This window comes from Gorilla gorilla, chromosome 7, assembly GCF_029281585.2.
Source record: "Gorilla gorilla gorilla isolate KB3781 chromosome 7, NHGRI_mGorGor1-v2.1_pri, whole genome shotgun sequence".
NCBI lineage: Eukaryota > Metazoa > Chordata > Mammalia > Primates > Hominidae > Gorilla > Gorilla gorilla.
In genome coordinates, this window is record NC_073231.2 from 6,968,469 (window position 1) to 7,112,647 (window position 144,179).

The following is a 144,179-nucleotide window of genomic DNA, read 5'->3' on the forward strand; positions in this document are numbered from 1 at the left end:
ATGTAACATCCCACAGTTTATCTCACAATATCTGCCAAAAAGAAGTCAAAAGTTTGAAAATTTACGCTGAAACTATTTGCCGTTACTTGTCACAACAAAACAAACACAAATGTGCTATTTCCCACAATCTCTGTGCAATCTTCCTGAAACACAGTTTCTTCCCATTTGATTTTACAACCTGTGTTTACTATTTCTGACAAATACAAACATGTTTATGTTACATGTGTTTACATTTGGATACATACATTTAAATTATGACAGTTTAGCATTTTCTCTTGAATTATAAACAATTCCATGAATACACTACTCTTCTAAAATTAAACAAAATAATCTTGGCCTGTTTTTTTAGTTTGCTTGTCAGCTAATAAAAAGTAAATACAGGCTGGATGCAATGACTCATGACTGTAATGGGGGGCGGAGGCAGGAAGATTGCTTGAGCCCAGGAGCTCCAGGCTGCAGTGAGCTGTAATCACACCACTGCACTCTATCCTGGGAAACAGGGTGAGACCCTGCCTCAAAAAGAAAAGTAAATACTTGTGGTACACACCTGTATAAAGTCACTGTACTTATTTTCTGTAGCTAGAAACAAGCATAGAATTTATATCTGCTTTTCTGGCTTTAATAAACAAAAAAATTCCAGGAGACAGATTATTCATTTCACTATTATTTTCTGCCTTTTTCTTAAAAGTCAGATCTCCTTTTACCTGAGTCAAGGTGAGTGAACACTTCCTGCCAAACTCAGATGGCAGTTACTACTAGTGAGGCTCCCTGAGCATCTTACAACCTGGGGCAGAAATTTGCTGGTCTCAGTTTATTCATTTATATTTAAATAATGAGTTAAGAGAAAAGCAAATTTAACATGTTATGCAGCATATTGCATTATGTTTAATAATACAAACCGTACCAAATTATTACTAAGTAATTTCAGCTGTAATCAAGCAAGATTCATGGGATGAAATCATCAAACTTGATTTTTGTCTCTTCTTACCTCCTTAAAATTGTTCTGGGAAAGCCTGTTCTGTAATGATTCTGATCATTCCCAGGGCATAAATAAACCTCTTTAATACGTCCAGGGCACTGTCTAAATGAAGATACTGGATTATTAAACTCCCTTCATCATGGCCCCAATTCCTGACTCTCACGAGCGCAGTTGGAGCGAGCCTTGGAGGGTGCAGGTTTTCCCTCATTTTGCCCACTTTCCCCATTTTTTGTGGCTTTGCTTTTCCTCCCTGTCTCACATCTGCAGGTTTTACCCCATTGTGGCCTCTGGAAGGAGAGCTCACATGGAGTCTAACCTGAGCTGCTGAATTCCTCAAAGACGGACCCTGTTCTTTCCTTACCCTTACTTAGGCTCTTTCATATCCTGCTGACAGTGGCAGGTGCCCAGTGTCTGTTGCTCACAACCTTCCCGTTACTGTCTTCTTGCTGCCCCGCAAACTCAGGAGAGTTCAGAGTGGGCTCCCATAATAATAATAGGATTATGGGAGCCCACGCTGGACTTTAATCATAGTATAATTTTGACTCTAGCAGCAGTATCTTTACCAAGCCATCAGAGCTGGTGGCAGGAAAGCCAATCACTTGCCTGTGTTTCTCAGGTGTGACTCGACTTCAGTAGATCCAGAAGTGGCGTAATCTGTCTCTGAGAGCTTTTTAAGTATATCCTTCTTGAGGTGGATCTGCCATTTACATCAGTAATAGTCTCATGATTTCACTTTCGTGACCGTTTTGTACCTTAAATATGGAGGAGAGACCTAGGTTAGAAGCAATCTTAAATCTTTACAAATATCGCATGTCTGTATTTCTCAGCTGAAATAGAAACCAAAATAGTTCAATTTTAACATCCTAGTATATATAGTAAAAGTTGGTGACTTTGGGGCACAAAAAGAGGAAATAAGTCATTTCTCTGAGTTATGATAAATATTTCTTAAATACAGTTTATTTGGAGAGAAGGAATCCAGGGAGAATGCTCCAATGAATTACTTCTGAAAGACCTTTAATTAACAGAAGAATTAAATTTAGTATATGTTATCAATGCATTGTTTTTATTAAACATAATTTAAGATCATTGGATATCTTTTCAAAAATACCAAAGTATTAGGCATTGTTTCTCCAAAAACAGAAGTTATGGTAACAGATAAAGAGTTCCATGATTTAGAGAGTAAGGTATATGCAGAGAGCTAGAAAGAAAAGAAAATTCAGTAAAGCGAGTAATCAGATATTTTATGGAGAGGAAGCAACACCATGATGACTATTTGGTGCAGAAATACTGGAACAAGTTATGGGTAGAGGTTCTTGCTTTGCAGGATACACAGGCTGATGATGGGTGATACCTTCACAGATGTTCTCAAAGCCCCCTCCCACTGCTGACCCCACATCAAGAAGCTCAGCCTCCACTTTTCTCAAACTCATCCTTCTCCTAACTCCTGCCAGCACATCCCTGTTCAAGACCCCTGGCTTAGAAGAGCCCAGCTGACCCCTCACGGCTCTGCCCAGCTCTGAGGATGCAGCCATGTTGCAGCCACTACTTTCAAATCAGTATTGATAAAACACATTTATTACAACGTGTCGTCTTGAAAATTCATCAGTGCTTCTCACCAAAACATTTCCGTAAAAATGCTCTCCATGATCTTCCTCCACCCCTTACTTTACACAATTATCTTCTCCTCCCCTACAGGCAGAGGCTACCAAAGATCAGCCCTGCATTTTACTAAACACAATTTTTATTTATCCAGTCACTGCAAAACAGTAACAACGATATTGACCCACGCATTCAGCATAACAAAGCCCAGTGTGAGAACTATCTGAGGGCTACTTTGCCTGGCCTCAGAATGTGGTACCCAAATATACGGTATGTTGGAGATTAAGAAAGTGCAGGAGCAAGGTCACTCTGACCTTCCTTTGCCTTTCTCCCCAAAAGCAGGCCATAAAGGAATTTTCTGACCAACCTTGCCTGAAATACCCTCATTCTAGACGGGTCTTGCCGTATACCCAGAAGCCAGGGGCACTCTGAACACACACGCCCTGCTAAAGTCACCCCAGTTGGTCCAAACCTGCTCCCTCACGGTTGTCCATTCTTCATTGAACCAAAGCATAAACATGCACAATTTTCGCTGGGTCTTTGGGGTTTCATTTCTAAAGGTTCCCATGTCATATAAAATTTTGATTAAATAAATGTGTTGGGCTTTTCTCCCATTGATCTGTCTTTTGTTGTGGGATATCAGTATAAGCCTTGCGGTGGGAAAGGGAAAGATAAGATTTTTTCTCCCTCACACATATTAGCATCCAAATCTACTGCATTACAGGGTTTGCTTTTGAGGTCAAATTCAAACATTACCTCCTTCTTGAAACTGTCATTGATTCACATAGTTCCCTGGTCAGAAGAAATTCCTCACTCCTCTATCCTCTAAACGCCTGGAAGGATATCTTTCCTGTCTTCTTCAAACTCAGTAGCACACAATTTGTGCATCTGGTTTCTTATTTACCAGATTTAAAAAAAATGAAACAATAGTTCCTAAATAAATATTACTGGAGTAAATGTGCTATTTGTACTGGTACCATGCACTAACGTATTAGATTGATGTATACGTAATTGTGCATTTTGCCATTGTAACTGCAAAAACCGCAATAATTTTTGCACCAACCTACTACTAAAGCATATGTTGTGAAGTGTGTGTGTGTGTGTGTGTGTGTGTAGTGTGTTGAGAAAAATTAGCAAATTCCTTTAATGATCTGCTTTTATAGAAATTGGTTTTACACTCCTGTTCCTACTGACTCCTGCTTCTAATTAAATCATAAAATAGCGACAGATTTAGTTTTTGGAAATTTTTCTTTCAAATATGCAAATTTTTCTTTCAAATATCTTCAAAATGAGAAGAAAAGATAACTCACAGTCATGTAGGAATGGCAGCACCTCTCAGCCTGTAGGCTGCTGCTTCCTGCGCACCGTGGGCTTTGCCTAATTCATACTGTATAAGCGTGCAGTGATGAATATGCATTGTTTCTTGGTGAGCACAGGATGGGCCCACAGAGGAACACTAATTCTTGTTCTCTAATTTGTGGTGTGCTCTTAAGAGAGAGCATTCAACACATTCCACACCTTGGATTATATCCTTTTCCAAAAATAGCTTTAAAAAATACCTTTTGCTGAAAGCATCCTACATTCTCTTTTTATATATAAAGAAAGTAAAAATCTGAGCCTTTATGGTATTCTGCAATATTTTATGTAGAACTTTGTACTGTTATTTTCAACGTTCAAATAACGGGAGGAAATTTACACCTGGACTCCACAGTCTCCCATGACTTGTGGAGAAGGGATTTGTAGCAAATCAATCTACGACCAGAAGATAGATATGTGTACTTTTTCCTCAATTCGAGAAGCAACATCAATCTACTGTCAGCAGCAATGGAAAAACAATGCAGAGAAAGATTATGGAAGACAAAGCCAGAGGAGAACAGGGGCTGGAATATTCTGCTAGGGGTGGCAACTCCGACGTGGGATTAATTAATGCAGTGAGAGAAAGACAGTGTTTAGTTTTTAGGCTGGCATCCCCCGGTGAAAGCAATTTTGTATGGGATTTAGCATTGTCATCAGACTTCTTAAGCCCTGCAGCGGAATTAATAACATATTAGGGGATTCTTCTGTAGTTTTTGCCTCAAATTTTTTTTTTTTTTTTTTTAGGTGAGTTTCAGGCTCCTTCCATTCTAATGAAGGCATTAAGAATTCTCTTGGGAGCATTATAAGTTAGAACTGAAACTTACGCAAATATTTTTCCCCGTAGCAGTTTGGGCGTACTACCGTCTCTAGCTTCCAGTCTTTGCTCTCTGAAATGAATGTTTCAACAGCTTCATGCCAGTCTGGTCGCCACAAAACCCTAAATTGTGTGTAATATTTTATGCTAGTGATCACTTGCATGCAACACAAATAAGACTGTTAGGCTCATAAAGTAGTTCAGCTGACATATTTCAAAGGAAACTCTTTTAAAATAAAACCTTTCTTAAGGTTAAAAATGCATTTTTCATAGTACAGAAAAATAAACAATAACTCTGAATGTTATTATTGTTGACTTTAAAAAATCATACATTTTTGTCTTTGATTTTTATCATGCTCTTATTTGAATATGACAATATTTTCTTGATTAGTCTTGGCACCCTTATCAAGCATCATTTGACCATATATGCAAGGGTCTATTTCTGAGCTCTTTCTTCTCTTCCTTTGGCCTATATGTCTATCTTTTTGTCAGTAACCACAGTGTTTGATTACTATAGCTCTGTAGTAAATTTTGAAAGAAGGAAGTGAGTCCTTCAACTATGTTCTTCTTTTTCAAAATTATTTTGAGCTGAGCACAGTGGCTCACTCTGTGGGAGGCCAAGGTGGGGAGATCACTTGAGCCAAGGAGTTCTAGACCAGCCAGGGGAATAAAGGAAGACCCCGTCTTTACAAAAACAAAAAAAAAATGTTGGCTATTCAGGATCCCTTAAGACTTCACACAAATTTTAGGATAATTCATTTCTATTTCTGCAAAAAAATGCTGTTGAGATTTGTACAGAGATTGCACTAAATTTGATCTTTCTTGGTAGTATTGGCATCTTAACAATAGTCTTTAAATTCATGAAAATGAGATTTTTTTTCCCATTAATTGTGTGTCTTCTTTATTTTCTTTCAGCAATATTTTGTAGTTGTGGCTGTGATATTTTTAGAAGTTGATTGACAATGATGAGATGCACGTGTTTTAAACTAAGAAGAAACCAGCTCAGTTGTGCTGTCACTAACATTTTAAGCTTTGGCTTTTTTTATTTGCAGAGTTGATAATGTGTTTTTCAAAGGATTATAAAAAAGATAAAACGAGATAGTTTCGAGTAAGTACTTATCATACACAACTTGACAAATAAGTAAACTGTTGTTGTATAATAATTGTTGATATATTTGTTGTTGCCACCAGTAATTAGAATTTTAGTTATTTTGGTTACTAGAGCAAGATTGAGCAAGATTAAGGGCAACTTTTTGTTTATTATTTACGTAGAGGAGACAGTAGCATAAATGTATCAAACAATTTGAAATACAGTTTTATAAAAATAATCAAAATATCAGTTTTTTAAAATTCTGACTGAAAGTAAAGAGATTAAGACACCAACATATATCACTGTGAATTCAAACAAGAACACGCACTTTCTTTAGGCCTATTTATCATAATTACTCAGGAAAGTTCAAGAGAATAAACAGTGAATATGGCACTAAAGCAGAAGTTTCATTTAAACATAATAATATTTTAGACAAAGTCCAAATGAGAAATAATACATGTTTCCTTTTTACTTCCAGCAAGTCAGGTAACCTCTTAGAGATCTATACTCTCCTTGATAATATTTTATAGATCATAGATTCAAATTTTTGTCATTTATTTATAGTCTACTACCATTCCATGTTTCCGTCTTGGAATTCTTAGAACCAATCTTTTAAGAGAACATGATTTCCTTAAGAAATGGTGAAAAGCAGTATGTAATATACTGTATGTCTTTGCTGACTGCATTGCAAATGAGTAACACAGAGTTACACTGAAGAGGTTTTTGAAGAGACAATCCATGCAATTTTAACTGAAATAAATATCTCAGTGTTAAAAAAAACAATATGCAGTTTGTTTCCTACATATTTTTAATAATACCCACTTCAGTACTCTTGGCCAGATTGCAGATATATACATACATTTCATGTGTGTATTTTTAACTTCGGTAAACTACTAAATTTATAAAGAAATGCCAGTCTGATTTCCTATTATCAATATAAAAATGTAAAGTTTATATATAATGATCAAAATAGCCATTTGTTTCTTCTAAGGGAAAATGTGACAATTAATTCTTAATATAAATTTTCCCAATGACTTATATACAGATAAATAAAATTTATTTAAGATTTAAAATTAGTACTGCCCTCCTTACCCCAGGATTTCCATGCACCTGTTATAAAAGAGTTCAGAAAGGGAAAATTGGATAAGTGTTTTACCCTTGAAAATTGACAGAATTAATTAAGGGAAAAGGAAAATCAGGCATCCAGTTTTGGATTGAACCGTGTCCCTCAAAAAGATATGCTGAAGTCCTAATTTCTGGTACCTGTGTATGTGACTTTATTTGGAAATTGGGTTTTTGCAGATGTAATCAAGTTAAGATGAGGTCATTCTGGAGCAGGCTGGGCCTTAACTCCAATCACTGGTGTCCTTATGAGAAGAGATACATAGACAGCCGGAGAGTGCACCTGGTGATGATGGCAGAGCCTGGAGTGATGCATCTACAAACAAATGAATGTCAGGAAATGCAGGCAAGAACCAGACAATTGGAGAGAGGCTGGGGCAGCTTCTCTCCCAAAGCCCTCACACAGGAACCACACCTGTTGACATGGTTTGCATCTGTGTCCCCACCCAAATCTCATGTCAAATTGTAATCCCCAGTGTTGGAGGAGGGGCCTGGCGGGAGGTAACTGGATCATGGGGGTGGATTTCCCCCTTGCTGTTCTCATGATAGTGAGTTATCATGAGATCTGGTTGTTTAAAAGTGTGTGGCACCTCCCCACTTGCTCTCTACCTCCTGGTCCGGCCCTGGAAGATATGCCTGCTCCCTCTTCACCTTCCACCATGATTGTAAGTTTCCTGAGGCCTCCCCAGCCATGCCTCCTATACGGCCTGTGAAACCATGAGCCAACTTAAACCTCTTTTCTATATAAGTTACTCAGTCTCATGTAGTTCTTTACAGCAATGTGAGAGCAGGCTAATGCACCTGCCCACACTTTGAATAGGGGCTTCTAGCCTCCAGGACTGTGAGAGAATAAACATTTGTTGTTTTCAACTCACCTAGTTTTTGTTATTTTATTATAGCAGCTCTGGGAAAGCAATACACATAGAATCAGAGTGGAGGAAATCTTAGAATAACTAACCAAAGAGAAAAAGAGCAGGTTAGGCTCCAGAGACCCCAAACTCAGAGGCCCCTGTGGATCTAGCAGACTTGCTGGCACCTGATAAGCGAAAATTTATCATGGTTTTCTTAACACAGTGGGAAAAAAGGCCAATGGCATCATCAAATCCGGCTTCCTAGCTTAGCAACATCAGTGAAATCGCATCACCTTTGACAACTCCAGCGAAACACATTATTTTATTACACGGATTGAGGAATGGTGAGACAATCATTGAAACAGGCCTTGCATCAAGTCACATAATTCATCACTGCAGACTGTGGGAGGAGCAGGGGTCTTCCTTGCAAAATTGTATGGTACTGGTAGTGTCAAGTACTGTCATTAAAAATAATGGTGGCAAAAAATGGGTCAATTTCAGAACAATAACTTAACATAAGGTCATGGATGATTTCAGCGATCATCTATAATTGCACACAACTTTTCTAATCCCTTGAATATATATTATCATCTTTGATTCTCACGGTGGACCTGCAGAAGAGAAAAACTATACTAATCCCTGTTTTACAATGAATTTGAATCACAGGTTAGGAGGCTAATACAGGTATATGAAGTTATTGTAACGGCAATTAAAACTACTAACATCTATTTCTGATTCAGTTATGCAGGAACATGATGAATTATCAAAATGTAGCATTTTCCCCAAATCTGCTCCTTTAAAAATTTACCAACTAAGCTTATTCTTTTCACATTAAATTCACATATACATATAAGAATATTTGTGTGTATATATGAACATAATTATGTATATATGCATGTATATACAAGTACATACACATGTATATGTACTTTTGAAGGTACCATGTAAAGTGTGTTCAATTTGATTATCTCATATGTTTATCTTGGTTCTTTGCATCAAAATAAAATCTAATTGCTTTTGCCATTATATTGTTCTCTATTCCTCTGGGGACTACACAACTTTTTCATAAAGATTCTATTTCTGTTCCTGAGATGTAGTAATGTGTTCATGTATTCAGCATTCTATTTGATGGTTTCATTTGTATTTCTCCTTTACTGGCATTGGAGGTTAGCCCTGTCCGTTTACACTTGGGTTGGCATGGAGCTCACAGAAAAAAGACTCTCCCAGCACAGAGGGACCTCTGGTGGCCCCACAGCCCCTCATCTGTGTCCCTGTGGCCGGCAGGCAGCCCTTACCCATTTCAGCTGCCTCCATGGTGTTTACTCTGAAGGAGTCAGAGTAAGTTGTGCTTGTGTTCATCATGTGGAATGCTAATGTCTTTAATGCCAATGAGTGTCGCCATGTAAGGTCCTTCTGTCAACACCACATATTAATGCAAACATGGTGCCCATGGAAGTGAGGGCAAGAGACTGTGCAGGGCAGATCTCATTCACAAAGGGTGGTGCTTAGCATCTGAGTACAAGCCAAGATCCATCCATGAGAGAAGACAAGAGGTGAGATTAGAAGGAAGGAAATAACCAGGCCCATCAGAGAGGTTTTGAAAATTGTCCCACAACTGACTTGAATAGAAATAAAAGATACATGAATTTACCTTTCTACTAATGTCTGTTATTTTATAATATTCTACTTTTCCTGATTGGAGCATATGAAACTATCCAAATTCAAGCATTATAAAATTTAAAAGATGGGTTATGTAAAAGTCAAAATCTTCCAGATTGCTGTAGCACCCTAGAAAGAATTATTATCTAACATTTTCAATATATATTTAATTTTTTTCTTGTACACTTACAGGTATATACTATATTTTTTGATAAAAAGTAGATCATATCTCATACACTGTGGGGCAAAATGTTATTTTCTTTTAGCTATTTTACTTGCACATGATTTCATGTTAGGAAATATAGCTGTCCATAATTCTTTTTAAGCAGAATACGGTAGTTTTTTTGTAAGAATATGCTTATAATTTATTACATTTTATTAAAATTTTTCTGATTAATATTTGAATTATTTCTAACATGTCACTAATTTAAACAGTGCTGCATTTTGATATATATAATTTAGACACTTAAGAAAATATTTCTAGAGGATAAATTCCTGGAAACAGAAATGTCAGGTTATACAGCAGATACTTTTAAGGTTTTACGAGACATTACCAAAATGCTTTCTAAAATGTAGTATCAATTCATTCTTCCTTTAAGATTGTAGAACAGTGCCTGTTTCTCAACAGCTTTCCAGCAAGGATACCACCATTTCTATAGTTAAAAAAAATTAATAGTCCAGAAGCGATACATTTATTATTAAGTTATCAATTCTGTAAATTTTAGTAAGCTTGGGCATGCATTAATAAGTTAATGAGGCTCCATTCTTTTGCAGTGAATTGCCTATTCATATCATTGCCAATATATTATAATACTGTACTCTTGCCAGAGATCCACATGTGATTTTGTTAACAAGATTTCATAGGCAGTAGAATGAACCTTCTATGTGTTCACAAAGTATATAACACAGAACTGGCCAATACGAGATCTGCAATAATTATACTCAATAATTGTTGTAGGTTTAATAATAAGTAAATATAAAGATTTTTCTAATGGCCCTCTAACTTTCCTTATAGTTGCTATATTGTTTTGTAAAAGTACTAACTATAGAATTTTGCCACTGTTTATTTCCAGAAGAACTTTATTTCCTTTATAAAAACTATTCTATATTCTAGTCTTTGCTTTAACCAACACAATTGTCTGAAGTTTGCAGAGTGCTATACAGATATATACTTACTAACATGAAAATTATCCCTAAAAGGGTCAAAGTTAAGTATTATTGACGTAGTTTGCATATTTGTGCCCCAAAATCTCATGTTGAATTGTAGTCCTCAGTGTTGGAGTTGGGGCCTGGTGGGAGGTAATTCGATCACAGAGGTGGATTTCTCATGAATGGTTTAGTGCCATTTCCTTGGTGCTGTCCTCAGGAGAGTGAGTGAGTGCTCTTGAGATCTGGCCATTTAAAAGAGTGTGGCACCTCCCTCTCTCTCACTTATTCCTGCTCTGGCCATATGACTGTCTGTTCCCCATTCGCCTTCTGCCATGACTGGAAGCTTCCTGAGGCCTCCCCAGAAGCCTACCAGATGCTTATACCATGCTTCCCACACAGCCTGTGGAACCATGAACCAATTAAACTTTGTTTCTTTATAAATTACCCAGTCTCGGGTATTTCTTTATAGCAATGCAAGCACAGCCTAATACAATTTCCTAGCACAATTCTCCCTCCTGTGACAAGATAATTATGTTCTAAAGGATAAAGTCTAGGTTTGTTCCAGGCCCTGGTCACCCATCTGGGTCATCCCTATGTTATAGGACAAATCTGCTCTTTATGTCTTTAAATGTCTTTCTAATATGTTTTTTATTATTCTCAAAATGTGTGTCTGACACACACAAATCTTTAATGGATGGATCATCTTGCATTATGTACAAAAGTGTAATCACTGAAGTGAACAGCTGTCATCAAAGAGTTTCCATGTTCCAGCACACACGCTGTCCATTTAAAGACCCCTCTGTCCCAAGGGCTATGCCTAGAAATACATTTAAGGATTGGCTATTCCCTAGAGTCACTGCAGAACAAAAACCCTATCAGCACTGGAGCCCAGCCTGGTTGGGAATTGATTTCAGTTATATCATAACTAGATTCCTCAAAGCACAAAAATGTTCAGAAGCTTAAAAATTTTCTCAATATGTTAGTTACAATTTTTTTAATTTTATATTTGCTTTCCAGAGTCTGAAAGGAATGTTAAATTTTTCTAGGAATTAGTACAACTATTGCTTACAAGCTATTTTAAAAAGCTGTATTTCCTCAATTTCTTGGGCTTGAGTTTTGTCTAGAAATTACAGTGAGAAAACTGCGAGTCCTTGTGTGCAGCAGTTGGCCCTTTCAAGGAGTCTGCAGTTTGCAAGGACGACCATCCTGCTGCGGAGACCAACAACAGCAAAATTAACACACACAGAGAAGAGCAGGGTAAAGTGGAGTCTTCAAAGCATTTGTATTTGCAGGATGTAACTGAGGAAGAGTTAACTCCATAAGATAAGATAGCAGTTATCAAATCCTCGAAGAACTGGTCTGTTAGATAGGGATTCTATTCACTCTGAATCACTCAATCAGCTGGAACCAGAACAAGAGAGTGAGAGCAACTGAGAGATGATTTGAGTTTCATATTAGGAAGCACTGGACAGCAGTGATCTCGCAGATGGTATCATTGGCTTCAAAAGGTTCTCAGTCCTGTGTCTCTGCAGGTATTCAAGCTGAATGGCCTTTGGGAAGAGATACTATTGGGAAGGATTGAGTGTCAGATAAGATGGACTCACTGAATGCCTTAAGAACATGCCAGTCATTTTAAGGGGAGAAAGTGCAGTAAAATGGAGGATCCTGTGGAAAGGGCTATGTCCTACATTCTTTAACATACACTCAAAAGCAAAAACACACACTGATGTCTACCTCAGTGCTGAAGGACAAAACCACACAGTGAAATCAAAGCACACCTATCACAAACCACACGTTACTCTCAGAGGCAGGGGCTGCTCCCTACCTCCTATCCCACGTACTGTGTGCATGGCATTGAAGAAGAGGGGGTTCAAGTGTCAGGAATATGAAAATAAGAAACCGGAAAATACTGGACAAATTGAAACAAAAAGCGTTTTCATTGATTTTTTTAATATTGTGGGGGATGCTATATTCCTGAGCAATTTATACTGCATTCAACTAGGCTTTTTCAGTTTAGAAACAGCGTCACAAGAGGTGATAAACAGCAAAGCATAAAACACCATGAGAAGAGCTATAATTCAGCACCTAAGAGGTTGGTGAACCAACAGGAAGACAACTGTCATCCTGTGAAATCTTCTGATACAGGCAGTGAGCGCAGAGTGGGACGATTAGCAATGGCAATAGCAGCAACAGCGGCCACAGCTGGACTGCAGGTCCTGGCAATGCACACACCTAGGACAGTGTTGTCTGGGACACCAAGGCCTGCTCAGGAGGCTGAGTGGCAGCATCGGTCAGCGGGGGGAACAGTGCAGAGGAAGAGAATGCGGATAAAGGAGTATGAGTTTAGCAAACTGATGCAGGCACAGAAAACCAACGACCACATCTTGTCACTAATAAGTGGGAGCTAAATGAGGGGGTAACATGGACACAGGAAGGGGAAAAACAGACACAGGGGCCTACTGGAGATTGGAGGGTGGGAGGAGGGAGAGGTCAGAAAAAAGTAGCTAATGGGAACCAGGCTTAATACCTGGGTGATTAAATAATCTTTACGACAAACCCCCATGACATGGATTTACCTGTATAACAAATCTGCGCATGTACCCCTGAACTTAAGGTAAAAGTTAAAAAAAAAAACAGAGAAAGCTGCTGCTAGATACCTAGACTGTAAAGGCAAAAATGGAAACTAGGCATGTGTCTGCAGAATGTGCATAACTATTCACCCATGGGGCCGGTGCATGACGGGTCAAGGATTCATTTAGCCATGCTGTGTGCATGCATGTGGGGATGCATGTAACATAGATAAAAGTATTTCTTTTTCTTTTCTTTCTTTCATTTTTTTTTTTTTTGAGACAGAGTCTCACTCTGTTGCCCAGGCTTCAGGCTGAAGTACAGTGGTGTCATCTCAGCTCACTGCAACCTCCACCTTCTGTGTTCAAGTGATTCTCCTGCCTCAGCCCCCTGAGTAGCTGGGACTACAGATGTGCACCACCAAGTTTTGCCATGTTGGCCAGGTTGGTCTTGAACTCCTGACCTCAGGTGATCCTCCCACCTCGGCCTCCTAAAGTGTGGGATTACAGGTGTAAGCCACCACATCTGGCTGGATAAAAGTATTTCTTAAAGAATCTGGTTCTTTCAAATATACAAGTTCCTTCAGAAGTCAGGCTCTCAATTTTTTCTTCTGCATATCCTTGCCTTTCTCAGCCCAAAACTGCAGCACCTCACCGCCTTCCATTCTGCCTCTACTTCCTCCATTTGTCTGTGAGCATCAGACCTCACATTAGTCTTACCCATTGGACACTATGACTGCCTAACTCCCCCGAATGGGAATCCCTCCACTCGTCTTCAGCGCCATTCCAACGTCCCACCCTGACAGCCACCTCCTCTCTCTTCGCAGACTCAGACATCTCACATCCAAGCACTCTGCTCCCTTGCAGCAATCTCCTCGTTTCTTACTTACACACTCCACATCCCATCAGTGAAATTCCTGCACTCGTTTGAGTCTTCTCTCATCTCTCTGCAAACCTCTCAAGATCTCACTGTCTCCCAGCCTCAAGTTTCCCCTTAATCCTCTGAGATTCCACTGTCCATCATGAAAGTTTTTCTCTTGCAGAGAACCTTCCTTGCCTCCCCTCTCCGTATTTCTCTGTGGTAGTAGCCTGGCAAGGCCCTCGCTGCTGAAATGCAATGCTACCTTCTGCAGCCCCGCCCTCGACACCGTATCTTCTTCAGAGACTGCTCCATTTTTGTCCTCCTTCACATCAAAACTTACTTTAAAAGTTACTTTTAGGCCAGTCACTGTGACTCACAACCTGTAATCCCAGCACTTTGGGAGGCTGAGGTGGGAGGCCTGCTTGAAGCCACAAATTTGAGACCAGCCTGGGCTACAGAGTGACACCACCTCTCTATATATAAAAATAAAAAATAAAAACAACTTATTTTTAAGGTCTGTTTTTCTTATGCCATATTCTCTCCTCAATCCACTCAAAGCTGGCTTCACTTCTCACTGTTCCAGTTCCAAAGAGAATAAATCTGCCAGGGTCTGCAGACACCTCCTCTATATCTTCAAATCAAACAGTCACGTCTGCCGTTACAGCGGACATCAGGGACGCATATTCCACAGGACTCACCACTCTGCTTGGCGAGTGTTTTCCTTTCACTGACTTTCTTTTTATCTTTCTCCATTGTCTGTCAAAGGTCCTGCCTGATCACGCAATAGTTAAATGCTGTGGCTCTCACAGGGACCTGTTTGAGGTCCTTTTCCCCTCTGACACACACATTATCTGCAGTTGATCTATCCAGTTTAATAATTTTAAATGCCACATATTTGTAATGACTCTCTGAAGTCCAGGTTGACCTCTCCTTATCCTTATCTAATGAGAATCTCAAACTTTGCAGCTCAAAACAAAGTCTTCATTTTCATTCATCCTGAATCCTACACCATTTCATTCTCCCCCAGATCTGTAAATGTCACCATTAGGAATTCAATTGCCTAAGCCCAAAATAAGAGTTATCTTTGATTCGTCTTTCCATTTCCTCATATTCAATTAATTGATTCTTGTCCATTCCATCTACAAAACATTTCCAGATATGTCTAATTTTTTGAACTCCACACTGCTCCAAATCCTCATAATCTATCTTAAATTAATATAGCAGTGTTCGAAATTATCTCTTTTCTTCTTTATGTCTCTCTTGGAAATCTTCTACTCAAGCAAACAGTCAGAATAATTTTCCTTTTTTTTTTTTTTTTTTTTGAGACAGGATCTTGTTCTGTCGCCAAGGTTGGAGTGCAGTGGCACGATCTCAGTTCACTGCAACCTCTGCCTCTTGGATTCAAACAATTCTTGTGCCTCAGCCACCAAACAAGCTGGGACAAGCCACCATGCCTCGCTAGAGTTTGTATTTTTGGTAGAGACGGGGTTCCACCATGTTGGCCAGGCTTGTATCGAACTCCTGAGCTCAGGTCATCCACTCACCTCTACCTCCTTTAATGCTGGGATTACAGGCATGAGCCACCACACCCAACCCCAAAAATCATTTTTAAATGGTGTCAAACCTTGTTTAGAATATGCTAAAGACTTAAAATAAAACTCAAAATTCTTGGCCTGGATTAGGAAAACCAGAGCAATAAAAATAAACTTAAAAATCTGACCTCATCTTAAAACATCCTCCCTTTTCACTCACTGCACTCCCAGACAAGCAAGCTTGTTGCTACAGTGTGTATATAATACGCATACACATAACACCACATGTGTTCACATGAGCTCCTCCCTCAGCCGGAGACACTGGCTTTCCTTGAGTAGATCATTCCTTCCATCACTCGGATACTTCTGAGAGAGATTCTCAGACCATCCAACCTGAAGAAACCATTCGATCATATTTTTACTATTGGTTTATTAGCTTACTGCATTACTTTTAACGGCAAAAACCTCAATAAATTTTGCACCAAGCTAATACATCATCTCTCCCATCTATTTTAATTTCTGATATAAAAGGAGGTCCTCTCTCAGGTCATAATTGAAAAACTTTTTTCAAATGCGTCTCCTAGAAACTCCTAACAGCAGTAAACAACTCAAGGAAAACTGTTATAGATTGCAGATCATTTAAACTACTTGGGAAAGAAAGACTCCCATATTTTTTCCTTCCTTCGCTTTTTTCTTGGGTACTCATTGTCAAGGATGAAATGTTCCATTTAGCTTTTAAGTGAAAGCCTTTAGGCATTCATTCAATTATTTTTAAACAAACTTGACTCCTTATGTATTATGTACCAAGCACTGTTTATGTCAACAAAACAGACAAGGATCCTGGCGTCAGGGAGCTTCCACTTTAGTCTGAGAAGCAGATAAGAAGCAAGCCAAGACAATGTTGAATTTTTATACTAAAAAAAAAAAATGCTCTGTCGGACCTCTCATTCTCTAATATACACAACCTTGTGATTGACAAGTTTCCCACAGAATATGTTTTATCCAGTTGGGTAAGATAAGAAAATCATTATTGTCAGGATGAAACTAAGAGGATCCACATTTTACTGTATTATCATGGTCTGAATCAGCAGCAAAATTAAATATGCAACTCCCCAAACTATGCCTCTCATCGCCAGTGTACTACATAAGAAAGACAAGAACCCAGTTATGTTCAATATCTTCTATGTCTAGAATGCTGTTTAGATAATGTTTTAACTAGGCAATATATTACTTTTATGAGGCAACTAAATTCTCACAGCCACTGAATAAGCTACTTTTAGTCTAATAATCCACAATTGAATGTGGTTTTTTGCAGAAGTTAAAAGGTTTAAACACACCAAGGAATTTTAATTAAAGCATAACAAGGGTCAAGTGCCACCTACAAGGGCAATAGGACCTGTGTGAGAGGGATGAGGGTGGGTGCATTGGGTTCATCACCTTCATCACTTCACAGGTGCCCATAATTTTGTGCTTCGTAGGCAGAATTGCATAACATGTTTACATCAACTTTGTAAAACCGACGGTAATACCCAATGTAACAGATGAAGAAAAGAAGAGAGACTGCATGAGTTCCTCAAGTCTATATTGGGTGGCTCCATAATACAATCTGGCTGTTGTCCTTAAAGAAGATGGTGAAGTGGCATCATCTCACACCAAGAAGATTAAGGACACAGACACACACTAGGAGTGAGTCTAGGAGTGGAGGTTTAATCTGCAAAAGACAGAGAAAGGAGAGAAGCTCTCTCTCTCTTGTGAGAGGTTGGTTGCACCAGGTGTGATGTTTACATAGCACGTGGGCAAGGCTGGTCACCCCACCCTAATCTTATTATGCAAATGGGGTCTTTGCCTGACTGGCACCATATTGTCTTCCTACTGTACACATGGTTTGGCAAAGAGATGGGAAGATGGAGCCACCATTTTGAACATGCCTAGTCCCAGGTAGCCTTTCCTTATTGGCACAACTGCTGGCATTTGCCTGTAAAAGCTCCCAGCTTGCTTGTCTATGTCTGTAGCTCAATTTTAAAAGCTGCTCTTTGTTAGAAAAGAAAATGATTTGGGGGCTACTTTTCATTAAAAGGAAAACCTTACCTAGGACTCCTGTATCCTCACTATCTGCCTAACTGATTTCTTCTTAACTCCTATATCAATGGCAATATGTAGTCAGAGACACTCATGAAGGCAAAGATTGGAGTGGTGAAGCTGCAAGCCGAGGAATGTCAGAGATTGCCACCAAACCATCAGAAGCCAAGAAGAGGCCAGGAAGGATTAGCCCCTACAGCCTTCTGAGGGAGGGGGCCTTGCTAACACCTTGATGTTGGACTCAGAGCCCCCGAAGTGTGAGGCAACAGATTCTTGTTGTTTTGGATGCCCAAATTGTGGTACTTTGTTATGGAAGCCCCAGGAAATTAACACGCTAGGCTTAGACCAAGAAGTCCTCATGGCCCCGGGGATTCGAGGTTAGGCATTTGGATGGATTCTAAAGATCACATTCATATATTTAAGGATGGATTGGATGTCAGGTATGTGATAAAGACAAAATCAAGGTTTCTGGACTAGGGATCTGGGAGTAAAGTTGCCATTTACTGCTTTGGTGAAGACTTTGAAGGGGCAGATTTAGAGGGAAACCAGGAACCCTACTTTATATGTGTTAACTTTCAGGTGATTATTAGACACCCACATAGATATGAATTCAGGGAGAGCTACATGAGTCGAAAGTACATATGGAATTAGAGACACGCAAGTGTGATTGCACAGCAAGTGACACTAACTAGAGAAGAGGGAAGCCACAGGAATGCAGCCCCAGGGCATTCCAGCATTAAAAGCTTGGAAGATGAGAAGGCCCCAGCACAGCAAAGGAGGAAGGGGAAAACAAGACAGTCAATAGAGAATGGAGCCCAGAAATCTAGTAACGATGGAGTTTTCAGGAGAAAGTGATCAACGATTTCAAATTATATTAATAAAACAGCACTCAGAGTCTGAATGTTGATCCTTAGATTTGGAATGTTAGAGGCAGTGGTAACAACAGTTAAGTGCCATTTTAGTGGTCTGGAGAGGAGAAGAGCCTGATTTCAGTGGATGGAGCGGAGATTGGTGAGGTCAATTCCAAACAAGTGTGAACAACTCCTTAGGAATATTTTCTGCATAGAGTAACAGAAGAATGGGAAGTAGCTGTGATACCACATGTCTCAGAAAAATGAACAGTGAAGTCAAAGCATGAGAGTGGAATGCCTGCAGCATAGGAGGACAACACAGGCTTCCGCAAAGACAAATCAATGGAATTTTTCGCCCTAGATACAGATTTCAATGGGACATGCACAGTGAGAAATTCCAGTATCAACCATTTTTTCCAAGGTGAAGGTACCACTGAATGTGCTATGGGTCTACACACATGGTATATATGCAAAAAATGATAACTTTCATGAGGACGTTTTCTTTACAATACTCTAAATTAGCTAAGTTGTGTTTTCTTTTTTTCTCTGTTTTCCTTCCTCCCTCCCTCTTTCTTCCTTTGGTCTTTTCTTTCTTCCTTAAATCTTGAGTATATCCATCTCCAATTTAGTATAGAAGTATGCAAATATAATGTGAATATGAATTATCAACCTTAGTGTATTCTGTTTCAAAGATATTAATGTATTCTAAGTGTCAGGGTTTGTGGAACACAGAGAATACTGTGCAGAATTATGAGGTCTATAAAATATTTCAACTTGATCTTCTCAGGTAAAGGTTAGAAAACACAAATTGCTGTCATTAATTTGATTGTATCTTCTGACATTCTTAATTGCCTTTTGGAAAGTTGAACTAAATACCATTGATGTCATAAAAGTTTTTTGTTTATTTAAAATAATTTAAAAATTGGAGTTCAAAAGTAAACCTCTATTAAAGGAAGACAAATAATGTCGTTAGTACTCAATGAGAAAAGAAGCTAAAAAATAATTATAGAAAAGGAGCACAAATTTTCATTAGTTTGCATTCTGCCTTTGATAGCTGTTCTCCAATGATTGCTTGCAATTCAGTCTGAGATGCATGTCCTATTTTTGCATTCCATCTACCTCCAGTTTCTTTCTTGTTTACCGACAGAGGCATGAACATATTTTTTCTTTCCAGATCATTGAGGCTTCAGTGATTCTGATAAAGTATGCTGTCTTTATATGCAAAATTTAGAAATAATTTTAAAAACTTGAACAGAAGGCTAAAAAATAGGGAAAAAAGTAGACGTTAACTTGATGAGAAAGCATGTAGTTAAATAATTCTTGTGAAATATAACTTCTATACAGAAGAATGCATACAAATAGAGCATAATGAATATTATAAACACTTTTGTAGACAAGAAAATAATGTGAATACCTCACATTTTCTGTATTGTCTTTCCGATCTCATATTTCTTTGCCCCTAAAAGTGACCATAACCCTGAATACTACAAACACTTCCTTGTTATAAAGACACTTTTGCCGCCTACATATTCATCTCTAAAATACAGAGCTTAATTTTGTCTGTTGTAAACCTTCATATAAATGGGTTCATACTGACCTCACACCAGTTAAATCGAGCATCTGAGGAAGAGCACTGTTGGCGTTTAGCGAGGAGGGCGCTGAGGCGCCAGGAGAGCGCTGAGGCGCCAGGAGAGCGCTGAGGCGCCAGGAGAGCGCTGAGGCGCCAGGAGAGCGCTGAGGCGCCAGGAGAGCGCTGAGGCGCCAGGAGAGCGCTGAGGCGCCAGGAGAGCGCTGAGGCGCCAGGAGAGCGCTGAGGCGCCAGGAGAGCGCTGAGGCGCCAGGAGAGCGCTGAGGCGCCAGGAGAGCGCTGAGGCGCCAGGAGAGCGCTGAGGCGTGGAGACTCAAGGTGGCGGCCGAGAGCGGGAAGGAAAACAACGGGACGGGACTGACTCGGGGCAACAAGGACTACCCATTGTGGGGAAAGGTAAGTGAGAGGTCCCCTGCAGTCCACGCTCCCACCAGGGACATCTACAAGTTGGCTGCAGGAGTGCCTCTTGGCCCTCACAGTCTCCGAGCCCAGGGCAGGGAGACGCCAGCCTCGTTCCAGAGGGAACCGGCTCTCTTCCCCTCCACCCCCAGCGCAGTGCCATCTGGCGGTGGGGACCGCACCACTGCATCTGGCCCCAGGGCCCCACAGCCCCTGCCTCTCCACATCCCCGGCTGGACAGCATCCTCCTGAGTCCACTCAACCCTGAACCTATGAAACTGCTAGAAGTAAACAGGGGAAACACGTTAGGACATTGTTTCTGTACAAATATTTTATGGGTGAGACTTCAAAAACACAGGCAACACAAACAAATAGAAATAGGGACTATATTAAGCTAAGTAGCTTCTACACCGGAAAAGAAACAATCAACAGAATAAAGAGAAAACCTGCAGAATGGGAGAACATATCTGCAAACTGTTCACTGCCGTGGGGCTAACATCCAGAATATGTAAGGGACCCAACAACTCCACAGCAGAACAGTACTTCTGTTAAAAATGGGCAAATAATTGATATAAATATCTCTCAAGAGAAGATATAGAAATGGCCAACAAACATGAAAAAATGCTAAATATCACTAATCATCAGGTAAATTAAAATTAAAACCACAGTGAGATATAATCTCACTCAGTTAGAATGGCTATTATCAAACACACACACACAGACACACACAGAGATAAAGGCTTGTGGAGATGTGGAGAAAAGGGAACTCTTATACAATGTTGGTGGGAATGTAAATTAGTACAGCCATTGTGAAAACAGTATGGAGGTTGCTCAAAAAACTGAAATTACATCTACCGTGTGATCCAGCAATACCACTGCTAGGTAATTATCCAAAGAAAGATATATCAGCATATCAAAAATAATATCTTCTTCCCCATGTTTATTACAACAGTATTCACAATAACCAAGATATAGAATCAACCTCAACACCCACCAATATGTGAATGGAGAAAGAAAATGTAGTATATATTCACATTGGAACACTATTCACCCGTAAAACGAAATGAAATTCTGTCATTTATGGCAACAATGATAAGCCTGGAGGATGCTGGGTTAAGTGGAATGAGCCAGACACAGAAAGATAAATACTACTTTTTCACTCATATGTTGGAGATTTCAAAAAAAAGGTGGAGCTCATGGATATAGAGGGTAAAATTTTGGTCATTAGAAGCGAGAAGGGGTAGGGTTGAGGGGAGATTAGAGAACAGTTTGTTAATGGATACAAAATTACAGCTAGACAGAAGCAATGTGCTAGTGTGCTATTATAGTCCTGTAGGATAACCATAGTTAAAAGTAACTAATTGTGAGTTTTCAATTAGCTAGAAGAGACGATTTTGAGTATTCCCAGTCCAAGGAAATGATAAATATTTGGTGCGATGTATATACTAATCATCCTGGTTTGATTTTTACACATTGTATGCATTTATGACAACCTTACTCTGAATCCCATGCATTATGGGCAATTATTACATCTCAACTAAAAAATAAAAGAGAAAAAATAAAGGAGATGCCATAGGTGCAGGGGAAAAATGAAAAGGAAATATGAAAAAAATCACCACTTTATATCAGTTTATAAAACGATTCAAAGAAGCATTGTCTTTGCAAAATACAGATTTTATATGAAATGATAATAGAGAAATGAAGAGTCAAACAGTACTGAAGTATCACCCCATAATACCTAGGCCTCAAATTATATTTACAAAGGAACATAAATAGTGTGAAACCAGCAGAGTCAGAAGTGATATTCACACACAGCAGACTCTGCAGAGAAAGAGGCACTTGGGACAGGGATCATCCCAGCTATGAGAGAACAAATACAAAATTCCCCAGAGAGAGAGCTGCGATAAAGCGAAAAGTGCAGTGTAGAGCTCTGGAAAGTGATAGATGCATCACCAGATACTGAGGAATCTAATGGACCATTAAGTCAAAAGAAGAAGAGAAGAAACACAGTGATCTTTGAATCTCCTTCTTTGAGGGTATAGTGGAGTATGGGTTATTTTCTTATCAAAATAAATGCCTCAAATTGTGTTTATTACGTGACAACACTGTACTTGTGTAAAATAATATCATGTATACCAACATTACCAGATTAGGCACTCAGCCCACCCTTCCCAACTCACAGGAGAGCAGCACCCAGAGAAAAAATAGAACATATATAACGTTACATCTCAGCAGTGCAGAATTCCTTCAGGAATATTTCAAACAGTAAATTGAGACTTCTGTAAGGTAATTTTCTGAGTGATTCTTTTGCTAACCGAGCAAGAAAAGCAGTTTTCCTGCATTGAATTAATTATACCATATTTGTGACAGCTGAAGAAATATATTCAAATAGCCTCTTTTAAGACTATTATTAGTCCTTTAGTGTAAATAGTTGTTTTGATGGGTTTGATAACTTGAGAGCATTGGAAGTACTATGATGAGTCAAATAAGACACCTGATTTAAAGGGACCTTTCCTGGCCGTTTATGACTCAATGAATGTTACCAATATTGCTCAGTGTATTCCAGGAGTCTGTGCCAAGGTTGAGGTAACTGAATAGCTGCACATACCACTACAGTTGAAAACATGTGTAAAGAGGTTGAGAAATTCAGGATAATGTGAAGTGGACTCTGCTAAGATGTGTCCCAAATGATGGTGTTGAAAATATACATAGAGCAGAAAAATTCTTAGACAAATATATAAAGTTTGTGAAAATGCAAAGTGTTCAACATTTATGACTTATTAATTGTATTGACTTATCAGCAGGTATTTGCCAGAAAATATTTGAACTTATCATGCATTACTAAACCAGTGCAGTCAGCCCTGTCTATAAATATTTGTTAGAAAGAAAAGCTAAATATTCCAACTTGTGCTACTGCACACAGGAATTGGATGGCTAGGTAAAAGCCATTTCAGAAAAAGACTATTCGAAGACATTAAATATATTTATGGGAAAAACATAAAACTACAGAAAAGTACAGCTGTTAGAGTAGGCAGACAGCCACACATAAGCAGGAGATGGGGATCCCTGAGGAAAAGAGGTCTGGAAAATCTCTCACCCCGGTGACCACCCGAAACCTGCATGCTGGGTATATGCACAGAGTGGGGGAAATACCTAGGCAGGAAGGAACGCCCCTTACGATGCCCAGCAATCGCTCACTCTGCAGTTAACCTGTTGGAATGCAGCTAGGTGTCAGTTGATAAGGGGAAGAGGGCAAGGAAGAAATTCCTAGGCGATATAACACAGGCACCGTATGTATCCAACACTGGGCCTGTGCACGTGCACCAACTAATAGTAAGGGAGGGTCCCACAAACCTGGGGAGGAAACTCGGTAGGGAGAAGGCGGGTACTTAAGGCAGGAGTGGAAACACTAGTCAAAGAAAAAAGGAGGGGACTGAAGGCAGAGGTGAGAACTTCAAGAGAGTATTTTTCATCATAAAAACCCAACACAGAACTCAGGCTGCTGTGGGCTCACTCCCCTCAGCGGCCAGCTCTGCCTCTTCTTTTCAGCATGCACTGTCTCTCTCAATAAATTCTCTGCTGTCTATTTTCCTTTAATTTTTTAAAAAAATTTTTTGATAAACCAGTCACTTGGCAGAATTCTTTCTTCGAGAATAAGAACTGATGATTCCTGCACTTCCCTGTAACATGACAAGGGGAGAAAAACAGTATGATCATCTTAAATGGCATTCCAGTTTAGAAATTACACAACTGAGCCAAGTGTAGTGGCATCCCAGCTACTCAGGAGGCTGAGGCAGGAGGATTTCCAGAGGCCAAGGGTTTGAGGCTGTAGTGGGTTATGAGTGCACCACTGCAGTCTAGCTTGGGCAACAGAGCAAGATGCCCTTTCTAAAAACTAAATGAATAAATAAACAAGCAAAAGGGAGGGAGGGAGGGAGGGATCATAGCAAAAAAAGTTAGAAAGAAAAAGAAGAAATAGAGTATTTGATATTTATTTTAGGAATAATTTGGAGAAAAATGAAGTTAATAAATAGATTAATAGAAAACTAAGGAAGAAAAAAACTAAGGATATCATAAACATATAAAAGTGTACATAAAGACAAAAAAATATAAATAGTCTTAAATTTGCGGGATATATATTGCTGTGTAAGAAACCATCTCAAATCATTGTGGCTTAAAACAACATGCATTTTATCTGGTCAAAGCTGTTAAAGGCTTAGCCATGTTTTCAGGGGAAGAAACATGAACTTTAACCACTGGTGAGGGGAGAGATCCTTGTACCGGGAGAATTGCATGGAGATCATATCTGGAAACCTCCTACCGCCCAAGACAGAACCATAAATCCAAATGAGCAAGCAAAGAAAATAAACCACATAGGATGCAGACAAACAACAGAAACAACAGCAATGTAGCAAATACATGTAAGTGTGTAGCCTGTGTCCAGTGTGTAGCATAATGGGCACAGTAAATACACATGAATATGTAGCTGAATATGTAGCCTGTCTGCAATAATGAAGAAACAATTAGAGATTTCAAAAAATCCAGTTGTGACACAGGTCAAAAGATGACCTGGTCTTTAAAAAAATAAAAATAAGCCTATGTTGTGAAAGACAGAAGAGGGAGAAAAGAGATACTGGTTCAGACAGCACTGAAGGAAGAGACCTGTCAACCAAATGCTCTGGGGGAGACACTGATAATGAACAGTGATTCTTACAGTCATTTGGGAAATTTGAATTAGGATTTTATTTTAAATATTAATATTTTATCAATGAATTATTGGCTATGATTACAAAATGTTGATGTATAGGATATCAAATGATCCTAAGTGAACAGGGAATGAGACAAGGAAGAACAATATTGTATCTACAAAATTTACTACTTCAGAAATAAATCCTAAGTGAAACATAGAATCTTTCTATTTGACTATTTCCTGAAACTATTTTTCCCTGGACAGCAGGCAGGCATCTGCAAATAAGAAATTGAAAGGGAAGCTTCATTAAACACCCAATGAGATTCACCAGGACTCCTGAAGCTCTGTTTTGTGTCATTGTTAGCAGATCCGTGGTTATCTCAGAAGCTCTGCTCTGACCTGATGAGAGTCCAGGTTGTGGGGAGGGGGTAAAGCAATTGACTCCCTCTAGTAACACTGAGACAGGAGACTTCTCTTGACCCCTTCATGGGACTTGTTATGGGGTGGCTCCTTTGTTTGGCCACCATGCTGAAACCCTTTGCAGGAGGGGGAGCATGCAGGTGAGCGGGTGCAGGAACCAGGGTGAATGCCTTTGCACACCAGCAGGAATGAAACCTGTATCAGCTTGTGGCAGCATCTAAGAGTTGCCCAGGACCTATGGAGCCCCAGACGGTGTGTTACAAACAATGCTCTTTTCACTTTGTCATCTGTGGATGGCTTAAGTGTTAAACAGCTCAGTGAAGAGTCAGTGTGACAATGTTTTTGGGTTCCCATACCCAGTGCATCCCAAATTCTTGTCTGACATCCAGGAAGAATCAGGTCACACAAACAGACTGAGGGTGGTATATGTGGAGGGTTTTACTGAGTGACGGAAGTGGCTCTCAGCAGGATGGGGAGCTGGAAAGGGGATGGAGTGGGAAGATAATCTTCCCCTGAAGTTTGGCCATCCCCTGCCAAACTCCTCTCTTACCATCCCCAGCCAAACTCCTCTGTGACTGTCCCCAGCTGAACTCCTCTGTGACCTTCCCCAGCTGAAATTCTCTCTGACCATCTCTGGCTGAACTCCACTCTGACCATAGTCTCTGACATCCAGCTGCCTCTTCTCTCAACATTCAGATGCATCTTCTCTTCTCTCCTTTTCTGTTGCTCCCCTCTGCTCTTCTCCCGGTGAAATTTGGGGTTTTTATGGGTACAGGGTTGGGAGCGAGGTAGGCTGGGATGGTTTTGGAAAAGGCAACACTTGGGTAGGAAAACAGGAATGCATGTTCTCATTTAGAGCCGTGGGTCTGGGCTTGAGGGTGGTGCCCTTGTCAGGGACCCACCTCTCTTCTACTGAGTAGTTCGCTTCCTCCTGTGCATATCACTGAGAAACCAGGCAATGCAAATATGTGGCACCTTCTAGCATGTAGAGAAACCCTCTGGATGGCAACTGATAGGACCAGGGGCCAGGCCTAGCAAAGGGCAGAGCTGATGAAAAGCAAGACATTCCAAGAATTAATCCTGCCTGTCTTAACATAAAAGATTCTTACTTTGTTTTTAATTTTAATTGAATATATAATGAACGAATTCAGTCTACTCTGCAAGGTCAGGGGAAAAAAGCATATTCACCAAATTTTAGAATGTTATTCCATCTGTCCGCATTGACTACTCACACTTTCTCTTTTCTTTTCCCCCTTCTAACTTATTAGAGTTATTATAAGGACAAAACTAACAGTAAAATATTTATAAATCATAAGACATCATTTATTTTGAAGTACTTTTCTTGTTCTACTTCTGTATTCTTCCGTTTCATTTTCTGTTTATCCCTCTCTCATTCCTCTTTTAAGCACAGATAAAAGATGTGTTTCCATATCTTAAAAGATACTGCCCCAAGAGATTAATTAACATACAGAGAAATCATTAACATGCAAATTAACCTACTAAATGCCAGGTTTTCTCATGAAAGAAGCCCAGAGCAGACAGTTGCTCACCAGCAACCAGCAACCTGTGGCCTCAGGGAAACGTGGCAATGACTGTATTTCCCAAAAGAATGCTGGCATGTGATTTATATCTGGCAAGCAGGATACAGAGCGTTTCTCACTGGAAGATGCTGTTCCAACTTTTATTGTTGCAGTTTTGCTAAAACAAAGAAATCTGTATTAAGATGACTGCAGCTGTGTTAGAAACAAGTGTAATATATGTTGAAATGTATTTATTTTTCCAACTCGTACCAACAGAAACTCAATTATTCTTCAGTCTGGAAGATCTGCTAAGTTTTCTTAACTTATCATGTCATGACATCTGTGATTAAGGCATGGGCTGCGTTGACTGTGCCACAGAAGAACTCTGATGTCAAGAGCTGCATTTTATTTAATTCATTATTTTATTACTGATAAATGTAAAAGGAAAATAAAATCTCAGGACTCCAAATTCACTATGCCAGAAGGTAAAAATTAAGTTGGAAGCTGAGTCATGAAAAAACCCAAAAAACTGCCTTTCCTTTAAAGAGTTTGATTCTTTTTTAAAAAAGACTTTAAGGACTTTAATTGTTTTTCTTTAGCTGTGGTAACAACACTTAACATGAGCTCTATCCTCTTCAGTGTTTAAGTGCTATCCATTGTTGTTGATTATTCGTACAGTGCCATACAGAAAATCTTAAGAGCTTATTTATCTTACTTGGATAAAACTTTATGCCTCTTAATTGGCAACTCCCCATCTTCCCTCCCCTGCAATCTCTACCCCCTAAGTCTCTGCAAACAACTCATTGATTCTATGAATTTGAGTATTGTAGTTCTCTCCTATAAATGAAATCATGCAGTATTTGTCTTTCTGAGACCGCTTTAGTTCACTTAGAATAATATCCCCAATATTTAAGCATGTTATTACAGATCATAAATTTCCTTCTGTTTTTCAGGCTGAATAGTATTTTATTGTATATATGAAATGGGAATGTTATCTGACCACCCTTGCAGGGCATGCGACAAGGTTGTGGCTCATCTGTTCAGCCAGGGACGCTTAAACCCCCTATGGGAGGAGGAGCATGAGGACAGGCAGGTGCAGGAGCTTTGGTGAGCGCTTTTGAGCTCTGTCCCCATGGTAGCATCTAGGGGTGGGTGCCTGCAACTCCCAAAGCCCCACTGTGTGTGCTACAGTGCTCTTTTGAGCTCTGTCCCCATGGTAGCATCTAGGAGTGGGTGCCTGTGACTCCCAAAGCCCCAGTGTGCATGCTACAGTGCTCTTTTAAGCTCCGTCCCCATGGTAGCATCTAGGGGTGGGTGCCTGCAACTCCTGAAGCCCCAGTGGGCATGCTACAATGTTCTTTTGAGCTCTGCTGTCTGCAGACAGCTTAAGTGTTTCAGCTCAGTGCCCTCTTGATACCCAGGTTCTTTTCTGGCATCCAGGAAGAATCAGGTCACACACGGACTTGAGGGATGGTGAATGTGGGGATTTTGTTGGGCGATGGAGATGGCTCTCAACAGGGTGAGTGAGGAGCTGGAAAGGGGATGGAGTAGGAAGATGATCTTGCCCTGGAATTTTGTTGTCCCACGGCCAATATTCTCTTTGACCATTTTCAGCAGATCTCGTCTCGACATTCATAAACTCCTTCTCTGCCACTCTTCTGCTCCTCTCTGTTCTGTTTGTCTGCTTATATGCTTGTGGAGTGTGGGGTTTGTGGTTTATATGGGTACAGGATAGGGGGATGTGGTTGGCCAAAAGGCAACATTTGGGTGTGAAAACAGGAATGCCTATTCCCATGTAAGGCCATGGATTTCTAGGCTTGGGGGTAGTGCCTTTGCTGGGGAACTGCCCTCTTCTACCCAAGATTTCCCTGTCTCCTGTCCATATCGTTTCTACCATATTTTGTTTATTCATTCATCTTTCAATAGACATTTAAGTAGTTTCTTCATCTTGGTTACTGTAAATAGTGCTGGAAAACTAATAACCCTATAGAAAAAATGGATTTAGGACTTGAATAGACATTTCTCCAAAGACATGCAATTGGCAAACAGGTGTATTTTTTAAATGTTCAGTGTCACTGCTAATCAGGAAAATGGAAAGAAAAACCATAATGAGATGCCACCCATACCTGTCAGGATGGCTATCAACAACAACAACAAAAACAACAACAACACACATTCACATATGAAAGACAGCAGGTTTTGGTAAAGATGAGAAGACGTTGGAGGGACACTTGCACACTGTTGGTGGGAATGCAAAGCAAAGAAACTGCTATGGGAAACAGGTGGAACAGTACTCCAAACACTAGAAACAGAAGTGCCATGTGATTCGGTTATTCCACTTCTGGGTATTTATCCAAAATTATTGAAATTCAGGATCTTGATACTAGAAAGACTTTAAGGCAGTGATTATAAATATGTTCAAGGCTTTCAAAGGAAATATAAACATGCTGAAGAGAGAAATAGAAGATACAATACTGTAATAGAATTTCTAGAGATGAAACAATGAAATATCTGAGTTATTTCACTTACTAGGATTCATAGCAGTTTATAAAATGCAAAAGAAAAAAATCAGTGAAATTTTAGAACATTAGAAACTATCCACACAGAAACAGAACTTAGACCCCAAATATGCGAGGAATAATTGTATTACGATAATTTAGAATATCCCCCAAAATCCGTAATAGATTTTAAAACAGAAAGAAACAATAATTTAGAATATCCCTCAAAATCTGTAATCGATTTTAGAAAAGAAAGGAACAGAAAAAAGATTTTAGACACAGAAAGAACAGAAAGTAGGATTATGCTCAATATCATTAAGAATGTGAAAGGAAAATAAATCTTGGGACCCCGAACTCACTGAGCCAAAGGGAAAAGTCAAACTAGCAACTGCATCATGAAAATCTGCTTCCCATTTTATTCCTAAATAAGACAGCTACAAAAATAAAAAAGTTACATACCTCCCCCACAGTTTTCCCACTAAGAAATCCCTTGTAGGCCCCAAGATTCTTACCCTAAAACAGTCCTGTTGAATTTCACCCTGGCAAGAAAAATTGACACCTTATCTTCAGAGGTATGACACAAAGGATGAGACTCAAAGTCATATTTCTGCCCACTTGAGACAAGTCATATTTGATTGCTTCCCCTGACCTACGTTTATTTCATTTTATGTAAAAATGCAGATTCAGTGAGCTAGATGAATACATAATTGACTATTCCTCTACCACCTCTCAGATGTGAATGGCTGATCAAAAACTCAAAGGAATGAAACTATTTGCCTCTTACCTACCCACACCTTTTAAAATGTCTTCCTCTTTCCCCAATATCTCTCCTTTCTTCTTTAAATGTTGAAGCCTTCAAAATCATCTTCAGAGAAAGGTACCTTTCTCTAAAATTGGAATGTGTCTCCCACACTCACATACTCATCCTTGGCAAAATGAACTTCTACATTGACTGAGACCTATCTCAGATACTTTGAATTAGTATCTGTCTCAGATACTAGGTAAATGCAAATTAAAGCTACATCAAGATGCTACTACATACAATTACAGTGGCTGAAATTTAAAAGATAGAAAATCCCCACTGGTGGTGACCATGTGGATCAGTGAGAGGACTCATCCATTGCTGGTGGGAATGGAACATGGTTAAGGGTCTTACAGAAAATTTTAATTAATTTCTATAAAAAATTAAATATATACCATGTGACACAGCCATTCCATTCTTGGGGAACAGATGGAATTTTTAAATATTATGCATATTGTCTAAAGTTCACTTAGGCTTTCTAAAACACTAGAGTTAACATCTTTAATATTGTATTTTGTGAAAGCAATCCCTAAATGAGAGTCCACTTCTGGTCAGAGTGTTGTGAGTGTTCAGTTGATTCCCCTTTGAAGAAAACAAGTATAATCTTAGACAAAATTGTCAAAACAACTATATTTATTCTCTGAACATTTACCATATCCAGAGAATCAGACACCAGTGAAACAATGTCCACAAATTAGAAAGCATTAATCTTTTTTTAAAAAAAAACAAAAACAGAAAAACCAAAACAGTTATAATTTTGGGCAAGGACATCAGTGAGCAGATGGCTTTCTTGACCACCGTGGTCAAAGCTTTCTCTGATTGGGGTTGGATGGAATCACAAGCAACTTTGAAGAATTGCTAGAGATTGCTCAGCTCACTGAGTCAGGACAAAGGTCATTCGTAAAATCATAGATTGTTGGCTAAAACTAGCAGATTTGGTACTGAACAGATGGCGGAAATCACACAGCTTTCTTAGCCCAAGTTTGCAGACTAGGTTCTGGGTAAGTGGCGGTGCAGCCGCAGACTTAATGGGAAGATTCTAGAAGTAAGAGAACCATGGAAGGGCTGAGATATGCTGCCCGCCCCTCTCTGCCTGTCTGCCACACTACACTATGCAAGTGTGGGGAGACCCAAGGCATTCTGATAAATGAAAGCCAAGACAGACTTAAAAACTGTATGCAAATTCAGATGTGTTTCTCAACCCGTGAACAACTCAACTGGAAGGTTGGAAGCCTTACAAAATAAAATATCTGATTGCAACCCCTGTCCAAATCACTGGAACTGATCATCAAAATCTGCAGAGATAGAAACAACCCCAAGGACCTAAGGAAAAAAGGAAAACAAAAAAGGGAGCATAACACATCAACAGCTGAGCTTCGTAGAAGAGATGAGGTTTTCTCAGGGAAGCTTCCTAAAAATAGTCCAACAGCCCTCAGGAAAAAAAAAAAAAAAAAAAAAAAACAACAAAAAACTATGTCTTCTACTTTCTTTTTTTTTTTATCTTGAATGTCAGTTTTCAACCAAAAATTACAAAATACACAGACTCAGGGAAGTGTGAGCCACATTGGAAAAAAAAAATTTTAAAAAGATAATATGAACTGACTGGGTAGGACCAGCTGTCGAATGTAGCATAAAAAGAACAGCAGTTGTACATACATTCAGCACATTGTCCTTTCATAAAAGCCAGTGCTCCTCTACAAGGAGACAGTCTGTCTGTCTTCCAAAGGTGTGTGCCATATAAATTTTCTTGAAGACGGTGCAGAACAAAAGGCTGTCTGTGCTTGTGCTGTGCAGACGTGCATGACAGCCATGGGTCATTGTTTTCTGACAGACCTAGCAGGCAAATCTTAAACACTACAATGGTGCCTTTACTTACATTTTCATTGGATTGCCATCCGCTCCATATTTGTAGAATCTCATGACAAGGATGGTAAAATTTTAGTTCTTTTCCATTAATATGTATCCCTCAAAAAGCAGGAAGCTCAGTACAGGCCTCATCCTAGACCTGCCACTTTAGAATCTCTTCAGGGAAGCCCTGGAGGTTGCATTTAATTAGCAACCACTTGATAACACAGCAAAATTTCGGAATCTGCCTACAGAATCAAACAGAAACTTGTAAACCTGACGTAGGAAAGCATTGTTGCACTCACTACCCCTTACATCCCTCTCAGTCTTTCCTGTTCTCACATCCTGCAATCTCACCGTATCAAACTGCGCACAGCTGCCAGTACTCACCATGTTTCTATATGGTTATGCCTTTGAGAGTAAATGGAAAATAAGCCCCCATTTGAAATGATTGGTTTGGTTCTAAGTTGTTCACAGATGGATATACTGGGTTTCCTACTCATCAATGAGGAATTAAGCTCCAATTCTAAAATGTGATTTAATTTCTTATTCCCATAGAAATATAGGATTTTTGCATTTTATACATAGTGGCTGGAGTTATATATCCTAACTGATATGTTACTTGTTCTAGGCCAATATAACTAACATGTCTTTGAGAGTAAAAATAAAATGTATAACCTTGACTTTTTTCTAACAAAGAAAAGGAAGGTGATTTATAAACCAGAAAGGTCATAGTCAAAGCATAATGTCTTATCTCTAGTCTGATAACAAGTTTTAGTCCAATTCAAATACCCATTTGCTCAAAATTTTACCTAGCCATGTGTAGATATTATGCAAAGCAAAAGAATGATGAATTTGTATTGAATATTCTGTGTATATCCTAATATTTCTTATGTCAGCTGTAAAATAAATTTTTCTCGTTCTGTAGATTCTGAAGCTATAGTCAGATAGGTGTGGGTATAGATCTCCTGGATCTGTTTCTCTGAAGAATTCTGATTAATGCAATCAGTCTGTAGGTCTGTAGAATAGGCAGACATGTATCTGCAATAGTTAAGTACTGTGCTACTTAGACAAAACAAAATTTAAAAAAATAAAATTACAAAAGACTTTTAAAAAGGAAAAGGTCCGTGACCAGATCCCAAGCATCATCAATTAAGGCATTATTAACTATGTGTTATAGGGAACCACCTTGTATAAGAGAGAAAGTAGGCAGGGCGTAGTGACTCACGCCTATAATCCCAGCAGTTTGGGAGGCCGAGGCAGGTGGATCACCTGAGGTCAGAAGTTCGAGACCAGCCTGGCCAACATGGTGAAAACCTGTCTCTACTGAAAATACAAAAGATTAGACAGGGATGGTGGCATGTGCCTGTAATCCCAGGTACTTGACAGGCTGAGGCAGGAGAATCGCTTGAACCCGGGATGCGGAGGTTGCAGTGAGATGAGATTATGTCATTGCACTCCAGCCTGGGCAACAAGAGCGAAACTCAGTCTAAAAAAAAAAAAAAAAAGAGAGAGAGAGAGCTGGAACTTGTGTCCTCTGCCTATCAGTATAAATCTCCTGTTTCTAAATTGAGATGTTCTTTGTTTCTGGGAATAATGGTTTTTCCAAAAGGAACAAAAATGCGAGCCTGGTAGAAACTAACCATGATGATTCTCTTTTGGTTGCAATAATATGTGGGACTTTCACTTTCCATATAATAGAACTCTATGATAATTGCATTTTATAAGAAGCATGTATAAAGCTGGAAAGGGAACTGAAAAAAACATGTATTACTTTCATAAACATTTAAAACATAAAGACATCAAATATGAAAATCTGTTGTGATAAGAGAAATTGCCAGTATGAAAATCAAACAATTTTTCTCTATTGTTTTAATTATCAAATTGGTTGACTTAGTTCATTTGTGCTGTTATAACAAGATGTCTGCGATGGACTAAGTCACTTATAAACAGACATTTCTAGATCACAGTTCTGGAGGCTGGAGGTCCGAGGAGGTCAAGGTTCCAGCAGATTTGGTGTCTGGTGAAGGCCTGGTCTTTGCTTCATAGATGGTGCTTCTCATTTTATCCTCACATGGCAGAAGGGGCAGAAGGAAGGATCAGGCAGCTCTGAGGAGATCATTTTACAAGGTCTTTTAATCCTGTTCGGGAGGGTGGAGCCCTCAGGACATAACCACTTTTCCAAAGGTCCCACATCTTAATACTACAGCATGGGGCATTCAGTTTCAACATGAATTTTAGAGGGACACAAACATTCAAACCCTAACCCTGTTTTTTGTTGATAGTTTGTTAAAGTTTATTTCTAAGTTTTGAAACTGAAGTATCTCATATAATTGGCAACAGTCCTTGGAAGAGGGTTCAATAGTGAAAGGAGACCTTAGGAATCTGTTTCTTATTCACAGATTCTCCTGGATTGCAGCAGGGAACACTGCAACAGCAGCAGCACACTGTTTTGCAGTGAAAATTGATTTTCTTTGCTAAGTTCCCTTTCAATTAACTTCATTTCTTGTTTCTCACACAGTTAATATATTATTTTTCCCTCTATGCCTAAAAACTTTCTAAGAGATCTGAGAAACCCCACAGCTAACTCGTCACCACTACAACATGCAGCTTTCTTATATTGATCACAATTTTAAATTTGACTGAACATACGGAGTCAACTTACTAAAGGCTCCATATATTGTCTTGTTAGCACAATCTCATTGATAAAAATCTCACACCTAAAATTTTTTTAAAGTTAATATATAAAATAACCCATTTCATTTCTAATATTTATTTTTTAGCACTTATAGTCTCAGCCATTAGTTGGCATCAAAAAAGACAGCCCTGTTCCAAGTTTTCCTACCTTCTGATTTTCAACTTCATATCAATAAACAAAATACTGAAATTCACCTAACTTTACCAGTTACCATAGCATACTGGTCTGTTTCCACGCTGCTGATAAAGACATACATGAGATGGGGCAATTTACAAAAGAAAAAGGTTTAATTGAACTTACAGTTCCACACAGCTGGGGAAGGTCTCACAATCATGGTGAAGGGCGAAAGGTACTTCCTGCATGGTGGCAGCAAGAGAGAAATGAGGAGGAAGCAAAGGGGGAAACCCCTTATTAACCCATCATACCTCATGAGACTTATTCACTTTCAGGAGAATAGCACAGGAAAGACCAGCCCGATGATTCAATTACGGACCCCTGTGTCCCTCCTACAAAACATGGGAATCCTGGGAGATACGATTCAAGTTGACATTTGGGTGGGGACACAGCCAAACCATATCAAATAGTGATGAGCAATTAATACATGTGGATTAAAAGTCTTTCTTCTCTAACTGATACTAAAGTTAAATGTTATTATGTGTTCTTTCTGGACTTTTCTGTGAAAATGATAATGCATTTGTATATGACAAAATATACTTGCTTTTTAGTTTGAATTTCTGTTTTCACACTAAGGATTAGATTAAGTAAATATACATTAATGAGCAAATAAGTTTGATGTATAAAGATACTCTAAAATAAAATTAAAAGTATTGTCTTCGTCAATTAAAATATAAAACACAAAAGAAAAAATGTGGTTGTATTGCCTAATAACCCAATAATTAGTTTTGGGTATAGAAGTCAACAGAAGTACAGTATGATAACTACAGGTATTTTGAAGGGGAGGACAGTTTATGAGGGTAAAGAGGACTGCACATTTTTTGTTACATCTACAAACAGAAATGAAATCAAATTCTTCTTCCTTTGAATCTGGTCTTAGTCTTGCTGTGGGTTGCTTGACCAACTGAAGTGACACTCTGGGTCCTTCAAGCCTAATCCGTAAGAAGCCTTGCAGCTTCTGCCTGGCCTCTTGGAATCCTCTGTGGTGGGCTGTTGCTGCTTCCCAGCTATTCTTACCAAGGCACCAGACTTAAAGCCATGTGGACCCTTCAGCCCAGCCAACCTGTCATTGGAGTAGGGCTGGGAGACTCCTCTCGCCCCCAGTGCAAAGTGGAACACCCAGTGCCCAGGATGATGTCATGAAGCAATGAGTTTAACCATTGCACTCAGCCAGTGCTCGGCTGAGTAAGGGTCCCCCAAAGACACCGATATCCAACTCCCTGGACCTGAGACTGTGTTAATGATATAGGAGTTCAAAAGAAATTATTTAGGCAGGTAGTGGGGGTAAGGAAATCCTCGGTAAGGTTTTCCTGTTAATGAAAGGCAGCCTCCAAATCATTTCTTTTCTAACAAAAGCAGCCTGTAAAATCAAGTTGCAGACATAAATAAGCAAACTGGAAGCTTGCAGGGGTGAATGCCGGCAGCTATGCCAGTGGGCAAGGGACTACCTTGGGGCTGGGCATGTTGAACATGGCAACTCTGTCTTCTTTGTCATGGAAGCAATGGGAAATCAATACACACTGTGACGGAAGAAGTTGCAACTCTTTGGAAATCTAAAACACATAAAATGATAAAGCCTATAAAACATCCATTGATTGTGTTTTTACTGTTTGTTGATACACTCTGGACTGAACTGTTTCTCTTTAAAATACATATATTGAAACTTTAATCCTCAGTCTGACTGGTTTTGGAGATCGGGCTTTAGGAGGATAATGAAGGTCAAGGGGGGTAATAAGAGTGGAGTCCTAATCCTACAGGCTTGGTGGCCTTATAACAAGAGCGAGAGACATTTTTCTCCCTCTTCTAGTGCATACACTGAGAAAAGGCCATGTGAGGCCACAGCAAGAAGGCAGCCACCTGCAACCCGCGGAAGGCGGTCTCACCAGGAATCAAATCAGATGGAAACTTGGTCTTGGACCATAAACATCTGTTGTTGAAGCCTCCCCCTCTGTGGTACTTAGTTACAGCAACTCGAGTAGGCAAATGCATGAAAATGGATGCAGTTTTACTGACTGAAGCAGTTAATATTTGTCAGCAGCTTCCAGAGAGGTAGGCTAACCTGGTAATTATGAGGGAGGCTCTGGACTGCCTGAGTTTGAGTCCAGGAATTCCTATTTACTGTAAGTGACTATGGGCAAGAAACTGAATGTCTGTATTTCAATTTCTTCATCTGTAAAATGGGATTCATAACAGTGTGGGGATTTGTGATGACCACAAAGATAACACATGGAAGCCTTAGGTTACTAGCTGGCATGCACTAACAGATTCCTGTTATCACATTTCAGTTCACTGAAGCAATAAAATGTTTGTATTTTTAAGTGAAAATAGGATGGCATGGTGGTAAAAACAAAGGACTAAGATACAGAAAACTTAAATTCAAATTGTTTTGGACTTGAGTAAATTACAATCTCTCTTGTAAATTTTGTCCTTTTCCACCCTTATAAATGAGGGCATTGAAATTTAAATATCACAAGATCATTGAGAGGATACAATGAAATGATGAGATCTGTGACTGCATCTAGAACTAAGAAGCACTACAGAAGTATAATTAATAGGTGTAATTTAATGAATGTGATTATTTGTATTATTGTTACATCTCAGGAAACAGAAAATACCATGCTCTTACATGTTTTCACATTTACTGTGTCATTTGGGAAACTTGACCCTTAAAAGCTCCCATCCCTGGGACTTTTATATGAAGTTTTCTTCTCCTTTCTGCCAAGCTCGCTTGGGTGGCGGTCACCCTGCCATTATCTCCCTGAAGCAGAAGGGGTTGAGGAGGAGCCACAGGGCTGTCCCTGGCAGTCTCACCAAAGCCCTGAGCTGTGCAGATAAACCAGTGCCTGCAGGTGGAGGGATGGAGAGAAAGTTTCCCTGCTGTCTACTCTGAAGGTTCTCTGCAAAGAACTAAGGGTAGACAGTTCAAAAAGAGGCAAGCAATAACAAAACTTATTAACGTGTACAGGGCACAGGAATTCCACAAATATGAGACTCAAAGAAGGTCTTGAATGCAGCTTCGATGTGCCACATGTGGGAAATCTTGGAGGCCTGTGCTGCGGACTGGTCTGCAGTGTCTCAGAGGGCAGTGTTCACACTCCCGACAGAAACACAAAGCACCTGGATTTTCTGCCCCAAGTGCTGAAATTGCATGAAAAATTAATGAGCAATAATCAGGGTGTTTTATTTCACAGATTATCAACCACTCGCATACTCCTCCTAAATACCCCAGTTCTTCCTTTCTACCTCATTACATGTACTTTTATTTTATCCTGAACAAAACCCAAAACTTTACACAATTGTTATTTCTCAAACAGAGACACTTAGGAAGATTAGGGGCAAAGCCTGGGGATCGCATGGTCAGGGTGAGATACAGTTGGAATATGAAACCCAATGTATTGACCCTTTCCTCGTTTATACTTTATCCCTATTTGCTGGTCTTTATCAATACTTTCAGTTTAAATGTGGTTAAACTGGAATCTACACTAAAGAATCTGGTGGATGGTGAGACGACTCAGAATACACCAGCATTTGGATATTCTGCAAGTAAAATGAGATATGTTTTATGTCATCATTGATGTTTTTCTACTAGTGGTGATTTATTTTGCTCTCATTCTGATGATAATTACTTTAGAAAAAGAAAAAGAGAAACAACTGTGAAGTCCTCAGTCTCTTCAGTACTTAAACTAAGCTCTGAGGCCCTCCCAGGACTGAGAGGATGGAGTGAAGGAGGCACTTAGCTTAGCTCAGGCACAAAATTTAGAGGGGAAAAAACTCAGTCATCAAGACAAATAATATTTAATGCAATTTTTTTTTTTGAGATGGAGTCTCGCTCTGTCGCCCAGGCTGGAGTGCAGGTGGCACAGTCTCAGCTCACTGCAACCTCTGCCTCCCAGGTTCAAGTGATTCTCCCACCTCAGCCAACCAAGTAGCTGGGGTTACAAGCACCTGCCACCACGCCTGGCTAATTTTTGTTTTTTGAGTAGAGTCGGGGTTTCACCATGTTGGCCAGGCTGGTTTTGAGCTCCTTACCTCAGTTGATCCACCTGCCTTGGCCTCCCAAAGTGCTGGGATTACAGGCGTGAGCCACCACGCCTGGCCTCCCCATCAATTTTATCATTGACTCAGGAGTCTAGTAGTTCTTCATAATTCTGGAGATAGCTATGACCTCATTCTGTGTCATTATTTTATTTTATTTTATTTTATTTTTTGAGACACAGTCTTGCTCTCTCACCCAGGTTGGAGTGCAGTGGCATGATCTTGGCTCACTGCAACCTCCACCTCCTGGATTCAAGTGATTCTCCTGCCTCAGCCTCCTGAGTAGCTGGAATTACAGGCACCTGCCACCACGCCTGGCTAATTTTTGTGTTGTTGGTAGAGATGGGGTTTGGCAATGTTGGCCAGGATGGTCTGGAATTCTTGACTTCAGGTGATCCACTCTCCTTGGGCTCCCAAACTGCTGGGATTACAGGCATGAGCCACCATGTCCAGCCCCAATGTAGTATTTTAAAGTCTTAAAATTAATGCAAAAAATACATGATAAAAAAAATTCTAAGACTTTAAAGTCAGGATCAGTTCTCTACCAGAATAATGAACATAGACACATAAACCACAACCCATGAACCCACACAGTTTTGCCCCTTGCTTCCAGAAATTCAAGTAAGTACTTAGTACAACCAATTCAGCACACTCCTAAAGGACATGAAAACACATGTAAGAACCACTAGCGTAGAGCATTTGTGCCTTTAATTTGTTGGCTTTGAACTGTTTTGTAACATAAAATGAACTATACCTTAACTGTTTTAACTGAATGATTTTCTAATTAGATTTCACAAGGCAAAAAAAAAAAAATGGTAGTTAGGTTTTAGCCCCCTGGGACATCTCATTCCTAGTAAACAGCAGGTAGCTTGTCTTCCCTGAGGATAATAGGCTCTGAAAGAAAAAAAAAAATCCATACTGTTTTCAAGATCGACGTCCATGGACATTTATGGATGGTAAAATGTGGGATGGGACAGCAGCCTCAGCAGCATCTTCCCCAGTCATATTTGGGAGCGTGTCTGTGATAACAGGAGTTAAGAAGAAATCACTTAGACGGATAGTGAGGATACAGAAGTCCCCTGTAAGGCTTTCTCTTTAAGGAAAAACAGCCCTAAATCACCGTCTTAACAAAGAGCAGCCTGTAAGGCCAAGCTGCAGACATAGACAAGCCAACTGGGAGCTTGCACGGGTGAATGCTGGCAGGAAGCGGGGACTAGACATGTTCAAGATGCCCTTCTCTTTGTCAACCACTCGTACAGTAAGAAGCAAACAAGATGGCTTCCATCAACTGGAAAGCCTATTTGCATAATAAGATTAGGGTGGGGCCACCAGCCTCCCCAAGGCTATCTAGACATCATACCTGAAGGAACCAATCTGTGAGCCCTACGTAAATCAGACACCACCTTCTCAAACTGGACTGTAAAATTTGGATCGTACACCACCCCTTGCTCCTTTCTGCTCAGGGTCTTCTCTCTCTAGAGAGAGCTTTTTCTCATCCTCTTCTCTTCTGCCTATGAAACCTCCGCTCCTAAATTCCTTGTATGTCTGTGTCCTAAATTTTCCTGGTGCATGACGGGGAACTCCAGGCTATATACCCCAGTCAACATAGCCATTTCATCTGCACATGTGTGTGTTTATGTGTGTGTTTGTGTGTGGGTGGGAGAGAGGGAATGGGAAGGTGGAGAAGGAGGAGCACAAAGGGGAGGAAGAGGGGGAGAAGGAAAAAGGGGAGTTGGAGGAGCAGGAAAAGGGAGGAAGAAGAGAAGGAGAAGAAGGGACAGAGATAGGCAGATAGATAGATAGAAAGACAGATAGTTAGAAAGATACATAGGCCAGGCACGGAGGTTCATGCCTGCAGTCCCAGCACTTTGGGAGGCCAAGCTTGAGGCTGGGATTTCTATACCAGCCTGGGCAACAAAGTGAGACCCCATATCTATAAATAAATAAATAAATGAATAAATAAATAGAAAGGTAGATTGACAGATAAAAACTTTCAGGATATGTCATAGAGTATTTAATAGTAGTAGAATATTTCTTTTTCCTAAATCAGGAACATGTTTCCCACCTGTTCGGTAACATTCAGTATGGACGGAAAATTAAAGACAATATGAAACTAAGAGGGTGCAATGCTTGTCAGAGTAGAATAGGGGAATTCTAATTGAATGAAACAGGTATTCTTGACTGTAATAGAAATCATGGAAGGCTGTTCCTCTGAAATATGCAAAGCATAATCTTAGGCCTACCTGTGTGTATTTCTTTGTTTTAGGAATCTCTGAGTTGAGAAGTATGGAGAAAACCTCAGATGGTTAAACTGGAATTTTTTTTTTTTTTTTTGAGACGGAGTTTTGCTCCTCTTGCCCAGGCTGGAGTGCAATGGCACAATCTTGGCTCACCACAACCTCCGCCTCCTGGGTTCTACTGATTCTCCTGCCTCAGCCTCCCGAGTAGCTGGGATTACAGGCGTGCGCCACCATGCTTGGCTAATTTTGTATTTATAGTATAGACAGGATTTCTCCATATTGATCAGGCTGGTCTCGAACTTCCGACCTCAGGTGATCTGCTGGCCTTGGCCTCCCAAAGTGCTGGAATTACAGGCGTGAACCACTGCTCCCAGCCCTGGAATATTTTTAAACTGTTATTGTTTAAGAGAAGGAAACGTTGAAAGAAAGGAGACATTTGATTTTGACTAAAGAATGTTCTTGCTGAGAGAGACTAAGTAATACTGAAGTGCCACACACCATTTTCATTCCCATTAGTATTTAAATAATTTGATTACAAATGATAAGACTCCTAATTGGACTTTCAGAATAATAACTAAGCAAAACTGTTTTCCATTATTAAAATGAAACAAGAATAGGAAATTAATGAACACAAAGTTTCTGAACAGTGTGGTCTGCTAAGGTAAAATCCAGCTTCCCTGGGAAAGAGGGCAGAGGAGGTTGCCAGCAGCCCACATTGGAGGGTGCCAGTGACAGAGAGCATTGCAGGAGGGAGGGGGTCCCTACAGGACAGGTCAAAAGCACGGGCGAGTTAAACACTGGGACAGAGCTGCTTCTTCAGAGCACTTCCTCCTAATAACGTATTTTCCATTTCAGTCTGTATTATACACATTTGTAGAGTTTTAATGGAGAGGATCTTCCCCATGTATCATTCATACAAAATTGCTTCATACTATAAGGGTCATTTCAAAATTATTTCATGTGAAATTGCTACACATGCCCTACACTTAATGAGGTTGGGTATTTTCCCCCTACTTCTCACTGATCTCATTGATTTCATCTGCTACTTTTTTTTTTTTTTTTTTTTTTTGAGATGGAGTTTCACTCTTGGCTATAGTGCAATGGTGCGATCTTGGCTCACTGCAACGTCCACCTCCCAGGTTCAAGCAATTCTCCTGCCTCAACCTCCCAAGTAGCTGGGATTACAGGCGCTTGCCACTACGCCTGGCTAATTTTTCTATTTTTAGTAGAGATGGGGTTTCACCATGTTGGCCAGGCTGGTCTCAAACTCCTGACCTCAGGTGATCCGCCCACCTCGGCCTCCCAAAGTGCTGGTTACAGGTGTGAGCCATCATGCCCAGCCTCATTTGCTACTTTAAAAGTTGCCTGTTACCCCTAGGAAAAGTGGATATCCCAAGGACAAGAGCCATTTTCTCTTTTTATTCCTAATATCTAGTATCCTTTATAAACATTTTTAAATAAGAGAACAAATAGATGAATTAACGCCATGATTTTGAAAGTGTTTCTCCTTTGCCATAATATTTCACTCAAATAAAATAGGAAGCACGTCCTTAAGATTTAACACAGATTTTTTTTTTCCAAATCTACATTAAATGCACAGACGAGGGCACAATTCACAAATGTAATTAATTCGGATAAGCTGCTGGTTATCCTAGAATTCAAATGACAGACTTCCGAGGAAAAACACTTATAGGGTAACAAGAGAATAGCTCTATTAATTTCCAGTGAGTAATACACTTGCCTAGGCTGGATGACGTGACTCAAACCTGTAATCTCAACTCTTCAGGGGCTGAGGCAGGAGGATCCCCTGAGCCCAGGATTTCAAGGCTGCAGTGAGCTGTGTTTGCACCACTGTACTCCAGCCTAGGCAACAGAGTGAGACCCTGTGTATTAGTCCATTCTCAGGCTGCTATGAAGAAATACCAGAGACTGAGTAATTTATAAAGAAAAGAGGTTTAATTGACTCAGATTTCCGCATGGCTGGGGAGGCCTCAGGAAACTTAAAATCATGGCAGAAGCCACCTCTTCACAGGGCAGGAGAAGAAGAGGGAAATCTCTGCCTTTATTTTCAACAGAGACAATTAAGACTCTTTGTAGCAATAAGATACCAAATTCCAACCTGACTGGTATAGCATCACAAGACAGCAGTTCCTGAAAGAAATAAAAATATTTTGCCCCAAAATATATCTTTAACAAATTTTGAAATGGCCCTGCAATGCTGTCTCTGGTGGGGAAAATTTACGTTTTGTAGAAAATCACCATCCCTTTCCAAGTCTTTTTCTGATCCTGAAGAGGTGATCTGAGAGTCCAGTACCTTTTAAACGTCTGAACAGAAAACATTTGACATCTATTGCCTCTATGGATGGTCACCTATGAGACTTCATCTACATAATAAGAACTGTGGTCTCCACAACACCTTATGTTAAACCAGACACTCCTTTCTATTCCAGATTCTTAGATACTAACTTAACTCATTCTACCAGTTGCCAATCATAAAATCTTTGAATCCACCTCTGACCTGTAAGCCCCCACTTCAAGTTGTCTTGCCTACTCAGACCAAACCAGTGTATACCTTACAAGTATTGATTGATGTTTTACGTCCCCCTAAAGTGTATAAAACCAAGCTGTAACCTGACCACCCTGGGCACATGTTCTCAGGACCTCTTAAGACTGTGCCTCAGGTCATGGTCACTCACATTTGGCTCAGAATAAACGTCTATAAAATTTTTTAAGAGTTTGATTATTTTTATCAACAACACTAAGAAAAAAACTATGTAATAAAGTACTCCAGCCTTGGTAAACCCTACTTCTAATGAGTCTTTTCTGTCTTCAAAGACTCCTTTTTCAGAGATGTGGGCTGGTAAAGATCACTCATAGAGAAAGAAGAAACCTAAATTTTTAAATTCAAATACCCCTTCAGCTAGCCTCAGACAGGCAGGTGGGGACTGGGCAGACCCCACATTAATTGTCCCCTACGGAAGCAAGAAAAAGGACAACTATGAAAAGATCTGGAGAGGAACAGAGCGAAAGTGGAATGTCACTGCTGTTTTCACCATTTTAATTTACCAAAAACTGACTGTGTCCAAGGGAAGGAGCTGCTAGCTAGGAATCCCACGAGGACAGAATTAACATTTCTATTAACTTAAAATTACATTTAAAAGTTGGATAAATTGATGTACGCAGGCCACCATGTAGTCCGCCCTTGTATTTGTATGCCTACACTTTCCCCTAGATCAGCTCCAGCTCTGGCCATGTGTTTAGGCATTGCTGTCTGTCTACCTTCCTTCCTCTGGTGGACCCAGAAAAGAATTCAGCTACTGCTGCTAGTCTGTAACTTCAAAATAACACATAAATCATCTTAATCATCTTCACAGGGCTTTATATCACAGAACAATGCAGGACATGCCTGGATAAATGTCTTTACACCTGACAGTGACTGGCTTGGTGGGTCACGGTGACAAGGATCAGGAAGGCAGGCCATTCTCCTCACTGCTGAATTTGCTTCTCACAAAAGAGGGTGGAGGAGAACAGTTAGTCAGCAGCAGAAATGTTGAATACGTTTTATTTAAATCCTAATGCCTTCATTAATTGCATCTCAGAGTACTAAGGAAAGGGAAAGCAAAATCTACTGTCTTAGAAAAGAAGAATAAGACAAGTTCAGCGACATTTGATTATTTGGAAAGGATTCTTTATGGAAATTATTTCTTAATAAACTAAGCTTTCATGCTGAAGTCACGACTAAGATTTGCAAACATTTATACAAAGCTCATTTGTTATAGAAAGTACACACACACACACACACACACACACACACATGCATATATACAATATACAATTATTAGCCAGAAATTGTTGTTGTTGTTGTTTGAGACAGAGTCTCCTTCTGTCACCCAGGTTGGAGTGCAGTGGTGCGATCTCAGCTCACAGTAGCCTCTGCCTCCCAGGTGATTCTCCCGCCTCAGCCTCCTGAGTAGCTGGCACTACAGGCATGCACCACTATGCCTGGCTAATGTTTGCATTTTTAGTAGAGATGGGGTTTTGCCATGTTGACCAGGCTGGTCTCGAACTCCTGATCTCAGGTGATCCACCCACTTCCACCTCCTAAAGTGCTGGGATTACAGGTGTGAGCCACAGCTCCCAGCCTAACCAGAAGTTTTATAACCAAGAGATTCAAAATTCACGCTGCCTAGTACCACGTGATTCTTGACTTATTTTCTAGCTCTTTGATGCATTAATTTTCAGGCTAACGTAGGGAAGGAGTGTGACTGTTAGTTCATCTTCGGGTATTGTGTGATGAAGTAGTGCGCGAGCATCAGCAATGAGATGCCCATGGAGCTTGCAAACACTTCCCTTAGCCAATGTCAGCATTAGGGGTCTTATTAGTTCTCGTTCCAGAAGGACTTTCAATCCGAGAAGTCAATCCACTTTTATTTCCTCACTCTTTCCTCACCCACTGGTAACGTGTCAACGTCCTCTGAAATCGCCTGAGGGTGAGGAGCTCCAGGGAGAAAAGAAGAAAAGAGTATGATCACTTTAAATATAACTAAATGATAATATTCAGGTATTTTCCTCTATAAACTCAATACAATACAGCTATCGAATCCACTGTAGCTATAAGAATACAGGTATTTTTTGGATTTGAGGTAGATATCCTGAAGAGGTTTTTTTCTTCTGTGTCCCTAGACCTTTGTTCTTTCTAAAACTGTCCTGAGATGAAGGCCTCCCGCCTGTGGTCCTGAGGATGGTGTTGCTAGGCAGCAACAAGGTCCTCTTGCACTGTTTCCAGAGCCAGTCACTCCAGCCTGCCTCAGTGCACACCTGGGCACCAGGCAGGTGTCTGGAAGTGACTCATTCTCTAAAGAACATTTGCCTCTAGAATTTTTTTAGAAATTCAGTTTAAATCAGGACATATAAAATCAGCCTTAATAACCGTGAAGTTATAAATATAGTTTTGTGAAATACAGAGATTGACAGCTTGGATAATCAGGAAAGAGCGAGAATTAAATATAGAGAAGAGGAAGGTAACTAATGTTAGCTGAACAAGTCCTTTCAACTGTAATTTTAAGATAATAGCTTTTGAAATATGGTCCTGGTGGAAAAGTGGAAGCAAGAGTCTATGTGACTCTAAGGCAGAAACTCAATGTTTAAGAGAACAGAAATACACTTTTAATTAATGTGATGACTAAAAACACAAAATGCTTTGGTGGGTCTTTTCTTATTTGATTACAAGTCTTTGTTGAAGCTGTCATATGTAACTTTCAGTAATTGCATGTAATAATTTTAAGCCACAAATTAAAAATCTGCCATATCAATGAAGAACATGTTGATTAAATGGTTTATATGAAAAGCAAGCAGGAAAACAACTTGAAAATATTAAAAGCATTTCGCCTTGTGATGATTGCCAAAATGACTAATTAACAATACTGATATTTTTCCTTCTGTCCATTTCACAAATATAAAGATTAGAAAGCTATTAATTAAATTAAAAGGCACCAATCAGAAATTGATTTTTTTAACTTGTGAAAATGTCTAGGCAAAGACTATGTACATCAGTCTTTTTATTCCTATTTTCAGAATGAAGATTCATTACTATTATGAGTTGAATTCTCTCCCTCGTAAAAAGATAAGGTGAAATCCTAACCCTGGGAACCTCAGACTGTCACTTTATGTGGAAATAGCTTCCTGACAGAGAAAGTCAAATTAAAATGATGAGGGCGGAACCCAATCCTGTATAACTGGCACCCCCTATAAAAAGGGACATTTGCACACAGACAAACGCAGGAGGAAGATGATGTGAAGACACAGACAGAAAGTCAAGTGAGGCTGGATTGATGTGGCCACAAGCCGGGATTCCCTGGTTGACCAAGAGCTCGAAGAGGCAGGAAGGACCCTTTATCTCCAAGTCTCAGAGGGAGCATGGCTCTGCTGACACCTTGATTTTGAACTTCCAGCCTCGGAACTGTGAGACTATATATTTCTATTTTAAGCCACCCAGTTTATGGAAACTTTTATGGCAGCCCTAAAAAACTAATACAATCGTACTTCTGATAATATAAAAATGCATCCTCAGGATAAAAATAATTTCATTATAAAAATACACATGAGTATATAAAATAAAGAAGAGATTAAAAATCTTCGAAAATCCATCCAGCCTTTAAATAAAAGCCTCTTTTGGTGATCATTCTTTTATTTCATCTGTTTATGAATATATGCCATCATGCAGTACACAATTTTAACCTGTGCATTTCAAAATGATATTGATTATGAAGATGAATTAGAAGTATTTGTATTCCTCTTACATAGTAAAACATAGCACTTGTGATATATAGAGGCTGACGTGTTAAGTTATATTTTGAAGTTCCAATGTGTGCATGCGTGTTTTCTCAAACATCCTGTAGCATGACTAGATTCCAGGGACATCAAAAGAGATTACCTTTGCTGTTTGCCAGTCAGTTTCTGAAAATGTTCTTCTATTAGAATACCAGGCATTTATTATAAAATTATTATCTCTGTGAGAAAAAAAAACCTACTTGAAGGTAAAATACTTTAAACTTGCCGAAGTTTGACTGATTAATGTAATAGGATCATTGAAATAATAATCCTGTATTAAGCAAATTTTTCATAAGAAAGAAGGAAGGGTTTGTCATCTGAAAATAGCTTAAGAGATCATGATGAAGGGCAGGTGGACAGAACTGTGCATTAGAGATGAAATATTCCCACTCAGAACTTTGCACATCCTGACAGGCATTATTTGAAATACTTTCATTAGTTTACAGTTTATTTTCCATTTCCTATGGGCAATACATTGTCATATTTAATCATCATCTTGATTACATGTGTAATTATCATTTCTCATTGAGTGAGACAATATTTATTCAGTGTGAGGATTTTCCTTACTCGCTACTTCTTTGTTGACTTTTTAACAAAGCTTTAATTTTTTAATATGTATGTATATATAATTATATTTTTAAAACACAGCAGCACGATTTCTGCCCTGAATGCACGTAAATTTGAAATACTGACCACAAGCAGCTTCCTTTACCGTGCACTTCCTGGTAACTTCAACTTGCCGTGATCTCAGGGAAGGAACTGTGTGTACCAGCTATTTCTGTGCACACCTGTACATGTTTATCTGTTGTAATGTAGTTCATACATGCTCCTGAAACGTTAGTTTCATTGCATTTTTTATGCATTAAAATCAATGAATCAATGAAATCTTGGGTTGGATAAAGAGGAGGGAAAGGACAATATCTGGCAGGTAGGAAATGCGACTAAACCTCACAAAGGCATGAAGTAAGCAAGCAGGAGAATTCTTTCACAGCTTCCACTTAAGGATTAATGTTTAAGAAATTTGTCTTTCTAGTGGAGGTGGATTATTCATCACTATTTCTCTCAGGTTGATGTTTATCTTCAAATGTGTTCTAGAAATAGAAGTGCTTTTGTATTTAGAGAGACAGGGGCTGAGACCTTCCTGCCATCTTCAATCGATGGATACTTGCTGAGCAGCTGTTCTGAGACATTGTTCTGGGGGCTGGGGATAAATAGCAGAAGACAGCCAGAGCCTCTGTGCCCTGGCATCTGATAGCAAAGGGCAGTAAGTGTTTGTGACAATTTCAGGTGTTAAAAATTCTACTGGTAGAAAAGAGACCCGAAAAGGATTGGTTAGAGAAAGGATCAACTAACAAGCTCAGGGCAGAGGAGGTAGAGACCTGTCCCCTTCTGTTAGCCAAATCCAGACCCTTTTTCACTAGATCACAATATTTTCTGGTCAAAAGGAGGGATGGGAAGAGACATTATTTTTACTCTTGGCTTCAAATCTTCCTCATAGTGTTTGTTATATATAAACCTTATTTCTTATTTGTTTTTCTATTTTTGTTCTAATATTAACATACTTTTTGACAACTATTTTTCCGTTGCGACTAGGGACATGTGTCCCTAGATTTAGATTTTTGTCCTTTTATGTGTGAGTTTATGTTTTGCATCAGTTTTAGAAAGTTTTCAATTGTTATCGTCTCAAATATTTCCTTTTCTTTATTTTTTTCTTATTTTATTCTGGGACTTAAATTATGTGCATGTTAGACCATTGATAATTACTTTGCCTCAGTTCTCAGGTGATTTGTTCTATTATATTTTTCACTATTTTTTTCCTGAGATATTTTAATCAAATTGCCTTCTATATCATTAACCATTTCTTAGGCCATGTTCAGTCTGCAATCAAGTGCTTCTTGTATTTTTTTTAATTTCTGATGTTATTTTTTATATTTCTGACATTTCCATTTTTGCCTACTGTTCATGATGCTGCTGACATTTTCCATTGCCACACACATTCACCTCCCCTGGCAAACCCATTGTCATTTTGCTCACGTTTTCTTAAGGTCCCACTCTGCTAAATATATCAATATATTGTTTAGGGGACTGTTCCTATTAATTGTTTCATTTTATGACTGTGGGTCTATTTTCTTGAGTTTGTTTGTATGAATACGTGCGTTTTGCAATTTTTTTATTGTCAAACCTTCATTAATAGAAAACAATAAACATATGAAAATATGTACCTACCAATCCCCCTTCTTCTAATTCCCAGAAAGCAAAAGTACTTCTCAGAAATTTCTCACAAAATACACACATATGCAATCCACACACAGTTTGGGAAATGAATAACCTTCCCACCCCCGATTTTTTCCCTTAACCTAGTCACCACCCCTCCTCCCAGCCGTCCCCTCCCAGGTAGCCCCATCCTGACATTTATGATGATCCCTTTACTGCTTTTCTTTACATTTTTAACACCTAAATCTGACTCTCTAGAATAGCATCTTGCTTGCTTTTTAACTTTATGTAAATAGAATTATACAGTTTATATTATTTTATGCTGGTTTCCTTGCATAATATAATATTTGCAAGGTTCATCCATATTGTGGTTTATGTTTGTACCAAATCTGGACAAACACCTTACCATATCTTTTATGATTATAGATGCACTTGTCCTAAACACAATTTTAGAAAAGTGAATCTAATAGTAAATAACAAGAACAATGTGTCATATCTAAGTGGGGTTTATCCTAAGCATGTGAGTCAATTTTTGAAAAGCAATGTGAAAATTACTTCCCAGTTTTTGAATGTGTAACAGTATAGGCTCTTTTCAGGTCAGCCCTTAGGGTGATGGTTGAGCCAATCAGATTTTAGCCGGGTGTGGAGCTGATTAGTTATAATTTGATTCAGGTTATCGCAGGATTCCAGTCGAGTTGGAGGTCAGCACTCTCCTTCCACTGAGGTCCAGGGTCCCAGCACACGTGGGAATCCTGAGGTCGCTTGTCCTCCCAAGCCGAGCCACCTGCTTTGGATCCATGCAGGATCTGTCCTTGCTGGAGGGTCTACGGCCTGCTCTGGGGGCAGCTGAAAACCCTTTGATCTCAGTTCCTGCCTTCTACTTTCTGAGTCCAGGGCCGTTTTCTTCGCCGGCAGTGCTGGGCTCTTAGGCCTCCTAAGGGGCATCCCGCAGGGCCTTGGTAGTTGCTTTAGATGGTTTCTCTCCTGTGGACCTCCTCACCTCCTCTAGTCTTCAGTAATTGAAAGCCTGGAATGCATTCGACTTTTAAAATCTCAAGTTTCCTCCCCTGACCCCACAGTTTTTAGGAGAAAACCCAGGTCAACAGATGCTGCCTTACCCTCCCTCTGAAGGCTGGGGGGCCCCTCAGATCAACTCATCTCCACCTTCTGCCCCGGTACTTGGCCACCGTCAGACAGCTCTTCCCTGGAACTCGCAAGAGCCCTTGTAGATCTTAGGGAGCCGTCGCTTCCAGCTGTTTTTATCCACCCCCTCCCTCAATCCCCTTTGACACATGACACTTGGGCACTCAGTGAGACCCATGGACAGGTGGGCAGGGGAGAAGGCTGTTTCCATTGCTGGAGCTCGACCAACTTCAGCTCTGACATACAACTCCCCCAGGCCACTGAACACCCAGGAGAAGTTCATCTGACTCCTCCTTACCGAAGCTGTGTCAGATCCATCTCACTTCTGCAGTTGACCAGACTCGTGGAAGGTCCCTTCTGATTTTCTGTTCAGTTTATTTACACTTTTGTGTCTTCAGTTTTCTGAGGGTTAAAAAAAAACTATGGTTTTTGTAGTTTTTCTGACTCATTTTATTTTGTGGTGAGAGTGATGGTCTCCTCTAACTTCAACATCTGAATCAGAAGCAGAATTCCCCCAACTTCCTTACTACACAGTTGAGAAAACTGACAATTACAGAGTTAAGCGACCATGCAGCGAAATTACATATGGACCAATAAAAATCAAACCAAAAGTAGGGTATTTTTGTCTCCAAAGTTGTATTTGACTGAATTGACTAAAGTCATTAAATAGACAGTAAATTAAAGACATGGAGAAGATATTACCTTTAGGATAATTGGTAGAATATGTCATCATGAAATTTAACATTGTGAACTAGCAAAATCTGATGTTGTGCTTCATGAGTAGGTTGTTTTTGCAGGTGGTTACTAATAGCTGAGAATTGCAGGAGGGAAGTGAGAGCTGTAGGCATTTTCTCCCACGCATCTCTTGAGTAGATGGTGTGTTACTGTGAAAACAGGTGTCAGATGACAGGAAGGAATTTTTATTAGCAGGCAAGCAACCAAAGCGATCCCAAACAGCCTGCTCTGTGAACTCAGTATCCCAAACAGCCTGCTCTGTGAACTCAGTATCCCAAACAGCCTGCTCTGTGAACTCAGTGAAGTTCCACGCCATTTTCCTTCCTGGTGTTCCATTCCACAGTGGCCGAAATCTCATCTGAATCAGCTGTGACAATACTCCAGCAGAAACATCAGGCTACTGAATCATTAAAAACACATCTAAACACAGGGAAGTTAAGAATTCTAAATCGAGAGACTGACTCTAAAACAGCGTTCAGCTACATGTGGCTGCTGAGCACTTCAATGTGCCTGGTGCACAGTGAGATGGACGCTAAGTGTAAAATACAAAATCCAAAGGTTTCAAAGGCAGCATGAAAAAGTGAAATATTGTATTAATAAAGTTCATATTGATTACATGTGGAAAGGATATTTTGAATGCATCAAATTAAATATTAAATTTAATTTCACCTGCATCCCTTTGTTTTTACTATCACTACTAGAAAAAGTAAAATTACCTAAGTGCCTCACATAATATTTTCATCATGAAGCATTTGTCTAAACTAATTCATATCTGTTTCATTAGAAATTATTATATGCAGGCCGGGTGTGGTGGCTCATGCCTGTAATCCCAGCACTTTGGGGGGCCGAGGTGGGCAGATCACCTGAGGTTGGGAGTTCGACCCTAGTCTGGCCAACATGGTGAAACCCCGTCTCTACTAAATATACAAAAATTAGCTGGGCATGGTGGTGGGTGCCTGTAATCTCAGCTACTTGGGAGGCTGAGGCAGGAGAATTGCTTGAACCTGTGAGGCAGAGGTTGCAGTGAGCCGAGATCACGCCACTGCACTCCAGCCTGGGCAACAAGGGCAAGACTCTGTCTCAAAAAAAAAAAAAAAAAAAAAGATTATATGCAAATTAATCTAAGATTGGAAAGAAACACGATGGGTGTCCTGTTCCCAATAATTTGGCTATATTGTTAGAGAAGACGGACGCTGACCCAGCAGAGTTGGCTTTACCATCACACAAGTTGAATTTTTTTTTCAATCTCCTTCTGAACAATGTCTTTATGCACTCCAAGAAGTGATTCTTTTCTATGCTGATGAAGTCGGGGACTCTCTGATAGGACGGTTATTGATTGTAGCTCTGTAAGCCCCAAACCGCCTCTGAGATGAGTCCAGGACTTCTCAGTCCCCAAGATGCATGTCTTCCTGCCTCGCTAACGCTCAAGTTCTGCAACTAGACAATGGAGAGATTCTTAACTCCACAACCAGCCTCCTCTCTCCAGAGCCCTTCTCTCAGGGTGACCGCTCAGTGCAATTCATTTAATATTACCAGTTGTGGCTATTTTCATTCCCATCTCCAGTGTTTTAAATTGACCCATCTAGTTCATGGACCACATCACAGCTGACACCAAGAAACAGAGCTGCCCAGCACCCCTAGAGCGATTCCTTGGAGGCTTGGCTTACAAGGCTCAAGCCTGGGATCCACCCCACGCCTTTTCAGATGTCCGCCCTGTTTCACCCACTGCAGCACCCACTTCTCTTTGGTGTGTTCACCTGTCAGACTGCCTTTTAATTTTTTTAATTTTAATTTTAATTTTTATTTTTTGGGAGGATGGAACCTTCTTCTGCTGCCCAGGCTGGAATGGGGTGGCATGATCTCAGCTCACTGTGACCTCTGCCTCCGGGGTTCAAGTGATTCTCCTGTCTCAGCTTCCCAAGTAGCTGAGACTAAGCCACCTGCCACCATATCCAGCTAATTTTTGTATTTTTAGTAGAGATGGGGTTTCACCATGTTGGCGAGGCTGGTCTCGAACTCCTGACCTCAAGTGATTCACCGCCTGTGCCTCCCAAAGTGCTGGGATTACAGACATGAGCCACCAAGCCCAGCCAAGACTGCCTTTTAGATTTAATCTGCTTATGCTCTGACTTTCCATAAATTCTTGAATCATGTTATAGCCAAGATTTTTAAATTGATACATAATATTTGCACATATTTATTGGTACATGTGATATTTTGATAGGTGCACAGAACATGTAATGATCAAAGTAGGGTAGTTAGCATATCTATCACCTCAAACGTTTATCATTTCTTTGTGCTGGGAATGTTTCAAATCTTATAGTTGTTGTGAAATATACAATAGAGTAAACCTGCTGGGCTATGGAATATCAAAATGTATCCCTTCTATCAAGTCTATGTTTCTACCCATTAACCAACCTCGTCATTCCTCCTCCCCAATGTACACATCCTTTCCAGCCTCAGGTCTCTATCATTCTACTCTCTAGCTCCCTGAGATCAACGTTTTTAGCTCCCACATATGAGTGAGAACATGTGATATTTGTCTTTCCGTGCCTGGTTTATTTCACTTAACCTAATGACCTCCAGTTCCATATATGTTGCTGCAAAAGACACTACTTCATTGTTTGCTATGGCTGAATAGTATTTAATTGGTATATGTACCACATTTTCTTTATCCATCCATCCACTGATGGATGCTTAGGCTGATTTCATGTCTTAGCTATTGTGAATAGTGCTGCAATTAACAAGGGAGTGCAGGTGTCCCTTTGATATCATGATTTCCTTTCCTTTGGGTAAATACCCAGTAGTGGGATTGCTGGATCATACCATAGTTCTATCTTTAGTTTTTCAGAAACCTCCATCCTATTTTCCTTAGTAGCTATACTAACTTACATTCCCATCCACAGAGAATAGTAAGGATTTCTGAATCGTGCAATGACTTTCCCGTGAGATCACTTCTTCTCCAGCCACAGCCATTAAACAAAACAGAATAAATAATAGAATATGCATGGAAGTGGTATAGCCAAATATTCCGAGTTGCAATAGAAAACACATTAGTTTTAGAAGCTTTGCCTGCACCATTGCTTAGTCTTAGTGATTGCCCATGGCTGAGAGCAGTCTTTTGCCCAGTGTTTCTACCACAAGCATGCTCTCGCTGGACTTGCAGCCTGCACACTTCATACGTGGCTGTGGGAAAGGTTAATCCATTTCAGTCATGGATAGGCTTTAAACTAATTAGTAGCCACATTCACAAGGTATTATGCAGAACCTCATAGTCAACCAACTTTCTTCAAAGATGTCTCTGCCAGACCCCTACAGGTTTGTGTTGCTGGTTGGCCTTTTGCAATTCATTCCCTCGGGAGTCAATTAAGTTATTTTACCCTAAAAGTTTTCCTTCTTTCTAGGAGAGTTCCGTAGGTTACTAACACACTTGGTACTTTTAAGTAGCAGTTTTACGACCTGCTTCTGCACTCTGTGTCTCTGCAGAACAGCTGTATTCAGTATGCAACAGGAGGCACAGCTTTGATTCCTTTTTTTCCCTTAAATGTGCAGTATTCCTCATGACTATTAATAGGGGATAGAAGATTAAATATTAATCATTGGTAGTCCTGATAGATTAAATATCAGAGAGATGCATAGTTAATTTTCAACACCTTGGAGTGACAAATCATTTTTCCTGACCACAGAATTTAAAGCAAGTGACTAAGTTCGAGTTTCATATGTTTAAGGATTAAACAAGTGATGAGAATAGATTATGACTTTAGCCAAGTCTAAGCTTATGTAATTTCTTCCTTTAGTAATTTATCATTATTACCTGTCTTATGTTCATATCACAACTACAAAACTACTCAGCCAAAGAGATATTTCAGTGAAGAGAGTTAAAAAATTATTTTAACTTCTAAAGTAACTTTCAAATATGTTTAGATCAGTGATGTTTTGTTTTGCTTTGTTTTTTGGGGGGTCAGATTTTTATATTCTACGAATTTTTTTCTTTTTTTTGCATAACCTATGACCCTGTTTTTCTTTTCTTTAATTAAAAAGATCATAGTAGTTAGCCTAGCTATTCAGCTTAGTAAAAATTGCATGGTGCTCAAATTTAAATAAATAAAAAGCAAATGAGCATTTGTTCTGAAAAATATTAAAGAATATGAGAAAAAACACCCTGTAATAATTTTCTTAAGAACATATAAAAGCTTGCATCGGCCGGGCGTGATGGCTCACACCTGTAATCTCAGCACTTTGGGAGGCTGAGGCAGGCGTATCACAAGGTCAGGAGTTCAAGACCAGCCTGACCAATGTGGCGAAACCCCGTCTATATTAAATATACAAAAATTAGCTGGGCATGGTGGTGTGCACCTGTAGTCCCAGCTACTTGGGAGGCTGAGGCAGGAGAATGGCTTGAACCCAGGAGGCAGAGGTTGCAGTGAGCTGAGATGGCGCCACTGCACTCCAGCCTGGGCGACACAGGGAGACTCCACCTCAAAAAAAAAAAAAAAACTTGCATCATAGAATAAAGAAAAAACGAAAAGATCACCATCAGAATCCTCTAATGTAATTATCTATGAGGAAAGAAGCAGAGAAGGAGAATGAAAAATCCATTCATTCAACAACAACAAAAAATACGGTCTAGACTTTGCTCTCAGTGCTGGCAATGTAGCTACTGAAAAACAACATTTCCCTTCATTGAAATTACATTCGAGTGAGTCTCAATGCATGAAGGCACCTGCCTGTTTTCTGCAGTGGGTACAGGGAGCTTTATGTATCTTCCTGTCCATCCATCCTTGCAGCTCTCTGGGGGCAGGTCCATTGGTTTTAATGGTGAAGAAACTGTCTAAGGCGATGTGCCTTGTCCAGCATCACACTCAAGCTCTGTATCTTAGACAGTGCTACATACCAGGCTACGCTATGGGCCTTCCTCTGACGTCTGGGTCCCCTTTCCCCGAGATCAGCCCCACCCACAATGGCTGCAGCCCCCAGCATCTGCCTCCAGAGCGGCGTCTTCTGTGTGACACTCAGGGATGGAGCAGGGGGAGTGTTCGCAGGGAGAGGACTTCCGGAACCGGGCCGATGACCTTCATCGGTGTTAGCAATTGTGCCGTCTGGTAAGCTCTGCATTCACTTTCCCAAGGATGGCCCTTCACTGTCCTGGAGCTGTAGAACTTGATCTGTTCACACCCTTGAATACAGAAATGAATAGGGTTTTCCAGGAAATCTTCTGGACAGCGTAGAGGTCCTTGCAGGATTCTGGAAGATGTGCTCTTTCCAAACAAAAATATCACCCAAGAAAGAGAGAGACATTGTTTCCAGGAATATTGGGTTGGACCTCATGGTGCTGTCTGGGCCACAGGCCTGAAAGTAACCATTGGCTGTTGGGACAAGAATCGGGGAACCGAGGAGGAAGGCTGCCTCTCAGAAGATGATTTGGAAGAATGGAAATATGATAGATAAAATCGTGGAATACCCAGAATACAATGTAGATACGTATAGAAAAATATGCATGTAAAATGTCATCGTTAATGCAAAAAACCCACAACTCTGCAGAAAAGAAAATGCGATTTTAAAATACTAGACTCCACACAAAGATTGTAATTTGACTAAGAGGGTGGTATAATTGTAGTGGGGGGTGGTGAGGAAGGAAACAGGCCCAAGGAAGAGTTGATCTGCCACTGTCATTAAAAAGCAGTTCCCTATGCCCCAAATGCATAAATCTCTAAAGGACAGTGTGAAGGTTTTGTTTAATAAATCTGAAGGTTACCACGGGAAGACTCAGGTGACAGAGTTCACAGCCACTGAGTCTAGTGTCTAATGAGCTGGAGTGTGAGAAGTAACAGAAAAACAACCGTTTTATTTCTCAAAATGATAAATAAATTTCACCACTAGTTAAGTTCTTAATATTAGATATGTACTAGTCTTATAAAAATTAAAACACAGGGTGGGTGTGGTAGCTCACACCTGTAATCCCAGCACTTTGGGAGGCCAAGGCGGGTGGATCACCTGAGCTCAGGAGTTCGAGACCAGCCTGGCCAACATGGTGAAACCCCATCTCTACTAAAAACACAAAAATTAGTTGGGTGTAGTGGCTGGCTCCTGTAGTCCCAGCTACTCAGGAGGCTGACGCAGGAGAATTGCTTGAACCTGGGAGGTGGAGGTTGCAGTGAGTCGAGATCATGCCGTTGCACTCCAGCCTGGGTGGCAGAGTGAGACTCTCCCCCCACCAAAAAAATTAAAAGACAAAGAATTCATTTTATTTAAATGAACTTGCTCTTTTAAATTCATATAAAAAGTTGTGAAAATTCAGAAATAGAACCTGTTTCTCCAGATTCCCAAAAATCTCAGGATGACAATTTTTTTTTTCCCAGTTAAATACATATTTTAAGTGAGAGCTTGTGATCCAGCCACTGCACTGGGCAGTGAGGACTCCAAGTGGAAGATGATGTCATCCACAATGGCATCTCCAGGGGAATCGATTTTGATGACTGCAATCAAGGCAGGCGGGTCAATGGCAGCGACCACTGAAGATGCTATGGCTTGAGAGGAAAGGAGAGAGGCAGCCACTGCCTGAGGTGAGCTGGGGTGATTCTGGATTAGGAGGAGGACTAAGGCACTTGGCAGGGGAACTGGATCAGAGCAGAGAGTCAGATCTGCAACTTTTTTTTTTTTTTTTTTTTTTTGAGACGGAGTTTCCCTCTTCTTGTTGGCCAGGCTGGAGTGCAGTGGCACGATCTTGGCTCACTGCAACCTCTGCCTCCCGGTTTCAAGTGATTCTCCTGCCTCAGACTCCCGAGTAGCTGGGATTACAGGTGTCTGCCACCATGCCTGGCTAATTTTTGTATTTTTAGTAGAGACAGGGTCTCACCATGTTGGCAAGGCTGGTCTCCAACTCCTGACCTCATGACCCTCCCGCCTCAGCCTCCCAAAGTGCTGCCAATACAGGTGTGAGCCACCGCACCCAGCCTAGATCCCCATCATACAAGGCTTTCTGCCTGTGGGAACTGCAAACGCATAAGGACCAGTGGCAGCTGAGCTCAAAAGCAGTGGAGAAAAGGGGGCAGGTTACAAAGGCACCAAGCCTTTTTCCTACCATTCACATCCAATTCAACTATAGAGGAAATAGATGTCTACACTGGAACCAGTGCACATGTATAACTGCTGTTACTGGTCATTTATTTTAATATTTCCATCTGGATTTTTCAGTTAAAGATGCACCTGATATGTTTCATTTCTTGAGGTAAAATTCATAGGGCAAAACTGGTTTTTAATATGAAGTAGTGGTTAAGACCATGAGCTTCAGACTCCAGGCCAATATAGTATTTGAGCAAGGTTTATAACCATTCTGGAATCTGATGGTCTTAACCATCAAAATGGTGTTGCAATATGGTTTAATTGAGATAACATATTAGACTAATCCAAAGGAGCCCAGCAAATAAGAAATTCTCACAGAACTCATCTCGGTCCTTCTCAGATTGTGGGTTTATTGAATCCTTCCCTCTTCCTCTGTCTCCCACTGGCTAAAAGGAATAGCAAAATGGATTAGCTCACTTTTAACAGACAGATCCAGGATTTAAGATAAACATTTTAATATAAAATATATCCTTCTTTATACTCTTTTGCAATGAGTAATCCTGTAAGATTGAATGCTACATGGAAAGGTAAGCCAGAATACGTTAAATTATTCTTGGCTTTATATAATGTTCAAAAACACTTAGCATCCAAAATGTGCAAAGTATGCTTTAAAATTCACGTTAAGAAATTACTTTTGCTAGACATTTCTTTCTATCAGACATTATTTCAGAACTATTAGTATAAGTAGGGTAGAAATAGTCTGACAAAAATCTTTCATGACATTTACACTCATAAATATCTTTGCTTACAAATGCATGAATACATTGCATTCTATGCTTCTTTTATACTTTATAATTTCATCCTTTTAAAAAACATATTTTTTCTTTTATGTAATATTTGTAATAACTAAAATTTATACTTTTCATTGAATGAGGAGTCAATATATAAATGAAATGCATTCAGTTCCCTTAGTGACTTTAGCAAGACTCTGCCTTTAGAAGTCTTGCACACCCCGATGGATGTCAGAGAAAATTCAGGAGAGGATGCTGATGCTGGGAGCTCCCAGTGGGACAGCCCTTCCTGGGTCCTTACCAGCCCACTGAGCATGTCTTTGAATGCATCTTTTGTGACAGCTCACAGGTGGGAGATATTTTGCAGGTATAGTAAAAACAATCTGCAAGCAAGGGAGGAATTCAAGGCAGTGATTTTGACATTTTCTTGGTCTTCCTAAATTTTTTGTATCTATTTATTTATTATTTATTTATTTTTTATGTTATTTTAAGTTCCAAGATACATGTGCAGAATATGCAGGCTTGTCACATAGGTACACATGTGCCGTGGTGGTTTGCTGCACCTACCAACCCATCATCTGGGTTTTAAGCCCCACATGCATTAGGTATTTGTCCTAATGCTCTCCCTCCCCTTGTCCCCCACCCCCAACAGGTCCTAGTGTGTGTTGTTCCCCTCCCTGTGTCCATGTGTTCTCATTGTTCAACTCCCACTTACAAGTGAGAACAATCGGTGTTTGTTTTTCTATTCCATGTTAGTTTGCTGAGAATGATGGCTTCCAGCTTCATTCATGTCCCTGCATAGGACATAATCTCATTCTTTTTTATGGCTGCATAGTATTCCATGGTGTATATGTGCCACATTTTCTTTATCCAGTTGATTATTGATGGGCATTTGGGTTGGTTCCAAGTCTTTGCTATTGTAAATAGCGCAGCAATAAGCATACCTGTGCATGTGTCTTTATAGGAGAATGATTTATAATCCTTTGGATCTATATCCACTAATGGGATTGCTAGGTCAAATGGTATTTCTGGTTCTAGATCCTTGAGGAATCACCACACTGTCTTCCACAATGGTTGAACTAATTTACACTCCCACCAACAGCCTAAGCTTCCCTATTTCTCCACAGCGTCGCCGGCATCTATTGTTTCCCGACTTTTTAATCATAGCCATTTGGACTGGAGTGAGATGGTAACTCATTGTGGTTTTGATTTGCATTTCTCTGATGATCGGTGATGATGAGCTTTTTTTCATATGTTTGTTGTCCACATAAATATATACAAAAATTACCTCAAGTTGGATTGAAAACTTAAATGTAAAACCAAAAACCATAAAAACCCTAGAAGAAAACCTAGGCAATACCATTCAGGATGTAGGCATGGGCAAAGACTTTAAGACTAAAACACCGAAAGCAATTGCAACAAAAGCCAAAATTGACAAGTGGGATCTAATTAAACTAAAGAGCTTCTACACAGCAAAAGAAACTAGCATCAGAGTGAACAGGCAACCTACAGAATGGCAGAAAATTTTCACAATCTACCCATCTACAGGAACTTAAACAAATTTACAAGAAAAAACAAACAACCACATCAAAAAGTGGGCAAAGGATATGAACAGATACTTCTCAAAAGTCTTCCTAATTGTTTTTTTTACTTTTTTTTTTTCTTTTTTTAGACGGAGTCTCCCTCTGTCGCCCAGCTTGGAGCTCACTGCAACCTCTGCCTCCTGGGTTCAAGCAATTTTCCTGGCTCAGCCTCCAGAGTAGCTGGGATTACATGTGCCTGCCGCCATACCCAGATAATTTTTGTATTTTTAGTAGAGATGGGGTTTTGCCATGGTGAACAGAGTGGTCTCGAACTCCTGACCTCAGGTGATCAACCAGTCTCGGTCTCCCAAAGTACTGGCATTACAGGCATGAGCCATCTCGCCTGGCCTCTTCCTAATTTTTAATACTAAATATCTCATGGGGATTGAGAATAAAGCAAATATTTCCAAAGTGGCAATGCCCCTGTTGTAGAGAATAAAGGTCTTGGTGGAAATTTTGAGTCTCACAGACCTGGGTTTTCACGGAGTTTTACTCACTTTACAGATTACAGACCCTTTGACAGGGCATTCTCTCCCTGCCTCTAGTACTGCCTCATCATATTGTTTCTTGGATGTTTTTAATATAACACAGCCAGTAACAGGCGCTCCATGTAATGACGCTATGCGTGTGGTCTGTGAGCCCGGAGGTCAGTGTGTCATCCTTGGGCGCTCCACACCCCTCCCCAAACCCACGTAGATTCAGTGTGCTCAACCAGAAAGACGTAATCAGAGAGAATAGCCTGGCATTTCTTGGATTTGGTACCTGTCTTTTCAGTTCAATAGAATGGAGTTAAAATAAAAAAAAAAAAGAAAGAAACCTTTCTGAGCTCCTACTATATGACTGAATATACAGAAATGAAGAAATAAATAGACTCAGTTTTTCAATAACTTGCAGACTAAAGAGAAAACAGAAGCCCCAGCCACCTGGGGGCGGGGGAGGGGGGGCCTGACGTTAGAAAACACTAGGCCAGGTCTGCACAACGCAGCAGAAGAGTCCGACCTCAGGGCGGGGCAGCTTCTTGACCTGAGATGAGACTAAGGCTAGAACGTTCGGAGATGGAACAGCCTGAGCAAAGTGATCGTGTGAACGGTTCCATGACCCTGAAGAACAAAGTGGGTGCGGCAGGACAGGAGACTGGCCAGGCAGAGGCCAGGTGAGGAGGAATCTCGTCTGTTGCCCTGAGACCTGGTGGACAAGGTGGAACCACTGAAAGGCACCTCCCGTCAGGCACACAGATTAAGGACTCGTGACTGAAGGATGTTGGTTGGCATAAAGCTAAAAAAGCCCTTATCACAAAATGTGTATATGCAATGCCTGGTACCCATAATTAATGTTGCGGAAACTGTTCTCAGTCAATTTCTCTAAGTCTTAGAGAAAGCAATGGATTATTCCTGTCTGTATTTTACATTATCACAATTTTTGTATAGACAAAGCCAGTATCTTTAGCTTGTCTCCCTTATTTATAGCTTGTCTCCCTCATCTGCGCATACGTACAGAGCATCATCACCACCTGTTGGAATGACCTGAAGTGCAACAAAACTCCATACAGAAAAACCAGATCTATAACAGTAAGGCCAACAAGTTCCATTCTTATTGGAGGCAAGCACCCAATTCAATTAGCATCCAAATGTACAAAAATGTGTAATGTCCGTGTCATCCAAGTAATGTGTGTGTTCTGAGGCCTCGATCCCTTTAGTCACAAACAATGTCAACACGTGCAAATCTCCGTCTTGTGTTTACAGATTCACAGTATGTAAATTAGAACAAGAAAATCATATCAGAACATTTTATGGATATTGTTCTCAAGTATTTTAGTGTGACTTGGCATAAGGGAATGAGAAGGTGCCACAGAGGGAACTTGAGTTGATTGCATCTGGTGAGATAAACCCCAAGAAATCCTGGCTAGAAGACATCAGGCTGATGCGAGTAGAGAGAATGTGAGCCTGGGAATCAATCAGTGGGAGAATTTAATGAGGTAAAATGCTTTGAAGTGGTTTAAAGTAATTCTTAAAGTGATTTTTAAATTGCACAACTAAAACTTGCTGAAAAATACAGCTGTTTTGTAGTAAGTTGAACTCAGGAACAGCATTTATCACTTTTGTTTTTTGTCTATGCCATGAAAGCCTGTCTTTGCAGAATTCCAAGTCCTCGAATAAAAGAATAAACCACTGCTACTATTCATGCAGATAAAACTCAATGATAAACATAGCTTGTTGAAGCTAGAAATCTGGGAAAAATTAAAAATGGAAATGCCACTTGCACCATCAGGGACAAATCTACTTGAAGAATGAAACTCTTCATGGAATCCCCACTAGGGCCGTCCAGCCATTTCCCAGTGACAGCATATTGCATTCAACACAGGCTGATGTGCAAAGTATAAAAGACATTGCTATTCCCATCTTCACTGTAAACGTACAGGCAAATATCACAGCCAATTAATTAAATCAATTAACTAATTAACTAAACCTGAGCAACTTCCGATTTGGATTTTGTCTTTCCATTCCTCCTACCATTTCAAGATCAAATCTTGCTGAACAAGCTCTATCTAAGCTGTTTTAGGTGGTTTTTGCTCTTTATTTTTTTCCTTCATACTCTTATCTTTCTGTATGAAATATTTTGTGGTGAACGCAGCTATGTTTAATTTTGCCTGGCCTCAGTTTTTTTTGTTTTTTTATTTTTATTTTTTTGCTGTTGTTTTTAAACACAGGAATAGGAAATCACATTTATAGGGAGAGAAAATTATTCCAAGTCTCATAATTGTTTAACTTGGGAACAGAAAATTATGTTGTTTTCAGACATCATGCCCTAAACATTTCAAATTGTTCTTACCATTCTAATTTAAATTATGAGCCCTGCGTCCTTCTCAGTCATGTGCTGTATTCCACACACAATAATACAAACCACAGTCCTCCGTTCGTACGTGTATTTGCCTGTCAGATTTCTCTAGAAGAGAATCACAGTAAGGGTGATGCTCAAACACATCTTTTAAATATTGACTCTCAAATACCTGACTCAGAGCCTGAGACATGTCTTGTGCTAAAAACATGTGACTAATTATATAAATTTACTTTAGGGCATAAGAAGGGCACGTGTAGATAGTGGCATGTGATTTATAAGGTATGTAGGAAATTATCTTTGCTTGCTGTTTATAAGATAGCGTGCAAAACACCTGCTCATTGCACAGGTGTTTACGCAACACCCACTCATTGAACTGTGAGATTTCTCCTAGTGGCAGAGTGTCCATTTCCGGAGAGGGTGTCCTGTCTGAAGGGCTGAGCTCTGGAAGCCGAGGCTGTGCTCAATATTTCTGCTCACTCTCTGTCCTTCCTCTTCTTTCTGTGTGCTCTGTCTGTCAGAGGATTCTGATGTATGTAAAAAATCACATTTCGCCAAATTCCTGGTTGGCTGGATTATGGATACAGCTTAAATTTTCATATGAGACATTCTTCTGAGGGATTAGGAAGTCAAAACAGAAGTAGAGACACAGAGATAGGTGTGGATTCTCAGGGTGCAAGAGAAGGCATACAGGTATGGAATATTTAACTGATCTTGTCAGATTTTCTGAAATAAATATATTAGCTTCCATAGCTGAAGGATGATCCAATTTAGTGTCTAGTAGTTGCATAAATTCGGGTCTAACTGGTGACCTGTATCAAATATGTGTGCAATACTCGAGAGCATCCCTGGTATAAGGCAGAGAGAAGGACTGAAAGGCTTGCATGGAAATGCTGGGATAAACGACCATGAATGGCTCCCACCTGCCTCCTCTGCTTACATCTCTAGGACAGTCCAGGGGACCACTCAGGTCATTAAGGTGCATGAATGACGGGAACTCCAACATCCTTAAAGAGCACAGTAGTAACTGATTTTGAAGGCCAGTGATAATGGAGTGGAAATGACACCACCAAAATGAGGTCCTGGATATCAATAAGCATGACAGTGCACCAGAGGACGGGGCGGGCATGATGGTCCCAGAGGGTGGCAGGGGCGGGGGTGGCCTGATGGCACCAGAAGGCGGTGGGGGGAGGCTGATGACACCAGAGGACAGGACAGGAGCTGGCATGATGGCACCAGAGGGCGGTGATGGGGGGAGGTGTGATGGTCCCAGAGGACCGGGAGCAGGGCGTGATGGTATCAGAAGGTGGGGGCAGCCATGATGGCTCCCCAGAGGGCTGACACACAGAGCTGGAGCTCACCAACAAGAGAGAAGGTGGACTTGGTTACTGTAGTGAATAGTAAGGTTGGGATAACAACTGGGATGGTTTGACCTGCAGGGAGCTGCCGCTAATTGATTATGATATCCATAGGAGTGTAAAAGGGAGGCTGAAAACTAAAGCTTTGCTTGATTTTTTTTTTTTTAACTCGGACTCTTATGTTCTATTTACCCTGCTAGATATAGGTTTTATTCTTTTCTAATGTGATCTGGGTCAAAATTAAAACAACAAGAACAAACCTCCTTGCCATTGGCTCCAGTTGGGTTTGTTCAACGAGGAGACCCGGTTTGGCGGGAGAAACTAAAGGGAAGCAACATATTGAGGCCAGAGTATTTATTTCCCGTAACACCCAGCCAGGCCCTCTCAGGATGGCCACGTCCCTGGATTAAAGGTAACTGTTCTACTCATTGCAGCCAGACAATAGGAACATCTACTTGTGTTTTCTTCAACCCAAACTCTCTGCCTTATCAGGTGTGGAGTAAATGAGATTTGAGAGAATGGCCTTCCTGCTGCTAATCTCAGAATTATTTCTTGAACATCTCCCACAGCCTAACCCATGACATTGTAAATAGTCCCTTTCCTGCCAAAGTTCTGGAGAAGGCACAGCCCAAGGCTACAATGTCAAGGAATCAGCTTAACTGGGAGGGAGAAGCACCCAGCGGTGAGTTAGAGGGACTGGGGAGTGAGAGAGCTACACAGAGGCAGCAGGTCCCTCTTCCAGCTCTGCTGTCTTGGTGCTCAGGAATTATCCTGAGGGGATGCAAGTGGAACCACACCTCGGTCTCCAAGAGAGGAAAGGATGGGAAATGTATCTGACTAAATCTCACTAGTATCCCATTCTCCCAATTTGCACCATGGGTCCACGGCTAATTCCACACACCTGCTCTCTGGCCCGGCATTTGCACCGAAAGCAGCTATCCTATGTGGTACTGTATCCACGTGTGGAGGCCGAGGGGCCACCCCATTTAGGTGTTGTCCCAACTGAAGTAGGGAGATGATCAGAAGAGTATGAGAAAAAACAAAAGATTGGTGTACAAGTCGTTTTGAAAATTAACTCTTCTTGAGCAACCTAATTTCAAATGAACCCTTCATTTCCTGACGCTACTCTAAGTGATACAGTAAGAAAAAAAAAGCAATATGCAGGTTGATGATCACGAGTGACTTGACATGGGTCCACATGGAGAGTCTAGTCCCTCCATACTGACAAAGCTGAAGCTGAAAGGATGTCACACCTTCGGTCTCCCGCAATTAAGCACAAGTGATGCCGGGGCTTGGGAATGACCGAAGTCTCCCAGGTCACCTTGGAATCCGCTGCCATCCCTTTTACCACCAGACTCACCAGGCTTCCAGCGCTGAGTGGAGATCAGGGCAGAGAGGGTCCTGCTGCCGCTCAAGGCGTGGGGCAGCTGCTGTTTCTGCTGAAGACTTAGGACTCAAGAGGTCACAGGTTTCTGAAGGGGCTATGGGAGCACAGAGGGCTTCCCGGTCAGCGGCAGGGACGGCAATGCTGCAGATCAGGAGGAACCTGGGAGCGTCTGGGGAAATCTTTAGTCGCAGAGACTCATGGGCTGGGAGGGAGAGGGTGCATACACCTAAGTGGGTGTCTCCACAAGGCTCGTTCTCCAGATCCCTGGGTGTGGCACACTTTGAGTTTTGGAGCCAGAAAACAATGGCTAGCCCTCGTATTAACAGATTTCTTCAGTAATTCTCAGGATCAATGATTAAAACAGAACAATAGCAACCATAAAACAAAAAGAAAAATAAAACAAAACAAACCGCACACATCACATACGGGGATATTATGATAAAAGTTAACACCTCCAAAGCTAAACAATAACTGATACGATCTCAATGAGTAAAAAAAGTTACGCAAAAGAGAAAAACTGAATGAGACTAGCAGTAGTTAGCGCTGCCAGTTAAACTACAGAACACAAGTTGTTTTTCAATTTCCAAAGAATAATACATATTATATATTTTTATTAGGTTGGTGCAAAGTAATCGCAGTTTTTGTCATTAAAAGGAATGGCAAAAACCGCACACTTTTGCACCAACCAATATATAAAAATATGTATTATGTATCTATAATGGGCATGCATTATATATCTCAGATGCTGAGATATATATTATATAAGTATATCTATCTCAGATATTGTACAGGATATACTTAGAGGATATTACTTTTTTGTTTGTTCCATAAAAATAAGTTTGAAAGTTAAATGATAGAAGTTGAACAAATCCAATATCCGTCAAAGTGAAATTTAAGATTAAAACATGAATTCGTGAAATAAGTTGAAGACAAACATTAAATAAAATTTCATATGGTATGAAATGGCATAATGAAGGGGGTATAGCAAACATTAACCATTCTAGAACAAAGAAAATAGCTGTTCAATTTACATAGCAAAGATGGTTCTAAATTTGGGAGAACTTTATAATTTATAATCTTGGTAGATGATAATCATATATCTCTCTTAGAATATAGCAGACATAATAAAGTAAAAGTTAGTGAGAATATAGAGAAACAAAAATATATAATAAACACATGTGGTTTAACAAATGTCTGCAAAATGATATAGCCTATACATAACTAAAATCAATATTTATGTCCACGGAGAAGTTCCAACATTTTTTCAAGTACTGACAAAGTAATTTTGAAATGCTGGAGATTACATTTTTTAAAAATCTAATAAAAATACAAATATAAAAATAAAAAACAACCTTTAGCATCTGTGAAGTTTAATAAAGTCTCTCCAAGATATCCTTACATCAAAAGATGCAATTGTAAATTGCATAGAATTCAATGAAAAACAGAGTACCACTGACTAAAATAATGCCTAGATATCAATGGTTGTGCAGTTTAATAAAAAGGAAATTTTTCCTATCATTGTATCATATTTGAACAACATCACCAGAATAAACCAAATGCAAACACAAACTATAAAATAATAAGAAAAAAGTTTAAATTAATAAAGCAAGAAACAAAAAGTATAAATAATAAGTAACTAGAAACCCTGGTTCTTTGTAAAAATGAAACAAAAAAGGTTTTGAGCACAGTAATGCAAAAACAGAAAATATAATCAGAAATGATGAAAACATCATATAACCACAGATATAGAAGAGATGAAGTATTATAGGCTAATAATGCATGCAACCGTAGTATTATATCTTCTAATTCAGAAGGCTGGACAATTAGGCTGATTTTGTACACAGAATATATATTACCAATGTTGACTCAAAATTTAATAGAACATTTGAATCAATCACTGAAAGTACCACGTACATTTTTGGAAAGTTGATGAAGGAGACATCGTTAAAGAGAGATTCGTTTTGTTACTGAAGTACAACTTAGGAGTGGATTGTTTTATATGGTAGGATGTTGGACAGCTCCTGGTTCATTTTATGGCGGCAAAACCTAACTATGGGAACAAGATAAAGTCAAAAACAAATCAAAACAAACTAAACCCAAAGAGACAAAGAAGTACCCAGAGATGATTTCCCTTGTCCACCTGATTGGAGAGCTCCTCCACCACTGGTGTCCTCGGACGAATATTCAACATGAGCCACAACGCCCACCACAAGGCATCTCTTTGGGGTGAGTTCTACACTTTTTTTCTTCAATTCCCTGACCATTCACCCAAACGACTGCAGTCTTCCAGCCAAGGGAGGCTTGTCTCCCTCAGGAGAAGATGGAGAGCAGCTTCACTGGCAAGGGAGACATGGGAGGGAATTCGGAACACACATGTCTAAAAATCTTCTGAATTTTCCCCACAGCTCCATTCTAAAGCTTGGTAGCCCACTACGTCTCAGTGTTGTAATTAGTACATGACATCCTCGAGACCCTGGGGGTTCAATGTACATCACAGTTTTGCAAAACACAATTAGATTTAGAGTCTTTTTTTATCCGTATAAAAACTCTATAGTTAAAAGAAATAAGAAATCCCTTTGGCTCCTCCATAGAAACTCCTGTCTGACTGTGCTTTGAGCTGAGAGTTCAAGTTTCTCATTTTCCGTGTCTACTTGTCCAGTGCAGTTGGACACAAGCGTTCCCTCCACAGACCTGAGTTATAAACACTCAGCAACCCTGGGGTCCCTTCACGGGCCACTCCGACCGAGCAACTGCAAGGAAAGCTACATGGTTACGAGGCCACTGAGCCAGGCATTACGTACTGTCATGGAGGGGCAAACAAGGGCCCCAGGCCCAACCCTGAGACGGTTACTGCCACAAATCACTGCACCTGAAAGCATCCCGTGAGGAGAAGTGAGCCACCCACAGTTCCACACAGAGGACATGTAAATAGGGCTTGGGGGATGTGCTGGGGGGACTAGGCAAGTGGGAAGGAAAAAGGGAGAGGTTGAGGAGCAAAATGGAGACATGGAAAGGCAAGAGATTGTATATTCATAGAGATATAGGGAAGGGGACAAGATATTTTAAAGCCTGAAGGAGCAGACTTGGAAACAAACAAGACTGGGATTCAGGCACAGCTACATACCTGCTTTGACAGAGGTCTTGCTCCAGCAAAGGCTGAGACCAGCGTTCAACCTGATGCCACTTACCACGAGCAAGAGAAACACAAAGCTGCACAGAGCCAGGGCACGCAGGCACCGGGAGTCCGTGTGTACCGTGAGGAAGGGAGAAGGCCCCTGGGCTACCCAGGGAGTCCTAGTTTCTGAATGAAAACGAAGCCACTTTGTGTCTCTCCCACCCTCTCTCCCTTTCTCTGCCTCTGTGTCTCTGTTTCTCTCCTTCTCTAGTTCTCCACCTTCCCTGTTTCTCTTGCTTTCTGCTGTTCTCTCTCTCTTCCCCCCACTGTCTGTCTCTGCCTCCCTCTCCTTCTCTCCTGCCTTTCCCCCTTTCTCTATTTCTGTTTTGTCTCTCCTCTCTCTCTCTGTCTTTTCTCTGTCTTTCTCACGGTTTCTCTCTCTATATTCCTATCTCTCTAGATGTAGCTCTGGCTCTATACCTCTCTGTGAACTAGTAACAAGATGCAGCATGTAAAGTTATTTTCTCAAGGATATATTAGTCTCTGTAAAAAACATTTTTTCTCTCACAGTACTGTACATGTCAATGTGATTTTATTAAAACCTATTCCACCCTTTGATTTATAAAGGCTTTTCCCCCAAACTCTACTATTTATAATTCATATGATGGTATAAACCATTTTGTAGGTCAAATAAGTTTGGGACCTGACTTCATAATCTTTACTGCCATGATAATATATAATAAGCTCAGTGGGAACTATTTTAAACTCAAATGGAATTTCTGTCAGCTAATTCCTGAGATTTTTAATCTGACTTATAAATTGTCAAGTCTCAACAAGTATCAGTCACAAAAATAGGTATAAACGACATGAAGAAAATGATTTCAGTGGTAATACCAGTTAATTTGTCAATTATCACATCACGATAGAAAATAATGTATTTCATTAAATTTTCTTAGGTGTTGATTATTTCTTGTGGATCAGAAATGATATTTTGCTTGAAAATAAATCACATCGGGAATTGTATAAAATTGGCAGAAAGTTAACCATTTTTGCTGTTCTGTACATATTTTAAACAAGAAATTTTCTACAAAATCGGAAGATGGACTTTTGGGGCTAGAACTTTCAACTATGATGTCCTGTGTTAACACAGAGAAATCTTATTTTAAGAACTGATTATATGAGGCAGAGACAAAACATGCTAATTATTTATCAGCCTGACTAAGAGTTATGCTTTTAAGCTACTGAGAGGGTGTCATTGTGCTTGCAAATACTATTTTAGCTATAGCAGTTGGTTTCTGGTGGAATTGTATCAGCGATTTACTCCAAATAAATTTAAATGCATCAATTTCAAATGCAAACAGGACAATGTTACATCAGATGACCTAAATGGGAAGGACTAAAATGATGACACAGAGCATGGTCCAAGGTTGACCAGATGCCAAAAACCCTGAGACAGACAGCAGGACAGAGGGAAGTCCTCTTGGGCGCAGGCTACGCAGTAACAGAGAGCTACCCCCAGGTTCACCACACACGCGGGGCAATCCCTGGACATCGGCATCGATGTAGAATCAGAATCAGAATAAATGATTACAGCCTCAGATTAAGAGGGAGTACCCCTTTTAAATGGCAGATGAAGACAATGAGAAGCCATTTGTTCACCTGTCTGTCACACACATTGAAAAGTTACGCGGACTTCATAACACAGAATGGAAATGTGGGGGTGTTTGTGCCACGCCCTTGCCATCCCGAGGTGAACAAGCCCACAGCCAGGAACACAACAAGAATTGTAATATCACCATGGGTTGGACAGCTGAGTCCACTGTGGCCCTGGCTGTGGGCTTCCGAAATCCTCAAGGAAGGTGGCCTGGGTCACTCTGCTGTCACTGAAGGGGTTGGAACTGAATTACCTTCAAGAAAACAAGAATTACAATGTTCTCCTCATTGTCTGTGAAGTGAGTAGGAAATACAGAGGACAAAAGCAAGAAGAATCTCTCCTACTAAGTCTTAAAAAAATAGGGCAGCCTGTCAAATGGGCAGGGCCATGAGCGGAAAAAGAAACAACTATTGACACTGGGGGCCCTGATTTCTCCCACGCACCTGCTGCGCTGCTGAAACCTCCCCCAGAGCCATTCCCTCACAGCTTCCAGAGGTTGTGGGGCCATGGCAGGTGAGCCTGACACAGATTCCCCATGACACAAGTTACAAACAATGTGAGGAACACCAGAAAATAATTATCCTCCCAAATAAAGCAATTATGAGTGAGAAACCAAAATAAACATCTTCAAATGTTCAAAAAGATTAAAAAAAAAAGTAAAGCAAAATCAAAATTGTCTAAAATTATTAGAAAAATGACTTTTGGAATGAGAAATACAATCATTGAAGTTAATAGCTCAATGGACGGTTTGAAGTAGGAACCAAAAAAGCCAAATAAAGCACCAGTGATTCATTAAATAGAGCAGAAAAAAATACAGTCGAGAAAAAATATGGAAAATATTGAAATGATCTAAAGGCATAGAAATAATAGAACAAGAAAATCCTATATGTATGTCATAAAAATTAATGGAAGATTTGGGAAAAATGTAGTATTCCAAGGTACACTTCATGGCAATTACTCAGATATGGAGAAAGGAAATACATCCTCATATTAAAATTTTACAAAGTGTTTTTAAAAGGTGTTTTACAAAAACATCTACCTCTGAAGATATTACAGTAACATTACCGAGTATTACTGAGTATTAAAAAAAACTTCATAGCCACAGAAAAACCAACCAGCCAACCAAACAATCTAAAACAGAAGAAAAGTTGGAGGATGGCAGACTTCTCGTCAGAGCATGGCGTTAACAGTCTCCTCCTCCCCCCGGTGTTTTTTGTTGTTGTTGTTGTTGTTGTTGTTTTGGTTTTTTGTGGGGTTTTTTGTTGTTGTTTTGAGACAGAGTCTCGCTCTGTCGCCCAGGCTGGAGTGCAGTGGTGTGATCTCGGCTCACTGCAAGCTCCGCCTCCCAGGTTCAAGCCATTCTCCTGCCTCAGCCTGCAGAGTAGCTGGGACTACAGACGCCCGCCACCATGCCCGGTTAATTTTTTGTATTTTTAGTAGAGACGGGGTTTCACAGTGTTAGCCAGGATGGTCTCGATCTCCTGACCTCGTGATCCACCTGCCTTGGCCTCCCAAAGTGCTGGGATTACAGGCGTGAGCCACCACACCTGGCCTCCCCTGTGTTTTTAAAGTTGGCCTGGAGATTGGTGATGACCATTGGAGATTGCATTACTTTTCCAACTGTGGCTTTCCACTAAAATTACAAAGGAAAATGTAGAAAGGAAAACGTGTGACTGCGGGAACCAACAACAAAGATGATTTACATGCAGTAGGATCTTAGAAAGAAAGCATCACACGAGTGCATGATGTTTAAGCTCTCAGCTAGCCCTTAGAGTGTAACTGCGTCTCCATCCTCTGCCCTGCATTCAGGGGTCCTCCCCAGGGGTCTCATAGCTCTGCCTCTCCTCCATTACCAGGAGGTGCCCTGCTCATGCATCCTGCCCTCAGCAGACAGAAGATCTCTCTCGACTTCTCCAACTCTTCTTGTGCCATCCACACAATCTTGCCTTCAACTATTATTTTATTTTATTTTTTAGGAGGTAGGGTCTTGCTCTGTTGCCCAGGCCAGAGTGCAGTGGTGTGAACAGGGCTCACTGCAGCCTCAATCTCCTGAAGTTCAAGCCATCCTCCCACCTCAGCCTCCACAGTAGCTGGGACTACAGGTGCGTGCCACCACACCTGGCTAATTTTTATATTATTTGTAGACACGGGGTTTTGCTGTGTTGCACAGGCTGGTCTTAAACTCCTGGGCTCAAGCGATGCCCACCTCAGCCTCCCAAACTCCTGGGATTACAGGTGTGAGCAACCGTGCCCGGCCTTGCCTTGATTGAAAACAATGGAGTTGTAGAAGCCTTTACGTAGCCCAGAGCAGGCCACAGGTATTTGCTATCACTGTCATTCATCCTTAGGGCACAAGATTTTGCTCGACAACTGTATGCTTCCTTTAAACTTTATTCTGCTGATGCATACTAGTAGTCATCTTTCTCCCCCTCTCAAAAATTAAATTTTTTCAGTTAAAAAAAACTAAAAGAAACAAAAACATTTTTTACTCTCATTAATTTTCAAGAACTCATTCTACATTTTCCAGACACACCAAGAAAGCACTTAAAAATGTAATGCACTTAATTTTCAAACTCATGTGTTTGATGTATGAAGCTTTACTCTAACAATGGAATTTTCATTTTTCTAATCCTCTTTATTTTAATCCAGACATGAAGATTTTAGAAAATGTTCTGCCCGTGTTGAGGCTTACGCAGAAACCACCCAGAAAGCAGGACCCTGGCCGGATGTTCTTGTTTGACTGGTTTCTGACTAAACGCTGATTTACTTCTTCAGTATCTTCTGTCTGAATAAAGGAATATTTAGAGTCTGACTCAATGTGTTACTCATAAATCCTAAAATCTCCAACTTAAAAAATATATTTAGGATGGATCTTAATTTAGCCCACTTTTTAAAACTTCATAAACCTCATTTATTTTTCTTATTTTGCATTTTTAAATAGGGAATAAATGTACTATTCTAATTAAAAAGGTAAATTCTGCCATATACAAATAATTCTTAGAAGCTGAAATTCTCCAAATGCACTTTTCTTCTTGTAATAAAAATATAATGAATTCCTCGAGATGACTTTGCCATGTACATCAGTCTTTGAACGTGAGAAATCAGAATATGTGTGAGATGACGGGTGTGTAATTTGGGTTCAAATGTGGTGTTGATTAATCTGTTTTATGTTGATTGTTCTCATTTCAATTCTGGATTTTTCTCATTTCAATTCTGGCTATTCTCATGTCTTTTCTGACCACCGTGTATTCAAAATGCTCATGCACAGCTACTGTGGACATCTAAACCTTGAGGCACTTTAGACAAGAAAGTATCAAATAGGCTTTGGTGAAGAAAGAACAAAGATTATTAAATTATTAATCTGGAATAGGCTGTTTTAAATTATGAACTTTGCAACTGGCTCATGTATGTTAGAAGCACACATATGAATACATAAGGCCCCTTCATATATATATATGTATACACACACACACACATATGTGTATATATGTATATACACACATATATAATACATATATAACTATTTTATCATTTTTGTGTATATAATTAAAAGCTATAAAGGAATGGTTATAGCTGCTTGTATCTGTTGCATATTCATCATAATAGGCCAATAAATTAATGTTAATTCAACACTTTGGACTTAACACTGTAATGAGAAATAAAATTTAGTTCATATGAAAATCAAAGTGACATTTTCAAAAAGAAAGTCATATAAGGTTTTTATAACTTGGAATCATTGAATTAAATAGTTCACATATTTCTGATCCTGAGTGAAAAATACCTATTTTTACATAATTTTAGTTATTAACATATATTATGATTTTTTGTTAATCATTCATTACATAAAATATTTGATGTTTCCCTTATGACAAGACACAGTGAAAATTACTAAAGAATAAGTATGCTTCGATTAGAAGTTGTCGATGGAAGAGCATTTCCAGCTTTACATTTTTAACTGAGTAGCTTAATCTGAAAGATTTTTTATTTTTTGTTGTTGTTTGTTTGTTTGTTTTGTTTGTTTGAAACGGAGTCTCGCTCTGTTGCCCAGGCTGGCGTGCAGTGGCGCGATCTCAGCTCACTGCAAGCTCTGCCTCCCAGGTTCACGCCATTCTCTTGCCTCATCCTCCTGAGTAGCTGGGACTACAGGCACCCGCCACCACACCTGGATAATTTTTTGTATTTTTACTGGGGATGGGGTTTCACCGTGTTAGCCAGGATGGTCTTGATCTCCTGACCTCCTGATCCACTCACCTTGGCCTCCCAAAGTGCCGGGATTACAGGCGTGAGCCACCGCGCCCCGCCTGGTTTCTTGTTGTTTTGTTACTTTTGGTCTAGGGAAAAAAGAGATATGCCTATTTGTTTATGATTTTTAAGATTCCTGATATCTAAGGAATTCAGTTAAAATACATATGGCTAGCAATTTTGAGTTCTGCGAGGTGATGGTTTTCTTAGCCTATTTCAGATAGATTTTTCCAGTTGGGGATGCACTCCCAGGTCCCAGGAAGACACCGACGAGGAGCCAATCGTTGGGGGCTTGTCGCTGACCCGCTCAGATAAGGTCCTTCAAGGACCATGATCCCAATTCATCCGCAAAGAAGAAAATGGGGGAGAGTTGAATCACAAAGACACAAGGATTGTGTCATTGGAAAATGTACACTCAAGGCAGTTTAAGAAATGATTGTATTTGCTGATTTTTCAAAGAATGCTAAAACATATATATATATATGTATATATGCACATGTATGCATACACGTACATACACACCACAACAGAGAGAAATGCATTTGATCCTCCTCAGAACTGGTGCACTAGCTAGGAAGGAAACCAACAGCTGGACTCACCTAGTGAAGTAGCTTTGAGCAGAACCTGTGAAGAGTGGTAAGAAGCAGGGAAAACAGCACACCCAAATCAGCTTTCATATGCTAAGGCTTCCTCGTAAACTAATGTGGCATTTGCACAAAACATTGTAATCCTTATCATCAGTTGGGTACTAACAAAATGTAAAAATTTTGTTTATACTTCATTCCATCTCTTCATTCATCCATCTGTCCATTATCCACCCCCCCCCTTTTTTTTTTTTTTTTCTGAGATGGAGTCTTGCTCTGTCACACAGGCTGGAGTGCAGTGGTGTGATGTGAGTTCACTGCAAGCTCCGCCTCCCGGGTTCAAGCGATTCCCCTTCCTCAGGCTCCCGAGTAGCTGGGATTATACGCGTCCACCTCCGCGCCTGGCTAATTTTTGTATTTTTAGTAGAGATGGGGTTTCACCATGTTGGCCAGGCTGGTCTAAAACTCCTGACCTCAGGCGATCTGCCCACCTCAGCCTTTCAGAGTGCTAGGATCACAGGCATGAGCCACGGCGCCTGGCCAATCCGCCCATTTTTTGTAAGAATACTGTAGACATTTTGTCCCTGGTGGTCCAGGGACCTGGACTGCCCATCTTGTCTCCTTAGTATGGAAATAGTGTCATCTAGTGGCCTTTATAACTGCAGCCCAGCTCCCCCACCTGCTTCCTGGAGCCATGGCTGGTCAACTGTTCTATGGGATGCAGTGGCTCAGGCACCCATCACCCCATCATGTGGCAGCTGCTGTCCACTGAAAGTACACTTAGAAAATGAGTGACCAGCTTCCCTATGTAGAGTGGTTTTCTGCCAGGACAGTTGTTTGAAATTGGCAGTTATACATATGGGTCCATTTTATACTATACTTGAGTAGCTGGAATAGAGACTGCAACTCTTAAATAGGTGTAGGAAGATTTTTAGACCATTTCATCATAATTCCATTTTTTTTCTTCTGAGGCCTGAGAAGATGTCATAACCAGCTTCTCTAACCTGCTTCGTGTTCACCGCTTTTGCCACTGAGAGGAGATCGGGTACCAAGCACTGTGGTGTGCATGCCCTTTGTGGGCAGTTGTCATTTTTGAAAGCAATTTGAGCTCTTCTAAATTCTCTCCACACACTGGCCCATGTCCCGGAAGGGCTCCGATCTTTCTTGCGTGGGCAGGATTGCCAGTCCTCATTCTGATTCCTGACTGCAGGGTTTATGCATGGATCGCGGGATGCCCGGGTGAGTGGGTTATTAGGGCCTTTCAGAAACTCGATTGTGCTCCAGCGTCCGTAAAGACCACTGGAGCCTCTGCCTTCCCTGCGGCTATTTCTGACTGCCCAGGCATCCAACGAGCAAACAGGGCCAGCAGCAAATTATCCCGTGGACATCTCATCCTACTGAAACATGACGAGACTGTTTTGAAGCTTTCTGCCTAAAACATATTTATGTTATCTTCAGAGTGAAAATCCTGCAATTTGACTTGCATAGCATTGACATGACTTCAAAATAAAATAGCTTCCTTTCCTAGTAATTGAGTTAGCCCTACAGTGTAAAAGTCGATAGAACAAATATTGCTGAGAAATGCAACTTTCCATTGATTTGTTCAGGAATAGACTCAACAAGTATGTACATACTACCCAGAGAAAAGCCATGCTTTGCTTTCAGAATCAAAACATTTTAGGGGAATAGTGTAGAATTAATCTTCAGTTTTTGCATCAGGCACCGGAGTATGCTGAAAACAAAATTAAACATAAATTGTAACTTTACATAAAAGAGTTTGGGAAGGAAATAGATGACAGATGCGTAACTATAATAATGATTATAACAGGATTTCTTTAATTTTCAGTCAGCATTATACCTCCTTTGTCACTTATTAACACCTAATTTTCTTTATTGAACTAACTGTTACTTTGTGTACTCCCAAAACCATGGAACAAATATTGATCTAACACCTCCCAGGCATTAGGCAATATCATGTATTAATAAACTGTGTTTTCACTTACCTCATTTCTGATTCTACCAAGGAAAAAACACCTTCTTTATTTAATCTTTTCTGCTTAAAATGCAAAATAACCTTGAATGAGTTTTTCAAAGCTCCAAAATGAGGAAAATGCATTCGATTATGTTTTTATAAGGTCAATAATTTAAAATTTTTGATCAAAACTTCTTCTAATGCCACTTTGAATTATGGTTCTAAGTGTTTTGCTGGGTAAGCAGCATATTACATAGCCAGATTTTTCTACCATTTGATCCACTGACTTCATTACACTGTGTTTTGTGTTTTATGTAACAAACTAGAAAATCTCTTTAAATGGAGGTTTTCTCATCTGCTAAATTACGGTGATAATGCATACAGCTAAGGCTGTTTGGAAAATTCAATGAACTTATCTCTACACACTCTGGCAGGTCGCGGATTCTCAGTGATGTTTCCCTCCCCTTCCCTTCCTAACTGCGTGTTTCATTCATAGTCATGCAGAGGGACTATCGATTTACCTTGAACACACCTTTTTATTATAAATCTACATTCTTGCTTTTTACTATGCATGCTTAATATTTGTATAGTTAATTATATGTTTACCAGTTCAGTTCTTTTCAATTAATTCTTGCTTATCTTTGTAATGTACATTAATAATAGGAAAAATATCTTTGGTTATCTAAACAGATGGCTTAAACTATCATTTCTGATCACCCTTTATGGAATGACCTTTCTTCAGGGATTGCTTTTGCAATGGTACATAATCTCTTGAAGTCCGTGTTTGTCTTTGTTTCTGAGGCATAAAATAAAATGAGATTCTTCAGTGGCAATAAACTATGAAGTCATCCAACATAAAACAATTTATCTCGGCTAAAAGAATGTGGCATAGAAAGTAGATGTTTTTCCGAAGCATCATGCTGTACAATGAGTCTATCTTTCACATAGTATTTATATTAAGTAAGTTGTATTTTGCAAAACATAAAATGTTCTACATTACAGATCATTGTTCCTGAAAAGAACATTTGTGTCATCGAAACTCTGTGTCAAGTCAAGCGAACTTGAAATGACTCATGAATAGCAGCAGTTCTTCCCCTTAGAAATATTTGTGACAAATAATCTTCATAAACTATTTCTGATCTAAAACAAACAAATTAAAACAAACTTAAGAAATACATTATCCAGTTGGACTCATAGTGAGATAAACCGTATTTTTTAACATAAGAAAGCGATTCTTTAAGAGGAGTAGAAGATGGGAATATTTTAGAGTAGTTTGATATTTCAGTGTTCAGAGAAATATACTACTAAGGCCGGGCACAGTGGCTCCCACCTGTAATCCCAGCACTTTGAGAGGCTGAGGCAGGTGGGCTGCTTGAGCTCAGGAGTTCAAGACCAGGCTGGGCAACATAGCCAAACCTCATTGCCACAAAAAATGACAAACATTAGCCGAGCATGGTGGCACATGCCTGTGGTCCTAGCTCCTTGGGAGGCTGAGGTGGGGGATGGCTTGAGCCCAGGAGGCAGAGGTTGCAGTGATCCAAAATCGTTCTACTGGACTCCAGCCTGTGTGACAGAGCCAGACCTTGTCTCAATTAAAACCAAACCAAAACAACAACAACTACAAAAAACAGTTAAGAAAATTATACAAGAAGCATTAAAAAGAAAGATATTTTGATGTCTACTGTTATATAACAGGGTATTTGTTTCTTTACTGAACATAAGCAAGATTCTACCTTCATTTTAAAGGCAGGTAGGTCAGATAAATAAAGAGAGTATATTTTATAACCTACTTCTAAATACAGTCTTGGCTTATTGGCTTGTCTCAGACAAGCTGCAATAAACAACTTGTAGCTTAATTATTCTGGTAGAGATTCTAAACATAGAACACAATTGTGAAAACTCCAAACTCCTCGCTGGGGGAATTTCCAGTTTTCTACATGGACTCAATGTTAGTTCCTGTGACAGCTCTTCTTTGATGAAATTCAATTCATATAGGTTTGGTCTGTCTCTCTGTATTGATTTCTTTATTTGAAAAACAGCACCTAACTGAAGCCCTGGACAAATAAGAAAAATGAAAGAATTATGGACTCCTTGTCTACCTGCAATGGTGTCATGAACCAGTCAGTGACCCTGGAGTTTTCAAAGACAAAAGAAACCTCAAAGTCCTTTCTGACGATGAAACATAGTTACAAAAGTCAAGAGATTTTGTCTATGGAAGGGTCTGGTGTGCTTCTGGAAAAATACACACGCCTACTTCAAGAATATGCAATGTACGAATCTGTGCATCCAATAAATACTGAACATGTAAGACGCATTTGACATTATGCTAATTGTTTGAAATAAGACATTATCTTGCCATCTAGCCTCTTACAATACAATGTGGGGAGCAACTAGGAAAGTGATTCTCATTTTAGATATTAATCATTAATCAATAGTAAGACCTATTCCTAGAGATAATAATTGCCAAGAAAAGAGTGAAAAGCCCGAGGTCTTGATGAGTACAGGGCAACTGTAAACAAGATTCATTTTGATACAAGCAAATAGTTTTTTATTAAGCTGAAGAAAAACCTTAGTGAAAGTAAAATCACAGTGTGTTCGATGGAGAAGATGGGGCAGAAGCTGTTGCCCACAGATAAAAGTGCTCAACAATCCACCCTTCTCTGAATGCCTTCCCTTCTTCATTCCATCCTCAACTTCCCTATAGATGCCTCTAGAATCATCTCTCAAATAAACTGCTGATTTTTCAGTTCTTTCTTTGTATACACCACCTCAGATACATTTTTGTGGTGGCCCTCCATATAAAAAGGGTTAAGTCCATTTGTCCTGAGTAACCTGGGGGCTGCCATGTTGAATTCTCTTTGTCAATGTCGTTCTTAGAACCGAGGGCATCATTAGAGTTGTGTAGTGCGAGTAGCGGAGTTCTGGGAGGACCTCATTTTCTCCTCCTTGTGTCCTCCTCCAGTGTCCCTGTCCTACCTGTTGACTGGTGCTCCCTCGTCCTTTGACCTTGCCTTCACCTACCTGGCATGAGCTTTGCCTGAACAATTTGGCAATGCCCTGGTCATTGTTGCCATGAGATAGCTGCAACTCGAACCTGTGCCTCATCTCTTCCCACGCTCCTGAATCTCCTTTTCCCCTCATCTTGTGGCCATGCAATTCTGCTCTTGGTAAACGTTTGAAGGGAAAAGTATGTTGTGAGGTCTCATTGGCTTGGGACGAGCTTCACATTGCCTGAGACCACGGCTGGAGAGGACAGAGGATACATGTTGAAAGCCATGCCTGCTGAGTGACTGCAGACAGGGCAGGTTGGCAACACGAGTCATCCAGCAGATATGGCCACGTCTCTGAAATGATTGCTGCGTAGCAGTCTCAGTGCACTTCATGGAACTTGTATTCAAACTTTAAGCGATTTTTGTGGCAGGGCTAAGACGCTGTTCCTGACAGACAGCAGCATCGGTCAACACCTCTTCATGCCATGAGACAAGTGTTCTCATCACTTATATCAGACATTTCAGCCCAAAGACATTTACTAGAGTTCTTGAATAGAGAGATTTAGGTGAAGTGTTTCTATTTGTTTCCTATTTCTACCAACCCAGAACATAAACCATAATACTTGGCTAAAGACATTGAGGATTTTACTGATATAGTTCATTTTCTTAGCCTGTACGTGACAAGTATTGCTTCTTTAAGTATGGTTTAGGCCGACTTAGAAAGAAGACTGATGCTTGCCATAATCAAAGCCTTCAGAAACTTTTAAAGCTGTGTTATCAGCAAAAGGCCAGTTAACTAATTTTGAATATCTAGACAGTAAAAGTGAAGTGTCTCTGAATGGTGCCCATTGAATTCAACATAAAATATGATCAGTATTAATTAACAGTACAAAGTAAGACCACAAATATTTACATTATGCTTTCAGCAGATATCTGTAGTTTTCACTGAGATAATTTGACAAAAATATGGATTTTCTTGTTGTTGACACGACAGGAGGGAATCTGATTAAAAAAAAACTTTTGCAATGAAACTAAATCTAACACATTAGAAATTCTCCAATTTGACAAATTGCATTTTAATGAGAGGCATCATATGAGAAAAACATGTTGATAATTATTTCTGATCAGATGCTACCCTGTTGCTAGCATCTGTGAATCCTCATTGCTACAATCATTCAGTTATCCAGGGAGACTTCAGACTGTCTGTTACATATTTTGAAGTGTATTCCAGAGTTTTGTTGTTATTGTTGTGGGGCAGGTTTGTTTTTCATTGAAATAAAGTAAATGTACCATTTGCTCCAAATTTAATATGTATTTCCAGTGTAATTATTACCTAAAGTTTTATTTAGAACAAACCCATTTAAAATCAGAAATGCATAGGATAAAATACTTTTCCCTCCTAAACACTGACAAAATAATTATAGTCCATTCAAATGGAAAATATTCACCATGATATTTTTCTCTATTCCCATCAGTATCTGAATATTGACAAACATTGTCTGTTTTGAAGTGGTCAGAAGCTGGGCTCAGAATGTGCTTTTATGGAGGTATAATTGGTATACAAAAACCTGCATATATTTAATGTATGCCATTTGATGGGTCTGGACAGATGCCAACACCCGTGAAACCATCAACACAATCCAGATGATAGACACATTGAATACCTCCGAAAGCTTCTTCCAGCGTTTTTATTTTAGACCTGGGGTTGCCTAACTTCAAAGACCTTTACAGGTAGCAACAAAGTGACAAGAGGACCAGATCCAAGCTGTCACTCAGACTTTAATCCTTGCAGGTGCCTCTCTCTGCTGTCCTCCTCCATGAGGTGGACTCTAGACTCGAGTCTAGAGATCGAGACCATCCTGGTCAACATGGTGAAACCCCATCTCTACTAAAAATTAAAAAATTAGCTGGGCATGGTAGTGCATGCCTATAGTCCCAGCTACTCAGGAGGCTGAACCTGGGAGGTGGAGGTTGCAGTGAGCTGAGATTGTGCCAGTGCACTCCAGCCTGGTGACAGAGCAAGACTCCATTTGAAAAAAAAAAAGAAAATTAGTCCTATTCAGAGTCGTACTGATGATTGCAATCCAGGCAAGTCTTTTAGAGAGTTTCTGTCGGATTGCTCCAAAGCAGAGTTTCAGCCCACAGCTTCTCTGCTGGCGGTGGGGTTCTGCAGATGCTCAGAGTTTCCTTTAGAGCAAAGCTCATCAATGTTTGGGTGCAAGAGTCCATCGGTTATAGATGGCAGAGGCATAATCTCTAATCCTGGTGGATGTTGTCTTATGTACAGAAAAAGGCAAGGTCTAGGATGATTGGACTTATATTTACTTTTTTTTTTTTTTTTGAGATGGAGTTTTGCTCTTGTTGCCCAGGCTGAAGTGCAATAGCACTATCTTTGCTCACTGCAACCTCCAACTCCTGGGTTCAAGCAATTCTCCTGCCTCAGCCTCCCAACTAGTTGGGATTACAGGCATGTGCCACAACGCCCTGCTAATTTATTGTAGTTAGTAGAGATGGGGTTTCACCATGTTGGTCAGGCTGGTCTCGAACTCCTGACCCCAGATGATCCACCTGCCTCGGCCTCCCAAAGTTCCGGGATTACAGGCTTGAGCCACCATGACTGGCCTGGACTTATCTTTTCTAAAAATGCATTGATTTAGGCAAAAGAGCCACGGGGACCAACGCTCTTCCCTTATTGCCCTTGGGACATTCTTCCGGAGGGCTGTGCTCAGTCACTGAGTCAGGGGTTTATGAAGTTATGCAGAAGGGCAAAATGTGCCTGGGTGGCTTCATGGCAGACGCCAACCCTGTGGCTGGTCAGAGGCAGGTGTTTGCTTTCTCTCACACATCAAAGCCGCTGTCTCCAAGAAACTTTTCCCATTTCTTTTGGACGTTGTTCTGTTTTCACTTTGCTAAATTAGAAACTATGGATTTTTTTTTTTGCCAGACTATTGTATATTTATAATATGAACCATTCCATAAATAAATACATATTTAACATGTATGTGAACAGTGGCTGTGAGATACAATGATATTAAAATAAACATCCATGAAGCCAGAAATCAGATCACAAAATGCAACATTACTGATGCCCTTACATCCCCAGTGAGCACCATTGATCCTTATGTCTGTGCTGTTTATTCTTTAAAATACTGCTTATTCTTTTAAAATATATATGGGCCATGACTCTCCAAGTCGTCTGTAAATACTTAGAGGTCGTAAAGTTCTTCCTTATCCCCGTGTGCCTAATGAGTAACGATCACTCAAAAAATACTTGCTCGTTTGTTTGTATCACTAAACCACTTATCAGGTTCATACAGTTTCTGCTAGGATTATTTGGTTTATTCTTACCCAGAATTTCAGTTCACATTGGTGACTTTCTTCCCCATTTTATGTTCATAATTTCTTCCCAAGGGGTACCACTGGACATCTTTGCTTTAGAAACATAAATGTAGCAACTTTCACCTCTCGTATTGAAAACTCTACAACAGCTTCCAATCTCTCTCGTGATACAAGCGAGATTCTTGGCTGTGTCCCCAGAAGTTCTCCCCCAAGCCCTCCCTTCCTGGGTAGATCTCAGCCTCACTCTGAGACACAGAGTCTCAGACACATAATCAACTGAGAATCCTGTGAACCACAGAGATTTGTTTGTCACAGTTCCGGAGGCTGAAAGTCCAAGATCCAGGCAGATTTGGTGTCTGGTGAGGCCCCCTTCCCGCTTCCTAGATGGCGCCTGTCACTGAATCCTCATATCCATCGGGAGGGGTGAGGGAGCTCTCTGAGGGCCCTTCGGAAGGACCCTAGTCCCATTTGTGAGGACTCCACCTTCACGACGTCATCACCTCCCAAAGCCCAGCCTCCTAATACTAACACTTCCGTGTTAGGATTTCAACAGGTATCTGAGGGCTCGAACGCGGGGACCTTTGAACCCTGCCGTGGTGGCACTCCCTGCTCCTGGCCCCTTACCACTGCTCCCAGGGTCAGAGAGCACATTCCCCCCGGCCTGGCCCTCCTGGCTCTTCTGCCCGAGATTCTCTGCTGCGGGTCTCACCCCGCTTTCCAGGCAGGTCCAGAGCTCCCTGGATAAAACAGAAACCCGGCACTCTAGCCGCTGCTCTCCTACTCTCTTCTTTATTTTTACACATAGTACTTATAATCATGCAACTTTCTAAAATCTACAAAATGTACCAATGTATTTGTTATCATCTGTCTCTCCCGCAAAATGAATTTTCCCGTTTTACTTATTCCTCTGTTCCCAGATGTAGAAAAGCACCTGGCACATATTAGCACAAAACAAATATTTTTTAATTAATTGGATAAACACAAAATGCTTAACGAGGCTGTGAAAAGCTGGAGCAAATCATTAAATTGAGTATGACAACCAGCGCCAGTTCACACAAGCTACTTTATGTAGTAAAATAAAATAAAATTAACGTAATTAATGAAATCTTAAAACAGAGATCTAATAATTATATTAATTGGGCCCATAAAGTTGTCATAAATGCTATTTTTTTTTGCCATGAACACACTCTACAAGGATGGTTTTCTTTTGTATGTAAGAAAATTCATAAACATTAGGCACATGTGCTTATTTTCAGACGTTTTGTGAAGAGTGCGTCATTCTTAATATGGAAGTAATTTTGATGTTGAGTGAATCATGTATATGAAAGAAACAAGGAATTCTCTCTCTCTCTTTTTTTTTTTTTTTTTTTTTTTTTTTTTTTTTGAGACCGAATCTTGCCCTGTCACCCGGGCTGGAGTGCAATGGCATGATCTTGGCTCACTGCAAACTCCGCCTCCCGGGTTCCAGCAATTCTCCTGCCTCAGCCTCTTGTGTAGCTGGGATTACAGGTGCGTGCCACCGTGCCCAGCTAGTTTTTTTGTATTTTTAGTAGAGACGGGGTTTCACCGTGTTAGCCAGGTTGGTCTCAAACTCCTGACCTCGTGAACCACCCGCCTCGGCCTCCCAAAGTGCTGGGATTACAGGCGTGAGCCACCACGCCCTGCCGGAATTCTCAAATAGTAAGCCTCAGCCTAACTGTTTAATGATCTCTCCGACATTATTTAATAAATCAAGAACAGGTGCTGAGTGCCACATTCAACGCTCTATGAGACTGAAGCGTAAAAGACATGGTTTCCTATTGGGAGTGGTGGCTGAAGGGGGAGATAAAGAAAAGACAGCGTGTGCACTGCCCACTCAGAGCAGCGTGATCGTGTACAATAACGATTTAGCAAGCAGGCCAGGCGCGGCAGCTCACACCCGTAATCCCAGCACTTTGGGAGGCAGAGGCAGGGGGACTGGTTGAGGGAAGGAGCTCAAGACCAGCCTGAGAAATATAATGAGACCTCTTCTCTACAAAAAAAAAATTAGCAAAACATATTTAGCAAACAAATGACCATGGGCTGAAGCCAATGGGGACGTGTTCTCTATGGAGCTGGGATATGAGCTGTGCCTCAAGGAGGAGGCCAGCTCCTAAAACAGCAATACCCCAGCACTGGCATAGAGACCAACAGCCCTTTTTTCAGGAGAGAAAAGGTGGTCTGCAGAGGGAGAGGGCCCTGGAGCAGAGGCTTCTCTGTGATGCTGTGGGAAAGTTGTCTATTTCCAAAGGAAGGGAAGGGTGATTCAGGGACACGCTTTGTAGGATTCAACTAATTATGTAACTAAACAATGTCTCATCATTTTTCACATAAGTAATGTGTATATATTATTCCAGTTCAACCAGTGAGGTCACAACATGATTTACATGACTATTTCTCAACCATTAAATTTGGATAGAGAGATAGATACATATGTAAATAGAGCTAGAGAGATGATAGGTGATAGATTACATAGAGTTAGATCAGCAGATACATAGAATAGCTGCACAGATAAAATATAAAAATTATCATGATTTAACGGTAAGAATGTAGTTGAAAGTGTGGCATTGCTACAGGTTCTTTTTCTAAATTTTGTTACAATTGAGGAAAGAGAGATATGGTGGGCAAAGGTCAGTTAAAAAAATGATTAAAAATAATTTTAGAAAAAAAATCAACATGCAATTGCATAGAAGGAAAAAGACTAGAATTTGAGTCAGTTTTAAAGAAAATTCTATTGCCAAACCTAACAAGCCTGGTGCAAATCCCCTCACTTTTCGTAGCCAAGGGTGCAGGGAGAAGCCACCTGCAAAGACCCTTGCAGCCCGTAACAAAGGCTTCCTCCCCAACAACCAGTTGTTAGGTGGCTTTAAAAGAAAACAGGCACAGAAATAACCTCCAAGGAAGCAGAGTCATGTTCCATGAAGCACACTGGAGAGGGACAAAAAATTAGCCGGGCGTGCCGGTGGGCACCTGTAGTCCCAGCTACTCCTGAGGCTGAGGCAGGAGAATGGCGTGAACCCGGGAGGCGGAGCTTGCAGTGAGCTGAGATCGCGCCACTGCATCATTCCAGCCTGGACGATGGAGAGAGGCTCCGTCTCAAAACAAAACAAAAACATAAAAAGAAAGAAAAGAAGAAAGAAAAGTCAGAGAACCTTCTCCCGTGACCATCGCCAGGGCGGAGAATCTTCACCAAGCCTGCTCAGCAATATCTGATTATCGTTGTGGAGCAGAGACTGTTGCGTGCTTCCAATCCCCACCCTCTTTCTGAAACACAGTTAACGGTGTCCACTTTTCACGACCCATCAATGTGCGCTGGGCACTTGGTGGACAGGCATCTTGCCCAGCAATGTGTGTTTGTAGCAGACCACAGGCATCCAAGCATGACCCAGAGGACGCAGCCACCCCCAGGGGTCTTAGATCTTGGGGTGATGATGTGAGAGGATGGAGTTTAATGTAGTCGCCCCAGAGAGGGAATGAATGTGCTCCATGTGTGAAAATGAAGCTACACACAGTTTATAAGGAGTGCTTCACAGATGGCTGCTTATTCCTTAGGTTTTTCTCCACTTGAACCCTCATGATGGAATTCCAGAGGTCCTTGCAGTTCACCGTGGCCACGCGCCTACGTCATGGCCAAGGGGAACTGACTGGCGCTCCCTCCAGAGGTTGTCTTTCCCCGTGGGGTGTGGGCTCTTCTGGGCATTTTGGTTTCCTCCCTTTCCCACATGCAGGAATTTAGATGGCAGCCGCGCAGCCGTGATCATGAAGACAGGAACAAGAAGCAGAGGCTGACAGAGCACCACGGTGGAGCGAAGCTGTGTTACATCAAACTGGACTTCACAGATTTCACTCCTGGGAAAATGCACATGACTTGCTGGAGACACACTGGATACTAATCCTAATACTTCCTTTCTCTTGCTCTTCTGTTAGCAGACCTAATCTCTAAACACAGTTAGTATAATGCTTGCTTCCCTGGCAGCTCTAGCAATTCCTACTCTCTTGACATCCCAGTAGCTTTGATGGGAACCGCTAATGCCCGTGTGGACCTCCTCTGGAGACGGGCAATTGCAATTTTCTAAAATGCATTGAAATAGGATTGAAACTCGAGTATTTAATAGAAATTTCTCACATTCCCATTTCCCTTCACTAGCATGAAAATGACCTCCAAATAAATGATTTTATTTATCTCAGAGCTCTCCTTGCATTGCACCTTTATTTCATAGAAAATTGATCTGGTCCTTGAAAAGGTCAGCCAATCCTTGGGAGAAATTTTGTGATTATTGATTTACACAAGAATGGACCGAGGTGATACTTGGCACACAGCACTGGTGATGGTGCTGACTGGACCTTATGAGCTTGGATTTTCATTTTCTTCTCCATTCCTTACGCTTAGGAGTACTCCTGGGTTACTTGTGCTATGCATTGCCCCACATATTCCTTTACAGTGGAAAGCTGTAGTTTTTGTTTTGCTTTAATAATACTCAACATAATAAAATATTTATATAATGAATTTAAGGCTATCTTACTGTAAAGAAATTGCAGCCCTCAAATATTTGAACTACTTTTTTCAGTGTTCACATTTCCCATTAAGAAAATAAAACTAATTTTTTACATGCATCATCATTAATTAGGGCAGCTTAATTAGTATTTAGCTAAAAAGTAAACAGGGACCTAAATTAAGTTTGTTAGACAGTGCTAGAATTTACTGGGCTCCAGTAAATTTCACCTGGGTTTCAAGCAGGAAGAAAGTAATGATGTGTTTGGAAAAACTATTTTTAATAAAGACTTATCTGGCTCTTTTATAATACTATGTTTAATAAAGATTTGTCAGACTCTTTTATAATACTGTGAACATCATAATATAAGTAAGGAGTAAAATCCCCAAAAGGTGGTTGTTTAATGATGAAATATGGCCAACGATTAAGCTTAATCATTTTTAAAATAACTACATTCCATGAATAATATATCCATGATTCTATATTGGGATGCTCCCAAATTACCTTAAAGGTTGTTGACATTAAAAACTCACCCTGTAGATATATGGGCTAAGTACTGAGAGTTACTGTATTTTATTATTGTTGTTGTTGTTATTATTATTTTGAGACAGAGTCTCACTCCGTCACCCAGGCTGGAGTGCAGTGGCACAATCTTGGCTCACTGCAACCTCAGCCTCCTAGGTTCAAGCGATTCTCCTGCCTCAGCCTCCCAAGTAGCTGGGAAGACAGGCACACATGCACCAGCTAATTTTTGTATTTTTAATAGAGACGAGATATCACCATGTTGGCCAAGCTGGTCTTGAACTCCTGGCCTCAAGTGAACCACCAGCCTCAGCCTCCCAAAGTGCTAGGATTATAGGTGTGAGCCACCGTGCCAGGTTATGTTATAATTAGTATTATCATTATTATTTTTCTTTAGTTATTGTTTGGTCTCAATGGCTTCCCAATCACCCACGTAATTTGCTCTGTACTAAGAGATACCTTTAATCACAGTTAGTACTATATAGCATTTAGTAATTCATTATTTCTTTTAAAAATTATTTATTATTTTTAGAGAAGGGGGTCTCATTATGTTGCCCAGGTTGGAGTGCAGTGGCTATTCACAAGCAGGATCATAGATCACCACAGCCTTGAACTCCTGGACTGAAGAGGTCCTCCCTTCTCAGCCTCCAGAACAGCTGGGACTACAGGTGTGCACCCCAGAGCCCAGCTGTAATTTATTCTCTCTGAACTCTCACCTGGGACTGCGGACAACGTAATGATTGCCTATTCTAGCTGATTTTGTGCTTTAAGCAGAGATGGAAAGTGTTTGAGGTCAGTTTCAAATACCTTTAGGCTGTAAATTCCTGGGTTATCAAATTCTGTGTCATTGAAGGCATAGGAGCAAGACCAGATTGACTTTGTTGCATGAAGACTACAAATAAATACTTGGGATTACCAAGGAGAAAAGGGACAGTTACGGAGGAACGGGGGCAGTGATAATGGGCACCGTCCGTGGGGTTTTCCCCAAGGGTAAACGCAGAGCCCTGGGAGAAAAGGAGGCTGGCTGTACAGTAGCTGGCACCACTAAGAGTTGGGTTGTGGTGTGGGACTACCCTGCTCAGGGTTTGACAGATTACAGATATTCTTCCAAATAAAAGAGGCTTTCTAAAAAAAAGCGGATCCTACGAACACTCATTTATACTCTCAATCAAAACAATTCACTTGGGAATTGGCCAGGCACGGTGACTCATGCCCGTAATCCCAGCACTTTGGGAGGCTGAGGCGGGCAGATCACCTGAGGTAGGCAGTTCGAGACCAGCCTGACCAACGTGGTGAAACCCCGTCTCTACTAAAAACATACAAAAAAATTAGCCAGGCGTGGTGACGAGTGCCTGTAATCCCAGCTACTTGGGAGGCGGAGGCAGGAGAATTGCTTGAACCCTGGAAGCGGAGGTTGTGGTGAGCCGAGATCATGCCATTGCACTCCAGCCTGGGCAACAAGAGTAAAACTCTGTCTCAAAAAAAAAAAAAAAAAAAAGAAAAGAAAAGAAAAGAAAAAAAAATTAGGAATTATGCTCCTTACCAAAAGTCTCACTCAGCTCTCTTCCTGTTATTTTCACAGAGTGGTTTTGCCTAATGATAGCAAGTACTTCACTCTAATCCTCCCAAGAAAAGATGCAGAGGCTGGGCCGGGCGCGGTGGCTCACGCCTGTAATCCCAGCACTTTGGGAGGCCGAGGCGGGCGGATCACGAGGTCAGGAGATCGAGACCATCCTGGCTAACACAGTGAAACCCCGTCTCTACTAAAAAAAAAAATACAAAAAATTAGCCGGGCGTGGTGGCGGGCGCCTGTAGTCCCAGCTACGCGGGAGGCTGAGGCAGGAGAATGGCGTGAACCCGGGAGGCGGAGCTTGCAGTGAGCCGAGATCGCGCCACTGCACTCCAGCCTGGGCGACAGAGCGAGACTCCGTCTCAAAAAAAAAAAAAAAAAAAAGATGCAGAGGCTGAGAAGGAGTGAGGAACAGGACAAATTGCCCAAGACTAGATTGAAGGGAATTATATCCCTAAATCTTCTGTGTTTCTCTTACCATTTACACTGCTGCCTCTTACTTGGAAAATGTTCATAGTAGGGACATTTTTTGAAAACCCAAGATCAAGACTCATCTGGCCCAGGTTGTCTCTCTTCAGTCCCAAGTTCCTAAATCCCTTAATTATGTTTCCATTTTCTCCACTCTGGAATAAGATTTTAATAGTGCACTTTTCTCTACAAGATAGCTGATTCTTATCAAGGAAAAGACTTTTAGGAAAAAAACAAAATAAAATTACAGCTGACTAGTGTATTAGTTTGCTAGGGCTCTTGTGGAAGTCGCTAAACTGAGTGTCTTAAATCACAAAACTGTATTCTCTTACAGTTCTGGAGACTGAAAGATCAAGGTGTCAACAGAGTAGGCTGTGAGGAAGAATGCAGGTTTTTCTCCGAACTACTGGGGTTTTTGATGATCTTTGGCGTCCCTGGGCTTGTAAATGGCCAACCTCTGCCTTCTTCTTCAGGTGCCATTCTCTCTGTATACACATGTCTCTCCAAACTTTCTTTTTCAAAATGACAACAGTCGTCAGGGGCCCACCCTGCTCCAATATGACCTCATCTTAACTAATTATATTGGAAACAACTCTTTTTCCAAGTGAGGTTATATTCTGGAGTACTAGAGATTAGGATTTCAGCATCTGAATTGTGAGGTGGGGACACAGTTCAACTCATAACAACCATATACATTAAAATCATTAAATTACTCTGTCTCCTTGTTTTTAGTATGTCATTAAATAGTATGAGAAATATTTTACTTACATAAAATGAATATTCCTTCTTTTTTCTAAGAAAATAGTTTATCTTCTTTGAGTGAAAAGAAATTCCCCTTATTGCTCAAAAGCAACTTCCTGTGGAAGATCAAGAACTCTTTCCTTCCTTTGTTTGTATTTAGAAATGTATTTTTAATTTAATGTATTTCCTAAGGATTTGAAAAATGTAATGTTTGTTTTTTACAGCAAGATGAAAAATACACCCCTGACAGCATCCACCAGATTTCACCTTGAGGCTATGTGGGCTTCAACAACTTTACAACTCAGAGATTGTTTCTGTACTACATTCACGGTAAAACCCAGAAGACAATTCACCTGTAACAAAAGCACATCCACTGAATATCTTGGGCTCCCAAAACTATTGCATTATTAAGAGCGACTTTTAATAACTTCTACATGTTCACTTTCCAGCTCCATTCTGAAAATAAAGGCACTAAATGTGGGTATTAAGTTAGAGAAATAGAAATAATTCAATGGCTTACTTCACATAGCCACAATCCACCGCAGGCATCTAGAAGCAGCGTGACAATTTCTTTGTATCCATGTGAAAGGAAGCAAGTGTAATTCCCATTCTCTCCATGATCTCTTTTCCAAACCACCTAATATGGACACCTCTCTCCTCTACAAATCAAATGTTTCATGCTTTTATCTGTATTCAACTATTCACATCTTTATTTTCTATCTAGATCTTGATTCTATGTTAAAAACAGTGTTTTATGTTTTTGGCCAAGTATTATTTTAAAATTCATAAAAAGCTTTTAATGATATGAATGAATACATACTGCTAAAAGAGGAAATAAAAAATATATTGTTATTTGGGTTATATAGTTAAATATCCCACTTAAGGAAACTGATTAGAGGAAGTCTGGGATGGTTTTTCTCAAGCATCTGATATGAAATCATTAACAGTGGCTGCCTCTGGACTGTGGTATCATACAAATATTTTATTTGATTCTTTAAATCTTTAATATTTTGCAAATCTTATGCCACATAATATTTTATACATAGATTAGTTTATAAACACTTGAAACACTGCTTTGAAAGATAAAATAGAAAAACAAGGGAAAGAAGAGAGGATGGGCCAGCCAGCTCAGCAAGCATCCTCTTCATTTATGCCGAGTGCCTCCTCTGTGCTCAACAAGAGATGCACAGGTGAGGCCCTGAGAACCAGGACTCTGGTTGCAAGAGGCAGACAAGCCAAGTACAAATCCCATTTTCCACAGACAGTTCTGGCATCTTCCACATCTTACGTGGCTCTGCAAGGTGACCTTGGTCCTCCTCCAGTCAAGGGGTGGGGGCTGCATCTCCTTCCCTGAATCTGAGAGGGAGGCTTGTGAATCTCCTGAAATGAGTAAAGTGTGGACTGCATGACTGTTGACATTATTTTTGAGAAGGTGACACACCTGCTACCTGTTCTCAGGAGTCATAGCACCCAGGCCCTGAGAGCATTGCAGTATGAGGGAGCAGGGCTGAGTGTAAAGGCTGAAAGGTGTTCCTTCCATGCCTCCAGCCCAAGTGCCAGACATAGGCATGCACCAGCCTGTGGATGAGGCCAGCTCCTGCCTTGGGGTCTTCCCACTGCAAACCCTAGACATTGTGGGCAGAAACAAGCCACTCTGCTGGGCCCTTTTGAAATTCCTGACCCCCATGATCCCTGGCATAACCAGAAGGTTGCTGCTTCATGCCACTAATTTTGGGGAGGTGTGTTACACAGAAATAGTACCGAGAACACATAACTCAAGCTGAATTAGGAAAAGCAAATCCATTTGCTGCAGTAGCTTGTCAATGACAGATTTTAACTCTGATGCACTGTGTCACTAACCAAGCTCTTGGATTTCCCTCCCCATTTGGTCTTCCACAGGGTTAACTGTTTTATTGAGTCGTTTCCATGCAGACCAGATCCTGGCTATCAGCCGCAACAAGTCATCCTCCTTTGCGCCCATCACAATACCTGATTCATTACCAATGACTTTCCATTGTATCTTCTAAATTTGTAATGCATTCTTTTCTCTCCATTTTCACAACCTAATCAGCAAACTACTCAGCACGTCTGTCTCTGCAGGATGACAGCATAACCCTGGGACTAAGTTTCCAGGTCACTCTTGCTCTGCTCTATGTCGGCCAATTCTCTTTACAAAATGAAAATCTTATGTTACTTTTCCTTTCTTTTATCCTTCGTTCACTCTAAATGATCACAAAATTAATACTAAAATGTTTAAGATGTCGTTCGACGCCGAAGTCTACTCCATCCCTCCCTAGTCTCATGAGGATCTGCTACTCTTTGCCCTCATTACACAACTTTTCCTGGTTTCCTGAACAAGTTCTGCTGCTTCCCATCCCAGAATGATGTGCATGCTGTTTCCTGGAGAATGTCTTGGATTGCTCTCCCACCCCTTTCTCATAATGTATAATATACTTTTGTCCTAGTTAGAACTTGTCTTTCAAGTGTCAGGTTCTCTCACTTGCTTTGATACGACTTCCCTGAAGCCATTTCATTGAGTTTAAATGAGAACAAAGTAATATTTTATTCATGGGAGGAAACATTCAATGAAACATGACAAATATACCTTCCTTGAGAAAAGAAGACTTTTCTTATGAAAAAGCAAACATGCATTGACGTGTACGATGAACGCATAAAGAAATGTAGTGATTTTGAAGTCAACGAGATAATAAGCAGCAAAGATTTTAACTGACTTGCATGAGAAAGTGTGCCTGGCATGAATACTTAATATCCCATGAGGACTAAGTCCCTTTTCCTTGCATCAAATAAGTGCTGCTCTTAGAAGTCACCGAGAAGAGACTTCTAAAGTTGGAGAAAGAACATGTGCTAATTTCCCACATGCTTTAAATGACGAGGCTGTGCCTCGTGGAGGCTGTCCTGCTGCTCTCTGAGCTTTCACACTGGCTACCTTGCTCTTCTTCACAAACAGCCAACGTGTTTCAGATATGAGGAACGGAAGACAGACAGCTCCAGCAATGCATAAAAAGTTCCTTGGAGCTACTTCATGGCAGATCGAGGAGAGGGCCCCGTGCATTTATCTGACATCCTCTATCCTATCATACCTGACACTTAACTTCAGATTCCACGAGCTTTCCTGTGCAAAATGACCTTCTATGTGCGGTACCCTGGGCTGACATTTTTATATACATTTTGCCATTAAATTATCACTGAAATCTGAGAGATAGGTGGCATGAATTGATGTGTGAAGGGAGGTCCACAGTAATTTAGTAAATATTTACCAAATTCCTCCTACGTCTTAGAGGAAATGCAGAAGATACAATGGTAAAAGTGATTGCTCCACTGAGTTTCAAATTTTCAAGCAAGAGCAATTAAACTGTCTATTAAAATAAGTGCATGAAGTGCTTTAATACATGGATCTTGAGTATAAATTGTTGAATATGGCTTAGGGTTCTGCTATAAATTTCTATATCAAAGAAAATGCAGAAGTAGTAATAGCCTTATCTAATAATTTTTTTTTCTTTCTGAGATGGAGTTTCACTCTGTTGCCCAGGCTGGAGTGCCGTGGTGCAATTTCAGCTCACTGCAACCACCATCTCCCAGGTTCAAGCGATTCTTGTGCCTCAGCCTCCCGAGTAGCTGGGATTACAGTCATGCACCACCACGCTCAGCTAATTTTTGTATTTTTAGTAGAGATAGGGTTTCACCATGTTGGCCAGGCTGGTCTCGAACTCCTGACCTCAAGTGATTCACCCACCTTGGCCTCTCAAAGTGCTGGGATTACACATGTGAGCCACCATGCCCGGCCCTAATAATGTAATTTTAATTTTGGTTCTGCCTAGGTTTTTTTTTTCTGGTCCTGAGTTCTTGTTCTCGGTGGGTCATTTATCTCTTGTTCTGCAAAGGCCTGTACTAAAATAGGCACATCCGTGAACTGGGGCTCTTATGACTACATGCAGAATTGTTTCTGATCAGTCATGAGAAGCAGGGACATTTCTCATTGTACTACGTAAAAGGCTTTGCTTACTTGAATAAACACACCAAAAAAAAAAAAAAAATCTTGACTGCTTGGTTTATGTGTCACTCCAAAGGAGAAAGGAAAGAAAAGAAAGATGAGCATCGCATCTTTGTTTTGCTGTTTTTCACATCTGTTTGAGCCCAGGGTGTCTTTTTTAGCTAGGTAATATGTCTGCTCAGCTGAGATGAGGGAAGCAGCAATAACCCTGTGGAACGGAGCATACACCTCGCATGCAGCCACAGCCTCCCGACTGCTTATGGTCACCTTACCCGATAGTAGCAGAACCATTGAGTTCTATGATATTATGTAATTTGCCTTGAAGAAGTTCATTATATTTTCACAGAATGAAAGAGTATCTTTATTACATCCCTAGCACTGTACGGATTTTTTAACCCAGTTTACCCAGTATCTATTACCCTTGATTGCTTCCCTTTTTGGTTGTCCACAGAAATGTAAAGATGTGAGCCTGGGATTTTTGAGAACCCAAACACATTTAATCTCTTTGCTTATAGGAAGGGAACAGAAGTTTATGTTGGACATGATTTTAACCTTATCTGCAGTCCTCCCAGGACATTACCAGTCCCCTCTTAATTAGCCTGAGCACTGTGTAATTAGTCATTCCTCTGATTTAGCAAACAAGGATGGAAAAAGAGTTCTATAGATGTACTATTTTGTTTCATTAAATCATTTAACTTATCAACCTGTTTATTAATGTTTATCTACATTTTTCTGTAGAAGGCTTTTTGCTAAGTGCTGGGGGAGATCAAAGGGAAACAAAACAACTTCTCCCTCCTCAATTACAGTACAATTTTCTCAGTAGCAATGATATTTATTTTATATTTCTCATTTCCAATATATACACTTTTTTCTTATAATTTAGATTTAAAAAGTGAATGAATGAACAGAACAAGACTCTAAATAAATAAATAAATAAATAAATAAATAAACACAGAGAGAAAATCAATCAAAAGTGAAACGACACCTGAAAATGAATGTTGAGTCCTTACTAACATGGATATCAACATTGCTTAGCTATGTACAGGTAAAGAGCAATGTTTTACAATTGTCACAAGCCATCAGTCTTTTCTGTGTGATAGTACTCAGATGAAGAGATGTATGTGGATCTCGTGATGAAGACTGGATGAGCCCATATCCTTCTCAGATACATTGGGTGTATGTTTGCAGACATGCCTACCACTATTTTAAAAATGCAATTGAGGGACACAATAAGATTAATAAGATTACGTAAGCTAACTGTTTGCTACCAAGATGCACCTATATGTCATAATGAAAACTGAACTTTAAGAAGAAAGACCTGCTTTGGGATGAAGGATATTAGAGTGAATGTAGGGAAGGCTCATTTGACGTGTTTTGTACCCAAGACACCTCTAGCTGTCAGCACATCCGGCAGTTTTCTGGCTCTTTAAAACTCAATAGATTTTTCTTTCTTGTAAAAAAAAAAAAAAAAGTTTATGGAAATAGTCCCCATCGCAATCACAAGAGGGTTTGTTTTCTGCACATAATACATTTATATGCACGGGCTCTGTTGCATGACAACAATATTGTGTGCGTCTTTCCTCCTTAAACCTTCCACCTTGCAAACTGTAACAGAGAAAGAAGACAGGTCCGGAAGTGGGGACAAACCAGCCGTGGGAGAGATGGAACTTCTTACTCAGTGGAGTAGTTATGTGTGGATGACCAAGTCCTTATGCTCATTTCATCCCCCATGAATGTATTTTTTAAAAACCCATATTACTGCTTGGATACTGTGTTTGAAATAATTTTGAAAATCTTGGGTGCTGATCACTATTCATCACTATTTTGACCAACACCATCTACTGCTTTAAAATAAATTTCGTTTTTAACTTTGGTCCAGGGTTCAAAAGAAAACATAAATAAATAAATATAAATCTGTTTCTGAAACAAGTGTCAGATTTTTCAGGATTTTCTAAAACATGAATTTTAACACAATTAGTATATATTATACACGGAGTTTGACATAAAATTAGATCACTGCTATATCCACTTAATGAATTAACAATGACAGAGAAATGGGCAAAATGCTTTTTCTTACTCATTCCTCTCTCTTACATGCATATATCCTCTCTTTTTGCTTAGACACTCTCAACATAATTATTACTCACTGATAATAACAGCCCTTGGTACCCAAAAGATTAAAATCACATCCCTCTACATTTCAACTGTAAGCCTAATTCAGTCTCTCCAGCCATTTTGAACCCAAGAGTCGGTTTTAAGTGAGGTCTTGAAAGCACCGTGGAAACCTGGACCCCTGCTGAGAACAAGGAAGGGAAAGTTTTTGATGCCAACTTGACCATCCCTCTGTCCCTGGCCATTGCCATGAATATTCTTTAGAACACGGTTAGAAAAGGGACCGGTCGGGGGTGGAGGAGGTGAAAGAAAGTCTTAATTGAATTTAGTAGGCATTCATCCAAGGAGACAAAGGAAAAAAGTGACAGGGAATCCTCAGCCTGTGAAAGCAATGAGGAATGAATTGTCACAACCAAAGGCCTCTTGGGCACCCATTTGTTGTTAAATATATGTGGTTGAAATATATGCTTAACGTATAAGTTGAGAATTTTCCTGAAATTATCTATCATGCAGCTTCTATGGTGAAAACATTCTCAAGGAAACTCCCAGGAATTTCAGGATACCAATATTTCCACACTTGGAGCAGCCACCATTAAATCTTTATTTTAATGTACGCATTGTAGCAGTGGCTACGATGTTACACATAGCCCTAAAACTGGAAATCAAACACAAGTTCTAAGTTGCAGAATGTAATGGATAATCTTATGTGTCAACTTGACTGGGGTATGGGGTGTCAAGCTGTAGCGGTGGCTACAATGTTACCTAAAACTGGAAATCAAACACCAGTTCTAAGTTGCAGAATGTAATCAATAATCTTACGTGTTAACTTGACTGGGGTATGGGGTGCCCAGACATTTGGCCACACATTTAGCTTGGCTATAAGGGTGTTTCTGGATGAGATGAACATGTGGATCCTGAGACAGAGCCAGCAGAGTGCCCTACCCATCCTGGCTCGGCTTCATGCCACCAACTAGAGACTTGAATAGAAAAAAAGGACGGCCCTCCCAGGAGCTAGGGGGAACTCCTCCTGCCTGAGCGCCATAAGCTGGGATGCAGGTTATGTTCTACCTGCTGATTCAAACTGATGCATTGGCTTTTTCTGGGTTTCAAGAATGCTGGCATTGGGACGGGAATTTACACCCTCAGACGTCCTGGTTCTCAGCCCTTTGGACTCAGATGAAAACTACAGCATCAGTTTTCCTGGGTCTCCAGCTTGTGGATTGCAGATCTTGAGATCTGTCTGCTTCCATAATCCTGTGAGCCAATTCCTTATAATTAATCTCTCTGTCTATCTGTATCTCTATCTCATCTATTTGTAAATCCATATATCTCCTAATGTACATATATACATATATGCACCTGTATTTTACACACATAATATATAATATAATAAGTAAATACGTGTATATGTGTGTGTGTGTGTGTGTGTATATATATGCATATATTCTGTTTCTCTGGAGAACCCTGAATAATATACAGAGAGTCTGCACAATTCACTGTACAATGAGAGTTCACCACCCTACTTCTAGAATTATTTTTTAAGTTCCGTTTTCCCTAAAATTATGGTTAGTAAAAAAATTCATCATTTTTAAATTTGTGAGTGAGGAAACAATTAAAAAATTGCACAATGCCAATACATAAGTTTAATTTAAACTCTCTTCAATTCATTTCAGTAAAGTCACATTTTCGATCATCAAAGACATATCTGAATGATTGAACAGGGTAGAGGTTCTATTTGAACTTTGGATACTTTGGAAAGAGAACAATAATGCAGAACTTTACTTTTTTAAAGTCATTAAAATTATCTGGTCATGTCAGTGGCTTTTTTTTCTCTCTCTTTCTTTTTTTCCTTTCTTTACTTCTTTTCTTTTCTTTTTTCTTTTCTTTTTTGGATAAGGTCTCATTCTGTCACCTAGGCTAAAATGCAGTGGTGCAGTCATGGCTCACTGCAGCCTCAACCTCCTGGGCTCAAGCGATCCTCCTGACTCAGCCTCTTTAGTAGCTTAGACTACAGGTGCAGGTGTACACCACCATACCTATTTATTTATTTATTATTTATTTTTAGAGATGGGCTGGGTTCAAGCGATCCTCCTGACTCAGCCTTTTTGGTAGCTTGGACTACAGATGTGCACCACCATGCACATTTATTTATTTATTATTTATTTTTAGAGATAGGGCCTTGATTTGTTGCTCAGGCTGGTCTCAACCCCCTGGGCCCATGCTGCCTTTCCACCTGAGCCTCCCAAACTTCTGGGATTACATGTGTGAGCCACTGCACCTGGCCTTGCTTTTTATTTATTCATGCTGTCATTTGTAGTTAAATGTAGTAATCACTAATCACATCTGTCTCATATCTTCCATAAAAATTTTTTAAAAATTAAGTCTGGATGTTTTCCTCTTATCGAAAACATATTAATTAGCCATAAAGTTATTCAATTATGTTACATAATTTATCTCAGTAAATGTATGCAAAACTTATGCAATTATATGATAATACCTTTTACATTTCAGATGTCCACTCAAATAAAATTCTGTAAGCAAGATTTTGAAAAGCATATTACCTTTTGTTTTCAGTTTCTCTTTATTCTTTTTGTAAATTTTCTTGACTAGAGAAAGGGTATTTTTGCTATTTGCAACGTCACAATAGTTTTAAACAATTAAGTAATTTTTGAATCCGCTATTCAATAAAAAGCCAAAAACATATGGTAATATATTTGAATTTTTCAATTTAAAGTGTAGCTTTTTTAACTATGTGATTTTTCTTCTCTAGAACACGGAATGCTTGCCTGATACTCTAACAACATATTCTAACAAGTTAAATCCTACTTTAGAACAACCATACATGCTAAGCAAAGCATTTATATGTTGGTTTTCTATGATAGTAGCTTTATGAATGAGTAATAACTAAATTAGGAAAAAAATTAAAGACTTGAAATCTGAAAGCAACAGGTTAAAACAAACCAATTTCAGTTCAAAAGTCCAAGGATTTATATGTTTCAGTTTGCAACAGACACAGTTCAGAACATTTCTCAACCTCAAGCCAACAGAACAGACAACTAAGACAACTCAATGTATCATGCATGAAAGCAATGCAATTAAACAATATCATGTATCTCAAGCAGATATTATGGTCACTAATCTTTAAAGTGTACTGATTTTATTTTCCCCTCATGACCTGTAGTAGATAATTGAAAATTAAAAATTGAAATCAGTGAACACATTCAAGTGATTCCGCTTGCTATCAAAATTTGCCCACACCGAGCAACTAGGCTGACTACAGAGATGTTTTTCATTCTCTTTGTCCTTTACAAACAAAGCCTTACAGTTATGTAGGACCAAAGGTAAATCAAGATTAGAAGTACATGAATGACCTTTAGATGCATTAACCAACATTTTAATCGTGAAGGGCAAGAGATGACTTTTAAAGTTTTTCCTTTGTCTCTTATTAGTCTATGCAGCCTTAGGGATATAATTATCTTTCATGGGCATCAATTTCTTCATCTGCAGCATGGGAGTCATAATATCTTTTTGTCATAACCCACAAGTTCCTATGAATAACAAATTGGATCAAATTTGAAAATGTTTTCTAAAAATGTACATTCTCTGTAAATAATATTTATTATTATTTTTACTATTTCTTTTTTCTTTCTTTTTTTTTTAAGAGATGGGGTCTCTCTCTCTGTCACCCAGGCTGGAGTGCAGCAGCACGATCACAGTTCACTGCAGCCTCTACCTCCTGGGTTCAAGTGATCCTCTTGCCTCAGCTTCCCGAGTAGCTGGGACTATGGGCGCTAATGACTACACCCAGCTTATTTTTGTATTTTTTGTAGAGATAGGGTTTCACCATGTTGCCCAGGCTTGTCTCAAACTCCTGGGCTCAAACCACATTCCTGCCTCAGTTTTCCAAAGTGCTGGGATTACAGGCGTGAGTCGCCATACCTGACCAATAATTTATGATTACTATAGATTATTTTTTAGAATTCAAAATTGACAGATTTCATTGATATTAATGGGATCACAGGCATGAGCCACCGTACCTGACCAATAATTTATTATTATCATAGATTATTTTTTAAAATTGAAAATTGAGAGGCTTCATTGATATTAATGGGATTACAGGCATGAGTCACCGTACCTGACCAATAATTTCTTATTATCATAGATTATGTTTTAGAATTGAAAATTGAGAGGTTTCATTGATATTAATAAAATGTAGAAAAACATATTTATAGAAAATATCAAAATGAAGTCACCATAAATCCAGGAGGTAGTCCTTTGTAAATAGACAAGTGCTGCAGGAGACAAAAGTTGAGACGTGAAAAGACAACATAAATCTCAATTGGAAGAAAGGTAAAATCTTTGATTGGAAACCAAAAAATAAAAAGGCCAAAGACTGCTTTGTCGAAGCTCAATATTTGAAAAGAATGAAAAGCTGTGAAAAGCACTCTGAATTACACATGGTAACTTTACAGAAATGACATTCTTGTTTACTCATTAGCATCATTCATAAAACAAGAGGCAATGGCTTCCTCTTTTCCTCTTTGCTGACAAGGTAGTTCGATTATAAACTGGGCTACTATTGGCAGCAATAAATTGAGGAAAATATACAACATGACTTCTTTTTAAATTTACAATAGCCACAATAAGTTCATAAATTTGGGAGATAATCATATAGACTCCCAGGTCCCTGGTGTTTTAATTTTGTCCCATTTTAATCTTGTCCCCTCTCAACTTTCAAAACTCAATGATATAATTTATGAATTTGTTGAAGTGGTGAGAAAAAAGTTGACTAAGTTTTACATTCCATCTTCAACTATGTGAAAAAATAAGGCCCAGCATCCTTTGAGATCTTGACTGTTTAATGAAAACTAAGTTTGTTTTTACAAGACAGGAAACATTTCACTTTGAAAATGAGAATTCATGATTTAGACAGATTGAAATGAAGGAATCATGTCATGAATATTTATCGTGGCATTAATGTTTGCAAAAGCTATTCATAAAGCAGAAAATGGTTATCATTCAAAATTCAAGCGATGGGTTAGGGTGCAAAATATAAAGTAAAATATACAACTTCAAATTCATAGAATTTTTGAGTCATAGAACCTGAATGTGTGTATATAACTGAATTTGCCAAGCTTATATTCCTTAGAAGTGTGTAAAGTGTACCTACAGCCAACTAAACCCACCCAAAGCCTTCTTTCCGTTTAACCTAAACTCAAGTTAAATACAGTATACAGTATCATTTATTAATTAGGGGTATTTTACCATTATAACATTATCACAGTATTTATAACGTTTTTTCAAAATGTTTTATAAAAACAAGCAAAAAAAAAAATCCCACACATGTATTTTAAGTTTAATCTGTTTCTACATCAGCTGGTCTCACATTGAGTAGAAAGATTTTAATTTGAGTAGAAGGTTGTGAACAATTTATTTACATATATTCTCCCTGCTGGAGTAGGTGAGAAAACATATGTCAGAATGATTTGATTCTACGGAGAAAGTTGCAATAATTCTTTATGCATTTTAAGTTTTACCTAACTGGACAAAAGAGTCATAGGATCTGTTGGGTAAAAATCTAGTAGTTTTTTAGTACTGTGGTTTAACTTCTAGTACCTGTAGTTTAATTTCCTTTAGTTTAGACTGGGACATCCTATTCAGTCTATTCTTGCATGTAAATTTCAATCGAGGAGGAAAATAAAAGCAGATAATGATTAACGAAGAGGGCTTGGTATTGAGTTTTAGCACCATAGTAAGTAATCCTGAGAAAATATTCTCAAGTTAACTCTCTAGTTGATTCAAGTTAATTCTCAAGTTGATTGATCATGTAAGGTGGAGTACACAACAAACACTAAAACAACAAATCGCCTGCACGTGTGTGTGTGTGTGTTCCCATGAAAACAGATTGCTAGATTAATCTGTTTCTTGGCATTTTTCTTTCTTTCCATAATCTTTAATAAAATATAACATTCCTACAAAACGTATACACACCATGTTCCTTAGCTTGATCGAAGTACCGGAAAGTGTAAACATTCACATAACCACCACAAAGAACAAGGCATTTTGCATCAAACCTCCCCGGCTCTCGCTGCTCTATTCCCTCTACATACACGCCCTTCTTCCTTTCTCAGGATCATCACTCTCCAAGATCATAGACCGGTTTTCTGAGATCATAGATTGTTTTTGCCTGCTTTTGTATTTCACAGGATGTCATCGCAGAGTAAGCAGGCACTCTTTTTCCTCAGGATTCTTTCACTGGGCGTTGGGTTGATGAGGTCACCCTGTACTATGAGGAGCAGCGCTTCATCCTGTTGACTGCTGAATAGCCTGCCGTCATCATGAATGGGTCAGGATTGGCATATCCATTCCGCCATTGAGGAACAGTTTGGTGGTTTTCAGGTTTTGTCTGTTATGAGTAATGCTGCTATGAACCTTTTATTACATATCTTTTCGTGGGTGGGTGTGCACATTTCTGTTGCATACACTTAGGAGCCCTCCTGTTGAATAACAGGACACAGTTAACAATAAGCTTTAGTGAAAATCGACAAAGTTAATGTCCAACGTATTCCAATCTCTTCATTTTCCCAAGAACAGCATATGAGAGTCCCAGTTACCTCACATTCTCAGCAATGCTTGATAATTCCAGCTTTCAAATTTCAGCTGTTCTGTGAAATTGTGTGTGTGTGTGTGTGTGTGTGTGTGTGTGAAAGAGAGACCGTCTTTGTGTGTGTATGTGGTGTGATATCTATTGTGTTAATTTAAAAGCCCTTGATAGCTATTTGGGGATTACAGGTGTGCACTACCACACCCATCTAATATTTGTATTTTTAATATCTTTTCATGACAATTGGTCATTTGTAGATCCTATACATTTGTAAAGTGCCTCTTTGCCTGTTCAACAATTTTGCTCGTCTTATTTATTATATATTTTTGAGAAAGAGTCTTGCTTTGTTTCCCAGGCTGGAGTGCAGTGGCGCAATCTCAGCTCACTGCAACCTCTGCCTCCCAGGTTCAAGCGATTCTCCCACCTTAGCCTCCCAAGTAGCTGGGATTACAGGCACCTGCCACCACGCCCAGCTAATTTTTGTTTTCTGAGTAGAGATGGAGTTTCGCCATGTTGGCCAGGCTGGTCTCAAACTCCTGATCTCAGGCGATGTGTCCGCCTCAGCCTCCTAAAGTGCTGGGATTACAGGAGTGAGCCAATGCACCCAGCCCGTCCGTCATTTAATAATCAATTTTATCATTGACTCAGGAGTCTAGGAGATCTTCATAAATTCTGGAGATAGCTATGACCTCCCTTTATGTCTTCTTCTTTTATTTTATTTTATTTTTTGAGATAGAATCTTCCTCTGTCACCCAGGCTGGAGTGCGGTGGTGGGATCTCGGCTCACTGCAACCTCAGCCTCCCAGGTTCAAGTGATTCTCGTGCCTTAGCCTCCTAAGTAGCTGGGATTACAGGTGTGTGTTACACACCCATCTAATATTTGTATTTTTAAAAGAGATGGGGTTTTACTATGTTGGCCAGGCTGGTCTCGAACTCCTGACCTCAGGTGATCCACATGCCCATGCCTAAGCCTCCCAAAGTGCTGGGATTACAGGCATGAGCCACTACACCTGGCCTGTGTCTTTTTTTTTTTTCAACTTTCCTTAGCATGTATTTTGATCAATGAAATTAATTAATATTAGTTAAATCCAATTTATCAATAATTTCCTTTGTGGCTAATGCTTTTCAATCCTGTTGTAAAATATCTCCCTATTTCAAGTCATAAAGATATTTCACTGTGAAAAAATCTAGAGCTTTACTGCTTTACCTTCAGAGGTAGATCTACAAACTGTTTTAATGTTACTATTTGTACACACATACCACATACACACACATAACACATGCCCGTCTACACGCCAAACACACATACATACCACACACACGTTAAAACACATACACACACACCACACATACATGCACACCACAATACACACCAAATGCACACATGTACACCAAACACACCACACACATTGCACACCACACACACACCAATCACACATACCACATACATTACACATAAGTAAAAAACCACATACACACCACACACACCACATATGTACCACCCGCACATACACATCATAAACACATCCACACACACTCATACATATTCTACCTAGATAGTAAGATCTATGTGAATAGTGTAGTTTTATTTAAAGGAACAGAATACTATGAATGATTTAGAAACAAAATTCTATTAAACACTGGATTTAATCATGTTTACCTTTTTTTGAGATTTGCAATTAAGCATTATGTCAGTTGACTGCATGAGCTGTTATGTCGAACATTATCTGAGCTCAGAGCTCTTTTATGAGCTTGCTATGTAACATCAAATTTGTAAATGTTTAATCAAAAATGCTAAAAATTTAAATTCACAGATATAGAAAGTATCATTATACATAGATGGAAGCGTAGAAGCAGATGTATTGTACTGTCTAATATGTAACGCAGCTGTGAACTCCAGCTGAGCAGTAATTGATGCACCTCCATCTTCTATAATCAGCGACATGGCAATGAGTAAAACTTAATAATTGGGGTGATAATAAAATCCTGAGAGCAGTATTCATTTTGATCGACCTCTAGATTTTTAATTTTAAAGAGCTTTCAAAAATTACTGTGTCAGCTTTCTTGGTAAATCCATGATGTCCATGGGGATGGGCCTTCTGGTTCTGGAACTCACATACTCCTGAGCGATTCCTTCCATTCTCACTGATTTAAAATAAACCACGGAATGAGTAGCCATTTTCTTTGAATTATTTTCTGTAGAGTTTCAGAAGAGAATAAGGAGCCTAATCCATCACCTCTTTGATGAGTGGGGTGGTGGCTGCACCAGGTGAGGGGGGATCAAGAGGCAGGTGTCTCAGCCTCAACCCCGCCCCACACTGCCCTAGGAAGAATGATTTCCTGCGTGCCACCTCAGAGCACCTGGCCATGTTCCTTCCTTCATTGCTGTTTTTCCTTCACAACAACAGCAACAACTGGGTTGTTCTTCCCAGTGTAAGCAAATACATGCTGTTCACCCTTGCAGGTGGGCTCCAATATTGTAGAGTACACTCCAAGAGTACAAGTGTAAAGACACTACATCTGAAAAAATAACCTTAATGGTGACTGGCAGAGAGTTGTCTGACCAAATCATCTGACCATAGTCAGGTAAAATGTTACATTCTTAATTATTGCTCTTGTCTGAATATGTGATAACTATACATACTGATAAAAACACCATCTGATTTGACAGTTTGGGGATACACAAAAGACTGATAAACCTGTGAGTATTTAAATTGATTAGAAGAGAAGCAGTGTATTATTTTGTGTGTCTCCTTTCATTGGCACCCTGCATTCGTAGTCAGATTGAGAAGGAAAAAATCACATTACATTTAAACAGAATAAGGCTACTTAAAAATACATATATATTTTTAAAAATATTATATGTATTTCAATATGTATATTTTAATATATCATATATTATATAAAATATATTTTAAAATTTGAATTTAATATGATATATATTTTTAAATATGTATCATATATATTTATGATGTTTAAAATATATATCTTTTTAATATATCATATTTCACAGGTTTAAAAAATTTGATATATATTGTTTTTATAAACCAACTTTTTCACTTATTTTAGCCAGTCACAGTGATATATAAACAATTTCATATGTTTCTGAAATGTGATATATTTTTAAAATGATATGTAGTTTGGTCTTTATAAACCAATTATTTTCACTTATATTAGCCAGCCATAATGATATATATATCATAAATATATATATATATACGTATATTTATGTGAGACTAAATATATGAGATACGTCTTTTCAGACAGTGGTCAATAGACAACTCTGGCTGTGATCCCCAGGAAAGCTCTGCATTCACTCTGGCATTCTGCCAGAAAGCACAGCACAGACGGTGAAACAGAGACAGAGAGGAAGATGTATTAAATAACTCTGAGCAAAGCAAATATACCAAATTTAGGAGACAGTTTGAAGGTCAAGAACTCTAAGGTAGCTGGAGATCGCAAGGCAGAGTTCTGGGGCAAAAGGAAATGTGCAGATAAAAAAGCTCCAGAAATCTGCAAAGGTGTCTCACTGGATGTTTATTGCATATAAAGACAGACACTTGTATAGTGAAACTCCGTGGCGGCAAAGACCAGTTGGGTAGGTGTGACATGAATGGTTTCCAGAAATCACCCATGCCTGAAATTATTTGAGTTTCCACCAGCCTGAATGGAGCGCTGCGTTGATCCTTTGTGTAGCCAAAGAAGCTCTAGAAGGGCTACACTTCTTTAATTCAGAACCAAGCTAACAACATCTAAAATATTAACATGTCCAGAAAGAAACATAACTCCCCATCAGGTCAAAGTCCAGCAGTCTTCACTAGAGGACATGAAAATTCAGACACTCAAAAGCATATCATCAGCAATTAGTTTAAGGAAAACAAACATAAAAGAAATGGAAAATATTTTAAAATCCAATCTACGGAGATAAAAATGATAGTACCTGAAATTGAAAGCCAGGGAGTAAGATTAACAGCAGATTAGAAACTACACAGGGAAAGATCTGGTAGTTAGTACAATTCAAAGAATCAGTCCATTTCATCTAAATTATCAATTATGTGGTCATGAGTTGTTTGTAATATTTTTTAAATGATCTGTTTTGTGTCAGTATGATTAGTATTGATGATCCCACCTCCAGGTGGCAGACTCCCCAGGGAAATGCAGCTAATTTATTTATTCTTTTTATAATTTTTTACCCTGGTTAGTTTTTATCAACTTCATTAATATTTTCAAACAACCAACGTTTTGTTTATTGATTTTGTCTAGTATTTTTCTGTATTCATTTTCATTGATTTTGGTATTATTTTTTCTTATTTCTTTTCTTCTGCTTGATTTAATATTAAATTTATTTTTACCCAATTCTTTAAAGTGAAAGCTTAGATTATTAATATTAGATTTTTCTTTTTTCATCTCTCCAATGCTATAAATTGTCCTCTAAAAGCACTGCTTTTGCTGCATCCCACAAATGTCGAGGTTTTATTTTTTGTTTTCATTTAGTTCAAAATATCTTTAAATTTATTTGGAGATTTCCTTTTTTTACCCATATGCTATTTAGAAGTAAGTTTCTAAATTCCCAAATATTTGGGAATTTTTTAGCTACCTTCCTGTTACTGATTTGTAATTTAACTCCATTGTCCTCTGAGAACATTACTCTGTACAATTGCCATTATTCTTAATTTGTTCATGTGTGTTTTGTGGGTCAGAATGTGGTCTTTCTTGGTGAATGTTCCATGGGAGCTTGAAACCAATGTGTATCCTGCTGTTGTAGATGGAGTATTTTATAAATGTCAAGCTATCAGGTCAATTGTTCATGCTGTTTACTTCAACTGCGTCCTTATTGATTTTCTGTCTGCTTCATCTATCAGTGCCTTAAAGAGGCATGTTAAATTCTCCAACTCTTAGTATTGTATTATCTAGTCCCCATTTCAGTTCTCTTAGATTCTGCCTTCCATTAATAAAAAAATTATCAGTATTACTTCAAATATTTATTTGGCCCTATTTTCTCTTTTCCTTCTTTTAGTGTTCCAATTACGTATATGTTACACATTCTGAAATTGTCCCAGAGTTCTGGTATATTCTGTTCTGATTCCCCACACCTTCCCCATTCTTTCTTCACTCATCATTTCAGTTTGAGAACTTGCCCTTTACCCATCTTCAAACTCAGTAATTCTTTCTTCAGATGTGTGAAGTCTACTGATAAGCATGTCCCAGGTACTCTTTATTTCTGTTTTATATGTTCTAGCATTTTCTGTCTTTCTTAGAAGTTTGTTATCTCTGCTGTGAATCCCAAATATCTGAGACAGTCTCAGTCAATTTGGAACGTTTATTTTTGCCAAAGTTAAGGACACACATCTGTGACACAGCCTCAGGAGGTCCTGACGACATGTGCCCCAGGTGGTCAGGGAACAGCTTGCTTTTATACATTTCAAGGAGACATGAGGCATCAATCAATGTATGTAAGCTGTACATTGGTTCCATCCAGAAAGGCAGGACAACTCGAGGTGGGGAGGGGGCTTCCAGGTCATAGGTAGATAAGAGACAAACGGTTGCATTCTTTTGAGTTTCTGGTTAACCTTTCCAAAGGAAGCGATCAGATATGCATTTATCTCAGTGAGCAGAGGGATGACTTGGATCTGTCTGTCCTTTGTCCACAAGGGATTTCCTTGTGGACAAATTGTGAGGGAGGTATGTAGCTTTTGTTAAAAACAAAAACAAAAACACCTTAGTAGCCATCGTTTTTAGGAGTAGAATGGGAGGCAGGTTTGCCCTAAGCAGTTCCCAGCTTGACTTTCCTTTCGGCTTTGTGATTTTGGGACCCCAAGGTTTATTTTCCTTTTACACTGCTTACATTACCCATCTGTGTTTGCACGTTGTTTACTTATTTCATTAGAACGTTTACATATTTACCAGTTATTTTTAATTCCCTTCTGATAATTCCAACATCTGTGTCATACCTGACTTTGTTTCTGAGGTTTTGTTTCTTCAGACTGTTTTTATTTTTTCTTGTCCTTTGCTTTGGCCCAATTTTTACTGGAAGAACTCACAGATCAGGTAATAGGAACTGAGGTGAATCGGCTTCTACTATCAAGAGGTATGTTAGTCTGAGTAGTTGCCAGGCTTTGCTCTGTGTTTGCTGAAGAAGCTGCAAGCTCCTCTAGTGGCCTTGTTTGTGTCTCTGCTCTTGAGCTGGCCCTCTCTGAGTGTCTGACCTGCAGCTCTTTTCACTGAAACGCGCTATATATTTTGATTGCAAGGGAGCTCTGTTTATGTGATGGTGAGGAGAGGAGCAGGGGTCATACTATGATACCCCAGTTTAATCTATTTATCTCAGAGGGCCTGTGATGACCTTAGCCTGAGTGTCCTGTGTGGCTTTCTTCCACTTCCCCTGCCCCTTGTGTGAGACAGAAAGGCTGGAGACATGGTCTGGAGAAGATGCCATTCCACGTGGCTCTGGACAAGGCTCTGGGCCAGTCTTCTCCTGGAAAGTAGGCCTTCCTAATGGAGGGGGCCCGGAGCTCATTTCTCTCTCTGGCCCTTGCCAGAGGCAGCAGAGAATCGTTCTCAGATCTTCACCATGAAAATGTACTGTGGTGTTTCTCTGGTAAAGCCCAGAAACGTGTGCAAGCCCCATAACGGCCACTTTCAAGAGTTCGTCACTCATCCACATCTATACCCAGTCTTCCTGGTTCATCAGAGTTGCCATTCAAGTGACCCAACCAGTTGACGGTCCCACGGAAGCACATCTGGGCTGTGACTCTGGATTCTCCTCTCTCTCCAGATTCTATGGTGGCTGTGCACTTTGTGCCCTAAGTTCCCTGATGGATGGAAGAAAAGACATTGGTTTCAATGTGTCCAGCTGTTTCTTGTTGCCAGGAAATAAGCACCAGCCTCCAAGCATTTTACATACTTCAGCTGAGCCCGGAAGTCCTTCACTGATCAAAGTGTCCACAAAATTAGGATCTCCTAATTTGATCAAAAAGTGTTTTCTGCAAAATATTTCCTAGAAATTTGTTCTGTATTAGTATGTTCTCACACTGCTAATAAAGACATACCTGAGACTGGGTAATTATAAAGCAAAGAGTTTTAATGGACTCACAGTTCCACGTGGTTGGGGAGGCCTCACAATCATGGCAGAAGGAAGATGAGGAGCAAAGTCACATCTTACATGACAGCAGGTAAAGAGAGTGTGTGCAGTGGAACTCCCACTTATAAAATCAACAGATCTCATGAGACTTACTATCACGTGAACAGTATGGGGGGAAACCACCCCCACGATTCAATTATCTCCACCTGGTCCCACCCTTGACATGTAGGGATTATTACAATTATTACAATTCAAGGTGAGATTTGGGTTGGGACATAGCCAAACCATATCACTATATAGTATAAAATCAATAGTACATGTGTTTGTTTTTTTAAGTCCTATTCAGTTATTTTTTCTCTAATTTTAGGATCTTCTTGTCTTGTTATTTTGTAATTTAACTATGATATATCATCTCAATGTGAATATCCAAAAACAATAAAATAATGCTAAGAATTAGCAAAATAATGGCTACTTTTTTTTTCATTGTTAAATGGACATTTTGATGGTTTCTGAATTAAACTTTCCAAGAGTTAGGAATCATGATATTTTAATGGTTGTCACTCCATTTTATCTCCAGGTATCTGGGTCTCATGCTTTTCACTGCAGCAGGTGAGTTTGCCTTAGGGAGTTGTCCCTGCCCTGTGGTAGGCAATCTTGTTACAGTCACTATTCCAGATGCCCTTCCTCCCTTGAAAAGTGGTTGGCACCTATTTTAAGTTCAGCCAATCAGTCCTTCTTTTCCTGACATTTAACTTGAACATAAAGTGCCATCATGGACTAAAACTGGTTGTCAGTAACTTACCCGCTATCCTAATGGACAAACACACTCAGTAGGTTTTCTCATCTTGATTCCTTGAGTACTTTTGCTCTTCACCTGGCCAGGGCTTTTATCTTTGGCGGTTTTGTTGTTGTTATTGTTTGTTTATCATAGCTCCTTCCAATAAGTATTGTTATCTGCTGGTTATCCACTAACTGATTCTGGTGTTTAATATTTGTGATATAAAGCCTCATATATACTGCTGCTTAATACCATGGTATTGGTACATGACTGTTGACTGATGTTTGCATCGCAAAATTCTCATCACAGCGTTCATGCATTTTCCACCTTCAACACAGATGGAATAGCTACAAGTGTCAGGCACTCTTCAGTTGTCTTACACAGAGAATAAAAATTACCCCTCTCAAATTCTGGAGGAGTTATGAAGCGTTTCACACTGACTTTGCTCCCAAATTATCCAAGTGAAACTGGAAAACTACTAACTACACAAATATTCAACTCACTCAATTTGTTCACTTCGGCTGAGTCTGTTAACCAATAAAGTGGACCGCAGACCACTTTATTTCCTTATTTGTAAGTTCCTGAAAATATTTGGTCCATTTTTTCCCGACTGCTCCGTGTGTGTGTGTTCCTAACATATAACCCAGCCCCGAAAACTGACACACACATGATATCAGGGGTGAAGGAAAGCCTCTTCGTAAACATCCAAACACCACCAGCAACTCCGCCTCAGGAAATTCCCCCGGGCTTCTCTAGCCACCATTTTGAATTTTATAATGCCAATCATTAGTTTACTTTGCTTGCTAATGTAACAGGCTTTGCATCCTGGATCACCCTCTTTCTTTTTATAATTTGGATAAAGATTCACAGATACAGCTGCTTTGTGAGGGATATAGGGCATTGAGTTGGGTAACTGCCAAGAAACACACCATGGTAATAACTGCCAAACGCTTTCCACTCCTGCATTGGAACCTGGGCCATTAAGATCCTGGATGCAAGCTCTCTCCTCCCCTCCTCTACCCACTTTACCCGAATTGGACATCAGGTAAACACCTTATCTCTTAAAAGACAAATTATAGTGTCTGACCTTTCACCTTTTATGGAAGAATAGCAATAATCACCCTGACTTTAAAAACAATTTGATAAATGAAAATATTGGATCATAATTTAAAACATTATTGTCATGCTGTTAATGGAAAAGAACAAAAATTTAAAGTTTTGACAGCAACAACAACAAAAATGCAAACAAGGAAGGCATTCTCTAGAACCTGTCAATCAATTACTTAGTTGATAGATCATTGAGCCCCTGTTATAAACCAGCTATGGTGATAGGCTCACAGTAGAGAGATGAAGAAAATAAGCAGCTTGCCCTTGAGAAACTCAGTCTCCTTATGTAGGAGAAAGGGACTCTCCAAAGACAGAAAAATCACATAGTTGATAATATTCAAACTCAGAAAGGAAAAACCACCCTGAAACTTTACATCGCCAATTTAATCTTTTAAAAATACCCATGAAAAAATCTTAATTTTGAAGAGTACTTTCAGAAGTCATAGTTTTAATAAACACAGATGTTTATTATAGTTTTAATTTACAGTTTATTATAGTTTTAATAAACATAGATGTTTATTAAAACTAGCTCATCATTATGAGACTAGACACCAAAAACGCAGCATTGAAAGGAGGCATCTTCGGGGTGTGTGTGTGTGTGTGTGTGTGCATATACACAAATATATACACTATACACTATCCTGTAATTATATTACTTCATACTTAATTACATTAGGTCATTCCATCATAGCAAGATTTTATGTGTGAGTAAAATAGAGTTGGGCTTTTTCTTTAAATTGAGTTGAACTTTTTGTTCGTCTAAGTCTCCAAGAATCTAAATTTAAGTTGCTGTGGGTATTGAAGTCAGGACACCATAGCTTTCAGTAAATCATAATATTAAAAAAATTGATTGCACACGAGATTGATTTTGTGGGCAACAGCCATTTTTCTCTAAGACAAGTTATTCTGAGTGCCAATACATTTTACTGTACACAAATATATGGTAGTTTTAAACTCTGAACCAAAATGGATTTTTATCAACCCTTTCAATATGATTCTGTCACAAATAATTTTTTTTGAACAACAGCAGAGTACAAAACCCTTTAAATAGATATGTTGAAAGCAAAAATAATCTATTTTAATTGCAAGTATGTAAAAGTCTACCGTATTTATGTTAACGAGTAACTGTAGTGATAAAGGCTTTTTATAACTTTTTAAATTAATAAAAAGATAAAAAATGTAATTCCTTAGATTTGAGTTAAAACACATTTTGAAAAAGCTCTAAAATAAATGATCTATTTATCTAGCAGATTACTTTTACCAGGTTGTTTCTTTATGTTTTCTCAGAGGTTCACTTTTCTGCAGAAATATTAACTCTGTTAATATGCATTCCCAACCCCTCATTTCAGTATGATTCTAAATCAACAGAATTCTGTAGCTATGCCATGCATGTGACCATAAGTAAAGAGAACGCATATATTTGAAAAACACTGATTTCAGGAAGAACTAGTGTATTTATAGGAGAATGTACTATAAAATTTGGAGGAAAGAGAGTTCTGGTTAGGATCATGGGCTCCAGAGACTACTGTGGATTCAAAGTATAATTCTGAATATCTGTGTGATCTGGACCAAGTTAAGTCAGCCTTTCATGCCTCAGTTTCTTAATTTGAAAAATAGGAAAAATAGTAGTATTACTAATTGATAGTTTTTGAAATTTTAGTAGACTATGAAATAACACATGCTTTTATATAAAAAACATAAAAATTTTATATATTTATTATATAAAAAAAGTCTCATACATGCACAAAGCTGTTCACCGATAGTTTGTTATTTCGATAGTGGGAAAAGGGAAATATAAATAAGTACCCAACATAACAGGTTAGTTACAGACATATTGTAGAATACACTGCAACCATTTAAAGTAATGCTGTACTCTATTTCTTCACTTTATGTAGAAATATGTTCAGGATATATTTTTGAGTGACTACAAAGCAGATTGCAAATAGGATGCATAGAATAAGCTCACCAATAGAAAATAATATGTATGTGAGCAAGTATGCAAATATTTTTGCATTTATCTATGCAAAGACATCCAGCTTATTCCAGTTCTCTATTCTGCAGCTAGATCTGAGCAGAAGCCACACTTGGTTTTCTGGGCATACAGACTGAGAAGTGCTGCGTAAATATGGGAAACACAGAGTGTGTTTGGCTCCCTGTGTTGCCTGGCAATCCTCATTACTTTTGCCTCATCGATTCACCAATTCTCATATTAATTCATACTTTTTAAAATGAGGATATTTGACTCCTCCTTTTTACTCTCAGAAGTTGACTTTGCTTCTGAGTTGACTCAGACAAGAGAACGCTCTTAAGTTCTCATCATCACACTTACAATCCACCCACATTGTCTTCTCTCTTCTCACAATAAACTGTTAGTAATCCCTCTTTGGGAATTTTTTTTCCAAAAGGTCTCATGCTCTCTCTGTCACCTGCTTTAGATTGTTCTAGAAGTCCTTCATTTTTCTCGTATGTTTAGTTTTCCTCTCTCTGTGGGAACCCTTTCCTTACACAAGAGGGAATGTGCACCAATGGATTCATCCGTCTCTAGAAATCTCTGTTCTGCAAAAATCCTCGGGAGTTATCTCTCTCTGTATCCACATCCTCACTTTTCATTTTCTTCAAATCTTTTCCAATCACAGTTTCATCCCCATCACAGCAATCACACATTTTAGCCAGTGGCGAGCGTGAATAATCTCCATGGTTCATGCCATCCAATTGCAAACAGTCAGTTGGTTTTTCTCCCACTAAAACTTGCGTCAACATTATAACAGCATTGACCACTTTTGAGGCTTCCCCCTTCCTGAAACTCCCTCCCGCCTTGGCTCTTAGGAGCACACACACACCTGGTTTTCTTCTCTCACCGGCTATTTCTTCTTGTGCATTTTCATGGCTTTGACACCTTTTTCCAATTCCTAGATGGTGACGTGTCCCAGAGAGCATTCCTCAGACCTCTTCCACCTCTACTCATTTCCTAGGAGATCAATTCCAGGCTCAGAGTCTCTCTCCTGGCTTCAAGGTCCTAGACTGTTAGTGGATGACATTCTCCAGTTGTGTGAGATTTCTCCACATCAGAATATAGAGAGCTCGGAGTGATGCAGGTGAGACCACTGGACCCTGACTTTCTGACAGCAATGCCTACTGGGGCAAGTGGAGTTAAACACACCTCTGCTCTTCCCTCCCTCTGTGTCTGTGAGGACTGCTTCGGTCTGGCTCAACAGGGCTGCAGACAGGCAATAGACACATGTGCCACATCCCCAAACAAACGCTTTTTAAAAATAAACTCCTAGAAAGCCCATGCATGGTGTGCAGTTTTATTTCAGACAATAACATTTGCTACAATAAAAACCTTCTTATAAGCAAATATAACTTCTCTCTCCCTGTTTTTATGTCAAATCTTTAATCATTGTGAGTCAAACTGAATTATTCATAATTCTTAAAACAACATAATGTTTTGGCATGTTTGTGATAATTTAAAGCAGCAATTTAGACGTTAAGGAAACACTTCTCTTTATTCTTCATTTCAGCAATAACTGAGCCATTAATCTCAGTTTGAGTTTATGTGAATGTTCAGTAGTCAGGCTTTCCCATCCATTTACACATTTAATTCAACATGTATTCTGTAACTTTTATTTTTTACTTTTTTGGGCTGGAAATATAGCCCTCGGGCAAAATAAAGAAAGTAATTCCTTTTTGTCAAAACATTGCAAGACTAGCTCAGGGGTTATCCAGTAGATTTCATTAGGACTGTGTGTCTCTAATTCTGCCATTATTATGCTTATCCTGAGAGACCTTAGGAGATGAAGCTCAGCCCTAATGGACTCACTATTATACTTGTAATTTTAACAGAAGGTCTTGGATATGAGTATTGTAAATTAGATATATTATACGACAAAAAGCAAAAGTGAAATGCTCCCTTTTGATATATTGGTATTTAAATAACGAATTTTATTAAAGCACAAAGGGAAGATGACCATGCACATGTGATCATTAGGAACATACCTCTGAACTCAGCATGATGAAAATCCCAGCTTTAATGAGAAAACAGCCTTTAAAAAATCTCTTCAGACAGGAGCTCAAACTGTGGTCATGTATTTAGATTTCTCTGTGGGGATAAACCTATACATTAGAGAGGCCTCTGATTTTACCCTCTTTACATTTATCATATTTGAAAGGGCTGAATTTGTTACTATAGAGGTTTAGACAAACTTTATAAAGACGTTTTCATAGAGTGGCTTACCATATATGTATATTGTGGCTAAAAATTACCTGGTCCCTGTACAGAAGTAATTCAGAGCACAAATGAATGAACTATGCTGCTTTTATATGAAGAAGGCTGACAAAGATGAAAAGTAATATATTATTACCATCAATATTGATATTAAATAAAAATCTATCTTGGTAGAAAGTTGATTAAATTAGTCTCCTTCTATGTGAGAATCGGCAGTGGTTCATCTTGATTGGAATTGGCACACATTCTGAATGTGTGATCTTTATGGCTTCAGGCACTCAGCCATCACTGCCCTCCGACGGCTTCTGAGGATTTGATCCATCATAGGAGATCTCACAGAGCAGCCCCTCAGAACGAGGACCCACTTTACAGCAAAGTAAATGGGAAATGGGTCTCATGCTCCGGGATACAATGTTCTTATCACAGACTCCAGCAGCACAAAAACAGGTGCCTATTACAGCATTGAGATGACCTTTGCACAGGTGATGAGCTGGCAAGAGACCAGACTTCACAAAAATGAGATATTATTCTCCAGGTTGAAGTAGACACTTTGGCAGGGTGGATGCTAAGTCTCTAAGAGGAAGACATTGAGAAGCAGGAGTGGCCTCTCCTGTTTTTACTGCCGGTGACCTACTCGACAAAGCGGTGATTCTTTTTCTTGAAACCCTGGGCTTGCAGTTTGGAGGTCCTTATTCTCAAAGGGAAAGACTTTATTCAAGGACAGAGAAGCTGAAATTTTACTCTATAACCTTGTGCTAAGGACCAGCAGGCAAGAATAAAAGACATTATTCTTGCAGAGGTAATAAGCACCACAAATCATCAGGAGGAGGTAGGGCTATTGTCACATAGGGGCATGCAGGTCATGCATGTGGATGCTCCTCTGTACTTAGTTTCCAAAACACCGTGGCAAGTGGATGAGCGCAGCAGCCAAGGTCTAAGAAGTGGTGATGACTAGCAGCTCTGTTCCTTAAACCTAACCCTGGGAATGCTGGGGGCTCTTTCTTGCTCTGAGCCCCACTCAATGCTGGCAGCCTTTGGCAGCTGTGTGGATTGAAGAAAAGTCTTCAAGTATGGACCAGAGTGCTTCCGGAACACGGACAGACATAAGAGGCACTGTATTAGTCAAGGTTCTCCAGAGAAAATGAACCAATGGGAGAGAGAAAGAGATGAATGAATACAAAACTATATATATATATACATATATATATATGTATATATATAGTCATGCAAATTTTTTTAACCAAGATAGATTTTTATTTAATATCAATATTGATGGTAATAATATATTACTTTTTTTCTTTGTCATTCTTCTTCGTATAAAAGCATCATAGTTCATTCATCTGTGCTCTGAATTATTTCTGGATAGGGACCAGGTAATTTTTAACCACAATATACATATTTGGTAAGCCACTCTATGAAAAAGTCATTATAAAGTTTGTCTAAAACTCATATATATATTTGCATATATTTACATAGACATATAGAGAGACAGAGAGAGAGAGGAGAGATTGATATTTATTATATTTTGAGAAAATGGCTCAGTTTACTGGGCAGGCCAGTGGGCTGGCTATTTATTTAGGTGACAGTTGAGGTGACAGTCTTTAGTATGAAGCCTGGAATCTTAGGCAGAATTTCTATAGTACAGTCTGAAGGCAGAATTTCCTCTAATTTTGGGGAACCTCATTATTTGCTTTGAAGACTTTCAACTGTTTGGATGAGACCCACCCATATTACAGAAATCTGCATTACATTCTGCAGGGAATTTCTTTATGGGGAGGAGCATTCCGTTAGGAAACTATAAACATTTAAGTATCATTTTTTCCCAAGAACTAGCAGATATGTCCTCTAACAAGTAAATCAACAAGAATGTAAAATATGTTGCTACTGGAAAAACTATGGGAGCAGAAGAAAATGGAAGATTGTATTCCAAAGAGATGCCTTCATACTACAATTTTTTATAAAACACATATGTTTGTAAAACCTGGGAAAGCTTTACTTACTACTTTTCTGGGAAGAGGTCTTGTACATTTTAACATAAACCCTCACAACTTATCTCATGTCGGCTCTTATCCCAATGAGCCAATTTAACGGTGATTCACATGAGTGTCATCTTTGCTTTAGAACAAGAAGTTTGGCTTTATTTTTTTCTGACAGATTCAGGAACAAGTCATTTTCTGAATCAAAGTTACAACTCATCAGTATTCAGCAGAAAAAATGTATATAAAGGCATACAAAATAATATTTCTCTTGCACAAAGGTTAAGATGTAAATCATGTGGCTGGGCGCGGTGGCTCCCGCCTGTAATCCCAGCACTTTGGGAGGCCGAGGCGGGCGGATGACGAGGTCAGGAGATCGAAACCATCCTGGCTAACAAGGTGAAACCCCGTCTCTACTAAAAATACAAAAAATTAGCCGGGCGAGGTAGCGGGCACCTGTAGTCCCAGCTACTCAGGAGGCTGAGGCAGGAGAATGGTGTGAACCCTGGGGGACGGAGCCTGCAATGAGCCGAGATCGCGCCACTGCACTCCAGCCTGGGTGACAGCGAGACTCCGTCTCAAAAAAAAAACGATGTAAATTATCAAGAATCCTTCAGTATTAAAATATGCCCACATACACTGTGAAACCTAAGGTTTTGCTGGATAACTCCTGTCATCTTGTACAACACACCGCCAGTTGTTTCATTAGACACAAATGAAGAACAACTGGACATTTATTATTCAACCGAGATCTTTGATGAGATTTGCTTCTTTACATACAGAAAAAATATATTACATATATGTTAGATTTATGCCTCAGTGCTGCTTTCTTTCAAGTGAACCAGAGCCCAATGAAAATCATTAGACATATTATAAATTTACCCTGAAATATAGAGTGAAAAGCAGGCACTATTGCAGAGAGGGAGTTGATGCAATATTTTTCTTAATCTAGGATTTTCTAGTTTTTCCTGAAAATAGCTCCCAAAGGGAAATATACATGTCAAAACAAAGCAGATGGAAATAAAATAATCCACACTGACAGAGATTTAATTGCAAGGGGATTCAACACTGCTCCCAGACATGTTTACCAAAAGAGTATTAATGATTGGGTAAGAAACACAGGTAAGAAATATTTAATGTTGCTCATGGAACAATAAAAGATACACAGACCTGCCTTAGTTCAGGTGAGCAAACTAACAAGTGGGCACATTTTTATTTATGCACATAAATCTTTATGTATTGCCATGTAAAGTTTACAAGATCCTGGAAAGAATGTGGCACAGGAGTTGAGGGAATGTAAGGCCAGAGGGATGTTACACTTGCAAGGGGACTCAGACGTCCTGCAGGCCACGTTCCTGCTGGAGGTCCACATTTCATTAATGGATCTTGCCAGGTGCCTGAATCTAAGCTTCATTACTGACATGCAGAACATTTTGGTTTAGAATTGTATTTCCTAGACCTAAGACTTGAGATATAATTTTTAATTAATAGAAAAACATACTCCTTCTGCTACATGACAAATCTCCAAAGGTTTGAAACTGACTCTCAAATATTCCTTACTCCTTTGGCAGTGCCTTCTGAAAGCTCAATATCTCTAAATCCTAAACCTTTCTTCACAGGACATGACGCGGCACAACCTGTGATGTTCCATCTGAATTCCCCTTTTCTGAAGGACTTGGTGCCCTTCTCTGGAGTACCTGCAGCAGATATCTCTTAGCTGTCAAATCCTGCAGATATTGCCTGAACTGTCAAGAGCTGTCTTCTGAAAGCAGTTTATACCTGCTGTTGATCAATATGAAAATATAAAGGTCTGGCTACTATGGCAAACATAAAACAATTCTAAAAGGCCATTATAATATTCTAAATTTCCTTGGGTTGTTATTTTTTCTGGGTAGCAGCTCAACTTTTTCTGCTACTTCCAGCGAACCTGAGCAAGGTAGTTACGGGGTGATTTATAAAATATGGTGTCCTTAGAAACAAGAGATGAGTCAGTAGCATGAATCATATTAAATTTGGTATATAAAGAGTATGAAGGAGGGATAATTTTGTCTGTCACCCCAGACAAAAATCAGATCAGCCAAGATAGTGTACTACAAAATAATTGAAATAAAAGTTTTCAAGACACTGCTACCAGGCAATATAAGTCGCCTTATGTTGCCACACAAATCAGGTGAGCTGTATGATTTTCCCAGGTAACTGTCTTGAGTGAGTCTCCAACCTGTGACAAAGGGAAGGAGAACCAGGCAAGGCTGAGGGTTTGCAGGAAACAGTGCAGCTAAAATTAACAGGACAGAGTAATGGAGGGCTTCATGGAGAAAAAAAATCTGGAGTTCTGCATAGCGATCCTTTGGCATCTTTAGCAGAATATTGAGCAGAAAATTTGTGTGAAGAAAATTCCAAAAGCCAGAAAAAAAAAATCATCTGAAATATATGGGCACAATATATGATACTTATATGGGGCTGCAAATGGTGTCTGTTCCCTTCAGCCAAATTTGAAAACAATTTAAGGAGCATTAGGTAGAATATAAAAAATAGTCTTAGCGCAGTACTGGAAAATAATTATCCCTAGACTCTTTTTTCTCTGATCATACCTTAAAAATGTTAAAAGAAATACCCAGGGGATCAAACCTATTACAATCTTTAAGTGAATCTTACAATAAAGCTCAACATTTTAATAGAAATACCAAAATATGCACCAAACAACAAAGTAAAAATCACAATGATTGGCATGCAATCAAAGCTTACTAGGCATGCAAAGAAGCAGGAAATACAATCCAGAAAGAGAAGAAAAATTGACCCATCAAAACTAATCCAAAATTCGCAATGATGTACTTTACAACAAAAAGGAAATTAAAATATTTATTATGATTTTTCCTCATTTATTTAAAAATACCGACATAAAAAATATGCAACAAAAAACCTAAGTCACAATTCAGGAGGTAAAAACTAAAAAGTCTGATATGAAAATATGCTGGTTAGCATTTCTGAAAGATTAGATATTGAACAGAAATATATTATCGAATGGGAATACACAGCAAAAGAAACTATGCCAAATAAAATGCAGATCAGAGAATTTTTAAAATAAAAAGAGCATTAGGGGGCAATAGAAAATCTTCAAGTGGCCGACAGATGTGTATTTCTATCCACGAAAAAGCGGAAGGAGAGATCATGGCGGACGGGAGGCAAGACTAGACTGCAGCTCTGGACAGAGCAGCGAGTGGGAGCTCGCATTGCAAACTTTAGCTCCAGATGGACAGCAAAAACAAACCAGCAATCCCGAGAGGACCCACAGACCCTCTGAAGGAAGTGGGCTGCTCCTGCAGGACCCGGGAGACCCCCAAAACTGTGAGTGTCCAGCTGCCGAAGTGGGAAAGGGAAACCCTCCTCTCCGGAACAGACACCCCCTGTGAAGTCTATTTGTGGGAGAAGTTTCCGACTGTACCTGGAGCTGAGTCGGTCTGGAGAGCTGACTGAAATATAGGGATAGAGGAGGCAGCAGCAAGGCCCTGGGAGCTGAGTGTGTCCCTGGGCAGCCCATTCCTGCCTGGCACCACAGGGATCCAAGGGGAGAGGAACAGAGGGTAAAACTACACGGAGAGAAGGAAATCTCTAGCTGAACTTTGTAACCATTCGAACAGCGTGAGAAGTCTCCTGGCCAGAACTCGGGGGAGGACACAAATCTCCTGCACAGTGAGTAAAATATATATATATGTATATTCAAAATAACTTCAGTATTCGAAATCGCTTCGGGGAATTTTGAAAATTCAAACTCTTTCCATACTGTTGTAGTGATCATATAGATAAGTAGGTCACCAGCATCATCAATAAAAATGCACATTGTTTAGGTGGTTTTGAGAGGTGACAGCGTGCTGGCAGGCCTGGCTCGCTCTCCGCGCCTCCTCGGCCTTGGCGCCCATTCTGGCCGCGCTTGAGGATCCCTTCAGCCCGTCGCTGCACTGTGGGAGCCCCTTTCTGGGCTGGCCAAGGCCGGAGCCGGCTCCCTCAGCTTGCGGGGAGGTATGGAGGGAGACGCGCGGGCGGGAACCGGGGTTGCGCGCGCCGTTTGCGAGCCAGCGCGAGTTCCCGGTGGGCGTGGGCTCGGTGGGCGCCCCACTCGGAGCGGCAGGCCGGCCGGCAAGCCCCGGGCAGTGAAGGGCTTAGCACCTGGCCCAGCAGCTGCTGTGCTCGATTTCTCGCCGGGCCTTAGCTGCCTCCCCTCAGGGCAGGGCTCCGACCTGCAGCCCGCCATGCCTGAGCCTCCCCCGCCCGCTCCCGGCTGTGGGCTCCTGCGCAGCCCCAGCCTCCCCCAGGAGCGCGGCTCCCTGCTCCACGGCGCCCAGTCCCGTCGACCGCCCAAGGGCTGAGGAGTGCGGGCGCAGGACGCGGGACTGGCCAGCAGTGGCAACCCGCTTGGGTCACCTTCCACACTGTGGAAGCTTTGTTCTTTCACTCTTTGCAATAAATCTTGCTGCTGCTCACTCTTTGGGTCCACACTGCCTTTACGAGCTGTAACACTCACCGCAAACGTCTGCAGCTTCACTCCTGAGCCAGCGAGACGACGAACCCACCAGAAGGAGGAAACTCCGAACACATCCGAACATCAGAAGGAACAGACTCTGGACACGCCTTTAAGAACTGTAACACTCACCGGACCCGCCCCCTTTAAGAACTGTAACACACCGCGAGGGTCTGGGGCTTCATTCTTGAAGTCAGTGAGACCAAAAGCCCACCAATTCCGGACACAGTTTCTGCCAAGCCCAGATCAAACTCTCTCTTGGACTTTCTATTAGCACCTTAAAGTGTATTTGCCATTTTGTAAGCTCCATCAGATCTTATTTTGAGCTATTTAACAGCCTTTGCACCTTATGCAACGTTGTAAGCAAACAGTGAAAGAAATATGTCACTTTGGAAAATGCATCTGAGGAGATTTCAAAAGATGCATGAAAGATGTAATATAGAGATAAAAGTATTTAAAAATAAACTGTATTTATCAACCTAAGCTCCATCAAGCTCAAGACACTTTTGTATGTTGTGATACCATCATTTAGTCTATTCGTAAAGAAATGAGGGTCCTGAGAATTTAACCAAATCAATGCAGTCTTTTTTACATTATCATCTAAAGAAAAATGGGTGCCATTTAAATATTTTTTAAGAGTAGGAAACAAAAAGAGCCCAGAAGGAGCCACATCAGTTCTCTAAGATGGATGCCTAATGATTTCCCTCTGAAACGTTCACCAAATTGCCCCTGTTTAATGAGAGGAATGAGCAGAATCACTGCCTTGGTGGAGAAGGAATCTCTGGGGAAGCTTTCTGGCATGTTTGTCTGCAAGAGCTTTGGCTAACTTTTTAAAAACACTCTCATAATAAGCAGATGTTACCATTCTTTGGCCCTCCAGAAAATCAACAATCAAAATGCCTTGGGCATCCCCAAAACCTGTTGCCATGACCTCTGCTCTGGACCCACCCACTTTTGCTTTGGCTGGACCACTTCCACCTGTTGGTAGCCATTGCTTTGATTGTGCTTTATCTTCAGGATCTTACTGGTAAAGCCGTGCTTCGTATCCTGTTACAGTTCTTGAAAGCTGTGCTTCAGGATCTTAATTTCACTTCTTTCAAATTTCCATCGAAAGTTCCGCCCTCATCTGCAACGGACCTTGGCACAGTGGTTTTGGCACTCAAGCGAAGAGTTGAGCATACTTTAGTTTTTAAAAGAATTGTGAAAGCTGAGCCAGTTGAGATGTTTATGATGTTGGCTATTGTTTGTGCTGTTAATCATCTGTCCTATTCATTAGTGAACAAACAAAACTAAGATTTTTCTCACAAGTGAATAAGGTTTTCTTCACAAGACTGAAGACTGCTGCTTCAGTCCTCACTTCAGCAACATTTCATGCCTCCTTATAGCAAGTTACCCATTTGTAAACAGCTGGTTTATTTGGGGCATTGTTTCCATAAACTTGTTGTAAACCATCAATGATTTCACTATTTCTCTACCCAAGTTTTACTATAAACTTGATGTTAGTTTTTGCTTCAGTTTTACCAGAATTCATATTGCTCCGACAGGGGCTCTTTTTAAACTGACACCTTGCTTTTCTTAGTGCCTCAATCTAGATCTTTTTCACATATATCATAACAAGTTAGTTCAAGTTTATTTTGAAAAAGTGCATGCATAGGTTTTCGTAACATTCATTTTCCAACAGCTTTTTGAAGATCCCTTATATATGGTTTGGCTCAATTAAAAAAATAAATATTTCAAGTTGTGTGTCTCAAATTATGAAATAAATGCATAGAACATAGAATAATTTGTTCAACGAAGTCAGTATGATCATAGCAACAATGGAAAAATAATTTTGAAATAGAAAGGAGAAAACAGAAAAGTGAACAACTGCAAATATGTTGGAATGTAGTTCAGTTTTAATTTAAAAGGTGGATAAAGGCATTCAAATGAAGAGGCTTATATGCAGAAAATTAGAAACAAAAGATGTTTAGGAGAGGGGAAAAGAGGAAGAATAAGAAGAAGAAAAAGGAGGATAAAGAGAAAGAATGGGGAGAGGAGGAGAAGAAAAAGCAAGGAAGGAGGGAAGAGAGAGGGGCAGAGAGAGACAGTGAGAGAGAAGAATACAGATAATTTCTGAAGAGCACAAACAATGCTTGACAGTAGTTATTTCTATGCAGTAAAGTTGGGAATTAATGCGAGGAAGAGTTGTATTCTTCTGTTCTACTTTTTTTTTTTTTTTTTTTTTTTTGCTGTTTCATAATTTTAGAAACCCAGCTTCAAATGATAGAAATTTCCTCAGAAATTTGACTAAGAGGTCAGGTGCAGTGGCTCATGCCTGTAATCCCAGCACTTTGGGAAGCCAAGGCAGGCAGATCACTTGAGGCCAGGAGTTCAAGACCAGCTTGGCCAACATGGTGAAACCCTGTCTGTACTAAAAATACAAAAAGAAAAAAAAATTAGATGGGCACAGTGGCATGAGCCTGTAATTCCAGCTCCTCGGGAGGCTGAGACAGGAGAATCGCTTGAACCCAGGAGGCGGGCATTGCAGTGAGCTGAGTCTCACTCTGTCACTCAGGCTGGAGTGCAGTGGCACGATCTGGGCTCACTGCAACCTCTGCATCCTGGGTTCAAGAGATTCTCCTGTCTCAGCCTCCTGAGTAGCTGGGATTACAGGCACACGCCACCATGACTGGCTGATTTTTTTATTTTTAGTAGAGACGGGGTTTCACCATGTTGGCCAGGCTGGTCTTGAACTCCTGACCTTAAGTAATCCACACGCCTGGGCCTCCCAAAATGCTGGGATTACAGGCATGAGCCACCACACCTGGCTATATGTGTGTATTTTCTATTTGTATTTATATTTAAGATCTATGGAATACTAAGTACAGGGGAAACAAATTAGGTAAGGAATTTTATTTCTTCACTGAGCCAGTAAAATGCTATCACCCTCCATGTGTCACACTATGATAGGTGCTGGAGAGAAAACAAAGGCTAATATAAGGTTTCCTATGGTAAAGGGATTACACTCATGTTGGGAGGAGAATTATCTCAGTGTTTTTATATGTTTTCATTAGGGCCCTGTCTGATTCACTCAGCTGTTCAGCTCACATTTCTCAGTTTCCAAATACTAGGTTTCTGATGCTCAGTATCTTAAGAATTGCTTGAGGAAAACGCTATAAGTAAAGCAAAACCCATAAAATTGTGACCTATAAAAAGTAGATAAAGTGTACATTTTATACTGTATGTAATATATAAAGTAAATAAAAGCAAATCATATAAACCCAAAATAATTGCACAATCCACAAATTTTCATCAAACAATAAAGTCAGGGTATTTTCCCTCCTGTGATGTTTTTGGATCCTGACATCCAAAAGTTGCTAAGTTGAAGATATCTCAAAACAATGCTTCCATGTGCTGTCAACATCCAAATTTTCTTCAGTATGATCAAGGGTACACACATTTGCTACAAAGGAAATTTAACTAAGGAAGAAAAACCAAAGTGAAACTTCTAAGAATAAAGTGTTTTTAAAAATTTATTATTCAACATCCACTGTGCCCTCTAATAGCACCTTTCTTCCCTTAAACTTCAAGAAGATTATAACTTTAAAGGAATATATCGAGAATCAATTGCCAATTTACAAGTATTCAATGACCCCGACTTCACATAATATTAAATTATTAATTCTGTGGAAATAATATTTGCTTTTCTTTGGACATAATTGGTTTGTGTTTTACACATGTAATGAAGCTGTTTCTGACTTTTCCCATCTTCCATTTTTAATTCATAAGATTTCTACTTCACAGTTTCATAACCTTTAACATTTATTCATTCAATGAATATTTATTGCACAACTATATACACTAAGCCAGGCACATTAAATAATTATATTAGGTGACAGTAACCAGATCAATAACATAATTATAGAGTGTACTAAATTTAAAAATAGGCAGTAAGCACTCTGTGAAAGCAGACAGAAACTAAGGATATTCTGCTTATGGAAGAGTGGGTAGAAAATTCCTACCTGAGAATATGACACTTCAGCTGAGAACTAAAGGATGAGAAAATATTAACCACACAAACAACTCAGAGTAGGATGTTTTGAGACAAGAAAACAGCAACTCAAAAGGCAAAGAAGTATAAGCAACTTTGGCATATTGTAGGCATCAGGGAAATAGGACTGAATATCTAAATTAAGGAGAAGAGGCCAAATATAAAACTTGAAAGAATTCTCGATCAACAATTCTGGGGTTCAAATATTTTCCATTTCCCTGCTGGTAGCCATAGATAATGCATTTAGCCATGGATAATTCATTTCAATTTCAGTTTCCTGACACATAACACAGGGTTGTCAAGAGCCTGTACTTTGTGCCTGTGCCATGAGAAATTCAGGAGGTGATGTTTGTCACGTGCCCGCCACAAGGCTGAGCACGAGATAAGGAATCAGACTCCAATGAGGTGAAGGAGTGCATAGGATGACCGTGGAAAGACAAGAAGTGACCCCATAGCACGGCACTGGGAGTTTAGTCAAATGGAGGAAGAGGTCCCTAAGCAAATTCAAGTGGAGGGATTTCACGGTTTAACTTTGGTTGCAAGATGACTCTATTGGCACTGTGGACCATGGTCTAGATGAGGAGATGGTGAATGCAATATTCTGAGATGTATGAATGACTGTAAGAGAGGGGAAATTGAAAGAAGCAAATCTTTAGGGAAGGCCTGACCTTGAAGGAGACTGTAGAAAAGAACATTAGAAACGGAGGCAGAAGGTAATAAGTTGTGTCTGTACATATGGAAAATAACTTTTAATATAGCATTTGTAATAATATTAGAGATTTTTTTTCATAACTGTCATTTCCAGAGATGCAAAAAATTATCTTGCTAATTTAAAAAAATATTACAGATATCTGGGATAAATCACATGCTGAGAGAAAAAAATAGTGTTTTTTCTTTCTTTTTTCTTTATCAAGTAATATATAAGATAAACCTTAGAAAACATAAAACGAGCCTCTCAAATAACAACCTTAATTGTTTAAAACGATCTCCTTGACGTTACCTATTTGCAGGTGACTTATTATTATTATTTGAGACAATGTCAACTGGAATATTCAAAGTAAGGCTTTAATTGATTAATTTAAAATGAAAATTTTTTTTAACTATTATATAAATGTTACTGGGAACTGCAGGAATCTTTGGTTATTAGTCTTACTTGGAGAAAGCTTTCTGCCAAGCGACTGATTTAGCCAAAAAAAAAGAGAATTGATTGAAGGAAAATAGGGAGCCCCAGCGCGCTCTGCAAGGGTGAGGCAGAGAGGGCTGCTGAGGGGCGTGAGCCCGCAGCCCCCAAGAGCGCTGGGTTTTCTGCGTCGGGTGTTGATGACGTGGAACTAACTCTTCCTTGAAGTTCCCGCCTCTGCCTTAAGGCTCCACCTTTGTTCTTTGTCTAGTTTTACTGTTACGGCCTTAAGTCCCCTCCTTTTTCCTGCCTATTCCCCACCCCAGGCTTGTGGGACCCGCCTTTACTGTTACTCAGTGCGCATGCGTGGCCGGGTATCGGCCAGGAACTGCACCTGCGTTATCTCCTACGAATTTCTTCTTTGCCGTTTTCCCCTCATCAGCGTGCATCTGGCGATATTTTGACAGGTTACCTGCAGAGTGAGTGATCACTGGGCCTCTAAAGGGACATTCCTTCCTGCCTAGGTATTTCCCTTCCTCCCTCTCATACCCAGCATGCAGACTTCAGGTAGTCCCTGGGGTATGAAGTTTTCCAGACCTCCCTTTTCTCAGGGGTCGCTCTCTTCTGCTCATGTGTCGCTGTCTGCCTAATCTAACACTAATAATACAATACATATAAAAATATATGTTTACAAGACAGCTAGATTCTCAGTCAAAATGTACAAGTGAAGACTCCGGATGTTTGAATTTGTTCAAAGAAGTTAAGAGCCCCAGAATAAAATCAAGTAAATGTAATACTTTTTCATATTTTAGTTCACAAATTAAGTCAGAGCTATGCAGGCTTATCTCCTATTTAAACACTGTACTGAGAGATAGATCTCTATCCTCAGCCGGTGTGGGGAGGGCCACACTATGGTCTTTGTTTCTAGCGTCATGTAAATAGCCATCAAGGTAGCCAGGGTTTTCTGTGAAATGTGGGAACTACAAAGATCACTTGAGATACAGCTCTGAGGGTGATTGTTCCATGACACATGGTGAACAGAAGAGAATGTCACAAAGTAGGTGAGGTAGGAGTGCTTGAAGAAGCTGGACATGGCCATAAAGTTGTTCTGCTAGAAGCCAGCGTGGAAGATTGCTCTAAGAAGGTTGGGGTGATTAAGGGAGATCAGTGATAACCTTGGTAAGAGCAATTTCTATGAAATGGTAAGGATATTCAGTTTTTCGTTTGTTTTATTATTATTTTTTAAGATAGGGTCTCACCCTGTCACCCAGGCTGGACTGCAATGGCATGAGCTCAGCCCACTACAACCTCTGCTTCCTGGGTTCAAGCAATGCTTCTGCCTCAGCCTCCAGAGTAGCTGGGACTACAGGTGCATGCCACTACACCTGGCTATTTTTTGTATTTTTAGTAGAGATGGGATTTCATCATGTTGGCCAGGCTGGACTTGAACTCCTGGCCTTGAGTGATCTGCCTTGGCTCCCCAAAGTGCTGGGATTACAGGTGTGAGCCACCACACCTTGCTGCCAGTTTTTAGTTTGTTAGTAATTGTGGGAAATTAATACATGAAGACACTGAATATTAACAATTTTAAAAAGTTTGGTTATTTCAAGGATGAGACAGAGTTGAATCTGTTTAACACCTGATTAAAAAGATCCGAAGAAAAGAATGGGGAAAAAGTAGAGATTACAGAAGATAATAATGCATAACAAATTGTAGTCTGCAGTAAAACGCTCTGTAACCTACATTCACCTAGCACAACTATCACTACATTTCACATAGTCTGCAAGCCTTATAGATTCCTATAAGAAAGAATTAACAATTAAATGTTTCTGTCTTCCTTAAAATTTCATAGACATATCCTAAAGGTTAAGAGAGTCCAATTATTTTATGTATGCAATCTTGTAATACAGAAATATAAAAATTAATTACAAAATGACAATGTTAAAATAATTATTTTAAATTGTCAGTTTTCAATAGAGTAACTGAAAGAAAAAAAGAACATATTTTTAGGCTGTAATTAAAATTTTATGACATCTAGTTTCTGACCTTAACAACTAAGATATTGTAGAGTGTTTTTTTTTTTTAAACAAACAGTCCAAAACCTCACAGGTATCCTCTAAATTTCGAAAGGAGATAGACTATTTCTTTACCAGAGAATATAATATTCAACAGAAATACTAGCACCAAGTCTGCAGCTGGCTGATAAGAAGGACAATGAGAGCAATACAGCTCAAAGTGGTTCCAGGGAATATGAACTACTTAAACCGAACACGATATAAAATCTCAAACTCTGTCAGCACATCATGAGAAAATTATTTTAGAATGCATATGCAGAAGAATTAGAGAATAAGGTTGATGTAATGTGGAAACTAACAAAATTCAGGAGTGTAGGACAAGGTTCAAGTATCTTAAAGTGATGCCTGTATTGTCCAAATATTGCCATTGTTGTTAAATAACTTGAAGCAGTGATATGACTGTGAAATTGGAAGTGAAATCAAGTCAAGTAAATATATTCAGCAGGGCATTTTCATGGAGGAGTATGTCCTTGGGAAAAGTAAGATATTCAGGTTAAATAGAAGATGGTGTTATTGAAATCATTCTCATTTTAAGACGCAATTACTCAGCTACCATGTGTTATCTAGATTTATTCATGGCTTCCTGGGTAGAAGTTTAAACTAAATACTTGAGTAGAATGTAATCTTGAAATATTTATATGTTCAATGAGACTAATAGTTGAGAGCTGCTTCAACAAAGTCTTTCCTAGAAATTTAACCTTGGTAACTATGCTGCTAAAATACAGACAGTTCTATAAAAAATAGTTTTATAAAGGAAAGTGTCTCATTATTATTTACTATCAGGAGAAAATCTTTCTTTTATTTGCCAACTCCTCATATTTGTGTTCAAATTTAGGGACCTATTTGAAATTATATTTTATTTTATATTAGAAATTGCTTGTTTCAGGAGCTAATTTGTGAACAGAGATATTCAGATTTTACTTATTAAATAATAGTATTATAAGTGGTAGAATAAGGACCCATAGAAAATTCTCTCCCCCATAAAATCATGAGAATACTGATAAAGCTTGAGAAAACCAACATTTTCATGCTGTATTTCATCACCTCCTCCATCTCCATGGTATCCTCAACAAACTCTCCAATGATGGTGAAAACTAGGACCTACACGGCCTCAAAAAGAGTGAGAACAGAGTTAAAACTCTTTTGCCTGATAGTTCTCTGGAAAACCCACTGCAGGCCTTGTCAATTAGTTGACCTGACTCAGTGTCTCCAAGTATGAAGACCCTCTCTTTAAAGGAATTTGTGAAAACAATTAGTGGCAATTATTTAACATGACATCTGCCTGAGACAGAGAAAACATTTGAGAGCAAAAATGCAACGTAAATGAAAAACTTAAAAGGAAAAGCTGGAAAATGAAATTTTCATGGGAACTTAGAAAAGCTCTGACATATTTGGTAATGTAAAGCACATGTCTATGCAAAATGTTGTGTGCGTGGTCAGGAAAGACCTGAGAAGTCTCTCACGTCTGGCTGAACTTGAGGCTCAGCGCAAGAAGAAAGGAAAGGTGAAGGTAAGTTGTAAACTGTCCAACAGGGAGTTGAAGGCATGCCTCAGCATTCATGCAGAACTCTGTGGCAAAGACTGGGACACTTAATGTTTTCAGGTATTTGAGGAAATCTACCCAATCATAAGCTGACTTTAAGCTACTCTAGCAGTCTTCAGTGGCTACATACAACAAAGAGTACAGGCTGCACAGAATTATTTCGGAAAATTCACTAAACAAACTTCAAGAACAGCAAACTTGAAGGAGAGGAAGTGAATCCTATCAACTAAATTTTCCTATCATATTATTTATGTCTCTTTTCAACAGAAAATTTTGAGACAATAAACAGAAAAAAAATGTGTATATACAAGGAAAAAAGGAATATGTAGAAAGTGTCTACAGAAAAGCCCCTACTTTGGATTCATTAAGCACCAATTTTAAATCAGCTGTTTTTCATTTCTTTAAACTACTAAAGGAAATCATGTCTAAGAAAGTAAAAAAAAAAGTCAATAATATCTCATCAAAAAGAGAATATCAATAAAGAAACATAAATTTTATTTTTATGAAAAAGCCAAATATAAATTCTAGTGTTAAAAAGTATATGTGAAATGCAAATTTCACTATGAGAGCTTGACAGCAAACTTGAGCTCGCAAAAGACAAAAAATCCATGAGTTTGGAGGTAGGTTTTTTGGTATTGATTATCCAGTCTGAGGAACAAAAAATAATACTAAAATAAGAAATGAGCAGAGCCTCAGGGGCCTATACAACAACATCTAATGTACCAACATATGCATAATAGATTCCCCAAAAGAAGAGAAGAGAGAGAAGAGGGGAAGAATAAATATATTTTAAAAGTGGCCAAAACCTTGAAAATAAAATACAAAATATTAATCTTACATGTAAGAAGCACAGTGAACTCCAAGTGGATAAATTTAAAGAGATCCACACCTAGATGCATCGTAAAATTGTCCAAAGGCAAAAACAAAGAGTATCAAAATCAACAAGCGAGAAGCAACTCATCATGTATGAGAGAGAGTCAAAAGATAAACAGCTGATTTCTCACCAGAAGCAATAGGGGCCGTAAGAAAATGGAATGGCATATTCAAAGAACTGAAAGAAAAACACTAGTCAACTAAGAATTCTATATCCTGCAGAACAGACCTTTAGAAATAAAAAAGAGATTAGAACACATTCAGTTAAACCAAAAAAAAAAAAAAAAGAGGATTTGCCTCTTGCACACTCTGTTGTATAAGAAATACCAAAGATAGTTCTTCAGATAGAAATAGTAGAATGCCAAAAGGAACTCAAATCCACATGAAATGATGAGCAATGGTGAAAATAATTACATAGGTAAAAATAACAGAGATTTAAATGTATTTTGTTTTATTGTAACACTTTTTTCTCCTACCTGATTTAAAATACTACCACATAAAACAATAACAATAAAGCTGTGTTGATGGAATTCAGTGTACAAGAACATAATTAGTATAACAATAACATAAAGGAGGTTAGAGGGAATTGAGCCACATAGGAGCTCAGGTTTTGTATACTAATAAAATTTAGTTGGTGGTAATTCAAACTGGATTATTATAAGTTAAATTGTTAGGTGTAATTCCAAGGCAAACAGTAATAAAATTACTCAAAAAAATAGGAAAAACAAAGATAACAAATTAGTACACTATTAAACATTCACTTAACACACAAGAAGGCTGTGAGGGGGGAACGAAAGAAGCAAAAACACATAAGACGTATAGAAAATTGCAGACGTAAATTCTGCCTTATCAATAATTATATTAAATGCAAATGGACTAGTCTTTAATCCAGTTTCAGTTGATTCTTGTGTAAGGAAGGGGTCCGGTTTCATTTTTTTTTTGCGTGTGAACATTAACTTTTCCCAACATCACTCATTGAAGAGACTATCCTTTCCCCATTGTGTATTCTTGACAATTTTGTCAAACTTACAAAACATACATGCATACAAAGGACATAAGGAAACTTTTGGAGGTAATGGCTATGCCTATCATTTTGATTGTGGTGAAGATATTACAAGTGTTTGCCTATGTCCAAAATTATCAAATTATGCATATTAAATATATGCCATTATTTGTATATCACTTATATTTAATAGAACTGTTAAAAATGTAAATAAACTAAAAACAACATCAAAAAGCAGAGATCAGCAGAATGGATAAAAACATAATTCAACAATCTGCTAGCTACAAAAGATGCATTTTGGCTGGGAGTGGTGGCTCATGCCTGTAATCCCAGCACTTTGGGAGGCCAAGTTATGCAGTGTTATGAAGTTAATAAAAATATGTCTAAAGCTTCCTTTTTATACATGTTGTATATGTCATCGAAGTTACCAATCAAACTAGTTTGCAAAGCATCTCACTTCAGTACTGCAAACATTTATTTTTCCAGGTTAATATTTGCAAGGCTTCAGAGCATACTTTCCTATGCATTCATTCTCTTTGCCTTCCTGACCTGAATTCCAATTTCCTCCAACACTGGGCACTCCTTTAGTCAAAAGGTGAGATTAGTACTTCTCTCCCAGGACACCTTCACGTAAGCATCACACGGACTACCGGGATCCCCTGGACCAACCACCTATCAGATCTACCGTTAAAGGACATATGTCATCCTGCAACTAGCCCCAGAAGAAAATCCTCACTTTCTCTGTGCTTATTTTTAATCTCATTCTCCACCAGTGGCACATGTGGCTGAAAACAACCATAATGCTTTCAAGGAGGATAGGATTTTTTTCTTTCTCCTTTCTGTTTATTTTTCCCTACCCTGATATATTTAAATCATTTCACTGACATTTACTCATTTTCCTACACTGCTTTTTTCCCCCCTCAACACATCTGTGAATATATTTTAAAATACAGAGATGTAGCATATTTTCTGATATGGTTTGGCTGTGTCCCCACCCAAATCTCATCTTGAATTGTAGCTGCCATAATCCCCACATGTCATGGGAGGAACCCAGTGGAAGGCATTTGAATCATGGGAGCAGGTTTTTCCCCATGCTGTTCTTCTGACAGTGAATAAGTATCACAAGATCTGATAGTTGTATAAAGGGCAGTTCCCCTGCTCATTCTCTCTTGCCTGCTGCCATGTAAGATGTGCCTTTGTTCCTCTTTCACCATCTGTCATGATTGTGAGGCCTCCCCAGCCATGTGGAACTGTGAGTTCATTAGACCTCTTTTTCTTTATAAATTACCCAATCTTGGGTATTTCTTTATAGCAGTATGAAAATGGACTAATACATTTCCATTCACAGTTTACTTGAAGATAGGGGTCCTCAACGTGTTCTACACAGATCACACATATCAGCATTATTTGGCAACCTGTTAAAAATGCACATCTGCTGCACCCAAGACCAATAGGATTCATCTAAAATCCTACTGGGTCAGAAGCCCTAGGTTGGGACCAGCTCTCTGTCTCAGCAGTTCCTTCAGGTCTTCTGTGGCTCACTCACATGTGAGAGCCTCTGCTCCAAAGTTACAATTCCCCATCAACCTTAGCAAATGGAGGTTCCCTTCCTCCTTATCATAGTACTATGAATTACACAATGGTGATTTTTCAAAAGATTTTCCAATTTATAAAGATAAAACTGGGGTTCTGCTGTTTTGTGACTTGTGCAGATGAACTAGTTGGGATTTTGGCTGAAGTTGCACCTCCTGGGCCATTGTTCTCTGTATTGTAAATCAAAGGCTCATAGGAAAGTGTAGTATAATTCTCATTCACTCTGGCATATCCCCAGGATTCATCTAAAATCCTCCTGTTTTCTAGGTCATTCTATCTTATCTACATGCATTAATATCCATCTAGTAAATTTGTTTCCTCAGAAAAAGTAGCTTGTTGATTAATAGATAGCCATTAGATATTAACATATGACATTTGGGATATTACATTTATATTATAAACTGGAAATCATTATAAATATTTCACTACTATTATCCTTCCTTGTGATTGCATATATTAGTTAATGTAGCACCCTAAATGATGTAACAAAAGTGAATCTGATACTCAGTTTCTTAAAAAGAAGAAACATTTATTTTTCCCTTAAGGTGTGGTCCGGGTGGTATTGATTAAGGTTACAGGTTTCTCTCTCTCTGTTCAAGTCAGCTGCTCTAAAAATTCCCAGCAACTACCAACCAGTCACTGGAAAGGAGGAAGTGGCAGGACATGCATTTAAATTCCCTTCTTAGTGGCCTACCTCAGAAGCAGCAGCCCAGATCATAACTGATCTGATCAATGGACTGTCTCATTACAATGCCATATTTGACTGTTTTTCATCAGCACCAATAGAAATCAGAATTTGTGCAAGTTGTACTTCACAGCTACCTGTAAACCAAAAACAAAATTCAAAGACCCCTCCCCCAACCACCTGAATGGACTTCCTCCTCAGCTAGGATTCTTTTAAAATTTAACCTAAGAGACTGTTTCAGGCCATGACAGGAAGTGGGGGTCGGACATGCCTCACTGTACCTCTCCAACATTAACATCAACACAGACTTTAAGTCTGACAAGAAACATTTTACAACCTATTTTATCTAAAGCATAGTACCGAAAAGCTTCCTTTGCAAATAAGAACTTGGGTCACCATAATCCTTTATCTTAACCAAGGCATTCCTTTCTATTGATCCCAGGTCTTTAGATCAACTCAACCAATTGTCAATCAGAAAAATTTTAATTCTACCTATAAGCTGGAAGCCCCCACTTTGAGTTGTCCCACCTTTCTGAACCAAACCAATGTATTTCTTAAATGTGTTCGATTGAAGTCTCACGTCTCCCCAAAATATATAAAACCAAGCTGCGCACTGACCGTCTTGGGCACATGTTCTCAGGACCTCCTGAAGGCTGTGTCATGGGCCATGGACACTCATATTTGGCTCAGAATAAATCTCTTCATGTATTTTAGATTTTGACTCTTTTCATCAACATATTTTTTCAAGTTTTTGAGAGATTAAAAACAATCATAACTTTTGAGTTGCAAAGAGCAATAGAAATTATTTAATCCCAGTTCTTCAACAGAGAGGTAGAAATACTGAGACACAAATAGACAAGAATGTTGGTTTGCACAGATGACTGTGGAATCAAAATTGAAATCTCTGGGACCCATATCCCAGGACTGTGCTTTTGTCTACTGCCCCTGTTGCCTTTCAGAAATAAAAATTTCAGAATCCTCAAAAATATTCAATGAAATGTTTTTCTTTGGGAATAAGAGTAGATAAGAGTAGTAATTGAAAAGTACAGTGATATGAGAGTACTAGGGGCAGCGTATTTCTGAAAATAAACAGAATGTGTGATTTAATAAACTTTGAAGTTCAAGCATAAGCATCCTTGAAGTAACTCTATATCCTGCATCTTCAAGGAAAAGTTCATAAGAGCTTCCCGGAAAAGGTCAGTTCTGAAATTTCTTCATGACTTTCACTAGATAAAAAAGAATAGATATTTTTAGCAATGACAGTGTGCTGAGAGTCACAGGTACTGTCAGATATAGTACACCATGTAGTAATTGATATAGATTATAAATAACATTTTTCTTTGTTACTCTTTGCCTAAAGTGTTACTTTTTATAACAAAAACCTTGTCACTTGATCCAAAGCTTCTCGATCTTTCATCTGAAGTTTTGCAGTTTCTCCCTCCCTGGTCTCCTCACTTTTGGCTTTATCTTTCTGTAGTCTATTCTTCCTCCATTGTCTGTAATAACAGTGTAAACAAGTAAATCACATCATATCTCCCCTATGCTCAAAATTCTCCAATGACTTTCATTCCCCTTGGAAAGAAAACAGAGGTGTGTCATAGTATCCAACATTCTAATCATAGGTTTCTCCCTAAGAACACCAAAAATGTAGATCCACACAAAAACATGTGTGTGAATATTCATTGCATTGATGTTGATAGCCAAAAATGGAAACAACCCAAATATCTGACAACCCAACATTATAGTGGCTGCAGTGGCCATGAGACTGCCCGCCCCATTCCTCCCTCAACCCCAGGCAGCACAGCTTGAAAGAGATAGTGTCCTCTTGGGCAAAGGAGAAGAAAGTAGACAAAAGATGCTGCCTTGGAGCCCACTACTGGGGCTGCAACTGTGAGGCCCAGCCCTGGGCAGAGCCCTGCAGTACCTGACTCAGTGCCTGCAACTGTGGATGAAGCATCCGGACCCACTCCAGCCCCAGGTGGAAACCTGTGGAAACAGAGTAAGAACTACTCTCTGTAAGCCTTTTCCTTGGGAATAACACACCAGCTGTGGGTTTGCAGCAAACCAGGGTTTGAGGTGCCTTCTATCATGGCAATGCCCACAGGCTTAGAGTACCTGTCTGCTTATAATCTCTAGAAGGATGGGAACAAGCCCAGATATTGGAAACCTGCATAAATATGTAATCCTTCAAAGCACAGGTGCTGTCCCATGCCCACAGCCATGAACAATGCTTAGAGAAGCAGAACCTTACCAAACAGACGAGACAGGGTGTCAGAGACCAGATCCTAAAGTGTTGAAGATGTGTGACCTCTCAAAGAACTCAAAATAGCTGTTTTAAGGAAATTCAATGACATTGAAGAATATACAGAGAAACAATTTAGTAATTTCTCAGAGAAATTTAACAGAGATATTAAAATAATTTTTTAAAGATCAAATTTTGGAGCTGAAAAATACAAGGAATCAAATGAAAAAATGCAATGTGCAGCATCAACAGAAGCAGAAAAAATATTTAGTGCTCTCAACAAACAAGCTCAAAGAAAATCTCCAGTCAGAAGAGAAGAAAGAAAGAGAAATAAAAGGAAAGAAAACCCATAGGAACTACGGGACAGAATAAACAGAGTAAATATTCCGATTAATGAGGTTCAAGAGTGTATTGACAATGCTAAAGGGGTCAAAAGCCTTTTCAGAGAGATACACAAACATCCAAGTAGAGAAAGGTCACCAACCAGATTAACTCAAATAAGTCTACACCAAGACATACCCTAATCAAACTTTGCAAGGTCAAAGACAAAGAGAAGATCCTGCAAGCAGCAAGAGAAAAGAACAAAAATCACATAAGGGAGTTCCAATTCTCCTGGCAGCCGAATTTTCAGCATAAACCCTATAGGCCAGGAGAGAGTTGGATAATATTGTCAAGGTTGTTAAAAACAAAAAAGTGATAAACTGTCAACCAAGAATACTGTGCTCATACTCTGCTCAGCAAAGCTATACATCAAAGATGAAGGTGAGATAAAGACTTTCTCAAACAAAAGCTCAGAGAATTTCACAGACCTGTCCTACAAAAAAATCCTAACAAGAGTTCTACAAACTGAAAGAAAGAGATGCTAATGTGTAGCAAGAAAACATCTGAAGGCAGAAAACTTACTGGTAAGACTAAGTATAGAGACAAATTCAGGGTACTTTAATACGATAAAGAACTTATATCTTTAGTATGAAGACTAAAACACAAAATTATTCAAAATAATAATAACTACATTAAATTGTTAAGAGATAGGTGATTGAAAAAAAAGATGGAATGTGGAACATCAAAAACTCCAAATGTGGGGGAGAACGGAAGTAAAGTACAGAGTTTTTAATTTTTTAAATGTTTTTGTTTTTAATTTTTTTTTTTTCCTAACAAAGTCAAGTTGATATTGGCCTAAAGTAACTTGTTATAACAAAAAAGTTTTCGGTAAGCCTCATGGTAACTGCAAATCAAGAACGTTTAATAGGTGTACCAAAAATAAAAGCCAACAACTCAGGAAACACTACTAGACAAAGTCACATAGCTACAAAGAAACACAATAAGAGAGAAAGGGAGAAAGGAACTATTGAGAAAAAAAAACTAGAAACTAAACAGCAAAATGGTAGTAGTATTTTAAAAAAATCAAGATCCAACTACAAGCTGCTTACTAGAAACTCACTTCACCTGTAAAGACACACATGTACTGAAATTGAAGTGATGGAAAAGTATCTTCCATGCAAATGGAAACCAAAAGGGATTATGAGTAGCTAAGTTTATATCAGATAAAATAGTCTTTAAATCAAAAGTTTTAAGGAGAGACAAGGAAGGTCACCATACAGTGCAAAAGGGGTCAATTCACAAGGAGGATATAACAACTATAAGTGTGTATGCACCCAACATTGGAGCACATAATATATACAGGAAATGTATAAATAGAGAGATAGAAATGAGTACAGTAACATTAAGGAACTTCAACACCGCACTTTCAGCAATAGACATACATCATCCAGACCAAAAAAAAAAAAAAAAAATCAACAAAGAAACAGCAGAGTTAAACTGCACCCAAGACCAAATGTACCTAAGAGACCAGAACATTCCACCCAGCAGCTGCAGAATATCCATTCTTCTCAGCAGCACATGGGACATCCTTCAGGAGAGATTGTATGCTGGCCACAAAACTTTCAACAAATTTTAAACAATTAAATTGTTTCTGAACGCATGCAATAAAACTAGACATCAATAACAAGAACTTAGGACTCTACAAGAATACATGAAAATTAAACAACAGGCTACTAAACAACCACTGGGTCAATGAAAAAATTAAACAGAAAATGACAAAATTTTTTGAGATAAATTATAAAGAAAACACAATATTTCCAAGCCAATGGAATCCAGGAAAAGCAGTGCTAAGAGAGAAATTTATAGCAATTAAGGCCTACATTAGAAAATAGAAAGATCTCAAATAAACAACTTAAAGTTACAACTCAAGAAACTAGAACAACAAAAGCAAAACAAACTCAAAATAAGTAGAAGAACTAATTAAGATCAGAGTAGGAATAAATAAAATAAGGGCTAAAAACTATTAAAGATCAGCAAAACAAAGTTTTTTTTAAAACAAAAAATATTGACAAACTGTGAGCTACAGTAATTGAAAAAAAGAAGACTCAAATAAAATCAGAGATAAGAGTCATTACAACTGAAACCACAGAAATACAAATGATCATTAGAGTCTATTATGAACAACTATATGCCCAACAAATTGGAAAACCTAGAAGAAATGGATAAATTCCAGGACATATATAACTTAACAAAATGGAATCATTAAGAAATAGAAAATTTAAATAGACCAACAATTAACAACAAAATGGAATCAGTAATAGGAAAGTCTTCCATTAAAGAAAAGCCCAAGGCCAGATAGCTTCACTGCTGAATTTTATCAAACATTTAAAAAAGTTCCAATACCAATTCTTCTCAAATTATTGAAAAAAAAATAATATGGAGGGAATTCTACCAAACTCATTCTGCAAGGCGTAACACCAAACCAGACAAGGACACAGACACGAAAAGAAAACTACAGGCCAATATCCCTGATGAACACAGGTGCAAAAATCCTCAGTAAAATATTAGTAAACCTAATCTAACAGCACAACAAAGAGATTATTCATCATGATCAGGTAGTATTTACTCCAGGGATGCAAGGATATGGAAATCAATAAACATAATATATCACATCCACAGCATGAAGGCAAAAACCTGATTATATTAAGAGATGCAGAAAAAATTGGATAAAATCAACATACGTTTGTGATCAAATTTCTCAAAAGATTAAGTATAGAAGAAACGTACCACAACTTATTAAAGGCTACATACCACAAACCCCACAGCTAACATCATACTGAAGGGAAAAAAATTGGAAGCCTTTTCTCTTTTCTCTAAAGTCTGGAATAAAAAAGATACCACTTAGACCACTTTTATTAAACTCAGTACTGGAAGTCCTAACTTGAAATAGTCAGGCAAGAGAAAGAAATAAAAGACAATCAAATTGGAAAAGAAAAAGTCAAATTGTCCCTGTTTCCAGATGACATAATGTGATATATAGGAAACTCCAAAGACTCACAGAAAAACTATTAGAACTAATAAGCAAATTTAGTAAAGCTGAAGGATAAAAAAATCAACATACAAAACTTAGTAGTGTTTCAACACCAATAGCCAATAAATAATGAATTATCTTAAAAAAATGAAGCAAACAATCTATTTTACAATAACTACAAAAAATACAACACCTAGGAAATCATTTAACCAAAGTGGCAAAAGAACTCTACAATGGAACCTATAAAACATTAATAAAATAAATTGAGAAGACACTAAATAAATGGAAAGATAGTCCATGTTTATGGGCTGAAATAACTAATTTGGTAAGTTGTTCATACTGCCCAAAGTGAGTTATAGATTCTATGAAATCCCCATCAATAGACAGATAATATTCTTCACAAAAAGAGTAAAAAACAATTCTAAAACTTGTATGGAACCACAAAAAATCCACAAATAGTCAAAGCAATATTGAGCAAAAAGAACAAAGATGGAGGTATCACACTACCTCAGTTTAAAACATACTACAAAGCTATAGTAACTAAAACAACATGGTAATGTCATTAAAAAGAGACAAATAGACCAATAGAAAAGAATAGAAAGTCCCCAAATAAACCCACACATCTATAGCCAACTGTATTTGACAATAGTGCCAAGTATACACAGTGGAAGAGGAGAGCTTCTTTAA

The 144,179-nt window shown here is 39.4% G+C and overlaps 1 long non-coding RNA gene across 2 annotated transcripts; it reads left to right on the forward strand.

Annotated features, from left to right (window-relative positions):
* The first annotated feature begins 20,186 nt into the window (after positions 1–20,186).
* LOC129524299 (uncharacterized) lies at positions 20,187–74,413 on the forward strand. Of its 2 annotated transcripts, none has more exons than XR_010134909.1 (3): positions 20,187–20,494; positions 58,201–58,404; positions 61,367–61,728. It is a non-coding gene; the product is annotated as an uncharacterized lncRNA (long non-coding RNA). The 2 variants fall into 2 exon arrangements; XR_008668070.2 differs by lacking the exon at positions 61,367–61,728 and adding an exon at positions 74,276–74,413 and having other exon boundaries at positions 20,435–20,494.
* Positions 74,414–144,179: the final 69,766 nt, after the last annotated feature.